Source organism: Xiphophorus maculatus, chromosome 11, assembly GCF_002775205.1.
Source record: "Xiphophorus maculatus strain JP 163 A chromosome 11, X_maculatus-5.0-male, whole genome shotgun sequence".
Lineage (NCBI taxonomy): Eukaryota > Metazoa > Chordata > Actinopteri > Cyprinodontiformes > Poeciliidae > Xiphophorus > Xiphophorus maculatus.
In genome coordinates, this window is record NC_036453.1 from 19,560,081 (window position 1) to 19,696,332 (window position 136,252).

The 136,252-nt window shown below is 39.1% G+C and overlaps 4 protein-coding genes across 9 annotated transcripts; 2 read left to right on the top strand and 2 right to left on the bottom strand.

The window, feature by feature from the left end:
* Positions 1–9,030: 9,030 nt before the first annotated feature.
* On the bottom strand, positions 9,031–51,944 carry lrch2 (leucine rich repeats and calponin homology domain containing 2). Of its 2 annotated transcripts, none has more exons than XM_023342324.1 (21): positions 51,563–51,944; positions 42,580–42,724; positions 42,241–42,367; positions 42,035–42,140; positions 39,748–39,884; positions 39,428–39,558; positions 39,242–39,329; positions 37,268–37,364; positions 37,044–37,141; positions 36,874–36,941; positions 32,408–32,512; positions 31,837–31,905; positions 31,456–31,518; positions 30,703–30,751; positions 30,460–30,600; positions 29,365–29,415; positions 29,222–29,285; positions 24,045–24,157; positions 17,057–17,194; positions 16,857–16,934; positions 9,031–16,530 (listed from the first exon to the last, which is right to left on the bottom strand). In XM_023342324.1, the coding sequence occupies exons 1-21, from the start codon at positions 51,825–51,827 to the stop codon at positions 16,411–16,413; spliced, it is 2,253 nt and encodes a 750-aa protein (XP_023198092.1). In that variant the 5' UTR covers positions 51,828–51,944; the 3' UTR covers positions 9,031–16,410. The 2 variants fall into 2 exon arrangements, with proteins under 2 accessions (XP_023198092.1, XP_023198093.1); XM_023342325.1 differs by lacking the exon at positions 51,563–51,944 and adding an exon at positions 47,578–47,666.
* Positions 51,945–54,254: 2,310 nt separating this feature from the next.
* LOC102230121 (U2 snRNP-associated SURP motif-containing protein-like) lies at positions 54,255–65,678 on the top strand. 2 transcript variants are annotated; one of them, XM_023342323.1, is made up of 24 exons: positions 54,255–54,442; positions 56,224–56,308; positions 56,492–56,603; positions 56,888–56,997; positions 57,116–57,183; positions 57,287–57,396; positions 58,105–58,169; positions 58,250–58,415; positions 58,502–58,701; positions 60,536–60,579; positions 61,825–61,929; positions 62,018–62,084; positions 62,176–62,345; positions 62,423–62,585; positions 63,131–63,210; positions 63,298–63,385; positions 63,463–63,591; positions 63,709–63,895; positions 63,984–64,049; positions 64,116–64,179; positions 64,260–64,392; positions 64,606–64,716; positions 65,126–65,292; positions 65,377–65,678. In XM_023342323.1, the coding sequence occupies exons 2-24, from the start codon at positions 56,231–56,233 to the stop codon at positions 65,495–65,497; spliced, it is 2,604 nt and encodes an 867-aa protein (XP_023198091.1). In that variant the 5' UTR covers positions 54,255–54,442; positions 56,224–56,230; the 3' UTR covers positions 65,498–65,678. The 2 variants fall into 2 exon arrangements, with proteins under 2 accessions (XP_023198091.1, XP_005802964.1); XM_005802907.3 differs by having other exon boundaries at positions 54,256–54,442; positions 63,706–63,895.
* A 68-nt stretch (positions 65,679–65,746) lies between these two features.
* On the bottom strand, positions 65,747–76,975 carry wdr44 (WD repeat domain 44). The gene is made up of 20 exons (XM_005802948.3): positions 76,451–76,975; positions 75,351–75,384; positions 74,214–74,294; positions 73,486–74,101; positions 72,250–72,398; positions 72,035–72,130; positions 70,881–71,017; positions 70,716–70,799; positions 70,496–70,602; positions 69,809–69,960; positions 69,600–69,738; positions 69,436–69,500; positions 69,212–69,328; positions 69,006–69,128; positions 67,944–68,135; positions 67,748–67,849; positions 67,548–67,663; positions 66,708–66,835; positions 66,494–66,628; positions 65,747–66,413 (listed from the first exon to the last, which is right to left on the bottom strand). The coding sequence occupies exons 1-20, from the start codon at positions 76,519–76,521 to the stop codon at positions 66,325–66,327; spliced, it is 2,733 nt and encodes a 910-aa protein (XP_005803005.1). The 5' UTR covers positions 76,522–76,975; the 3' UTR covers positions 65,747–66,324.
* Positions 76,976–78,945: 1,970 nt separating this feature from the next.
* klhl13 (kelch like family member 13) lies at positions 78,946–119,860 on the top strand. Of its 4 annotated transcripts, XM_023342351.1 has the most exons (9): positions 78,946–79,168; positions 81,329–81,400; positions 95,735–95,806; positions 101,107–101,248; positions 103,649–103,781; positions 106,491–106,687; positions 108,124–108,919; positions 112,753–112,866; positions 118,797–119,860. In XM_023342351.1, the coding sequence occupies exons 2-9, from the start codon at positions 81,348–81,350 to the stop codon at positions 119,282–119,284; spliced, it is 1,995 nt and encodes a 664-aa protein (XP_023198119.1). In that variant the 5' UTR covers positions 78,946–79,168; positions 81,329–81,347; the 3' UTR covers positions 119,285–119,860. The 4 variants fall into 4 exon arrangements, with proteins under 4 accessions (XP_023198119.1, XP_023198120.1, XP_014325680.1 ...); XM_023342352.1 differs by lacking the exon at positions 95,735–95,806; XM_014470194.2 differs by lacking the exons at positions 78,946–79,168; positions 81,329–81,400 and adding an exon at positions 85,881–86,234.
* The last annotated feature ends 16,392 nt before the right edge of the window (positions 119,861–136,252 follow it).

Genomic DNA, 136,252 nt, shown 5'->3' on the forward strand with positions numbered 1-136,252 from the left:
TATAACAACCAATCTGCTTCTTCCTTCATTTTAAACTACATAGTCTAATTTTTATATATTTTACTGAATAATTTCCTTTTCTAACGCTTTCTCAAATCTTTGTCACATTAATATGGCCTTGTTCTCTTAAATAGAGATTTTAATCATGTATGATAAAAACCTGAGCCTGCTAACATACAGATAGAAAATAATGGTTTAAATCAAAGAGTGTGTTAAAGTGGTGTAGGTAAAGCACAGACTTTAATTAAATCAAGATCTGAAAACCGATTGTCATGATGGCTCCTAGTTTCTTTACCCACGTAAAGAACACAAGCAGGAGAACAGAAGATCAGATAAATAAAGTTTAATTTAACAATGATGCAAAGTGAGAATGTGTCGATCTTGTCCTTGGGGTTGGCAACCGGGGTCGTCTGTAGGCTGAAGAGCAGTGAGAGAGAGATGGTGAGTTTGATGTTGTCGGAAAATGGAACTTCAGGAAGAATTAGATTTATCTCACTTAAAATAAACTTCCGCCGGGCAAGGGGGGTGGGGGGGTATCGGGGGTGTAAGGCAGTGGTTTTTAGGGTATGGTCTCTTTGTGGGTGTCCTTGAACTTCAGGGACACCCACAGTGTGGGAGTGAGTTCTTTGTTGATGATGTAAGGGCTGCGGTGGAGGGCGGACAGGTAAGTTCAGGTGCGGAGGATTGAGGAGCGAACCGGCTGCCAGCTGAGAAGAAGGGACTGGGGCAACGAGTGGGTAACAATTCACGGCGTCACGAGGGGAGAAGTCGTGATTTAATGGAGAAATCCAGGAAGCCAGGACTTGGGATTAACAGGAGAATTTCCAGGGCGTCACAAAGAAACACCTGAGAAAGAGAGGCAACAAGGATAAATTACTAGAAATAATTTTAGAGAAAACACCAATAAATTCAGAGAGCAAGCTCGGAGGAGAGCAGAGTACCACAACTGGCAAACACCCAGGCGTCGAAGTGTTGGCAGCCTGCTCCTCATATACTCCGGGATGATTGGGTGATGAATCACAGGTGCGCTGACAGAATCAGCGGGCACGCCCTCCAAGGGGTGCAGCCTCTAGGCACCATCTAGTGGAAGAAGGGGGAAGCAGCAGGCAAACAGAAAAATCCCACAGAGAGCCAAACCCCGGTTCCCAACACCGATGTTCTCAGACAGTGTCCATCTTGAGCGGTCTTTCAACGAATAATAATCACACTGTATACTATAACAATAAGATTGATAATTAAAAAAGAAGAAAGAAATGTGTGGAAATTTTAATTCATCCCAAGTTAAACAGCTTCTATAAAAACAGTAGTTGAACATGTTAATTACACTTTGTCATAAACCAGAACAAGTACAAGCACATGCTTCGGAGGTAATTCTATCTAAGTAAGGAGTGACAGTCCTTGTGGTTCTGACTTAATGGTTCAGCTAATTTGTCACAATGACTGTCGCTCTTTTATTGTGTTGTTTGTTTAAATAAGTGGTGTGACATCAGGGAAAAACACAGATCAGGATTTCTATCAAGTCTGCGTGTAAAGCAGTTCAGAAACTGGACAGACGTGTTGAACATCTCAAGGGTTGCTGAGCTGGTATAAGGTCCGATCAGGACAATATTGACAGTTAAACAGACTTTTAATTTTAGGAACACAATTTGCTTTACAAGAAAAAAGCAAGTCCCTCTAGCCACCAAAATCCAAATAGTTCAAAACAGCAATAGTCTAATGATCCATGGGACTTTCTCTGTATGTTTTGAGTTAGTGCTGTGTTTTATTATTCAACTCTTTCTGCTTCTTTATAGTTTAGTTTCTTCTTATCTCTTCATGTTATCCAGTTTTGTTTATACTTGCAATATTATAGACTTCCATATTTATTGCTCCACTAATCACTCTTCTCAGTATACATCATCCTGGCAAAACATATTTTCCCCTTTACAGATTTTTTTTAATGTTTCAGATTATGAAACACATGGTTACAACTTACAAAAATCACAGCTAACCATTTACAACAGCCGTAAATCAACTGAACTTTCGTTCATCTTTGTCTGGAGACGTTTTGACACCTATCCAGAAGTTTTTGTCAAGGCTCGCAGTTGAGCAACATGGAGCTGGAGTTTTTCAAGAGGCCCATTCTCCTGGGAGCATGCTGTGTCACACATAAATTAGCACCCAGTTTGTCACTCACTCGCTTCGTTTGGAACTTTTATGTACCGTAACAAGCGTATGAAACTTTTCAGTCCTTCGAGTCAAAAGATCTAAATGAGTAAGATGAGTGATGAAGTTGGTTTTCCATCTGACTGGGATTATTCCAAGGAGGATGAGAATATTCACATGCATGACCTAAATAAATACCAAATGATGATTTCCCTGAAAGCTGCAGTATGTAACTTCTTTGAAAAATATGTGGGTTTTTTTTACATATTTGTTAAAATTATAACCATTTAGTGAAAGAATGAGACGGATAATCTGTGAAAAGATCGAGCTCCTCCACCTCCTCGATTGTCATCTGAAGAAATGCAACACTCCTGGTGAAAAATAACCAATCAGAGGAGCATCTTAGCGCTGCCAATCAACCACGTGAACACTCTGCTAAAAATACTAATGATGGAGAATCAACTCACTGTTACAGGAAAACATTTATCCGCTATTATCGGTGAGCACGCTAACTAGCCTTAGCATTCATGGTAGGCTCAGCTGCTAGCTACATTGCAGCAGAGAGCTGGCACGACACAGTGACAGTTTCAACAAATATGTAAAATTATGGGGTTTTTTTTTATTAAAGTTACATACTGCAGCTTTAAAACGATTCTAAGAGGAAGTGTGGGCTTAACGTCCTTCACACTAATGAAGGAGCAACACTATTTACCAGTTACTGCAAACGCCTGATGCCAGCTAATACCGCAGCAAAACTGGTTAAAGCTTTAGGGGAATATTAAATTTCCAAATTAGTTTGGATGTGGTTCTGACTTTTGTCGATGTTTACATTGCATTTTGTCACGTTTTCATTTCTTACCTACAACAATTTATCAGAAAATGCTTGCCAAACTTACATCTGCTGCAGAGAACTAAGCGTTGCCCTCAGTTATGTTCAGTCATGCTAGCCAACATGAAACTGTTCACTTAAGGGTCTTTTGGAAATAGTTGACAGGTTTTAAATATCTTCAAAAGAATCTGGGTCATAAATCAATCCCTCACTTTCTGTCAAAAGTCTGAGAGCGCCTAAAGATCTAACCACTTGACTTGTCATGTGCTTCAATAACAATGTTTTTACTGCGTCTTGCCATGCAATGAGATGATCTGAGTTTGTATTTTAAAGCCTTTATTCGGGTCATGGTTATTTGTTGTCTCGATTTATTTCGTGACGCTTTTTAACTCGGCTCTATAAACATTAATTGCAAAAAAGAATTTTATAGTTTGTTCCAATTTTGATCTCTTATTTTTGACTCCAGTCTTTTTTAAAATGCACTTAGAAAATGCAAACAGCAAACAATAGATCAGAGAAAAACATGGCCTTTTATGGAATACAGCAACACAAACTGGTGCATAATTATGAATCTTGAGATGTTTTTATTAAAACTAAAGAATTGTGTGAACTGCATGCTTTTGCTTTGTAGAATCATCTGTTTGGGGTTTGTTTCTGTAAGCTATAAATTCCTAAAAGAGTGATTTTTTTTAACCATTCTCCTTTACCAAAAGGTCAGATTGGATGGAGAACATCCAACATCATTTTTGAAGTCCTGCCACAAATGTAATTGACTTTAGCCCTGGACTTTGTCTGAGCCATTCTCCACCCAGCAGTGACTCGTTTGACTCTGACAGATTTTCTTGTGACTCATAATTTGCACATATGCCAGTTTTGATCTCATCAAACCAGATAATCTTTTTCCTGATCTCTGCAGAACAACTTATTGCTTTTTCAACACCAATTTTCCTTTTACCACTCTCAAATTAAGGTGAGAGTGGCAAAAGGAGTAGTGCCAGATGGTGCATAGGAACCACCCTGTGCACACTCTTTATTTACTGTAAAGTGTTGAAAGTGGCCAATGATCCCCAGGCACATCATTGTCAGTGAATACAACTACCGTTTATTCTCTGTGTCACTGTCTGCCTGATGGGCTCAGCCTGGAGAGCATTTCTAACTCTCAAGTCATCAAGAATCTCAGTCTGTTAAACTTCAACACAATCTACATTTTTCTAACTATACAGATGGTGATGAGAATACATATAACTTTCATATTTTAACATAATTTAAGCAATAAGGGGAAGCAATGGTCAAAGTGGAGCATATTCCTACATTACTCATCTTAAATCTCCGTCTCATCGTGATTTTCACTGTTTGCGTTCCAAAAAATCTCCTAAGTCTTTGTAGGACTTGTATTGGCCTGAAATGGAGACTGCCTCAATTAGTGGGAGTTTTATTTATCTCTTTGCCCCACCTCAAGACTCCTGCCTGTTCGGAGCACAAAGGAATCAGAGCAATCAGAGTTCAGAAGATCTCCGATTGCTGCTTTTTTTTCCCTAAATGCATTGTGTTGCTATCATGTGATTGTCTGTTCACTGTTTGTGTTAACAAGCAGCAAACAGTGGTAGTTGAAATTTCTCTAATAATTTTTACCTCAACAATATAATATTGGTAGCCATCACCAGCTCCAGAAACCTATAGTTTGAACTGAAAGGGAACCAAAAAGAGATAAACACCTACTCCAAATTGAGATCTTCCAGCTTGACTGAAATGTCCTGCTGTCCTCATGGACTCACCAAACGCTTCCAGGAGAAATGTTTATGATCAGATGAGGCAGAAAAACAGGAAAAAACACAAAACTAGACCAAGTTTCACATTACCTAATGAACTTGAAAGATGTAAACCCAGAAAAATCCAAAATCTCAGACCTGAACCTTCAGAGGCACATAAAGACTATTACAAACCCAGCCTTTTATCACCTGAAGAACCCAACAAGATCTATAGAAACTCACCCATGTGTTTGTCTTTAGTCGAACTGATTACTGCAACAGTTTCTTCACAGGCCTCAAAGGTAAAACTGCTGAAGCAAAATCAAAAGTGGAAAACAATAAATCATGATCTACAACTTTTCATCATCATTCTTTATTCTGACTCTGTCATGTGATGTTTCTTTTTTATGTTTTGTTCATGTATTGTGTAGTGTTTTTTTTTATTATATAAAGCACTCTGAGCTGCCTTTTTGCTGAAATGTGCCATACAAACAAACTTGACTTGACTTTACAACTGGAACAGGAAGGACCAACTTCAGGAAAAGTCCAGTGTACTTTTACAATAAGTTTTAATATGGGAGCTTTCTAGCCTTATTTTTGCAAATTACACACACGGGCAAAATTGTTGGTAACCCTCTGTTAGTGAACCAAAACCCACAATGGTGACTGAAATAACCTGTAACTGGTAAAAGTAATAATAAATACAAATAAATGAAAAATATCCAGTGTGAATTGATGTTACAAACCTGGTTGAAAGGGGATGAAAAAAACAAATGCAACGACGAGCAGAAGACGTGGAAACATTTGAACGTGAAGCCAACTTAAAAAAAATGCATCAAGCTAAAATGTTTGAACCAAGTTTTAACCTGTATCAATCCGTGCATTCATCTGTCAGGCTACACGCTAGCTCAATACTTCATTTAATTTTACTGTCCAAACACTGCATGCTTGCTGCATTTGACAATAATTGGATTAACTTTCCTGCCTCAGTAAAACCTCTGTCATAACGCTAAAACATCGGCGTGAGGCACCACTGAGTGAAAGCATTTAGCGGCTTAGTGAAACAAAGGATGGAAATATAAACACTGAACCTCTGTACTACCTCTCTGTATAACAAGTCTAACTTATTTTGGATATATTTTGTCATCCACTAAACCGAACTGTGTGTCATCTAATCAGCATAAAATCAACACTCTGAAAAGTGTTGATATTATCGGGCATCCATCAATGTGTGGTGCATCAACCAACCAATTATTCCAGGAGAGGAATAATTGCTGTGAGGAGTTAAAATTGTGTTTTTCAATCTTTAAAAAAAAATGAACAAAAATTATTTGTAGAAAAGAAATATATATACAATAAGGTGTGGTCATGTTTTGTTCTGTGAATTTGTCTACTGACTAAACCAGAACTCCTTGGATAAATATGTTAGAAAAACATGCAGGAAAGATTCTGCTGCTTTGATTTTGATGATGTTTGTGTGTAACAAAATGCTTCTACCAACACTCTTTATGACAATTTTTGTTCTTGCCATTGACAGCAATTTAAATAGTTTTTTTCTTGTGTTTTTTTCAGTATTGTGTTTTTTTTTCTTTTTGATTTGAAAATGACTGAAAAATAAATAAATAAACATCACCTTCCACACAGACCTGTAGCTTACTCTGCACGTTTCTTAAGGTTTAAAGGAGATTTAATATTGAATCGTGTCCACATATGAGTGGCAAGAGATACTATCAGAAATCCACAGACTGATCTGAAAACAACAGAGGTCCCAAACAGAACCAGAAGAATGCGGAACTAAACCAAAAGCTACAGATATAACCAAAACCAAATCAGAGTTTTATCTTTCTTCATTATACATGAACATGTCACTGGAGGCTCAAGGGCCGTTTTGGTGGAACGAGCTCAACAGAAACAAGTCTGAAAACCGTGAAGGCAATGACATGCGGTCAGGGGAGGCAGAGTCTCACATCTCATCATGGAAAAATAATGATAAAATAATCTATATTGCTATTTTCATCCTGTGTTTTGTACTATAAAGTATTAATTTCTCAATTCTGATTTTTTTCCCCTTCAAAATCGCTGAAATTTCGCATTTTCCCATTCAAGTCCTCGGAAGCGAAGCTGTCGAGGCAGCAGCGAGTTGAGCCTCACCTGGGATTGATCAACCTCTGTCTAACTCCACTGGCTGCCATTCTATGGGAGCAAGTTCCTCCTGTCTGTATGTCGCCAATAAAATTGGTAAAAAACATTTAATGTATGAACTGATTTTCCATAATTTAGCTTATGTATATAATATACAGTGTTTTTGTCACCAACTGTGTGTGTAACGTGTTTCGTGTGCTAAGGAGCGATCAGAAACGGCAGAGAACAGATTCGAGGTGAGGCAGGCAGTTCTCCTGCCTCATGGCAGGGGGCGCTCATGATCCCAGACATTGTGACTCCACAACTGCAGAGTAAGAGACGATAACCGCGAGCTAGCCATGGAGCTAGCCATACAGTAAAGTCAAGTGCAGCGATATATTTATAGTTTTCTCCTCTTACCACAGCAATCAATTATTAATAATCGCAAAATAAACATTAAGCCTGAAACCATGCTACTGCAACAGACTGAATGTTCTGCTCTTTGTGTGGAAAATATTTCAGCGTCTTTTAGGGGCGTTGTTGTCAGTTGCTATGGGAACGAGTTTGCGTGTAGCCTGGCCAATGCAGAGAGAGAGAGAAAGAAGAGGTTTTGAGTTGTACTTCAACGGGTTTCCCCTTTGCTGTGGAGCACAGCACGAAATTAATAATATCTACATGTCCAAGTTTGATTACGTTAACGCAGTTATTCTACAGTGGCAGCGCAGCTCTGCATGGCATGTAGAAAAATAGTCTCTTTGGCCTCCAGTAGGTCGTTTTACCAAAAACCTTTCAAAACTCTATGAACTCAGCAAAAATCTAGAAATTGGTCTGTAACTGTGGAAAAAATAAAACCTTTTTGGAGATGTTTTTGAAGAGGGTGGATAATAGCAAAACCTAAAATAGAGGAACAGAAACACACACACACACACGCACGCACACACACACAAAGAGAGCAGGATTTCTTCTGGATACCATCAGTCCCAATGTCAAACACTTTCAGTCCTGTAACTATTTAAGATGAAACAAGCTGTTTTTTTAACAGATGAGTATCATATGCATAGAAATTGAGTAAGAAAAATAGATTTTGATTAGTGAGCTGCCTTCTCAAACCCCCAGTCAGTCACGGCAGATTACTATTTTTACTAAGCCAAGCTGGAGGTTTCTTCTTGTTAACGGTTAACTAAATTCTTCAAATAAGAATGGGCAGTTTTCTTCTATACCTTACCAGAGTACTTTAATAAAAAAAATAAAGTTATATTGTAGGTTTTTAAACCAGTCAATGAAGGGCCGTACACTCAACACCACTAATAGTATCCTTACTGTTCATATGAGCTCAGACAGGCCCTTAACAAACAAGCAAATGCCAAACAAGTCTCAAACCTCTAAATGTAAATATATTGTCATTAAAAACCTAAAGTCACCATCACAAGCTATATCATATTTTGCGGAGCAAAGGCCAGCCACGATGTAATTAACTAGCTCCGGTTTCGTGTTTGTGAGCCATTCGTCTTTCACCTCTGACAATGCATTGACACATTTCCAGGAAACAGCTATAGAAACAAGTTGGCTGGGATCACACTCCGACAAAGGGATGGATAAAACATGCTCCAACACAGAAATGGACAACCCTCAAAGAAACACGCAGAGAAAACAGAAAGCTTATATAACTAACTTAAATATGTCCAAACCATAAGGGCTTGGCAGCAGATGTGCTGGTGGGTGTAAGACAAACGGAGAGGCAAATATATTTTAAGGAACCGGTTCAAAAGAGTGCCATGCTGAGCCATGAATACCCCATAACTCCTGAACTTTTTCAGAATTTATTACACGGATTGCATGTAAAATGTAGTTTGACACCAACAACCACAAATGATTTCAAAGGCTGCTCCAATGATTCTTAATAAAATAGCATAGGCTCAGTTAGCTTGGCTAGAGAGCAACAATCAAGTGTTATTCTCGATTTAATTTAAGCCTGGACTTTGACTGGACCATTCTTATACAAGCCTTTTGCGGTTTCAAACCATTTTTCTTCCAGTAGCCGCCTGTAATTAGCTCCACAAATTTTTCTGTCAGCTCTGACATGACTCCCTTCATAAATCACTAACTAGATTTTTATGATGGTTTTTCAAAGTTGTTTTATAACCCACACACAGTGCTGTGTGTAATAAAAACACCCACAACCTGAGGTTGCAAAGAGTTTGATTTATTTGTACATCAACATGAACTGTTTTAAGAAATCCTTGGATTTTTGTACAGATTATATTTACAGAGGTTCATTGTTAGTCATTCAGTTGTCTTGCATGCATCAGATTTTTAATAGAAAAAAAGTTTTTGTACATGAAGTTTGACTTGTCTTGGCAGTGTAATATTCAGACATGACTCACTCTGTCACTTATGGATCTGTTAAATCACAAAATGAAAAAAAAAAGCTAATTAAGCTGACAAAGATGAACTCAATGCATAGAATTATCACTTATTAATAGATTAGCACCAAACTCACGAACAACAAAGCTTGTTCTGCGGTAGCTGCTGGAAAGAAAGCCTAAACCTGAACCCAAACCTCATGCAATTCAGAAATGAGTACAAAATGTGAAGTGATGTGATAAAAGTTGCTTTGAACTTTGAGAAGTTGTCATATTTTGTTACCGCAGCCTTTCTTTAGAGCAGAATTCATTTTTCTGCCTACAGAATCCGAGCCAGAGCCTTAAAAGACGCTGATTTACAACAAAAAGCCCAATGTCACACATTTTTTAATTTGCCGTTACTTCAAAGTTTGTGTTAGCACAGATTAAATAGATGTTTTTTTCCACGTTCCATCACGTATTGCATGCATCTAAAAACAAAACCTTATGTGTGAAGGAATCAAAGTAGAGATTTATCAGTCATTACATTTATCCAGTCACTGCTGGCCATGATTTAAAGATGTGTTTTCCAAAGAAGTGCAAAATAATGAGTCTTTGTTGTGAGTGAAGCTACTTCCTTGACGTCTGAAATTTCAGGGTTTTGTCTTAGTGTCCCATTGTTTCCAAAACTGGTTAGTACTTGTCAGTACATGCAAAAAAACAACAACAAAAAAGCAAGGAAACAATCGACCTTTTGGAATACGCTCTGTCCTTTCTAACAGAGTGCAGGTCATGTTAATTTTGTCTGGAGTTTGGAAACCACATTTATCATTGTTGTTTGTTTTTCTTTTACTGTCTGCCCAAAACTAGCCATCTTTATGGCTGCAAAAACATTCCAGAGTATGCATTTCTCCTTTCAACAAGTCTTATTATGAACCTACCCTTGCACAGGTAGCCTGGCAACATGCAATCAAACCCACAGATGAACAGCAGTTTTTCATACAATTAAGGCGATCACTACGGAAAGACAGGAATGCATGAACAACGTGTTTGTGATTTTGGAGAGCGACTGGAAGAAGGTTGGATAAGCATCAGTGGAAGTCCCCAGCATGTCTCGTTCTCAGACATTTGAAAAAGTGATGAAAATTTTCCGCACAAGCAAAATTTTCTTGTGTGGAAAATTTTGCTGTCCCTCGTGGTCCTCTGCCAAGAGGAAATAAAAAAAAACAACTGACTTTGTTTTTTATTTCCAATAATACGATAAGGTGACGACAATCCATTCGTTACTGTTTCCACACCCCCATAATAAATGCTACTGTGAGAAAAAAGCTTCGCTTCACCTGTTTAGGCTCAACAACGCAAGAAAGAATTCAAATATCATCGTTTCACTTTGAGTTAAATTGGATTTTATGTGATGCACCAACACAATGTAGCAACTAATTATGAGATGGAAGGAAATTAATACATGCTGTTTTTTTTTTTAAATAAATATCCTACAAAGTGCAGAGTCCATTTACATTCAGCTCCTTTGGTCGCAAAAGACTTGCAGGTGTAATCGCAGAAAAAGTGGGTTCAGGAAAGTACTGACTCAGAGTTTGATTTTTAAGAAATTTTGAAAACAGTGTTTACTTTTGGCTTCCACTTCACAATTTTGTGAAGTGGAAGCCAAACGTAATCACAAAAAATCTGCTTAAAACGTAACAAAGTTTGCAAGACACCATCAGAGAGAAACTGAGCTAAACTATACTAAGCAAGACTCTAGAATTTGAAATCTGTGCCACATTTTGTATTAGATGGATCAAAATGCATGTACCAGCAAGTGACGATTCATGACTACAAAGAAAAAGCAAGAGGAGCACAAGTACTCCTATTGAAACACCTTAGTGTTGTGCCACACCTCCTTATGTGCTTTACAGAGAAACATAAACAAACACTCTCAAACACAATGAGTCATCTTTTACAGCAAAGAAAAGCACAAACGCAGACCTAAGTTCTGCCCCAGTTCTGGACTCGAACATCATGGAAGTGAAGGTTCTTCAGGTAATTGCACTTCAAAGCAGCTCATACACTTATCTCTTTTTGTCTGTGCAGAAATGTCAGAATAATTACACTACATTGCGTCTGACAGGTGATTAAACCTTTTGGGAGCTGAGACTTTGACGCAAAGTTATGAAATACTACAGTTTATATTCTTATCAATTGATACATTAGTTCAATGATGACACGCACGGATGAATACAAAAACTTCACTGTAGTCAGTGGGAGGAATTACTCAAACTGCAAAAGACAGTGTTGACTTCACACAACCATAGCATAGAAAAGGGCAGCAACTTTTAAGATTGTTACAGATTTTCTGGTAAAGTGAAAGAGATGCTGTGGTCTCCATATGTATGATAAGCAGGATGCTTTGCATTGTTTTGTATAAATACAGCTTCAGTTAAAAGAAAAGGACTTGCCATGCACACGAACCTGCTGTGTGATGATAAGAAGAGCTGTAGCAAAGCATAATTTTGCATTTTGTTTGTTCTTTTTGGTTTTTTTACCAGACATTTATGACGGAAAATTCTACAAACATCACAACACTTCAAGACATAATGAATCACTTTTTTCTCCTCACTATTTTTGTGTTTGCTTGTTCGCTGACTGTTACTATTTTACAAATTGTTAGACACGGTAAAACACACAAATGTGTGGAACTAATAACACCCCAAAACTGTCTGAGAGAGGGCAAATATGACTGGCATCTAAATCAAAAATAAAAAAAAACAACAACAAAAAAAACATTGCATGCAATGTATACACAAAACACATTTTTCTTACTGTCTCACATCAGTCTTAGTTATGTTAGGATGACCAAAATTAGTTCTGTTTGCTAAATGTGAGAATGATAAGAGAGAAATGGTTTTCGGAGAATGATTTTCTTACTCTCGTCAATTTCAGGAGTTTATATGTCAAGATTTGTACACCTTTAAACAGTTTGGGAAGCCAACATGGCGTCATAACGGATTTTGAATCAGGCAAAATGTCTGTAAGAGAACCGTGTACCCCAGAACAAAAGCAAAAGTCCTTGTTAAGATGTTGACTGAAGCTGATAAATGTGTCATTATTCACAGAGAAATGAGTTCTGGCCACTCAGCGAGGAAAGAAGAAGTTATTACTACAAAAGCAAAATAAAACATTTTCTGCAAATGCAAAAAAAAAAAAAAACACTGAAGTGTTTGGCCATAATAATCTTCGTTACCATTTGGAAAAATGTAGACGCTTGCGATCCTGACCTTACCATCCCAACTGTGAAGTAAAGAGGAAGTAGCATTTATTTGCTGCAGGAGGGACTGGTGCACTTCACAAGATAAATGGAATCATGAGGAAAGAACATCATATGGAAATGTTAAAACAATCTCTCAAGACATCAGCCAAAAACATGAATCTGGAAAACTATCATAGGAATGTAACCAAATTAGCTTCAAGGTCGATTAAGCACAACAAAGCTAAGGCTGTGTGGTGCGTATCACAAATCTCAGAGTTAAAAGGTCTGTGGGAGAAAGTCAGCTGAACCCACTGGCAGAACCAAGTCGAAGGATACCCAAAATGTTTGAAACAAGTCAAACAGCTCGGAGCTAAATCAATCAAAATGGTAAAAAATATGCATATAAGCTATATTAAAAATATCTCTTTCGTTACTTGCATAATTAGGAAACAGAATTATTTTTGGTAATCCTAATTGATGTGAAACGGAAACATTTTACTCTGATTTGAGTGAAAACGATGAGCAACAGAAGGTTGTGTATCTTTGCAGAGTGTAAGCTGTAGTGTGAGTTTAAACTGTGTTTAGATCCAAAGCCCCTCCTGAATAGTTCTGAGTATTATGCAGATATTAAGAGGAAAAACAACAAAAGTACATTTTAACTGACAAAAAATATAAATAAAGCAATAAATAATAAATACCCCTCAATTAAGGCACAATATTCCAGGTTTTTGATGCTGTGATGGTGAATACTGGAACACCATCCTGACATCCTTGGATGTTTTCAGGAACTGAAGCTATTCTACATTAGAGATTTAGAAAACTGATTTGCTACATCTTCACTCGATATCAAAGCAGCTCTTCGCTTTCTAACATTTTTTTGTGTGGTTTTAGTTGCAAGCATTTGATGGAATTAGCAAATCAGGTGATGCTGAAGGCGAAAATCAACGTGGCACCGGAGAATATCACATTTTCTGCAGATCATGAAGTCTTCGGTTTCAGAAATCAGTATTTGACCAGGACGACTTTCATCTGTGTACGACACTTTGTTCTCATTACGGTCCAAAATAATCTGACAGATTATGAAAGTGTCCAAAGCGTACATACAGATCTGCCCACAGGTAAAGATGTACACAGTGCCTCATAAAGGCATTCCTACAATTTACCGGGAAACCATTTTCAAATTTATTCTGTCCCTTTTAGTCTTAATTTGAAACTAGAGCAACCAGTTGACTGTGGAAATAGGAAAATACTGAGGAACAGCTACTTTATTATTATTATTATCATTTCCTGCCCTTTATATAAATTAAAACAAATCTGGCTTATTGGAATGGATTTTCCCTTTGTGAAAACGACTCAAAGTGATTTACAATAATAAATGCTTCAATTTTCTCTGTTTCTAGAAATTATTTTGGTCCCTGTAATTGTGGTGATAATTTCTTTTAAAACAATCACTATTTTTTCTTCCCACCTCACTGAGTCAATGCACTTAAATGCAGCGTTGTATTATTTAAAACATTTCTGGGGTTTTCACACATTTACCAATGGAAGATGTTATACTTGCCACAGTCTTTTTCTCAGCTTTCCAGCATTCTCAATTGTAATTTAATTTGGCATTTAATTTGGCAGTAATTTAATCTAACCTCTCCCTCTAGATGACCTCATTTTCCAAGGTAATTCCTTTTATTTGTGTTACATCCCACCAATTACTTCCAAACAACACTGCACCACTTGTGCCTGAGGGAATGCTATCATGTAGTTAAAACATGTTTCTGCAAAGGCATGCAACTCCTAATGTGAAAGAAGGATTCTGTTTAATCAAACATGTTGAGAAAAAAAGACTTTTGAATTTATGCTCATTTGTTTGATGTGACAACCAGTAAGTGATATTTTGCTTTGCTTTTCTGAGATGACAGGAAACTGTGGCTGTAAAGTTTTGACATCCTGGTGTAACTACTAAAAGCCTGCATCCGTAATTTTTAAAGTCTATTTCATTTTTTAATCTATAGATGCTTTGTTCAGGCTCGTGTAGTGGCTATATGCATTTGCCATATTTGCATATTTGCTATTTTCATGTTTCGAGGTGTTGCTACGATCAAAAGCTATTCTTCCCTTTTGATTTGTCAGGCACTTTTCTCAAGCTGCAGGTGAGTTGAACCTCAAACCGCTGGAAGAGTTCAAGCAACAACCAATCACAGGAATCAGTGTGTCTGCTAGCAGCGTATCGTAACGTTTGATCAAAAACAAATACTCTGCTGCACCTGAACAACCTGGAGAGGTTACGATGTTACGTATAACTAAAAGGATTAAATAATTACACCAAATACATTTCACTGAAGTAGATCTGAAACCGCGTACAGCAAGCTGCCCTGCTGTGCACGGTTTCAGAGCGGGAGGTTTGCAGGAGGATCTCTGAGCAGCAACAACATTAACATTGGTAACATTTTTCAATTGAGGTCAGAAAAACAATATTTAAAAAAAAAAACCCCGACTCCAAACTGATTTGTGTGCAAATCATAGCAGGCAATCAGATACTTAAACAGTGAGGAACACATGAACTTGCACGTACATTAGAACGCCTTGGCAAAGACCATGCATGCATAATCACAGTGATCAAAAATGTCAACTCCCCTGCAAGCAAATTACAGTGAACCTTTTTCACATTTTATCACATTACAATCACAAACTTCAACGTATTTTATTGAGCTTTTATGTGATGGGGGGAAAAAAAGGAAAAAGATCTGGCTTTTTCATTTTTAGTAAAAAGAAAACTTCAGAGTTCATGTTGTATTTAATCATGGTAGTACTAGGTCCAGTGGATAGAGTCCATATGGGTTTAATTTAAATTTAGAAACCTCATGGGTTTGTTGGAGAACATTAGAGACCGAGCAGCATCATGGGAGCACAGCAGACAGGTCAGTGGAGAGGTGGGGAGGTTAAAAAGCAGGGTTAGGTTCTGAAAAAATATCCAAAGTTTTAAAGTTATGTCTGCACACAACCCTGAGCAAACTACCTCAGTTAAAGCACAGAAAGCTGGTAAGGATCAATAGAAATACAGCAAAAAATAAATACATTTCCTAATCATTGCTACATTAAGATAAGTTTTTTTTTTTTGGTCAAACATTTTAAAAACAATTTAGTAGTTTCTGTCCAACTCAAAATTATGCCCTACTTTGGTGCGTTTTGGTCCATCTCATAAATACCCAATAAAATACAAAGAAGTTTGTTGAGGACAAATCGTGGAAAAAAGGTGTATGGATACACTTAGCACTGTAGCTTCAGTACAAAATAATTTATGGCTTTTGCAGCCATTTAAAGATGCTGACATGAATCAGAACTTCAGCATTTGCTGTTGGTTTTCTACAGAACAGCACCAAATCCTACTGGACCTTGAGCTTGATCTCAGAAAGAAAAACAGAGTCCAAAGTTCATGGCAGCTTTTTTCCTGACTCAGGGTTTAAGACGTAAGAATATGGCAAAAATAGATTAAAAAACTAAGGAAACCAATGAAACATTTCGTTAAAAAAAAAAATCTAAATGTCTTCTTAAGTGAAAGAGTGAGTTATGTCTCTTATTTCTTTGCCACACTGTGCTATAACAGCGTGGATGTCCAATCTGTAGTGGCACTTGCAGAGTTCGTGGTAACAGCTGAGAGGGAGGTAAAGGTCTTCTCATTAACCCATTGCAACCAGGTTAACAGTGCAGCTGAGGATTCTTGCCGTCACGTTACAAATCCACTCTCAGCCCAGGAGCAGGAAACAAGAAACATGTGATAATGTGTTGGCCTGGAGCCGGTTGACGACCGACTTCATTTACGGAGAAATTTTGCGTAATCCCGTCTCCTATTTCAGTCAGGCAGAAGCAGACCGTCACACAGCCACAAGTCACAGAGTCCTCGCCCCAGAAACAGGGGTCCTAAGTCCCTGGCAGTGTGGAGGTGGGCTGATCTCTGCGGGATATAAGCAGCATTTACTCTCCGGGTCAAACGGAGGACAAGTGAGTGGACTTTGACGTGGGCAGGTCCAGCAGAGCCTGGACGGTCACGCCGACCTTTACCAGACCTCGCTCCTCTAAGATGTGATGCGGCAGACACAATTTGTCCTGAATTAACAGAGAGATCATTCATCAACACCACTGGCAAAACGACTGACGTCACTTCGCAGCAACATTCACTTGATGGAGGCATATTTGTCAGACAGATTTTCCTAAATGATAAAATGCTCTTTGGGGAAAAACATCAGTCAGAGTCTCAGCTGAAGGAAGCTTGAACGACAAGTGCATGAAAGAACTCGTAGGCCTCTGTTAGGCAGCTTCATAATTTTGTCATTTATCTTCTATGGCCAATGACTGATAACACTTAGCAGCCATAAATCCTAAATAACTAAACAAATACAGAGTGAAAACATTGAAAGTAAAAAATGTGTTACCTGTGAAACTCCAAGCTTCTTGCACGCTTCCAGGAAGTTTTCAACATTCCTGCGGCATTTTGCCATGCTTAGCTTTGGCTGGAAGCCACAACATTAATCATGTTAGTTTGTTAAACTCAGCGTTTAAGCATTAAAATGTCTGTGAAACAGTTTAGATTAAATAACACATTTGAATCTTATCTTACAGTCGATATACTTACTACTGCAGGTGACGGCACGTGAATGCTGGCAACGGATCGGGGACAAATGTGATTGGCTAGATGGCAGAGGACCACTCCATCCATCAACGCCGCACCAACATCATCAGGGAGGAGGACCTTCAGTCGGGACTCAATGTTCTGCACACATTAAAGATAACACGAAAATGTCAAATGTTGAAAAAGAGAAAAGTGAGCGGAGCGAAGTACGCTTGAGCGCGTGGGAGTCTCACGGGAATCCAGGACAATTTCTCTCTTCAAAAACAGAGAGGGTTCAGCTCAAGTAATCTCTTTTGGATTCCTTGTTTTTACCTCTGGCATGTCAGGTGTACAACCAACTGCTTCCACCTGCTTCAGTTGTCCAGTAGCTGCAGTCAGAAATACCTCCTCCAATTCATCTTGCAGAAGTCACTATATGTGCTTCTTAAATACGACAGAGATGCAACGGTTCAGCGTCTCAGGTTGTCCGCTGGTTCGCCACTGGGATTATTTTGAACATGTCTAAAAACACAGGTGTATTAAACTCTTCTGGACTATCTTGAACTATTTCTAGAAGTGTCTGGAGTACTTATGTCGGAAAGCGTCACCATCTCATAATAAAATCTATATTTCGTGACCTTTAGAGGTGAGGGGAAGGTTTAAGCAGGGGTCAAACTCCAGTCCTCGAGGGCCGCAGTCCTACAGTTTTTAGATGTGCCACAGGTACAAAACACTGGAATGAAATGGCTTAATTACCTCCTTCTTGCGTAGATCAGTTCTCCAGAGCCTTAATGACCTAATTTTTCTATTCAGGTGTGGTGCAGCAGAGGCACATCTAAAAGTTGCAGGACTGCGGCCCTCGAGGACTGGAGTTTGAGACCCCTGGTTTAAAGGTTACATCAGAAAGCAGATTTTTCTGTAACATGAACATTTTCTGTCACATTTAGAGTTTCCTACACAGTATTGATGATTTGTGCATTATAGAAACAACTTGATCACACATTAAAAACAAAAAAAGACTGGATAAACTCACAAGCCACAGATTGATGTCTGCAAGTATTGCGACATACGAATGACGCACAATAGTCAGCATGTTCAAACCAGGCTTGGGTGGATGCTTTTGTCAAAGAAAGAAAAAGCAAACACAAAGAAAGCACATCTTAGCTGGTGTTTGTTTTTAAAATCTGGGCTTATCTCACAACCCGCCGTTATCATGGCAGGACAGGGAAATGCTTTCTTGCTCACAGGTGAAAACCAATTCAAGACTTTTCGAATTGCTAACAAATATGTTAGAAAGAGACATTTTTTAAAATGTTTGTACCATTTTACCACTGTTGTACATTTGTGATATTGAGTCAATGAAAAACAGTCTGGTTTCCAGTAAAACTAAGCCTCAAATTCCATGAAGTTATAATTTTAAAAGTTTAAAAATGTAAAAACAGATGTAAAAACCTCTTTGTTTCACTGTACTTGAGGCTCACCACTGATATTAGTGAGTTTGTTAATGAGCATCTTGAACAAATATATTTAAACCATGGCTGTGATAGATACTTACAGTAGGAAAGCATCCTCTAAAAACTAGTGAAATAAATACATGCTGAAATGTTTTACTGTGATAAATCCATATAATTTTTCTACTGGTTATTGAGAAGGGATTTTTTAGCTATTCCATCTTGAGAAATATATACAGTAAATATAATTATTTTGGTTTTATACAGTGAGAATCTCGTGCTTGTGAAAGACTTGAGTCTTTGCAGAAGATAGTTAAGAAATGTGTGAATATCTAAATGAACATCATGTTGACATTCATTCGTTCATTGAGAATACAGTGTCATGTGGACATATTGAGCAAGATCTCTTTCAAGGAATACAGGAAGGTCAAAGACTAAACTGAAATAAGTTAACATCTCCTCTTTTCATGACAAGTTTAATTTATCAGAAAGAAATACTTGGACCTTTGTTTAATTGCTCACTGACTCTGGACAATAATCTCTACACAATTCAACTCTTTAATCAATATAAAACTCTCATCTACAGTGTCTTTTGTCCACCCCATCTTGTGTGGGGGAACCTCCAGTTCTCTGCAACTCACCTTTTTTCCCTGGGATAAAAATAATGAGACATTTTATTTTTACCAAAAATTACTGATTAATTAATGATTTGATTCAAAGTGAAAAGAAAGGGCCTTTGGAAGGAGAACTAGGGGATCAATTCAACAACAGTCAGGAATATGTCAGAGACCTTCAGAGCTACTTTATGTGGACAAGTACTTTTTGAACTGGTTGAAATCGATGCCGTTTCTTGTTCTACTCATGATATGTAACAAACTCTAACGCATGGTAATCGAGACAGGGTGAGTTTGTTGCTTCCGTTTTTGTTATCTGTGATGCGGTGAATGGCATGTCGGCTCCTGTATCTGAGATCAGAACAACAAACGTTGCAGAACTAAATAAGATTTCATCTGTTATCTTATGACAGGGCGAGGCACAGAGTGGGTGTGTGGATCTTGTCCCCTGGTTTTCAAAAAGGTGTTCATTCCTCAGAAATGATGGTTTGTGATAACTCGATAGCATCTCACAGTTATTGCAGAATTGTCGGCTGCTCATCCATGATGGAAAACTCCTCTCAAAGATGTTCCAGTTTACTGAGATCTGGTGACTAAAGAGGTTATTTACGTAACTACAAGTAATTCATTCTCACATTCAAGATACCAGTGTAAGACAATTAGAGCTTTGAGTATCTTGCTGGACGTAGACATCAGTAGATGGGTATATTGTGGTCACATAACTACAATACATTACGCTGTGGTGTTTAAACAATACTGAACTGATATTAAAGGGGCAAAGGTGACTCCCGCTTGCTTTCCTGGGTCCATGCTTTCATGTCTACACCAAATCCTGATTCTAAAATCTGAATCTTGATGCTGAAATTGACACTCATGAGATCAGGTGATCTTGTATCGTCCAGCTTTGATGTTTCTCAGTTTCTTGTTTCCCAATGTGGTCATCTGCTGTTCAGCCCATCTAAGCTCTGATGTGTTTGCCATTTGTCACATCCTGCCTCTGTGGCCTATCATTTCATTTCACACTGCAGCCTGAAGTGACCCAATTCAGATTTTTAATGAGGCCTGTAACTGACCTTTTCATGACAGTCTGAACAACACATCCGACACAGGTGGGATTTTTTTCGAATGCGACCCAGGCCACTTGAGTATCCGATACGAATCCGATTCAAATGTGGCCTAACGCCCAGGTCGCATTCATCCGGCCTGAACGTGATTCTCGCAAGCGGGAAGAAACACTTGGAAGAAAACTTGTTAAAGTGCCGGCTGCGGTCGGACAACAACTTCAAAATCGTAAGCTATGCTCCACCGTTACCGTCCACGTTTACTTTCCGCAAACACCGAGCACTTCCTCTTCTTTATGGCGGTTGGCAAAACACTGAGAACGCTCGCTTATTGCGCCCTCTACTGCGCATGCGGGACACTTTCAGGCCGTTTACCGTTCACACAGGAGATCACATACGGGTCGCACATATTTGGAAGTGTGAACGGGCACAGCAAAAAAATATCCGATTTGACAAAAAATTAGAATTGGGGTCACTTTAGGCTGCAGTGTGAACGCAGTCTCATTCTGATATCTGACATCATCCAGGCATTTTCATTGACACAACTGCAACTTGTTGAACTTTTCTTTATTTTTTATTTCACAAAGGTGCGGAAAAATCCCAGTAGATCGGTCCTAACTACGATACTACTTTAAAAAACACAACTCAGTCCCACAAAGAGCAAATAAGTCCTGATAGACAAGTTATATCTTTTTGACTGGTATTTGTGCCATGAACCTCTCTCTCCAATGGTGCAATTATGAACCACATCAAAAATCACAATTTGTGTTTTATTTTTTCACTCTGGCATGATTGTATTCTAAATAATACAACAGCACACAGTCATTAAGCTGAAAGGTTTGACTGCAGGGAATCTAGTTGAGACAAGAAGTGAAGTTAAAAGAAAAAAACTCCTCCATGACAAAAACGTCATCGGGGTAAAATCCTACAAAGACAAAATCTGATCTTATCAGGAATTTTCTTGTCAAAAAAAGGCTTGCCTGAAACACTTTGCTTTTCTTATTCACGTTATCACCACCAGCAATACTTTTCTTTGGAAAAACGCTTTTCACCGTGTGAAATATCAAGACATCTCTTTGTACTGGTGTGTCCTAATCAGCCATGATTCCCAGTTAAACAGGAAAGACTCTAAGTGCTTCCGAGTGACAGATTATATCTATTTATTATTATTTCCAATTTAAGTGGCGTTATCTTGAAAGTTAAAATGATTAACTGGACCGGACTGTTTACCTTCTTTTGTTTAGTTAAAATACTTGTGTGTTTCACAAATGTTTAGAAAATTTGAAATTTGAAATGGGAAGATTCATTACCAAGTATCAAAGGAGTAATATTTGGGTGAATCCTATTCAGTTCACTGCAGCATGCTAAATATCAAGCTCTGGTCTAAATCCTAACTGTGAGGAACAGTTGTTATCTTTTCAGAGTTTCAGTTTTTTGACTTTTCTTAAATGACCTGCAGGTCAAAGGTTTTCATGTTCTAATTTTTAAGACGCTTCATTCAAATTTTTGGCAAGTGAAACTATGGTGCATCAGACTAAGAAATTACACAGATAATCACCAAACTGTGATTGGATTACTGGAAAGCGATGCTTGTGGCACATGTTGTGAAAGCGCTCGTTATTCCTGGCAGTGTTGCTGTGAGTAAACCCGTCGCTGATAACAACCCGACTCCTGGACTCCATTAAAATGCTTCACTATGGGCATGATACAGGAATCAACACTTCTTTTCCAGATTGTAAATGTTTTCCAAATGTTCCAGACAGTCAGACTTTCTCATTAGAGAAAAAACAAATAGTTGCCTCTGTGTTTCATGTGGAGCATTGGCTTCTTAGCTACCCTTTTTTGTCACATCCTTGTCAAAAAGTGTCACTCGCACTGATGTGCTGCCAACTTTAAGCAAGCTCTGCACTGGTGTCAAAATGATTTGGATATAAGGCAGACTTCTGGCCAATGCTGGACGTAAATGAATGTACATATAAGTCTAATCTTCTTTGTAGAATTACTTTAATTTAGCCAGACTGAAGGATTTTTTTCCAATTTCTAAATTGGATTTAAAGACATAGCCTTCCATTTTGTTTTTTTAAATTATTTTTATTAAGCTGTTTAGAGGTGCTGTTAGTAGAGCTTTTCAGGTTAATGTCTTGCTACGTAACCCAGGTAAGCTTGAGCTTAGATTCATAAAGTCACGACATAACGTTGTGTTTCAGAAAGTAGACTTCCTGGTTCAAGTTGCCCACATCCAAAAATCGCAGCGTAGCCGCAGATCGTCACACTCCAAATGCTGTCAGGTTTACAGCACATATATTGGGTACATTTGTCAGAATATAACCGAATACTTTCTCAAAAGTCTTGAGGATCATTAAAAAACTCAAGTCTAGGTTAAAAATCTTAACTAACAAAAAACTTTGGTTCAGAAAAGTCTAATTTATTCTACCCTACTCGTAACACCGGATGTCTGCAACTGTTAGAAATAACATAAACTTTTGATTAAGGACAAGCGCATCGGCTGATTCCTCTACGGACATTTATTAGATGTATCAGCACCCAGGCGGTATCAAGCTGGAATCTGGTGCTGTTCTACCTGCCAGACTCTGTAATTTTAAACTGAGATGTCAAGAAGATTAGATGGTGGAGCCAGAGGTATGACGCACTTCATTATCATGTAAGACTGACTGGGCATTATGCTTGAGAAATGCAGAAGAGACTCGGTGTGTCCAGATGAGTTCGGGAAATGCTTACGCTTCCAGTTCAGCGTTTTCCCCCCCAAGCGACCTTCATTGCTCGTTCCAGCTGCACTGTGGCAGAGATGAACACGTCTCTACTGCCTAACCTGCATAGCGTTGGAAATAAGTAGGCATTATAAGTAATTAGGCATTATTCCTTTTTGGTCAGGGTGTGATTTGTTTCTGAACTGTTCATTTTCCATAACGCCGCCCCTTTAACTGAGGAATGTGAGCTCTGGTGTTCTGTCTACTTGAACACCTGAATAACTCATTATATTCTGGTCTTATCTGATCTTCAAAGCAATTTTTGTTTCCACTGCTGGGAAGATTACGCCATGTTTTCCATGTTTTTTCCATTTATGAATAATAGTTCTCAATATGGTTTGCCCTAAAGTCTTTTAATCTTCTCAAGATATTTAAAAGATCATACCTTGGGTCTGGATTTCATCTAACTAATGAACGTGTTTCTTTTTCTGAGCCCTCTTTTGTATTTTCTTCATTTGTGTCATGATCTGGACATTTGTAAATGCCTTCTCTACTGAAAGGCTTTTATAGGCTTTGATTTTCTCTATACAGAGTAACTAATGTAGATTTTTTTTCTGACTAATTCTTTCTTACTAACATGGTCTGGAGCTCTTCCCATTAAAACCAATGAAGCTCGCTCATCCAAATCTCACCGTGGATGAATGACCAGACTGGGTGTCTGAAGAGGTTCTGTGGTAAGAATGCACTTTAGTGGAAGTCAGCCAGTTTCCTATGCCCATATTTGGTATTTGGAAGAGGTTTTCCATTTCCTTTAACAAAATTAAAACTCTTAGTTCTTCAGACTTTGCTCCAAACAATAAACAATCCTAAGTTGTTATTTAATACTATTGAAAGGTATTTAATGGCTTACTTACATTTCTCTTGGTCATCTCTCTAAACTAGTGCACCGCTGACCATATTCACATTAAATTTTTCCACAGAGTTATATAAACTCTATTAAATCCTGTTTGAGTGTACATTTTCTCCAGTTCAATTAATAAAAGCCAGAGTAACCTTGGTTTACTCTTTGGAAACTCTAGACGTTGCAACACAAACAGGATCTGGCAGACCGTACTCTTCGTATGACTCATCGACTGGTGAGAACTAGAAAAACATAAACAGGCTGGGGAGCGTCTGACCTGCCGTAAAAGGCCAATCTGCTCAATTTCCTCTCTCAAATGCTCCATCTTCCTCCTCATGGTGAAGCTGGGGTCCGTCGAGCTGATGTCCTGCCGGGTCCCACGAGTGAAGGCTGAAATGAAAAACAAAGAGCGCTGCTCCGAGTTCAAGATGATACACAGTGAAATGTGTCAAGGTCCAAGGATCAAATGTTTTTGTAAAAGTTCCTAGAAAACTGCAGTGATTGAGCAACACGCAGGTCAGATGCAGAACATCTGGAATCAACTTCCTCTCAGTGTGATAAAAGTAAACAGATTTTCACACACATCTGCAAAATAGATGAGTATATTTCTAATGCCTTTTACATTATATACAAAGCAGATGTAACAAGGTTAAGAGAAAATTCCTTTCACTTATATCCTTGCTTAAATTGATGTTTTATCAACTCCAATCAAAACTGCAACATCTGGACATCTTGTGCTTCAAACATCCGCATAGTTATTGACTGAAAGAAAACAAGAACTTGGGACTTTTGGTTACAATTTCTCTAATGCACAAGTGTGTTTGACAACCTCAGATTGCGATCAGATACTAAATATTTCTTTAAGAAGCAGTTCAGAAGCAGTTATGTGTGTTTCTTTCCCATGCAACCTTCAATCAGAGAAGCAGATTAACACATTAACTAGAGTAAAATCACCAAACAAATGCCTTCTCTGAAATAAGTTTTAGTTAAAGAGCTGACATGGTCTGTATCTGACACTTTTTTAAAAGATAAAGAGACCGGAAAAGTTAATAATAATATATTGTATAGTAAAAAATCCTGCCATCCTAGTAAAGTAGCTCTCTGCAACATGGAAGCCAAGTCAGAAACACCAACATGATTGGATCTTATTCAACACTTTAAGGAGTTCATGCACTATGTGTCCCAAAACAAGCTTGGCAGAACTGAAACCAGGGGTCACAACAGACGTGTTCACCCTTCTCTTCTTTGCTTTTTCCACACGTCTCACTCAGAGCTAACAGATATTTTATCTCCAGCTAGAACAGGAGTAAGCAGAGACTCAGACAGGTCAACATTTGAGGATTTTTCAGATGCATGAGATCCTGTCACCACACAGACAGGAATCAAGTCAGGAACAGTTTGTTCTAACTTGTCCATCTCTGTCTCAACCATGGGAGGGTCCACTATTATGGGACCTATAAATCTCGTCATATCATTTCCCAAAATGGTCCATCAAAAGGGAAAGACAAGGGAAATACTCCAGACACGAACCTTGTCTGTACATGAAGGTGATGGAGGGGAGCAGGCACATGGCTCATTCCTACCTACATCTCACAGTGGCATGTGAAAGTCATGCACTTCAGCGTGTTGCCACTGAAGTGTAACACGCTAGATATGATTAGGGACTGGAAACTCCCATAGTCCCGCAGTACATGAGTCAAGTGTGGGTCCTGTCAGAGAAATCAGCCCTTCAAAAACAAGCTCTTTGAAACCATCATCCAGTTTACTCACAGTTCTGTTCCCATTAGAACCTGAGAAATGATCTGGTTTTTCCACTCAAGAAATATTTTTTCTCAGACTTTCTTAAAACATGAAGAAGAAGAAACCGTCTCACTGCTAACTTTATATGGATGAGCAGTGAAATCATGTCTACTAGGGGTGATTTTATGAGTCAAGGCAGAATCACAGCTTCTTTGGAAGTGGTATCTTTTTGCTTATTTAGATATGCCACAATTCACCCACGCATGCAATTATTAAATACTCCAATAGGGTGTGCCGTGGTGGCATAGCGGTTAGCGCGACCCATATTTGGAGGCCTTGAGTCCTCGACGCAGCCGTCGCAGGTTCGACTCCCGGACCCGACGATATTTGCTGCATGTCTTCCCCTTCCCCGTTTCCTGTCAGCCTACTGTGATATAAGGGACACTAGAGCCCACAAAATTACCCCCTCGAGGGGTAAAAAAAAATAAAAATACTCCAATAACATCAACTCCAGGCAGGGATCAGCATCTTTAACTTGACATGATGACAACCAGCGCTCAACAATGCAAGTTTTTTCTCTAGTAAACTCAACATGCGTTTGCCGTTGGTCCCTACTTAAGTGGCAAAAACGTTGCCTGCAAGTCTCTGGAACAAACTCATATGTTCCCAAAATAGCAGCTTTTAATTTGCTGTACAATATTCCTAACAGATAGTGAGGCACAAGATTATTGAGCCTTTGCTGTTAGTTTACATTGTAAAAGTGCAACCCACAAATCCTGTGGCCAGTTTAATGCAGTTACTATTTGTTCGAAAATGCCAAGATATCTAGCAACTTCTGCCTCACAGAACACTAAAACAAGGTGCAATCTGGCTAACGTTAACTAACCATGCATTTATCTGAGGAATCATTGATGACTCCACAGAGAACAGATGGTAATGTGGCAAAGTAATCAGTTTATCCTGCTCACTCAGGAGTTTGACTCTCAGCCAGGCACTGACTGACCTCCACCCTCTACAGCAACCCTGGATGTTTCCCAGCATCAGGCAAAGAAAGATCATCTTCAGACAACAAATGTTCAGCAACTGTGGTTTCCAACTCAATGTTATACTATAATGCTCAAATCTTTTGGAAACAATGTTGCGCAAGCTGGACTACTTAGCCCATCACAAACCATAGCTAAAGCTACTAATCTTCTCATTCAAGAATCCCGGACGAGCCCCCACTTGTTGCATCACAGATGGTGTCTAGGAGGTGAGGAAATATGTTTCGGAATAAATAAAAAGGCAGACAGGATGCAGCAAAAATAAATGAGTTTGAGGGTGTGCTGTGGTGGCGTAGGGGATAACGCGACCCACGTTTGGAGGCCTTGAGTCGCCATCGCAGGTTCGATTCCCGGACCCGGCAATATTTGCCGCATGGCTTCCCCCCCTTGCCTTCCCCCTTTCCTGTCAGCCTACTTTCATATAAGGGACACTAGAGCCCACAAAAGAGCCCTGGAGGGGAGAAAAATAAATAAATAAATGAGTTTATTATTTCTGTCAGAGCTGCAGTGTGAAACACAGGATCTACATCTGCAGTTTTCTTTGCTTGGATTTTCTTTTTAAATAAAGTTCACTCGTGCATATTGGTTTACATCTTCTGACTGCATTACCTGAATACAAAAAGTTTCACGTTAAAAAAAACGACGTACCAGAACATAGATATATTTATATGTGTAGCAAAATAATCAGCTGATCTGAATTATTTTTTTTCATTATGTTTTGGCCAGTAATAAGACAAAATGAAATATCTGGGTTCATTAGAACCTCTAGGTTCTCAATTCCTGAGTGTCGCTGCAAACATCATCAGAGAGTCGTACGCAAATGCTACGCGTTCCCAAACGCGCAGTCACAATACTGAGGAACAGACTGTAATGGAGAAGTTCACAACTGAAGTAGAACCGGACCTCACATTAATTGGTTAGAGTTCTCTGATGACAGTTTAAAGAGCTCATGAGCTCCAAAATAAATACTTCCTGTCTGTTTTGGGACAGACAGGAACTGCCACCTTTGATTCAGGTACATGGCATTTAGGTGAATGTCAAAAACAACATCTGTGACTTTAAACAATTTCACAGCAGAAACAAACTAAAAGATGCAATAGCTGTTCCTGAATTAACTTGTGGATTGAACTGGTGGCAAACCACAGGACACAAACCACACACCAACACTTCTGTTGGTGTGTGGTTTGTCTCCAGAGGTTCTGTCTCTGGAGGTTTGTGTTTTAATTTAAGAGTTTTTGAAGCTTTTCTGTGGTAACATATCTGCTTGTACAAATAAGAGGAACAAATATTTGCTAATGCCCCGGTATTACTGTATGACTCACTAAAACAGTAAAGACAGGAATTATTTGTAATTTGATATTGAGAGACGGAGCAAAATAAAAAAAAAAAGTCTGCAGCGATTCCACAGAAAACCCTTCCCACTTCCAGAGAAACTCAGGTACCAATGAAACAATCGTGAGTCTGTGCTTCAACACTTTCACTCTGCACTTATTGTTCAAACGTTGATCTCTACAGATGATAACTAAAACTGTTTGCTTTTACATTCCCCAATAATCCTTGCAGGCTATAATTTATTACAAACTCCATACCCCATAAATTCAAATGTCATGTTACAGCCACAAACTACAATATATTTCATTGTTTTTTAAAATTAATTTACCAAAATGAATAGTAACTGACAGTTTTCACAAATTTCAACATGTGAAAAGTGTCTGCATCTGTGTCAGACAATGAATAAAATTCAGTTCAACCACTTAAATCTGCTTTGTGCAAAATGTTTTTGTTTGTTTTTTAAGACTTGCATATTCAAGACAGAAGATTTCTCTTTTCTAAATAGCTCACGCTCAGGCAGACTGGACATTATGGGAGCACCAATTTTCAAGAGAAGCTCTGGACTGTGAACAGTTCTTATACACTGAATGGAGGTAAATGCACAAATGCAACTCTAACTTTTCAGATTTTCTTTTTGTACAAACTTTTGAAAACCGTTTTAATTCACTTCATAATTATGCATTACTTTGTTGGTCTATCAAATAAAATTTCAATAAAATACTTTGAACTTTGTGGCTAGAAGGTGATAAAACATGAGAAAGGGGAACACATTGTTTTGCAAGGCAGTTTGGGACTAAAATGTTTTTCTTCGGTTACAAAGGACGGTTGTTCTCACTTGGATCGCTGTTGTAATCGTTAGAATATTTGCAGGCAATATAAAGGCACGAATCTTCCGACAGAGCTGAAGAGGAAAACACAGGCGTCATTAATTTGGCAAGCAGTCACAGAACCTGCAAAACCGAAAGCAGCCGGCGCTGATGGCTTTTAAAGGTTGCACATCATTTTACTTAGGAATGTTATGGGAATATACCTGAATAGAAGTGCACACCACACTTTTAAGATTTGTATTTGTAAAATCCTTCAACCTCGCAATGAGGCTCTTCTTTGTGTTGGTCTGTCACATAAAATTTTTATAAAGTACGCGGATGTTTGTGGTTTCTACAGTCTTGAACCAACTATGAGCTGCTATTATTTTTGCATGACGAGACATTCCTCATCTAGTACGTGTCTAAACCCTGAATTATAAACCCAACAGAGTTGAAAGGGAAGTAGAAACAGAAACAGAAGAAAATTTGAGGCAAAAGCTAAACACAGCAGGAGCTTAGCGCTTTTCTGTTACCTGATCTTGGTTTGAGTCCAAACACTGTCAACGTGGTGCTGAAATCAGCGTTGCACAAACCCTCCTAAGGACAAAGACGTCTGTTAGACTCAGAATAGATAAGCTTTAGGTGGGATGTGTGCACACCAGACAATCAGACCCACCTCACATTCTTCGTTACCGCTGGAATTTTTACGAGCGCTCTGACACTTGTACTGTCAGGAAAAGCAAAACATTTTTATGATTACCTGTTTATTTATTTGTATTTGACATGCACAGGAGGAGACATGTAATATGTTTTATTGCAGTAACATCATTTCCCACAATAGAAAATTATGACCTTTAATATGCGTACATTTATCTGGTAAAGTAAAAAAAAAATCCCACAACTATTTGTCTTAGAACAATGTTTTTAGATCATCCGATCTTTTCTTTTAATCTCCTTTCCTCACTCTTGTTTTCTATAGACTGACAAGGTTGACTTTGTTTCTGGTTAAATATTTCTGTGTTGATTTGGACATATGCTTTGGATCACTGTGCAGCAGAAACACTTAAAAGGGCCATTTTTATATTTCTAGGAAATAAAACAAGAACACAGGGAAATAAAAGACATTAGAGAGGAAGAAATCAAGAAAAAAGTAGAAAGAAATTGGAATGGAAGTGTTAAAGAAGAAAATGAAAGAAGGAATGAAAACAGCAGAGGAATAAATAAAGAGAAAGAACAAAGGACAAAAGAGACAAGAAATAAGGTCACGATGAAAAAAAGAAATTAAGAAAATAAATAAAGGAAGAAATGAAAGAAGGAAAGGTGTAAAGGAAGAATGGAGGACAGGAAAAAACAGGTGGAGGGTCACAAAGATGTAACTTTTAGACAATCAGAGGGAATAAAAACTGTAAATACAAATACTTTTTCCAACTCCGATTTGCAGAAAACCTAAAACTCTCCAGATAGCAGTTTTAAAATAAATACTGAATATTCAAGCTAAAGGTTGGATTTTTCTAAAATTGTCAATGTAATGTTGTGCTACTGTCATAAAAAAATAATCTAATATAAGGCTTCTTCGACATCTTTGCATGCTTTTGTTACTAGATGGGAAGAGATGGTGTACCTGCCACATGACAACATACTGTTGAAAAGATGCAGGTTAACAAGCTGATTACAGTGACTGAAATCCCACGACCATGACAAAATACTAGAAAGATTCTTCCAGCCTTGAACAGAAAGGTGTACATAACAGGATGCTGTCACATGGCCACACCTTCAGGTAGTCCTTCCTCAGGTACTTGTTCCGCCTGCGGTCTTCGTTCTGGTTGAGGACAGGAGGAACTTCGGGCCAATTTGGATTGCAGTCTGACTGTTCTGATTTCAAGCTCCCATCAAAGGAGCAGGAGGACGAAGGCTGAAACGCACAAAGTTAACATTCAAACGACTCCCGTCGTCAGACCACAACAGACAGAAGTGCATGAATTTTGGTATAATTGTGCATAAAATCTCTCTGTACCTGCCCACTCAGCACTGAAGCGCCGCTACTTCCTTCATCCAGAGAGGCACTGAAAGAAACAGTACGAATAACATTAAACAAAAACCTTTTCACTCATCCAACAGAAAAGAAAACTGTGAGGATTTGAGTTTTCTGTGTGTTTATTTTGGTTTCGGTTTCACCGTGTTGTCCTGTCTACCCCTTGATTGGTTACACCTGCTCCTTGTCTCCCCTGATTGTCTCCCTGTGTATTTAAACCCACCTGTGTCTTTTGTTCCCCTGTCAGGTCCTCATCTATGCTACGTTGAGTCTGTCGTCAGTGTGTTTTTGCACCAGTTGCTACCAGTGTGAGCTCCTAGCCTCTGCTCATCTGTACTGCCTGGATTGTTGTGTTTTCATCATCATTAAATGAACATTTCTTCACTTCAACCTGGGTCCACAGCATCTTCCTCACCACCTCCACAACCACAAATCCTGACAAAAACATTGTGTGTCATTTGTCTGATTTTAGTGTCGCAGGAGGCGTAACGGATTAACCTGATCAAGGCTTTGAGAGGAAATTAAAACATCCATATTGTGCAGATGAGTTGTGTGATTAGCCTTGAATCAAATTTGAGACAATTTCAGCTTGTGTTAGCTCAATGCTGCATTTATTTTGTCTTGTAATATTTATTTTGATCTGTTTTTAATTGGATAAAATCAGCGGTTTCCCTTTAAGATGAGTAAACTTAATTAAGTGGATTTGTGGCTTTTCTGGTCGACTGTGACTCGTACCTTCGAGCAGCCTGAGGTGGGGGCCTCGGTTTGCTGCTGGAGCTCCCAGAGTGACTCAGAAACCTGCAAAGAAAAACAAGTAAACTGGTAAAACAGGCACGCTCTTATGAAACGATGCAAATCCGGTAAATCATTGGCAATGACACAATACTTTTCCATATGGCTTAAAATACACACTGCCGGATATTCACTGAAAACTTGAGCAACATGGGACAGCACCTAAAGAGTGAAAGTGATAATGCCCCCCTTGTATAATGTTTCTTTTAACAATGGCACTGATTCAGTTCACAGCAATTCAGGTACAACAGCTGCGAGGAGACACTCCTCGGCAAGAGTGACATTCAAACCGCTGTGAAATATTAAGAGGGAAAACCTGCGTACCTGTGCGCCCTGCCGGTCACCCTCCGCCGGTGGATTAGACTCTCTGCTCTGCAAATTAAGGACCGTCGTCTAAGACATCAAACAAGCCATAGCAGAAGGAAGAGAGAAGTAGAGAAACATCAGAAGTAGGAAGAGAGAGATTACATTTGAGGAGACAAACGAAGAAGATAGAAATGATGCGGCAATGTTTGGGAAAACGAGGGGAAATATCGGCCAGAATTATCAGCAACAGAATAACACCAAAACACTTTGGCTTGATGCAAGCACACGTTGATGGATTTTTTTAAAAGTCCTTTCTTGTGATAGACCAATAGAAATAAATACATTTCTTTGCAGTGAAACAGATGTGAAATATCGTTTTGAATATTCTTAGACGGTACCGCTGCAAACATCTGAACACTGAGATTTATGCTCATGTTGTTTTTGCAAAATAACAGAAGTTCAGTCAGATTGGCTCGTCTGTACACACAAATGCTCAAGTCACACAATTATACTTTTCACCTGTTTTTCTGTGAGCATGCTTAGAGATTTCTCCTCTGCCATGTGTGTCGTCATGGCGACTCCCACCCACCTGTTCTGCTGTTCCTGCTGCAGAAGCTGCACAGCGATCTTCCTCAGATCCAGCACTTCTTTCAGCTCATCATCCTCTTCCTCAGCTAGCTGGTCCTTATCAGAACTGTGAGGAGATGAGGTTTGAGTTTACAAACTTTAAAAACACACAATCCTGGCCTGAATTATTATTAAATGAACTCATTCTGTGTTTATCCATCTAATGTGTGATTTTATAAGACAGGAGGACTTTCTCGCTGCAGGCTGCATTTGTTAATATCGGCAATAGGTGGGGTTGTGTTTACATGAAGGAAGCCAAACCGCCACATTAAATTAAACGGGCAGCTGCAGAAGCTGGAGCACGCAACCAGACAATCAAATGAGAAGACACTTTCATGGCCGCTTGATTTTTTTTGTTACTAAATAACTGACGTAAGTGGAATTGTAAGCATTAATCTGGGTTTTATTCAAGTTTATTTGAGTAACAGCTTGTGTGTCTGAAACTACTGCAGGATATATAAACATCAAGAGAGAGAGCAAGAATAAACATGATTAAAAAAAACAATGCATAGCTACAATTTCCTGGTTCTGTTTAATCTCATTACTCCAACCCTGGCGCAGCAGACGCCAGGCCAAAACATGAAGAGAGCAAAGGTTGTCTTGCTTTAATATTTAAACAAATGAAAATGCAATAAAAATCCCTCCCTCCTCCTTTTTGTTGTCAATTGTTCTCATTCGATTGCACAAGCATTTCAGTTTCTACATGTCGCTTTTGACGCAGTGTGGATTCATCTTGAGCAACTAAGTTTGCTTTTAAATGCTGAAAAATAAAAAAAATATTGCTTCTGTCCACTACGTTGAAATCAGATTATCTAAACAAAACGTCCAAAAATAGCACCGGCAAACTACTGCCGTTAATTCAATCTGCAAATCAAACTGTTAGTGACACAAAGGAACTCTCTCTGATCCAACAAGGTAAAATAGAAAACCATTTTCCCAGCCAAACTGGAGGCAAAAACTTCCCTTTTGCATCAGTCGACTGTTCAGAGAAGACATTTGTGGTGACACTAGTTTGCATTAGTGTATAAGACAGAAGTAGAGTTGAAACTTGATATTTACATGCAGTGTAAAAAAAAGATTCCACCCAACAGAACTGGTGTAACTGAGTCAGAGCAAACCTGAAGAGGTGTTTCTTACAAACACCTCTTCAGGTTTGTTCACTAATTTTCTAGATGAGATCATGGATTTGTGATGGTCACTCCTAAGCAGTGGCTTTGGCCTCCATAAACCACTTTGCAGCTAACATGGCTATATTTTTGGAATTATTGTCAATTTGAAAGACCCATCTTTGCTTGAGCTATGAATTTCTGGCTGATGCCTTGAGATGCACAGATATAAACACCTCACGACACTGACAGAGGCAGAAAACACCGAACTAAACCCCTTTTTAAAGAGCTTACAGGATCTGGCTGTGTATGGTTTATCTCAGTTTGAATCCAACTGTTCTGTGAATGCCTCTGAGGTTTGATAGACTCTTGAGATTGCAATGATTATACGGTTGTCAAAATAAAATCTTTAACACCTTTTTACTAGATTTAAAATGCATGTGAATACAAGAGTAATTATCCGGCTCCAGACTGGTTTTCTTATCTGGTGTGTTGAGAATTACCTGTCCACTCAAACTGTAAACACAAGGTCTCTGAAACAAAATACGCTCTATTATTCCTTACGGTTATGAAAGGCAGACGTGTCACAAACTCTCTCTGACTTCTGGAGGATGCGTCTGCGTGCAGCGAAGGGGAACGTGAGATAGTGAAGAGAGAAACAGGGAGGAACCGTTTGGCTCTGTCCAGATGACCACCAACCGGGAAGCACGCCCAGCAAGTTTGAACCTCTTGTTAAAAATGCCGCTTGGTGTTTTTATTCACACAAGGACGGTTTTTGGATTACGTCCAACTAGGTTCTCAAAAAGAGAAACTGCCTAACAATCAAATCCTTCAACGCCCTTGTCGAGACCATGGAGGCCCTCCTCAGGCGAATTCTTTTGAAAACCTTCGCCAAAGCTAATTCAGAGAGAGATGTTTTGATAAGGTTCATACGTTATTAGCTAAATAAAACGTAAACATTTGTTCTCCAACATTCTCCAGCCATTGGTGTGACTAATAGTTTAATTACTGATTCTTTTAGCGTCTAGATCCAATATAATCACTGAATTTAGAGTTAAAGTGTTAATATTGTAGTTTCCTCTCATTCCTTGTACAGTTTAGGCTCCTTCACAAAGAAACTGTTCACTTTGCAGATTGTCTCCTCTATGTTTTCATGCTAAGAGCTTATTATACAATATTTTCAATATGTATTCCAGCTAACGGTGTTGTAGTACTCAAGACCGGTCTTGGTCTCGAGACCATTTTTGATGGTCTCGGACTCGACCGCATTTGGTCTCGGTCTCGTCTCGGTCGCCGAGGACTCTGGATTTTATTTCAAGACCAGTCAAGACAGCAGCTGTGGAAATAGCATTAAACTTACAACATACTGTCCAGTTTCACTACATGCAAAACGCACCGATTAAAATCCAAGTAGTTTTGCAAACAACATGATTTCTGTAAAATTAACAATAACGGGCTGCTCAACCGTTGATCACTGATGATACATAATTAGAAGCATTTTCTGCCAAATGTAATGGGTTTGTCCTGGATCTGAACCCTTAGGAGAGGTCGTGCTGTAATGTGCAGAAAGCGGTTTCACATTTTCTTCTTCTTACTTTAACTTAAAAGGCCCTTACACATTACTGGAGCTGAAGTACCTCCGTCGTATGCACGAACGCAAACATCCCAACGCATCCCAACTCGGGGCAGCACGCTGATTCAAAGTTTAAGTTCAAGGTCCAACAATTTATTTCTGTTTTTAATATCGTTTTCTGAACGCCAGCCAACACATTGTTTAATTTTCCTGCTTTCTGCCATGGAATACTTTGCAGACACAACAAATAACGGTGAGTTAGTTTGTTTAAAATGTGTGTCTTTTGGATACTTTAAAACCAACCAATTTATGGAAATGAATTTCCTAATGAAGTCTGCATGTGCTTCTGTTTTGACCAGTGATGCAGGATTGCTAGGAATAGGTACCAAGAGATAAAGCAGACTCAAAAACTGGATGCATGGATGCAATGGTCGGATCACGCTCCAGTGTTTTACTGGCACACCTTCAGCTTTGCTCTATAAGCATTTGGCCGTGTGTTGCTTAGATTCAACATGCAGCGGCTATTCAGAGTTTCAATCTTTTCCCCAACATCTTGTAGATCTTGGAATAACAGAAGAGCATGATTCGTCTCGTTTAGTAAGGCTTTAAGCTGTTTTGACATTTTGATGTCATATGAGTAAAAATTATGTTTATTCCTTTCTAATCTGCTGCTTCCTTTCATCAAGTTGGGCTTAATAACTTCCCTGCAGTCCTTTGCTTGTTTCAACTCCTGTAGTCCTCTGTTCATATTGTTTACATGGACAAAGCTTTCTGATTTTCATCAAAACAGGAAAGAACGGAATCAAACTCCAGATTTAGAGACACATATATGAGTCACTAATGTTTACAGCATGTCGAAACAACAGCTGCACAGCATCTGTACATGCTGGGTTTTTCCTAGTAATAGTGCTACAATTCATAGTGCTTTGCTAAATCAGTGAACTTTTTCACTGTTATGTAATAATCACAAACTTTCAAGAATTTTATTGGGATTCTGTGAAGCAGACCAACAGGGAGTTGTTTGGTGGTTTTAGATATTATGAGAAGAGTACTAAAAATGAGAAGTTTATTTTATCTAAATTTCTGAGGCTAAATAAAGAATAAAATCCAACACTGCTGCAGTTCATCTGTGTATAACTTAATCGCAGTATGAATACAGCTGATTTGTTTAGGTTTTAGAGGTTTGTTGGAAAATATTAGGAACATGGATACCAAAACCAAGGCTGGACAGAGCAGAAGCTGAAAACCTGATAAATACTCCAACAGCTGTAGGTAGAGTGTTAAAAGATTAGATCAAAGTCTAAGCATATACTGCAGCAATACTTTACACACAAATGCTGAATTTCAAGTATGACCAAGCATGAACTAATTTGCATTGAAAAATATGGAAAAATGTGGAAAGGTTTGGTAGACATGTCCCAAAAATTCTTGCATGTGTAACTGAAATGAGTTGTGACTCAGAATAACTTTAAAAAAATTCAGGCCACACCTATTTTCATTTTTTCTTTTAAAGAACTCTTTTAAACCATGTATTTTCTTTCTTCCCATCGCGTTATGTGAAGTTTGAATGAGTAATAAAGATAAAAAAAGAACAGATGTTGTGCCGTCCTGTAAGCCTGCATCCACAGTGAGTCGTTGACGTTTTAGCCCATTTGTTGTTTCCAGAGAGCATCGGCAGTTTTCACGTAAAAGCGGCGTGTGCTCGTTTGCACGTGCTTTGCTGAATAAGAGAGTTGGTTTCAAACTCACCCGGACTCCTCCTTCCAGCTGTCTTTATCTTTACATTGTTGGGACATGTTTAAAACTTTCTCCAGCTCCTGAAACGCACCCAAAGCAACATTGCATGAGGATCCGGACAGCAAAACTTCTCGATTTTCTTTTGTTAATATCTTGAAGAAAACACAAACAGATGTAGGTACCTTTATACATGACACATGGCTGCTTTGCTGCCCATCTTTCTCTAACAGAGCAGGATTCTCGTCGGGGTTGGGCTCTATAAAGTCATACAGATCCTGATCTGATAGAGGGAGGAAGCATCCGCGTTCATCACACAACTGTCACATTTCAGGCACTTCATTCTATAACCCCCATGTGTCTCTGTTATTGCTGTCAAAGGGAATGTGTGATACTTATTTTGGGTAACCTTTGCAAGAGTCCATTTTGGAGAGCAGGGACAGAGCGTCGGCGCGGGCCGTCTCTGAGACCTGTGAGTGGAGGCTGACGGTGTCGTCGTCTGAGGGCTGCGGACGACATTTGAAAACAAAAACAGCCTTATTAGAAATTACTTTTATAGGCTGGTGATGCAATACAGAACATGCGCTAGCGAGGTTGTGATACAACGTAAAGATTCCTTTTACTGGCTGTTAAGACAAGGTTATTTGTCTTAACCTTCATCAATCATCAATTAAACAGACATCTGTGGTATGCTGCCTTTGACATGTCGCAGTTCCTTCGCTCCGAGGCACAAACCGAAATATTACCAACAGGTGAATTAGGGTATACATGTGGTTTGATTCCCTCCACAGTCTCTCCTGTCAGCTCTTAAATTATTTCAGTAAATATCCCTATGCCGTTTCTCCACTCAGCGTTGTAGTCATATACAGTGGAAACCTGAGGTTTGCTGACACGACATACAAAAACACATATGTATTTTTTTTTTCACACTAACTGATGTGAAATCAATAAACTTTTCCAGTTTTACTTCAATTACGATTACCAACATTTTTTCTATTTGCTAAATCCCAGAATAATGAGAGAGAGAATTTGTAAGGCAATTTTTATTACTTTCTTCAAAGTCAAAATACAAACACACTTCATTAGTATTTGGCACCACTGGCCTTTAACTGTATGATTTGGATATTTTCCCCATAAGCTTCTCATAATAGTTGGCAGGAATTTTGCCCCATTCCTCCTGACAGAACTGGTTTCGGCCATGTTGGTAGGCCGCCTTGCTCGAGTCGCGCATGACTTTTCAGCTTTGCACATAAATTTTCATTAGGATTGAGGTCATGGCTTTGTGATGTCTGCTCCATAACATTGACTTTGTAACTCTTGAGCCATTTTGTAACCAGTTTGGCTGTTTGCTTTGGGTTGTTGTCCATTTGGAAACATATTTGCACCCAAGCCTCTTCTTCCTGTCTGTCCAGAAATGACGGTCTTTGTCCCTGTGTGCATTTTCAAACATGACTCTGGCTTTTTTATGTTTGTTTTGAAGTAATGGCTCCTTCCTGGCTGAAGGAATGGACTTGTTTCACTGAGGATAATCATACATTCTTACCATCTTCAGCCAGTATCTTCTTTAGCTTTTGTTTTTGAGTTGATATGCTCATTTCAGAGCAAAGAATGTTCCTCTCTGGGATCCCTTAGAGTGTATTTAAATTTTTGATTTTAAAGAAAGTAATAAAATGATTGCCTTTTCATTATTGTAATCCTTTGTAATCCTAAATGACCAAAAACAGGAAACATTTTTATCTGATTTCATGTCAGACAGTGTCAAAAAACGCTGATGTCTTTTCATATAATGTATGTAAACTTTTGATTTTAACAGTACATGTTGTGCGATTGAAGTTTGACGTTTGTATTATTTCCTTTTTAACCCTCTGGCGATTCACCGCCTTCCATTTTTTGCTTCAATATTTCTGTGCCTGCTGGTTTTGCTTTTGCAAGTTCAAAGCTAGATTGACAACTTAAAGATACCAATGTTTTTCTCTTCAGCTCTTGTGTTATTTCAGCTGCCACACCCCAGGAGTTTTTTAATTTATTATTATAACCACGGAAATAACAAACCAAGTGAGAACAACAATCCTTTGACATCACAGTAAAACATTGTAGTCTTAAAGTGCCTTGCAAAGTATGTATTACACTTTTCCCACATTTTGTCATGTTCCAGAGTTCAATGTATTTTATCGGGATTTTATGTGACAGGTTAACAAAGTTGTGCATTATTAAGTTAAAGGACAATGAGAAATGCTTTTCAAGATTTCCTACAAGAAGGAAAATCGGTATGTGAATTTATTTTTGGTTCTTAAAAAACAAAATAGAAAGAAACCAAAGGCTGTTTGAGACTCCTACACACTGGAACACATCTGTGACCACATCGATGTGTTTGAACTCTGACCTCTGTTGTTGACAGCCTCTTGTCACCATTGTCACTACCAATTCCAGAGTCGGGCCCATGATTCTTACTGGGATAAAAATCTTCCATGCTGGAAATATACAAAACAGATTGAAAATGTTAAAATGAATGAACTATTAATTAGGTTTGGATACATATAATATAACATAATGATGAATCTGTTGTTGCCTGTCAGTGAGGGGCTGTGGAAGACATCGTTTGCTGAGCGTCGGGAGGTCCAGGGTGTCTGGCTTCTTGTCCGTTCTACAAGCCTGGATGTTCAAGTACTTGAAGATATGCACTTTGCCCTTAAGGCAAATCTGAAATGCATAAAATCCAAAACTGAACTCAGCTCACTGTCAATTACCACTGCAGAGAGAATGATCTCCTCTCAACCACTAGAGGGGGCACTCGTGTCAGGTTCATTTCATTCTCGTTTTATGTTTACATGTAAACATAAGTACGTCTTACTTTGTGCATGAGCACGACGCTGGAGTGAAATAACACACCTGTGCAGGAGGAGACTGCATAGGATTGTTGTCCAGGATGATGTACTCCAGCTGCCTGAGTTTCCTGAAAGCGGGAGGAATCTCTGTGATCTTATTGCAGGAGAAGTCAAGTCGGATGAGAGGCAGATCTGCCAGCTCTGAAAAGGAAAAAATGAAACCCTGACACAAACAGCAGAATCTGCGGAGGTGACAGAAATGTAGGGAACCCGTTTTTCAACATTTCACCAAGTTCTAGAGTCCTTACACTGGCTCTTGTAGCTTAAAATCCGGTTGTTTATAAATCACTGAAACACCAAAACATCTGGAAGGTTGTCATAGCAACCTTCCAGACCTCTCAGATCTTCTGGTTCTGGTTCTGCTCTGCATCACCGGAACCAAAACCAAACATAGAGAAGCAGCATTCAGCTTCTATGCTCCACAAATCTGGAACAAATTTCCAGAAAACTGAAAAACAGCCGAAAAACTGAGTTCCTTTAAACCTAGACTAACCTAGCCTCTGTAGAGTTGAACGTTGTGGTTAGTTTAACTGTCTTCATGTTCAAAGGAAACAAAAATCACCCAAAAATTGCCCAAATAAATTCTGACTAAATATGAACCCCAGTGGATTTAACCCTCTTTAGAGAACATTTTCTAACTTTCTCCAACCTAATAAAGCTCATTTCTCTTTTCTAAAGTATTTAGGAGCCAACTTTGCTTTTACCATGATGCATCATGGGAAATTACTGAAGCCACACAGGCGTTTTAAAAGCATTTCACAACCTAATAATGCGTAGGCTGTAAAATCCTTCATTCTCAAAAATCTTTATGTCTCACCAAATGAAGATATTTCAACACTGACAATGTCTCAGGTTGCATCACCAAAGTAAACAAGTGGAAAAGGTTGATGCAGGTCTTAAAAGGCAACAGATGCATCTGTTGCGCTCGATCTTAATGGGTTTTTATATAATAGTCTGCTTACGGCTGAGTCAGCATTGACTGAAAATACTTCTTTCAATCAAAATTTATATTGATTAATAAAAAAAGAGAATAAAAGGAATACAGATTTTTTTTAAAAAAACAAAGGAAATGCAAGAAAAACAAACACAATGGAGCTGGTAGAAGAAGGCTTGCCTGCTGAATGTAGCTGGTGTTTAAAAAAGTCGATAGGCTCCCTACTGAGCAAATCGATTACCCGGGAGGGTGGCTACAGTCCTGTTGACCTTAAACCTCTGGATAATATGTGGAACTGCAGTAACAGTGTTTTCAAACCGCATAGATTTAGTCCCATAGCCTCTGCCTTTAAAATGCTTGTCTACAAATTTATTTCTAATCTGCTGAGACTTTCAACATGTTGCAGGAAGCTGGAATCAACTTTCCGTATCATCGCTGTACTTACTGATGGTGACCAGATCCTGTTAAATATGCATATTTTCAATAATATTCATATTTTAACTGTGTGGAAACAACAGTGGCTTGTACATTCTTGTTACACCTGATTTAACAGTAAGAAGTTGAAATGAATTAATGAAAAATAAAACTTGACTTCATGTAATGTAAGGCCTAGTGTAGAAAATCAGGGAATATTTAAAGTATTAAAATCAAGGTGATAGACTTTTTTATGACTGACCTCATTGACATACATGAAAAGAGAATGAATTTGTGTTTTCTCATGAATGAATATGGAATCCAGTTAAACTATTTCCACACTCCAGTAACAGTTTAGTTCATACTGGTCCTGGTTCTAAGGAAAGTGTGAGGAGGATTTTTTTTAAGGAGTCCCGGGGATTGAGGTCCCAAAACCGTTTGATCTCGTTTGATTTTATGAAGTTCTTTTCACGGTGGTTTATATTTTATGACAGTTTTGATTGCTTCTGACAGCTTCTCATGAGCGAACCTGTTGGGAGTGAGAATGTGTTGAAATAACTAAACTGGCTTCCAACTAAACTCTGTCAGAAAGTAGATTTATTGTTCACTCAATCAGATTCTCATTCATCCGTAAAATGTAAAATTAATTTAACAAGTTGCGTTCTTCTTGGCGAAATTTATGACTTGTGTCACACAAATAAAAATTTTAATTGGTGACAAAACTATTAATCAAGTTTAGAAATCGAAAGCCGATTGCAAAAGAGAACAGACAATAGACATGACAGGAAACACAAAACAAATGCTTCCAGCCAAGTGTTTTTTGGCTCTTAGAGGTCAGCCGCGCTTGCCAAAATCCACAACACGGCGCTCTGACTACGCACCCATAACTCTGTGAGAGCTGCACGGTGAGATACAAACAGAGCATCTCAAAGTGATCACTGACCCTCGGGCAGCATGTGAAGACAGTTCTTCCTGATGTTGAGTTCACGTAAGGCTTGGAGCCTCCCCACCTGCGCCGGCAGGACCTGGATCTCGTTGCAACTCACGTCCTGGAAGTGGAGGGAAAATGTGGGAAAGCAGAAATACTCTTATCTGTCAACGTGCATCACATCATCGGGTCAAATGCACCGATGCCTAGGCAACGCTCACCAGCTCCATCAACTCTTTGGCCTTGCCAATCTCTTCAGGGATGGATACCAGCTTGTTGTTGCTCACAAGCAGGACTTTGAGGGGGAGATTGAACAGGTATTTTGGTAGAACCGACAGGAGATTTCGGCTGTGGAGGAAGATAAAACATTGACCTACATATCAAAACTGAGCATAGAGGTACTGGGAATTGAGTTTCAGTACAAAAAGAGGAATTGTCTCCTGTTCGTGTGAGCTTGTTTCTGAGCAAAAAAGCAGAACAAGCACCTCTACGTACACATAAAGCTGCAAAACATTAGCTCTTACTTTGACTGAATGCAATAATAGAAACTCATGGCTCACCTGATGTCAAGATAAGTCAGCATCTGCAGATTGATAATGGCTTCAGGGATGGATTTGATGCAGTTGTGGTAGAGGTTGAGTGATTCGAGTGGGGCAAAGAGACAGACCTCTGGGGGGATCTCTGCCAGATGATTCTTGGATAGATCTACAGACAGAAACAGAAAAAGTGTTTACTTCCAACATGCAGAGGTAGGATACCCGTAAAAGCCCTTTTACGGTCCAGGCAACATCCCAGTGTTTGATTTAAACCCAAGAGGCCACGAGCTAGAAAGACAGATCAATACATCTCTGTGACAGACCAGCGGCTAACATGTCTCCTTCATCGAACAATGGTCTAAAATTACAGAGGAGTCTGAAGCTTTGACTGTCTGAGTGCTGCTATGGCTGCAATATGTCAGCGCATCTATCATTGACCGGGGAGACTCACAGTAACAGCCTTAGACTTGAGCTGAGCTCAAGTCTTTCTCTTTGCTGGAAAGCAGCAGATCTATTGTGTACTGTCGAGTTGATAATTTGTGGTAAAGTTAAAGTTGATTGCTGATATTAATTTATTTTTGCTCACTCTCACAAGCATTAAAGAAAGAACCTCCTGCAATCTGCAGTAGGTTTTGCTTATTTAAAAAGATAAAAATCATCAATTTGAGTCAGCAGATCTGCAGCTGATAAGGAAACAAGCTCCCTCCATGACAGCTAAATTAGAGAATATGTGTTGTGGGAAGCTGTGCATGAGAGAAAAGACTGTTGTTAGTCAGCTGATTTTGCAATTCCAGATTGCTTTGCATAAGATTATATAAGCTAATCCTCTTCATATGCTGACTGAACCTTATCATAATAACAAAGTAACTGTTAAAGCCACTGAATTTTCTTTTAGGCAACACAAGCAGAGAAAAACAAATGAAACGGAATTTTAACAACAAGCTAACAATGTCAACTGAAGAGACATTTACTAAATGTGCTTATGTGCAAACGAGGGCATTGAATAGAGAGGCGTAAAAGGAGGCAAAGGCACTGCTATGAACTGTTAGCTTGCACCTCAAACATTAATTTTTTTTTTCAAACACTTTTCTCTTGGAGTTTTAAAAATTATCACAAGCCTAGATGGTTTAAAGAATTGAATTTAAACCCAAAAAACTTTAAAATTATAACATAACATTTCAAAATTAACTCACCGCATTAGCAATATTTTAAGCTGAACAGGCAATATATTTACAGATGGCATTGTTACAACTGTAATAATCAATGTATGGTATCATTTTAGCAACAGTACGACAGAGGCTCTTCAGTTTTAATTAAAGGCAACTGTAACATACAGTTTAGTTTTGTTTCTTTGTATAAACAATCTAATGTGGTATTTCACTAATGGCCATGATGACCAATGAATATTTAATAATGTTAAAAGATTCTGCTTATATTTTCATAACATGTCGAAACTCTTGCTGAAATATAAATATAAATATAAATTAAACTACATGAGAGCCTTTTAATAACCGGTTTAATATAAGTTTTTATGATGAAAAGTGCTGACTTACATCATCACTTGCATCTACTGGATCTAGATCTGTATGTATTTTCACATCATTTGTCTAAGAAAGTATTTCAGATGCTTGCTAATTTATCACAGGATGAGGCACATTGGAAACTGCTGAATGAGGTCAGGATGGGAGAGGCAGTTATAAATTGAAGCTAATATTTTAGCTTGTGTGCTAAATATTTCATAGCAAGAGGAAGATGCAAATGTAAAGCTGCACTTAGATCCAGTAATTTTACGACAGATGAGCTCCATGCTCTTCTTATTGAGCTATCTAGAATAGAATATAGAATAAATCATGTAAATACCACCAAATTAAATCCTAACATTTTTTTGCTGCCTGTGTCTCAAGGTCTCAAGGTTCCCAAATCACACACCTAAGATATTTCCATAAACAGTCTTGTAAAAACACAAATAACTTGTTTCCACTTAAAGCAGCATCCGTCCAAACAGGCTTCCTTCCATTCACCTTCCAATAAACATTGATTTAATGGGTAGAAGTGTGTGTTTGGGAGTGTGTGTGTTTGGGATTGTGTGTGTTTGGGGGGGGGGTGCGTGTAAGTGCACAAGTGCGTGAACAATCTTATTTTCTGAATTATCTCCGGTTGACAAGATAATTAGAAACCTCTTCAAAGAGCTGCGTGGCCTGAGTTAAACAGAGAGCTTTCAATTATTCTGTCCCACCACACAGAAGACCCCCATGCTTTCTACTGAAAGAGTAAAGACTGCAGCGCTTCCCTCATCTTAAAACCATTACATGTGGTTACCACTTTATTAAACAATCAGGCTGATCGCGTAAAAGCAACCGCTCTAGTTTGGTTCGCTTCACTTTTTAACAAGATTTGACAAATTTAGAAACCCTCAACGCTAATTAACAGCGAATATATTCACAGACCTCTCAGACCTGAACTCTAACTGCAATCAGTGGGCAGAAGGAAGAAGCGAGTGTTGACACAGTCAGTAGAGCAAAGACAAAATAAACGAAGAGGTTAAAGGAAACAGAAATTACCACAGGGAGGAACTCCTAATGGGAGGTCGTGGGGTACACTCGCTCTCCATTAAGAGTGGCCGTAGCCTCTCCCTGAGGCTCTGACTGGGATGATGTAACGCAGCTGTACACAGACTATCCACCTGCCCCACAACTGGGGATTCCTGCTTAGCACTGAAATCATGAGGGTTGATGGTAGCACAATACGGGAGGAGGGATTCAGGGGTCTTTTGTATACGCATTTCTGTCCCCTCCTTTTCCAGACTGTGCACCATCTGCAGGCCGCAGCGGGTCTTTAATCCACCTGCTGGTTTGCTCAGAGCTCCCACAGGACAAAGCCTATGAGACAGAGGAGCACTCCATCACGGATCCACTCCGCTGCACCCTTTACGCTGCATCGGCAATATATTCATTAAGGTTGGAAGTGCAGATAATACCCTTTCTTCCTGTGACACAGCAGAACCTCCACTAATAGATATCCTATCAAGGTTTAAAGCGAACTAAATGACAACAAGCATTACTTTTTTATGAAGTACCTAAAAAATGGATTAGTAAGAGGTAACAGATGAATATTGAACAGTGAAGGCACAAACAGAAGAACTTTCTAATGGAAAGAAACCTGATGAAACACAACAATTAACCCGTGGTTAATTGTCAGCACCCTACAGCAGAAGTGACCAGCCTATTTCTCTGGCATGCAGGAGCTTTTGTTCCTGCTGGTAATACGGGTCTTTGTCTGTGGGGCCACTGTGTCAGGGGGCTGTTCAAAAAGATGATGAACCTTCAGGATACCATGTATTGCTTATTAGCATGTTCACTCACTGTGGAGTGGGCGTTTCCATGTATTGTGCACACAGTAAGTACAGTAAGAATTGTAAGAAAACACAGTTGCATACTTCAGCTATTAGACATTTTAAGGACTCTGGATTTCATCTGGTCAGTTCTCTGATGGTTCAATACTTAGTGTGTTTATTAAAACACAGTTTGACATTCATAAAAACACATTTGCACAAACACAAAAACAGGCTTTTTAATGCTTTTTTGGCATCAAAAGAACCACTGTCAAAGACGAGAATATAATACAACATACAATACACATTTGATTGGTTAACACCGGACTGCTTGCTTAAAAGTCCAGTTTAAAGCAGATATCGGTCTTGTGGAAGGAATGTAAAACAGTAGAAAAAGGTTAAATCCCTTTCCTCGTTCGAGGAACTATAGTTTAAATCATAAGAATCCAAAATAGTTCTCATTTTGTGGTCCGGTTGACTGACAATGTGTAAAATCAATATCCTAGGTGATCAAATGACTGAAAACGTCCCATATTTGCTTGTTGTCTTAGTCACACATTAACTTGGTTCATGTCCAGATCAAATACTTCAAGCACACTTTGTAAAATATTTAGCTGCCTTCAGGCTGTTTCTAGATTTTCATCTTTTCTCTAATCCAGGGTCTGTAAGCGCTCGAGGGCTTGTGAAGGAATGAAATACAGGCTGAATATGAAACTCTGCAGGCTAAGAACACCAATTCCCACATGTCTCTGAATCTAGCCCAATTCAAAACATTTAGCAGACTGTCACAGTAGCACAAAATGAACTAGTTCTTTTAAGCATCTGAACTTGAAATACTTCATAGATACAAAAAGAAGACGTAAAATACCGATGCCAAAGAAATCGCATCTCGTTTTAAACATTTTTTTTATTCACTTGGAAAAAAATGGTGGATCTGTTATTATTTCTTTGTTCTGACACAGTTATATTCTAACGTTTCTGTTTATTTGTGGGCAAAAAAACCAACTGACCATCTGGCATCAATATGACTGATTAAAAGGCAGGATTTATGGCTGGATACATGATGCACACGTCAAACACAAGTAAAGCAATGAGACTTATTCACTGTTTGTCTAATCTTTCTGTAATGGTTCTTACTCATCAATGTCAGATCATTTTTAAACATTTAGTGGTTTGTGTATCAGTCTACCAATGCACAGGTTAGAGCTGTAATATATCACCATGACCTCAATACTCCGCCTGTCGTTGAGACGATAGAATCAATCAGAGCTGCTGTAACGTGAGAGACATTAATGAAATGTTACACCAACGTCTAAAACAATGGTATATTTTATATTTTCTTCTCCAACAAGCTCTTGAAATGTGATTTTTCTGCCTCAAGCAGTAAATAATACAAAATATGAAGTCACTGCTTACTAAAGGAGCATGCTCATCTGAAGACTAATGGAATGTGGTTAAATTTTGATGTTTACTTATCCGTCAGTACAAAAAAAAACAACTAACTTGGCAGCTCATGGTCAGTGGGCGAGAGGCGGCAGGCACCCTTTACAGCTCGCCAGTCCATCGCAAATACAAAACGTGAATTTTTTTAATTTAGAATAAAAAACTGAACAATTTACTATCTATACCTATAAAAAAAATCATTGCTTATATTTCTAAGATAAGTTCAGTTCTGAAAACAAAAACAGTACCTGAAGTTATAACTCTCAGAATGAGTCCTGAAAGTTAAACCCTCGGTTGTATCCTGTTGTGTTTTTAGCAGCCAGGTCTCACGGAGCCCTGTGGAACGGCTTGGCCTTTTTTATTCATTTGCTTACAGATAAGAGGCCCTCTCAGTGTTTGCATGGGTTAATTATTAAATTAAGGAATTTGGATTGGTTCGTAACCTTGTGCAGAGATCACCCTTCAAGATTCCAAGATCCCAGGAATGTGGTGACGACACATTGTGGGATTTACTCTGTTCACTCCACAATAATTAAAGGTACATAAGCTAAGCACATCTGTTTCAACAAACCTGTTGCTGTTGTTGTTGTAGCTGTGAAACCCCTGAAGCAAACTCCCTCATTTGATGATTAAAACAAAATCACTCTTTTATTGTGATTTCCAAATTCATTCCCATTCATTTCAGTATGTAGAAGGATTCTGTTTACAAACTACGGTAACACTTTATTTGCATAAGACTGATATGACACTGACATGACATATCACCTGTTATGAACATGAAGGAGTCTTCATGAATGTTTATGACTGTTGTCATGAAGTGTTACTCTGTAAATAATGACACTTTTAATGTAAAAGTTGTACTAAAACATCCATAAAAAGTCCATTAAAAGTGTCATTATTTACCAAGTGACATTTCATGACAACATCATAGACATTCATGAAGACTCCTTCATGTTCATGACAGATGTTAGATGTTTGACAGTCGATGGATCTATAACAGTATTATGCCAGTCTTATGTACACTCCTTCAAATAAAGTGTGCAAACAACAATCTCTATCGTGAACCATTTGTAGTTATATACTGTGTATTTAATAACGTACTTCTTGGCAGTTGTACTACACTTAGCTATAAAGTTGAACGCAAACCCTATTATGCACCTTACTCTCCCTCAGTCGGGCAAAAGTACTTTTTGCATTTTGTTGTGTCACAATCACCAACTTTAATGTTTTTATTGGGGTTTCATGTGTTAGACCAACACAAAATGGTGTATAATTGTGCAGTCAGTCTGTTTCCTTTGTAGTTATCAGATGTGCACAACACAAATTTGATCAAAGTTGGTGGGAAGTCGGATGAAGCCAAGTACGGACAATAGTGAAAGAAAACTTGTTAGAAACAAAAGACTTAAAGTCTTACAACCATAATGAGAGGGTTTATATCAAAACATATTTATGTGCTAGAAGCTTGAAAATTGATGTTTACAGATGCTCTCTATCCAACTGTAGTCTAAAACAAACTCCCCAACACTCCTGGTGCTAGGTGGTTGTGTGAGCTCACAAAACTCTTTATAACATTTAGCATCTGGGTATCAAAGCCAGTAAAAGGCCATCCAACCAAACACAGCTCTGGAAAAAATTAAGAGACCTCTTAAAATTACCAGTTTCTCTGATTTCACTCTTTGTAGGCAAATGTTTGAGTAAAAATGAACATTGTTCTTTTATCGTATGAATGTCTGTGAAATTCCAAGCAAAAATTTAGCTTTTATTTGCAGAAAACGAGTAATGGTCAAAATAACAAAAAAGATGCAGTGCTTACAGACCTCAAATAACGCAAAGAAAACAAGTTCATATTCATTTAGAAACAACAATACTAATGTTTTAACTCAGTTCAGAAATCAACATTTGATGGAATAACCAGGAGGTTTTCAGTGGGGTTCAGTGCAGTGGGCTCTTCTGAATACCAATATTGTACATGCAGTGACAACTGTGATTCATCATAACGCTGAATCAAGTCAGCGTAAGCTTGTTCTGTTAAGCTGAATATCTGGCCTGTTTGGTGTGTTGCTGTCCTGCACCACAGCACAAGCTGAGGGCAGCGTCACATAGAGCTGCTGCTTTTTCTCATGGGAAAACAAACTGAGTGGCGACAAAAGTGCTAGTAGCACACAGCAAACAGGCACTCATGTGTTAGATAGCCTCTCTGCTCCAGCTGATAGGCTGATCTATGGAGGTCACCTCTTAGATTCTGGAGCAGCCATGTTTTAAAGTAAAACAAAACACTTCATAATAGAGTTAAGGTTAAACAGACACATGTCACAGTTGTTGTAAGAGGACCTAAAATTAAAGCAATTCATTTTTAAGAGCAATGTATTTGTTTGAAGGTGGAGAAAAATTAAAGTGATCACTTCTCTCAGATTAGATGTAAATGAGTTTCTTCCATCAGTTAGTCTGAAATGCAGGTGTGTAACACCTTTTGTTGCTGATGTACAGGGCGGTGTTGATGTCTTTGTGAAAGTGTGACTTCCCTCTAGCACAACCCTTTATTCAGAGTACATGAAAGTGAAGACACAGCAGTTTTTCTGGTCGCAGGATTAGTCTCTATGTAAAGTAGAGGCTTTACAGGCATGAAAACATCTGTTTATAACTCTGATTGTCATACCTGGGATTTGCCATGCTCTGGAGATAACAGATGACAATCATAAGACTGGATTTAGATCAAAATGAGCTTATTGTTACAACAGCATGATGAACAAAACAGCCAGCGTTTTAGACAAAATGCAGGCCTTTGAAAGTCACTTTATTCTCAGAAGCTCATTATTTTTTATACAGCGTCCGGTGCTTCTTTTGACTTGAGATGTGTCAGTTCCATAAAAAAAAACAAAAAAACCCTGCTTCGACTAACTCCCTGGGGCAGAGGGGTGTAACGCAGGCCAGGGGCTCATCAAAGGAATAAGCTGCTGATGATAAAGTGCCGCCATATGGCAGGTGGACACATCAGAGGACGAGACCTTCACTGTGAGAATCAGCGTCTTCTGGATAACGAGGATAAAGACTGACAACGTTTTGCAACAAACATTTTCATGAAGATTATACTCATGTTCTTAACTTTTGCTTATTTAATGAGTAAGATTTTTTTTGTGTTTGGCATAATAAGAAGAAACCGTGCACTTTATCCTACACTTTCCAGGGTTTTTGTTTATCTCAATACTTTTAAACTTAATTTCTATAAGGCAAATGTTATTACCAACTGAAAAGAGTCAATGAATCAATCAATAAGACAAAAATTATCCAATTCCTATGGCCCATCTCTACTTACAGATAACATAATTAGGAATAAGTTCAGTTTTTTTGTTTGAAAACCAAACCTATTAAATTATGTTATGCAAATTGTTGTTAATCTTTGACTAAATTCCATGAAATGTAGGTATTTTTACTCAAGGTTATCCTACCTTGAGAATCTCCTTCCTGCCAGGCTCTCATGTGCAGCGCTACAGAAGCCCAGTGCAAACCCTGAATGTCAAGTAAAACTTAGTATGTATGATATGGCTCTACTAAACTACACAGCAATAAGAGAACGTGACTGACCTACTGACTGACCTGCCTGCCGCAGAAGGTCACCTTTCAGGCAGAAACTATTAATAAACAAGCCTAGAGAAAATATAAAGACAGACCAGCTCCCCTCTTTCTGTTTGGCACATTCTAAAATGTATGGATCTATATCAGGACAGTCATGCAGGCAGACGGGTTGAGGCTCTGAGTACCCTTCATCTTTTGTCTGCCCAAAACGAAGAAGTACCCTCAGTGCACCGCACAAAGGATAAGAAGCGTGCAAGGAATGTGTAACTTGGTTCATTCATAATTTGCTTCCTGGTGCAAAATGAACTGAGCCTTCAGTCCAAAGCGCTGCACAGCGCCTGCTTGTAGGGTGCGCCTGCCGTCTCACTCATGTCTCCAGGGGAGATGTAATAATGAAAGCTACTGGCGTTGAGGGAAAAAAAAGGCACTCAACAGAGTCCGCGGAGGAGCGCAGAGGTGTGATATATGACCCACTGGACGGTAAATACAACGAGGATGTTAAGGTTTAACACAAGTCAGTCCAGCTTCCCCCATTTAGAGGCTGCGCCCCTATCCAGGAATAAGAAAAGAGCAGAAATCCGCGCACAAAGCGAGCATGCTGCGTTCATGACCCTCCCATCGCTGTGATTTGGATCTGCAGGCTCCAGAACAGAGACTCACCTGCTTGTGTCGTATCGGTCAGATCGTAGTTGATCCCCGGGTACTCCCTCAGCTTCCTGCCGCTCAGGTTCAGGATCCCCGAGCTCACGGCATCTTCCAGAGCCCGGTCCAGGCTGCGGGCGGTGTGGTGCTGCTGCTGCTGCTGCTGCTGGTGCTGGTGGTGGTGGTGGTACTGGTTGACAGCCGGGCTCCAGTGGGGTCCGCTGGGGCATTCATGGTTTTGTAGAGCAGTGACAGCTCCTACACCTCCCTGACCAGACGCCATTTTCGTTAAAAAAAAAAAAAAAGGAGAAATTAGTTGTAGAATAATACAAGCGCACAGCGGCAGTTTCTCCGCCCATGCGCATGCAGGGTGCGTTTCCCGGACCGACACTAGGGGATGGGCTTCAGAGGTGATGATGATGCTGCTGCTGTTGCTGCTGGTGATGATGAGGATGAAGAGGAGAAGGTGGGGGGTATGGTAGCCATTTTAGGGTTTAACCCCCTTTTTGCCGCCTGGTTTTAGAAGAAGCAGAGCACTGACTGCAGGAGGCAGGAATCAGCCACTCGTAGATTTTCCCCTCTGCTTTGACGACAGTGGGTGATCATGTTACGTCCTGTTTCCAAACAACATTTAAAAATAATTCTGTGTCAAAATGCGTCTTATCCCTCTGGATAAAACAAAATTATATTAATCTTTACTTTTACTTTACCCATATTGCAACCAAAACCTCAAGTTTATTTCCATTTTATCTCATAGATCTACAACAAGTATTGTGTCTTGTGAAGTTGAAAAGGAGAGTTTTTTTTAACAATTAAAAATCTGGCTGTGTTTATTTGTATTTAGCTCACAACTAATTATTCTTCCCTGGCTTGTAATGCAGGAGGACGACCATGTCTGAGTAGGTTTGCAGATCTGCCAAGCTCCTTCCTTTTTTTGTTTGACGAATTAAAAAGAGTCCTTTGAGACATTCAAAGCTTTGAATATTATTTTTTGACCGAACCCTGCCAGCTTCAAACTTCTCCAGACTTGGTCCATTGTGGCCTCTGCTCTTCATCATGTTTGTTTGCCAATCTCCTCTAACAAACCTTTGAGAATTTCCTCATTTGATTAGAAAATAGAGAAGACAGTTGATTATTTTCTTTTATCTCCAAATTATCCATCATGTTGGCCTGTTCCAATAAAAATACATTTAAGTTTGGTTTTCTAATGTGAGAAGATGAGGTGGTTTGAAGGTTGCAGCTCAAACCAGCATTAAATTACAGCATACTTGTTAGCGTGAAGCGGTGAAGTTGGCCGCTCACAGAGATCTGTATCTAAAAAACTAATGGAAAGTTGCGAGGAAGGAAAAAATGTGGAAGAAAAAGCGAGAAGCCACAGGTATAACCAAACCCTTGAGAGGTTTATGAAGAAAAGTCAAGTCGAGGCATTCAAAGGGAGAGATTTAAAGATGTACACTACAACACAAATCAAGCAGAGGGTTTACATATGTCTTCTTGCCTGAGAACACATTGGGATCACCCAGAATGATCTGAGTGTTGCTGCAGAAAGTAAGGTTTTCTCCGGGAACTTTTATTTTTGCTACCTAATCTCACAGGCAGTGGAAAGGTTGATGGCTTTACATATTTAAATGTGCTTCCAGTTAATGATGTGCTGCCAAAACTTACGAAGCTTATTCTACTTTACAAAGGTGGAGCATAAGAGACAAATAGAGGGCTGCACTGCAGTGAATGTTCACAAAAGGCAAGTGTAGCTCACATGGACACAAGAACTATAAAAAGGTTGAGAAAATGAGAGATAATCTATTAAATTGACTGAGGAGAATGAAGATGGAAACTAAAGAGTATACGCATTTTTGTGTCTTTGTGAGACTGCTGCTTTTTATTAATGTTTTAGAATTATTTTTGCCTCTACTGGAGTTTATCTGAAAGTGGGTGGTGAGAGAGGGGATAGATATTCAGCAAAGAGTTACCCTCTTTACCCCTGTGTCGCCGCCGCGCCCCCTGCTGCTTGCTATTTTTATACATTCTATAAATTCAATATTTTTCTGTATTTTTGTCCATGTGCTTAAAAAGTGAGCTATTATTGACACATGCTAATTTTCTAAACTACAGAAAAGTAATTATTAGGGGTGCACTGATGTAAAAATTTGGGCCGATATCACTATCCAATATTAATACTGCTGCTATGCCAGCATTTATCAGTATCAGTATTTATATTTGCCTTCACTTCTGTCACCATTGCTGACACCAGAATCCTGCTCTGCACTGAATAAATATCACATGGCCAACCGGTTCCCCATCCTGAAAAACATACACAAATGGCAACAAGATGGAAATAAACATCAGTTGTTCATATCGGACCAGATATACTTATCAGATATGGTAAAAAGCGACAAACATCGATTGATACCGTTGCTGATACCAATAATTATTTCTATTATATATTTCCAGAGATTTATAAGTCACTTTGGTACTTGTGAAAGCCTATCTGAAGTTTGTTAATTTACTATTCCTTCTACAGATAAGGCACATTTTAACTTTGTTAAGATCAAAAGTCTTCAGAGTACGATTGAATTGAAGTGTTTCAGGTCCGGGTCAAGTGTCCTCTTTTTTGGAAATCCAAATAAGATGTACTTTTAAACAGATGAAACGCATACAACTGAAGCCAGTCATTTTTGTTTTTTTTACAGCAATCTTCCCTCTGTAGCAGCGAGCCGTCGCTGACGTTCAGACCGAGCAGGCGTCCTGCCCCCACTGAGGAGCTACACTCGGGTATCTTCTTGCAACTGAGTATCTGGCTGTGGCTGCAAAAAAAACAACAACAACAAAAAAAACAAACATATGTCATAACCAAAATGGTGGAGCATTAGAGAAAGACTCCCAGAGTTTCTGGCTGAGGTATGACTCTGTGTGCATGCGGCAGGGCTGCGTGTTGTGGCGTTACAGCAGGGGGACGGTTGGATGTTAGCTAGCAAGCAGGGATGTGTTTGTTTCTGTAGGAAAGCCCCCCTGGTTAGAAGATGGAAACGATTAGCACCACTGCGTGTTTGTGTTAAGGCAACTGTGTTATTTGATTGAAAAGTGTACATTGTGTGCAGCATTAGTCGTGAAAAGCTACGGTTAGCTTCATATTTCAGCAGAGTCAAAGAACTGGTGGCTAAGCTAAACATTAGCTTAGTGAAATTATGGCTTTCAAGCTGACCAGGCCGATTAAAACTGTTTATTTTTTTTACAGAAATGGTCTAAAATACTTATGTTTCGCTGGAAATGTACTCAGTTATGATGTGTATGCATTATGAATTTAAAAAAAAAATCTACATTAAGTGAAAAACTTTGTTTTTAAAATTTGTTACATGTCCAAATGGGATGTTTTCAGTTAGCAGAAAACAGATTTGGGCTTTGAATGCATCTTATAATGTGAATAATGTTTACATCATATAATTGTTTTAGGATCTCATAGAAGTCCATCCATTTGTTTTAAGATGCATTATTATACTCTGACCCAGACAAGGCTGCACTAAACTGATTTATATTCACATCCTGAGTATTGCTATTGATACAAATAAATAGAGATATATCATTCGATGGGTCATAGATCAGATCAGCTAGTTTCTCCATCAATCTGCAGAAGACAAACCAAAAAAGCAAGATTTATTTAAAACTATTACCTCTTTCAAAAAAAACCTGCAACACGTTGTTTCCCTGTATGTGCTATATTCTGTAGAATCAAACAAATCAGGCGCTTCTTGGTTTGTTTTTCAGAGGGAGGGCTTTTCCAAAATATTCATATTGTTTTCTTCTTGGTAATTTTGGCTCAAAAGTTTCATTTGATTGTGTTTTTAAAAGTTCTGGTGCTGCCTATCTTCTACTTTTGCTTCACCAAAATCATGCTGTGGTCTATGTTGAGGTTTTTAGATATTAGTACCAGACCTAAACTGAGATAGGCTGTGCATGGGCCAGTATAAGATTATCTTAGTATTTTAACCTTATGCAAAAATACAGTTTCAAAGTATAGCTGTATTTAGACCAAAAAAGAAAATACAATTGTGGAATATATCTAATTGCTTAAACAGGAATGTAACAATTGCCCCATTTGCTAAAAAGCCCCTCAAAACATTGATTTTTACAACATAATATTGTCTATAATATTATATATTGACTTCATCCAAATTACTAACAATAACTGACTGATTTTTTTTACTTTTAGCTTCCTAGCGTTTATAATCTATTTTCTAAGGTTATACAAGTATAACAAGCTGACATCAGGTTAAGTAGTTGGGCTATCTGCTCATGTAGTCAACCTCCAGTCGTCCCCTTAACATCAAAGCCACTTGTAGCTTTCCAACTGTAATTTCAAACAGTGTTAAATCAATAAGTGGGATGGCTCACACTCATTTAATTTGCAACCCAGTAACCTTTTGTCTTTCATGACTGAAAATTGATTTTTTTTTCTTGTTAAAGTATATTAACCTTCTTTCAGCCAGTTGGCTAGCAGTGCTTAGCACCAGATTGGAGGAGGGTCAGTGCATTTTAGCAGTGTTGAATGCAGACATAAGTGAATAAAATCTTTTTATACAATAAAACTTGTGAGCAGCCCAGGTGATTGTTGGAATATCTCATCAATATTTTACTGCTGGTTGCTTTTAGCTCTGTGTTTCAGTTTTATTTATGTCTTGCAGGTTAAGCATGGCGGACAGAAAAAGAAAACCAGCCGCCTCCATCAAACCGATCACAAAAAAAGAGAAAGTAGAGCTAAAGAAAAAGGTTTGCTTGCATTAGCATTTGTTCTGTCTCTTAATGTGTTTTATGTAAAGATAACAGTCATGCCCATGTGTATCAGTTCCAGACTAATAACTGGTTACTGTTAAGCTTTGTTTCTTTGGAAACTGTAAGAAGAGGTAAATGAGACATAAGTTTGTGTTTTTATCTGTCTGTGTGATGCTGCAGGAGGAAGAGAAAGCTGCTGAAGTTTTTGAAGAATTTGTTGCATCTTTTGAAACCAGTGAAAAAAGCAAAGTAAAGACTTTTGTACGTGGGGGAATTGTAAATGCGACTAAAGGCGAGTATGGACTTTTCAGGGATGTTTGACCTCTGATTGGAGACTTCAGACGATACTTCCTTCTTTTCAATGTCTGGTGTAATGCACTTGTTCATTGTTTCTATTAAATAATAAGGACCTTTAATGGAAGTGTTAAGTCCTAAACTGTGTAGGATCTAAAGTTTAATCTTCTAGTTACTTAGAACTGACAATGTAGGACTGCGTCATGTTACTGCCATTTGTACCTGCATAGGTTTTGACTAAGTATATAAAAGTTGGTGTTTGGTGGGTTATACTTTTTGCAGAGGAGGAAGAATCAGAGATCAAGAAAAGTAAGCTGTACCGACCCGCCACAAAGTTTGTCCCTGTGTCTCAACATTCCTCACCAACGTCCTTGTCTGACAGCAAAAAGTCTGTAAGTTTGTACTCTTTACATCTTTGCTGTGTCATAGTTTCAATTCATTTTCAAATCTTCAGAAAGTGTACCATAAGGTAGCACTAAACGCTGCGTTCGCTGCCTGTTTGATGAATAGGCTTTCAAAAAGAAGACAGAAGAAAAGAAGAAGAGCAATCTTGAACTTTTTAAAGAGGAACTTAAGCTGTAAGTCTGACACAGTTTGTTTTACAGCTTAATGCTTAAGTGTCATATGAATGATGCGTTCTGTGTGCACACAAGCTCGTTATTTTGCATTAAAATTTTTCAGCATTCAGGAGGAACGTGAGGAAAGGCATAAAAGGAAGAAAAATGACTCTGAGGCTGGAGGAGAAGGAGGCGGATACGGAGATCTGGACGTTCCATTATCGGGACGATCAAGTGAGAGTTTTTTTTTGTTTGTTTTTCAGGTCTGATTAAATATAGAAAGAAAAATCAGAATGAGAAAAATCTTTGAATTTATTCATTCTTTATCCTATTGTTTAAATTTTGCCCCCTTTTCCTTGAGTTTGACATTTTTCTTGTCCCATCTTACTTATTCCTTGTTTGTGTCCTTCTTTTGTTCCTTCTTCGATTTATTTTTGTCCATCCTTCAATACTTCCGTCCTCATCCGTCCATCCTGCCTTCCTTTTTTGTGTCTTTTATTTTTTTCCTTCATCCTCTGTTTTTTCCTCGTTTCCTAGGCCTTGTGTCTGTCTTTTGTTCTTTCCTTACTTAGGCCCTTAATTTTTTGTGTTTTTAATTTTTTGCTTGTTTCTGTACCATCTTGGTTCCTTCTGTCTTTCATTCCTTTCTTGTTCAATATTTCTTTTTTTAATGTCCTCTCTTTAGATTGTCTCTTTCTTTCAATGACTTGCTTGCTTTCTTTCCTTCGTCCTGTCGTGTCATGTCAGTTTCTTATTTTGCAGAGTCTATGTGCAAGTCCCGTTGTAGAAATAGCGTACGTAAAGTCACTGTGAACTTTTAATTATTTATATTTTAAATGAACGTAAAGGACAGAAGACTGTAAAAAGCCGAGTCTGGAAATGTTAGATGAGAAACATGTAGGAACAGTTTTTATTAAATGCGCCCTCTGTTCTGCCCCACAGTGCTGTACGACGACCTGACGGCCCCGGTCACCACTAATCTCTACATTAACTGCATTAGCCCCAAGGTAGCAGGAGTACACTCAGTTTTATTGGATTTAATGCTTTTACATGTACATCTCTCACCTCTGTTTTTTTTTCTGCTCAGATGAACGAAGACCTACTCTGCAGAGAGTTTTGTAAATATGGCCCCTTGGCCAGCGTGAAGATCATGTGGCCCCGAACGGACGAGGAGCGCTGCAGGACTTCAAACAGAGCCTTTGTGGCTTTCATGACTCGGAAAGATGCAGAGAGAGCCATGGCTGCTCTAGACGGTGAAGTGGACCTTCGAACTTGGTCCCAATTTATCGAACTTTCATCATTTTGTTCATCTCTGACAGCAATGTGTTTGGAACCACAGGTAAAGTGATTATGGGCTTTGAAATGAAGCTCGGATGGGGCAAACCAGCCCGTATCCCGCCGCAGCCTCTGTACACACCAGCTGGGGTGAGGGTGGCACCTCCTCCCCCATCTGGTCTCCCTTTCAACGCTCAGCCCCGGGATCGCTTCCGCAACGACTTCACAAAGCCGCTGGGCTCGTCCAAAGCAGAGCTGGACAAGGTAAAGCCTCCTCGTCTGGCCGATGGTGTCTAGCTGAAAATGCGTTGATCAAGATAATGTTTTAGATTAGGAATGGTGACCTGAGGAAAGCTTTCACACTCTTTGAACCTTTTCACATTTTGTTACATATGGCCACAGGCTTAGAGATGTTTGCATCCCTGTCCCTAAACGACAGAGACGGTGCTTTAATCTCCACAACTTCCTCCATTTTTTCCCTCCAAGGTTCTTTAACAAAACCTCTGAGGCCTTCATAGATCAGCTGGATTTATACTGATATTAAATTACAATTTCTATTTAGCAATAGAAAGCAATTGGTTGCACTGTATTTTATAACAAGATTTCTAAAAGGCAGCTGAGTAGAAATGCACACTACAGTAACTTCAATCCCATTACAAATGTGTGCAAAGCACAATTTCACTATTGCGGTGTTTCCTTTAAATAAGAAACATTTAAAATCACACAAGAATATTTTATTTTTTTGCGATGTCATTAAAAAACATGCCGCGCCGTCATCATCATCCTCCTACCCCTTCCTGTGGTCTTCTTCTTCGTTGTTGATCACTTAACTCGTGTAATTTTTGATGCAGTTTTGCGAAATATATAAATTTTGATACGGCTGCAATATTTCTCCCAGAAAACTCGGCAGTCATTCATCCAGCGGCTTGTCGGGTTTTTGAGTTAAAAAAAATGTTTGAAGTTGACAGGAAATTTTAAAATATGACTTGATAATGCTGTGTTTTTGTAAGATTAATGCCTGAACATGAACTATGAAGTCTTAAAAACATTTTGAAAAAGCATAAATAAATAAACAATGCTAAGCCTGGTGAGGGCACAAGTAAAGCCAGGTGGCCCGGCAGGCTTATAATAAATACAGTGAGGAAAATTATTTAGCAGAAAATTCTTTTTCAAAATTGCCGTGCTTCCGTTAAGCAAATTTATTTTCATATTTCCAATTTGTGCAGTTTTGTGGTCAGTGGAAACGGCATGCCACATTCTTATTCATAAACCTTTCAAAGTTCTTGAATACTTAATGTTGATTTTAATGTTAAAATCCCTACAAGTCAGATTTATTTGTGTAACACATTTCAGCAGCAAGGCAGTTCGACGTGCTTTACATGAAATATAAAAAACGTAACACAGTAGCCAATTCTGAAACAAGCGATTAACATTTCATTTAGTCAAACGCCATAATCAGAATCAAGAATAATTAACATCAAATATACTGATAAATGTTCCAGTTATTTTTCATCAGCAGTAACTAAACAGGTTTAGCTTCGATTTAAACTCAGTAAAATACTAATTTGTGGCCATAACTGACTAAATGTGTGAAGGTTTAAGGTGTCTGAATACTTTAGCAAGGTTTTGTAGATGAGTGTGAAAATAAAGGGTGAAAATTTGTTCGTAGATCTCTTCCGCAGAATGCATGAAGGTTGAAAATTTGTCCTTTATGATCATTTCAGTCAAGTTCTTGTTTCAAATATTGCCAGGCAGCTGATTCAAGATCGACAAAATTGATCATGAATTATTGTTAAGTGATTAAAAAAAGCATTTTATTACTTGCTCATCTGTTCCTGCATTTGCAGTTTTACAGGATGCAGGATCGTATTAAATTTCTGACGCCCTCTTTGGGTGCACATCAGTAACTGAAGCTTTTAGTTTTGGGTTCCATAACAGTTTTTTCCCCCCTACATGTTGAAGTTTTTACCAACCCTCCCCAGTTGTCTGATCATGAATGCCTCCGTTGTTTTTTATGCTGTATGTATCCTGCAGTGTTTCATCTGTACAGGTACTCACTTTTTAATATCTTCACTATTTGGTTTGACTTCACAAACAGACTCTGTCCGAAGCCGTAGTCAAAGTGGTTATCCCAACCGAAAGGTACACACACTCTTCTTCCTACGACTGACCAGCTGTCATAGCATTAGTGTCATAGGACAGAGGCTGAGGCGCACTCATCTTGTAACCATGCATATTCAGTAGGAACTGCAGTTTTTGCACTTTTCATACACACATAGTAAGTCACATAGACAGTGGGCGTTAGTAAACGTGCAGAAATACTCTTTAAGGGTTGAGGGTTCGCATGGGCTGGCTGAGACACTGCAGACCGATACAGCTGGAAGGCAGATAGCTTCAATGCTAACACAGTCAGGATGTAATTAGCATTTAGCGCTAGCTTTCTAGTGCAATTCTGTAAATTATAGCTCTTGCTCAAGGGTACAAGTAGGTGTAGATGATGCCAATCTAACTTTGGTTTAGTGATTGGGCTCCAACAATCTGCAGGAGCTACTCAGAATATTTTACCTTTGAGTTGTTCCTCTATTTAATAGTTTTATATTTGATCATTGTGATCGTATAACTTTGTTAAAGAGCTGACTGTTATTTCATTGAAATATCCAAATGTAGCCATCCCTGCAAGTAGAATCTGCTACGGTTTGAATTAGTATCCTCCACAAAAACTGGCACTCCTGATGAAACCTTAATATAAGTAGTTTAATCTCACACAGTAAAATGTAGAAAAATCAAACTGTTAAAATACATGTCAAATTAAATACATTTATTTCGTAGATTAAGCTTGGATTTTTTTATATTGTTATAGTTTGTAAAGATCCAATCGTGACCCGTTCTTAGTTTTCCAGTATCTAATTTGGTATTTCATGATGCCATGCAGTTTTTCAACATTAAAGTTTGCTTTATTTAATTTTATTTTATAGGAGTTGTTAGGAATAACGATTTTGTTTAAAAAAAATTTTGCTGGGAAATGTTTTTTTTCCCCTACTCAACAAATTTATTGATTCTGAAGGTTAGATTGATTTTTTTTCTATTTTTTTTTTTTTTTTAATTATTATTCTGGAATATGTTACTGCGATAAAACACAAACATTGTTTTACACATTTTTATCAGGGGTTCCTGCTATTAAGGTTCCCAATAATAAAGTGGGGATAAATGTTTGAAGTCGAGAACAGTTACTAAAGTCTTTTTTAAGCCTAAATCATAGCTGAAACAATACAGTAAGGCAGTTTTCATTGGCCTGTAGTTTAGTAAGGAGGTGATTGGTGTCTTTATGTTGTGTTTGACTCTGGGTTTAGTGTGTATTCTTACTCATACAGCCATTTCTCCCCACAGGAATCTGTTATTCCTTATTCACAGGATGGTAGAGTTTGTGGTGCGTGAAGGCCCGTTATTTGAAGCCATGATAATGAACAAAGAAAAAAACAACCCAGATTACAGGTAGCTATGCTAAACTGTTACATAATCGCTTCTTTAGAACAAAAACAATACAACTCAAGGTTTATTTTTGAATTCTTCTTTTTCTCAGGTTTCTTTTTGACAACAAAAGCCAAGATCATGTGTATTACCGTTGGAAACTGTTCTCTATCCTCCAGGTGAGTTTGCATGACAGAAACGTCTTTAGAAGTCTTTGGTTTTATAGGAAATAACTTGTGTGGATTTAACCTCTCGTCTCGTGTCCCACAGGGCGAGTCCCCGACAAAGTGGAGGACAGCAGAGTTTCGGCTGTTCAGAGGCGGCTCCTTATGGCGACCCCCCATCCTCAACAGCTACACTGAGAGGAGCGACGAGGGAGCGGCGGTCGAGGAGGCCGCTCCTCCCGAGGAGGAGGTGAAGAAGGGCCAGCTCAGAGCTGAGTAAGTCTGAATCTGGGACGCACATCGGCTTCCGACTTGATCCGAGCTGAATGTTTGATGTTCCCCACCCACTCCAGGCACCGACAGAGACTGGAGACTCTTGTGGAGGAGCTGACTCCCAGCAGGGAGGATATCGCCAGCGCCATGTTGTTCTGTCTGGACCGGGCAGATGCAGCAGAGGAAGTCGTGGGACACATTTCAGAGTCCTTTTGTTCGCTTCAAGTTCCCCTTCAGAAGAAGGCGAGTTCTGCTGTTTTACTGTATTGTCTTTCACGTTTATCATGTTACAGACATATGCAGCGATTAAGTTCAGTTGGTATTTTATTCAGAGAGGCAGAAAGTACATTCTAGACCGATGCTAGATTGGAGCATAACTATGAAATGGAGACATCCTGTCAGCTGCTTCTGATTGATTCTCTCAACAGGAGCCACATTGTCATTCTGAAAAGACTTTACTCTTTTCCTATAAGGAGGCTACCTATTTGTTGTCTTTCATAACTTAAAGGATTCTGTGAACATCCTTCTGATTAATAACGTTTTTTTTCACCCTAAAGTAAAAACTGTAGAACTGATTTACAAATTTACCTTCTTTCTTGCTGTAGAAAATGTGTATTTTGTTGGAATAAGGGCAACAGTGTCTCTTTGCTGGTCTGGAAGTGCATAATATGCAGTTTACGATATTGTTTTATATCCTAACCCTGCTTCAAACTTTAACACAACTGTATCTGCTCCCTGTCTGCTGTAAAATATGTGCTCACATATTTTCATTATGTCAATCCCCACAGATTTCTAGATTATATCTCGTGTCGGACATCTTGCACAACTCGTGCGCTAAAGTAGCCGGGGCGTCATATTATCGGAAATAGTAAGAAACTGTCTTTGTATTCACTTTTAGAACGTCCATGTCTTTATTTGTGGTCAATCTAATGGGTTTTGAAATAATTCTCTGCAGTTTTGAAAGCAAGCTACCACAGATATTTGAGCATCTACATGCAGCACATAAAAACATTCAAGCCAGACTGCAGGCTGAGCAGTTTAAGGTAACATAAATCATTTGCTTCACCCAAAATAGAAGAGAAGGGAAAGCTGAAACATTTTAACGTCCCCGTCTCCACAGCAAAAGGCCATGAATTGTTTTAGAGCATGGGAAGACTGGGCCATATATCCCCAGCCTTATCTAATCCAGCTTCAGAACATCTTTTTGGGGTTCGCCAAAGCAGGAGAGGAGGAGACGGAGACGCCGGAGGTGAGCTTATCTCCTCGCTGCAGAGGCGACTGCTGCTTTGTGTCACCTCCCCAGCCGGAGATGTTGACGAATACAATTAGACAAAGTGAGTTTTATGCGTTTGTCTTTTTGGAGGAGGTATCTGGTGAGATTGACGGTGCACCATTGGACAGAAGGCTTATAGACGGGCTTCCGATGGGGAAAACTCCGGTGGACGACATAGACGGCTGCCCCATGGGCTGGGACCCCCTGGACGGAGTCCCCGTTGATGACATTGATGGCGTACCCCTAAACGCTCCTATTGATGACATTGATGGAGTTCCCTGTGAGTCCACCATTTAATGTCTGTACAACTCTCTAACATAAGAATTGCTACTTTGGCTGCTGCTTATTGAGATTTGTTTTGTCCTCAGTGGATGAAAGCAAACTTCCGCTCTCCAGAGTGCCTTTGTCTAAATGGGAGAAGATCGGTGATAGTGGTAAGACGTAGCTGGACGCTCCTGTGACTGGTTTGACCCTGACTGGTTCTGCTTCTTTTCTTTCAGCCCAAACTGACTCCAAGTGGGATACTTTAGGGGAGCAGGATGATGAAAAGAAGGCTCATATTAGGTAAGGCTGAGTATCAGCAAAAGTATTTCATTTATCTGGAAGGAAAGAAAAGTTTTAGTAACTCCTTTATCTGGCTCCAGCTGCAACTCGCAGGATGAAGACGAGGACTCAGAGAGTGACAGCAGTGCCGATTCCTGCAGGTCGCCCAACTATGAGGGGGCAGTTTTCCCTCATATGTCTGAGAGTAAAAGAAAAAGGCTGAGGGAGGTGGAAGTAAGTGTTTGCTCCATCATTTATCATAAACTGGCCTAGAGATGATCTCAGTTTCAGTCATTGTACACAAATTACTTTTAATGTGTCCAGTTTTCTATTCACGAACGAAACAAATACTTGTTTGGAGAAACATCAACATATTTTAGATAGAAAGTTTTCTATCACATAGGATTGTATTTAAACAGTAAAACTGATCCAATGTTTCTGAAACAGGTAAAGGTTATGAAACTCCAAGATGAGCTGGAATCTGGAAAGAGGCAGAAGAAGTCTGGAATGAGCATACAGCAACAAGTGGAGACCTACAGGAAGAAGCTGCTGCAGAAGGTGAGCAGCTCCTCTTGGCATAAATCATTTCATAAGAACATGTTTAAATTGTTATCGCTATCGTTATACCTTGTATAATTTACCATAAGAAACCAAATCAAAGTGTTCTTCAATAGGAAACTGGGAGAGCACCTTCAGAGTTATGATTAGCTTATTACACAATGTCAGAGATTTTGTTATGTGCGCCATCTACTGGATGAAACATGAACCTACACCCTTTTTCCTCCCGTGCTACATGGGAATACAGTGCTAAAATACTTATACAGCCACCAATTTCATTGTGTATTTTGGTATTTTGTGTAGTTCAAATTGTCTGCTAATAAAATGGCTTATTTTGTGAAGAATCTGCAAACGAAGTTAGAGATCTTAGAGGTTGAATCAGTTCAAATTTTTACACTACCACCTCTAGGAGTTTCACAAAGACGAAGAAAAGACTGAGAGGTCGAAGTCTAAAGACGGGCAGAGGGAAGAAAGGAGACACAAAGAGAGGAGCAAAAAAAATGAGGACGGAGACAGAAGGCTGAACAGTAAACTTGGAGAAAAGCTGAGGAAATCAAGGAGCATCTCTCCATCAAGGTAAAATATAAATTTAAAGAAAAAAAAAAGTTCTTATTCCATATAGGTGAGCTCAGGATCATTTATTCTGTGCTCATTTTGCAGAACAAAGTCTCCTAAATGGTCCAAACGTTCCCGATCACCATCTCCAGACCAGAAGGTCAGCAAATCCAAGTCCCGGTCCCCGCACCGCTCCCACAAAAAGGCAAAGAAGAGCAAACACTAACCAGATTCAGGACTCTGACATCAGTCTCTTATCTTGGCTCCACCTTCAACAACCCACACGAGACTCTGCACCTTTTTCTATTGTGAAGTTTCACCACTGTACCTACTTAGATATATTTTGTTTTTAAAATGACATGTTGCTGCAAAGCGCCAACGCTAAATAAATCACCGTTGGTGACGAATGCTTCTGTGGAAGACGTTTCCTGAACTCGACGGGCTTTTTGAAAAAGATTGCCAGAGAGAATTTGCGTTTGTGCAGATTTTTTTATTGAGGAAATTCCATCATTTTGTTTACAAAAGCTGTAGGTTTTCAGTGCTATCATGAGATGTGCTTCTGTTGACCAGGGGATTTATCAAAAGTAATCTGTGTTTTTCTGACACATTTAGGACACCCAATTTTAATCATTAGTAACGTCAAACACACCGAAATGACTTATTTTAATAGGAAACGTACAGGAATTTGTCGTTTTAATCCAACTTGACATTTCACCTGAAAGACTTTGACTGTTTTGATTTTGAAATGTGTCTGACCTGAAAACCAAGGAAACAAGGAAGGTGCTCATACCTATTGAAAATAGATGTTTATGTTCTCTACAGTAATTCTTGGCCACACAGTTGTACGTCTGAGCCAAGTCAGTTTCTGCTCAGACAACTTTTCTGGATCTCTAGATGCTAAACCGTTCACAGTTACCTGGTACGAAAGATAAAAAAAAAAAAAGAAATAGGACAAGGAACCCCCACCTTGCCCACTTTGTACAGTCTCTCTCTCTCTGTCGTCCGTCCGTCTTTAGGACTAATCTCTGCTGAACAGACCTGCTTGTGGAATGCTCAGTACTTTTTGACATTGATAAAAACTTTAATTGCTCCCGTGAAGTCAGCAGAGAGCAGAACCTCCGTGTGATCGGTTTTCAGGGCTCCTGGAAAAAGAAAGGAACAATAAGCAGCACTGAAATGCAATTCCTCGCTTTGAGAAAATCAGATACAGAATGAAACGGACCTGATGGTATCGTCTCGGAGTCGGTGGAGTCCAGGCTCTTGCGGTCCGCTTCTGGTTTCTCTGCGAGTGTTTCTTGAGGGACAATAAGATCTGGATGGGGGGCAAATACGGCCGAGGTGACCACTGCGTTGTGTGCTGCAAGACAAAAAAAACCCACCTCAGAGTTAAGACTAATACATAAATAAATGTGTTTTGTGGGCAACACAGTAGCTACCTTTAATTCCTTCCCAGAAGTCATTGCGGTCTCGTCGTACAGATGTGAATTTGCTCAAATCATGGTAAGTGCTCCAGATGTAAACGTATTTATCTTCTGAGCCACTGACGATGAAGGAGTAGTCATGGCTGGAGGAAGGCATGAACAGTTTCACGATTAGTTTTTAATTAAAATTCTCTTGGAGACAAACATTTGACAGGCCAGCAGGGGGCCCCAAAGAGCTGCAAAGATTGCTTGCACGTTTGGTCAGGCTGGTGATATTTAATATCTGACATTATCAGATCATTTTTAAAGAGATCAGGCTTTACATACAGAAGCTTCAGGAACAACAGAGGGAAATAACGTGAAATAAAAAAATGAAGGAAGTTGAGAAAGAAGGACAAAAGAATAATGGGAGAAAAAGAAATGAGAATTTTAAGATAGGAAGAAGAAAATGAAGGCAAGAAATAATAAATTTGAAAGAAAATAAGAAACAAACAGAAGGATGGAAAGAAAGTAGCAAATATAGAAAAAGGGGAATTAAAGGAAAGGAATTGGATGATAAAAGAATAGGAGAAACAAAATAAGTTGGAAAACAACTAGGAGGCATTTAGACAATAGAAAAGGAAATAAACTTTAACCTTCCTCCAATTTCTTTTTCTACACTTCCCCGCATCTTGAAATCTAATCCTGAACTATTCCAGCCTGTGTTGTGTTGCAATCCTAATAATAAAAATATGATTTTGTTTTTTTTTAATTGAGAGGACCAGAAAGTAATTTTTACCCCCCTTTTCTTTTTATAAATGCAGAAGCAGCACAGATTCACGATTTAGTGTTGAGCATGACGGGAACGTTTCTCACCTGAAGCTGGCTTTAATCTGGCTGCTGCTGTTGACATAACCCTTGTACTTCATGGACAGAGACAAGTCCCTCAGGTCATAAAGGCGAATGCGGGAATCATTTGAGGTAACCAAAATCTGCCGGAGCAGACAGAGTTGGAGACGTAACCACCCTCACTACAGCAAAGTTAACAAGTGTTCACAGAGGAAGGGGGATGTTACCTTGTTTTCTCCAGGCAGAGGCTCAATGCCGGTAATTTTGCGGCCTACTTTGTTCCTCCCTCTAGTTGACCTCACGTGAATTTGAGTGTGGTATTTCAGTCGCTGTTAAGTAACAAAGGAAACCCACATCAGATTCTAAATTTGCATTAGAACAGGTATGATTAAACTGATCTTAGGGATAAAAGCAACAGGATGCCTCTGTGTCGTAGAAGATGCAGCGTCCATCGTAGGTGCCGATGACGGCGTATTTTCCATTTTGGCAGAAGTTGGCAGCGGTGATGAGTCGTGTTTGACCGTCCACCTCGTTCCACAAAGCCACCTTCTTGTCTGGAATGTTCCAAAGTCGGAGTTTGCCGTCCAGAGAACCGCTTAAAAAGTATCTGTCATCCTACAAACAGAAAAGAAAAACTGCTTAACACAGAACCATTGAATGTATTCACCATGGGAACAATCCTAATTGTTCATACACAATCAAACTTATTCATACCCCTATTAATAATGAGTTAAATGTCCTTTTGCAAGTTGAACCACACGCTTTTTGTAACCATCAACAATTTCTGTGGTTCACTTCTGACTGAACACTTGACCACAGTGTTTGGCAGAAATTGTAGCACTCAATTAAGAAGGAACAGTCCATAAATACTTGGGAGATTTAAGGTAAGAGCCTTTCCAGTCTGCTTCATCTGATCTAAAAACAGTTTGAAATTATGACACTGTGGAAACACCCATTTGATTTCAGGAGATGTTGAAGAGTTTGTAGATTTTCCACTAGTGGTTAGCAGTTGGTAGTGTTGCCAATCTACTTACGTTTTAAAGAGTCACTTTGACTCATCCAAATATTCTCACAAAATTTCTGTCCTGTTCTGTTCTACCACAACACAGCTGAACATTTCAGTTCAGCAGACTTGGATTTACGCCAAGGTCTCAGTTCTGCTGAAAACATATAGCGTATGTTAAAAAGTCTTTCAGAGTTTGGACACAAATATCCAGTGAGGATTACGCAAGGAGCTTTTTGGTTGCTAAAATACACCTAAACAGGTGTAGCGGCAGTGAAAGGTAACATCTGTGCAGACCCCACACATACTGAACACAAACCAATTATCATTAAAATGTGGTTAAAAGTAATTGATTTGTGTGGATTAGAGAATGTTCTTGTTGTTAGCTCCTCTCTGATGAAAAATTAACGACATTCATGAACTTCTAACTAGAACAGCATGCACGATTTGTGCCAAGACAAACAAGAAGCGACCCGACTTACTCTGGGGTGGAAAGCGATGGCTGTGACAAAATCAATGTGCTGAAAGCAGCAGAGGCACTCTCTCCTGGATATGTGCCACAATCTAACCGTCTTATCCATGGACGACGAGAGCAGGAAAAAGTTCTGCACAGACCACAGAATAAGTCAAACATAAAAATACAAATGTGTGTCAGGAGGGAGCAAAATTGTAAAGGTACCGTTATTACCTTCGACCAGGACAAGTCCAACAGGTCGGCTGTGTGACCCTTGTACTTGCAGAAGGGGACTTGGCGGAAAGGGGCATTTCTGTCTTCGGTGTCTGGGTCCTCTGGGGCAGAGCTTGCCTAAACAGTAGGTAGGTCATTTAGGAAAATGATTATGTAGAATGCTGCTTTATATCTGCTATCAACACAAGCTGTTGGTGAATCAGAGTAGCTGTTACTGCACTCACCCCTGGATCTGTGTCAGATTTAGACGAGCACAAGCTTTCCTGAGAAGGAGAAGGAGAAACTCGACCTGGAGGACCAAAACATCTGGCATGAACTCCAGAATCGGTCGTTTTGCTGCATACTCAATCACCAAAGAGCGTACAATCCACATTAATAAGATGCATACCTTCAGTGTTGTACTTTAATCTCATATTATTGAAGTAGTCAAAGGCAGTCTTCAGGACCCAGATGCGAACAATATTATCCTGGCCTGCAGTCGCCAGAAGCCTCCCGCAATGAGAAAACTTCATGGTCCAAACAGCTCCCTTCAGAACGAGACGGACATTTTTAAAACCTATAACATTGGTCACTGATGTAGGAATGATTTAGCCTTACCGTGTGCTCTCCGCTCAAATCCTGCACAACCTTAATCTGGTCAAAGTCGAAGGGACCCTTGAAGCTGTGAGCTGCCTTGAACTTGGCCGGTCTGGTGTAGGGCATACCCTCATCATCACTGGAGGAAGGATCATCGGGATCTGTGTGGAACACTGAAGAGCAAAGTGGGCAAAAAGCAGAACTCAAGATTATTGAAACAGTACGAGATCATGTAAACAGAAGACCTCCTTGTCTTGTGTTTACATGACAAGTCTTGCTTACTTGTCATGTAAATATGATCATACTTTCATGATGTTCTAGCTAACATCAAGAAAGTATGATGTTAGCTAGATCATACTTTGTTCTAGCTCATTCTAACTTAGCTAGAATGAGGAAATACCTTGATAAAGTATTGACTTAGTGAGGCTTAATAAATACACACACTACAGGTGTTTCTTTGTAAAAATCTAACCCAAGTTTCCTTCTCCTAAGCAATATCCACTACTCTGTGTAGGCCTATCACATGAAATCTCCATAAAACGGTTTAAAATTGTGGTTGACCTTTGACAAAAGATATAGAAAGTAGAAGGTGTATGACTGGAGCCTCATAAATATCCCCATAGATTATGAAAGTTATTGTAAACTATCCATATTTTAAGATTGCTTCTTCACACAAACAGAACATAACTAATCATTTAGTTTCTGTACCTTCATCACGCACACTTTTCACTTTATTGACTGCTTTCTCCCCATATTCCTCAGCAAAGTGCTTGGCTTTCTTCACAGATTTGCCAAGGAATTTTTTCAGCTGGGTCCTGGTTAAAAACAAAGACAAATGCATGCAATGTTTTACATTAAATCATGGAATATAAACGGAGCAGGAAAGAGAGAAAGGGAGGGGAAAGAAAAGCCAGCTCAGCAACATTACGTTCTCTGCTTCAGTTTTCCTCCATCCGTGTCCGTCAGCGGAGCCTGAGACTTTTCATCGTCATCTGACTGCGCCGCATCGTTACTGAGGAGAAGAAAAAAATAGCAGCTTCCTTTACATATAGTTCAAATGAACTAAAATGTAATCAGTTTTAATTTGACCCACGTTATGTACTCCTTGGTCCTTCTCATGATGTGCAGAGTGAGAGGGTTGATTCCTGTAGGAAGTTTCTCCTCAGCTTGAATCAAGGGAATCTCCTCTCCAGTGTCCAAGTTCTTGATCATGACACTGGCCAGTATTTCCTGATAATAATCACATATAAATGGGTTTCAATGGCAGTGGATACTCTGGCTTAGAATGTGGAGCTCTTAAAAAAATATTCAGCAAAAATATATTAAATTCTTGCGGCATGTAGCTGGAACTCTGCATTTGATCTACTGGAGTTTATAATAACTAAATGATTTTAAATCATGCAGTGCTGACTGTGGTCCGTCACACATTAACTTAGTGGGAAACAGCCTGGATAAAGACTGCAGCAGCAGTAGCAGCAACAGCATTTCCTCTTATCGCAGAGCGTCGCGTAGACAAAACCACACAGTTTGATATGTGTGGGAAACCGAAAGTCACACTTTCAGAGCATCGACTGATTTCTTGTTTCGTTTTTGCAATGTGAGCGAGTCGAGAAAAAGAGCAGCAGCCAGTGAGAATTGAAGTGCTAGTTTGAAGAAACGGGAAGGTTAATGTGAGAATACTAAATATTCCACATGGTTTTTGACTAATATCAATATTGTCCCTGCTAAATATAAAGCATCCCCACAACATGATGCTGTCAAAACAGTTTTTCACAGATTGTGGGAACTGTGTGTTCGGAGTGATGGTTTTACATGTAGCCCTAAAGTTCCACTTGCAACTCCAACAGAGATTGAGCAAAATTGCAAATTAGACTTCTTAAGCTTTCTTTTACAAATGTATTCATTCTTGCTACTCTTCAAAGTCAGATTTGTGGCGTACACCTAATAGCTGATTCTTCCTCCTCAGCTGTGGATTCCTGCAGCTCCTCTGGACTTTTCTATTCCTGATCGGTCAGTTTAAGTAGACCGATCAGTTGTATTTTCATTCAGAGGCACCAGTGTAAGGAGGCTAAAACACTTTTATTTCACTTCCATTTCACAACTTTACACTACAAGGTGTCATCTTATCACAATAAAACTTGTGATAAAATTTGAAAAACTTCAAAGGGGCAAATAAAAATCCTATTCACAAATATCAGTTTTAATTATCAACACAACAAAAACGCATTAAAACCGGTGAAATCTCACTTCGTCTGTCAGTTCTCTGCCAGAGTTAGAACGAGGACGCTGAGGGCCAGGGGTTTGTCCTCCACTCTGGGACAAGGCTGGTTCATCCTCATTTTCCTAGAAATGAAACAAATTAATAAAAAAGAGAACACAATAGCGCATTAAAGAAATATACCTAATTTTGTGCAGCAAACTTTTTTTTTTTTTTTAAAGTCCTGGTCTACAGACTCACTGACCTGTGCCGTCACCACCTTGTCTCCACTCGTGGCGCTGGCCAGATCCAGGGAATGCTGCAGGTCTTTAGTTAGACACCTCACTGTGCTGGAGGGAGACATCAGGCCAGGCGGCTCCAGAGAATCACCGCTAACCGAACTCACCGCAGATACTGGGCAGTCAGACAAAATAAAAAAAAAATAACCCCACACGTTCTCAAAGTCAATGCTAATTGTTTGAACTTTTATGACCTTTCCCTCTGAGGGGACAAGCTGCACAAAATGTACAGTTTTGTTCCAGTTATTGATGGCTGCCTTTATTTATTTCCTGACTAACACTTTAGTACAATAAGGTGATCCTTAGTATCGTCTCTGCAAAATATAGGTTGAGCTAAGCATACACACTTAGATAAGCCTGTCACAATTAATTAACATCATGTTAAATTAAAACAAGATCGATAATTTCCATTTTGATAATCTTTTTCAAAGGGCAATTTTGTTTACAGAGATTTCATAATCCATTTTATTAATGGTTTTGGTTGTGTGTGGTTTGTATTTATTGTTTTTGTTGTTATGTTTTAATTTGAATATTTAAAATGTCTGTTTTTGGTGGGGAGTTCTGTAAAAAAGTTAAATTTTACAAGTTGAAAATGGTCTCAAAACAACATTATTGTTGGCCATTTGAGATTTTCTGGGACAGTTTATCATCCAGCAAAGTTATTGTGACAGGTTTACACAAGGAAAAGTCTCAAAATCCCATCTAGGACAGCTACAGGTAGGTGTGAACTGAACAGAGCAAAATGCTGAAATTGAATCAAAGGTGCATCAGCAGAGTATTGATATCTGGGTGTGAACTCTTATGTAACTTGATTTTTTTTCCTCACATTTCCAGCATAACAGATGATTCTGATTCTCAGCTGAATTATGTGCCATTCTATTCACCATGTTGTACTTTGCTTATATGCTAAAAACCTGGCATTTTAACAGGGCTGTGTCAACTTTTGAGGTTACTACAAAGTTATTAACATCTGAGCTGGGGAATAAGTGTGTGTCAGAATGTCATACTGTGGCATGTTTGAAGAAATTATAGCAATGTGTACTGCTGTTCTGTTATTGATTTACTCGTGCTTTGACTTGTTCAAACAAACCAGAAACCCAGTTTCAGACCTTTTGTCTGCAAAACACTTAAAACCACTTCTACATCATGATGAGTTAAAGTTTTCACTTCTGTTTTTGAAGAATCATCCAGTAGTTCCTCACCTTCCAGTCCACTTGGCCTCACACATTCCTGAGACATCCTGGAGGGTAAGCTGTGGCAAGACGGTGGTGGAGGTCTGGGCGGTGGACCCCCACCAGGAGGCGGTGGCCGCGTGGGAGGAGGCTTCTTAGTGCTGGCTACGATATCGGGTTCTACTGTGAATTGTCGGGGGGGTTTCAAGGGCCCCGGCGAGTCTGTTGGAACCGGCCTGTCTGTTAAGGGAACTTGGTCCAAGATGTCTGCCTGTCTCTGCTCCTTCTCCGCTTCCGCCACCAGAGCGGCGGCAGCGTCTGCCTGACTGTGAGCTATGCTGCTGGTGAGGTCCGGAGGCTGAACTCGCTCTTGTGACTCGGCTGAAGGTCCAGGCAGAGTTGGGAGTTCGGCAGCGGCTAAAGCGAATTCTCCATTTGTCGTAACGCTTTCCTGTCGCTCCTCTGACCCCTTGACAAGTTCAGGTGCGACGACCAGGACGGTCGTCTCCAGGGGAACGCCCCCAGCTTCCGACTCTTCTTTTGGCTCAGGTTTCACATCAACCTGCAGTTGATCCAACAACTCAACCACCTCGCAGACATCGATAGCGCATCCTTTTTGACTCTCCTCGATGATGCTATCAATGATCTAGGAACAAAACAGAAGTTTATTCAAGAACGACTCCAAATACTAGCGCTCATGTCAAATTTAACTACAACTGAGGTGCATGATTTATTTATTTTTTTTAACAAATTTATACCTGCAGAGAATCATCCTGCTGAGTTTCCGTTGAGGCACAGGTCACATTTTCTACTGGATTCACCAAACCCTCTGACGTCTCCTAAGAAACAGAAATAAACAAATTTAGGCGTTAAAATAGCAAAGTCATTTTTTTGTAATATTTCATTTTGAAAGCAACATTATTCTATATTTTAAAAAAATACATATTTGTAGGTTCACTTATCAGGAAAAAATAGTGAGAACTTTGTTAGCAGTTTGAATATGGGCTTTCAAAATATCTACAAATCATCTGTTTTGGTGTCCCAACGCAACATAACATTAAGTCACAGAAACAAATACGCTGTTTCAGTTAAAGGGATCTGCAGACAAACATAATTTTTTGCAGCAGATCTTAAACGTTATAAAATCTCAGATTAACAAAACTTTTGCAATATCAGTAATTGTTCCTTGAGAAAATGTTTCTGTATAATGAAGTCAACTGCCTTGCTGCAAGACAGATGCTAAACAAACCCAAATTATCCATGTTTGTTTTATCCAGATATGGCAAGTTGGCTTCTTACAAAATATTTTACTCGATTGCATAGCTAGTTATCTCCACTTTAATCACATTTGTGTAAAGGAATTTATTAACTTTGCAACCTGTCTGCAAGAGCAATACCCGTTAAAATCTCATTTTTAACTATATGGCAACACAAAAGCCTTCAAAGAGATTTAGCCTTTTGGTTCTCTGAGCGTTGCACAACTTGAGCTCAGGATGAACATGTGGAAACATGAACTCCTGGGAAACTGGAAACAGTAAAATTATGGCCTCCAAAAGCTTTGGAAGCAACAGTTGCTTCTTTAGAATCATTGAGAATTTTCCAAAATATTTACTAAGTGCCAACAGCATATTATAAAAGCAATTAAAACCGTGAAATGTCCTACATTTTGAAATAACAACCAACCGTCAATAACACTCAGAAATCAGTCAAGCTTCAGATGAACAGCACCTGCTGACTTACTTGGTTTTTAGTCTTCATTTCTTTGGAAAAAGCAGAGAAGTATTTGTTTCCCCCTGCACACCACCTCTGTATTTTAGTTCATCTCTTTATTCCAAAAGGCTCAGAATTCACTAAATCCATAATTTCAATGAGGTTTTGATTTAAAACAGACATACCTGAGGTGAAGGAATGACAAGCTTCGCAGGAGTCCTAAAATGATAGAGAGTTGAGATGATAAGTGCAGTAAAGTGGCACAAAATGAAAAACATGTCAACTTGAAATATTAAACAGAACAGAAATTACCCAGGCATTTTGTATTCCTAACCAGTTTTCAGGGGGAAAACATATGGGAATAATCAATATGGACTTCAAACTGATTACACTTCACTGTGGTACTTAATATCATAACAATACAAGCAATTCTCCAAATTATCTTAAAAATTCTTTTGTGAATATTTATCATTTTATCAGTCTTGTGTACAGAAAAAACGGTCTAAAAAGAAAACTTGCCCATTATCAACAAGTAAAATTCACTACACCAGCGCCACTGGTACAAAATAATCACATTCAATCATATTTTGAAGAATAAATGCAGCTTTTACTGAATAAGTTGTAGGGAAATTGACAGCAATGGCAATAATCCCAACAAGTCAGTTTTTTGCAATTTGCATACATTACAAGATTCTTAGTACTTTAACCCCATAAGATGAAGCATTTTTGCTCATATCTGATTGGAATGTGCCTATTAGCCAAGCTTATTTGCCAAAATTGTTGGGCTTTACGTTGAAGTTCATTGTGTGAATATGACTTCAAACACTTCCGTCTGATATTTAGTAAATAGGATGGAAGAAAAAGATCAAGTTACAAATGAAGAAGCCAACACCTTCAATGCCATGTTTAGGTGTCCGTATTTCCGTACATCGTGCTTTATGTTTTTCTGGTCAATCCTGACAGATGTCCTTTTGCTGTGTTTTGAACTGAAACTAGGAAATTTGCACAGTAACCTTATCCCTCTGTGTGAGACCTGTCATATCATGTGACTCACTTGCTTAGCCTCTCCCTCTTCTAACATTTACCAGCTGCACAAATCAAGTACAGTGCAACAAATTAAAACGTTAAGAAAACCAAACCGGCGAATCTCTTTTGAAACAGTTAATTTTTAAATAAAGCAACATTTGATTAACTAATATCAATTGACAAATATCAATCAATAAATAAATATCAATTTCACACATACCAAGTATGTGTACATTTAAATTAAAAATAGTTAACTTACTCTTTCGGAGACAAGGTGACGTCCTCTGGAGCATCGTAGAATTCTTCGTTGTCACTTGTATCTGACGCCATGCTAATGCCAGTTTAGCTCATCAGCTAGTCCAACTAAGTCGTTAGACAGCTGTGTAAACGCTTAACCTGGGACTTTTGGGGCGATGTACATATGCGTTATCTCTTTATGCCCTGGCTTATCAAAATTAGCAATTGTGGCCGACGGTTCGGCGGAACAACCACTTTCCTGTCTAACCTAACGCCATAATGTTAGTGTATGCTAACCAGCTGACAGGCTAACAAATGTATTCCGATGCTAACGTAGCCGTCTGCCTGTTTATAAATCTGTCTCAATCACAGCAAAGCGCCCACCATGAAATCTGAAGTTAGAAGACACTTTCCGGCTGCTCTTGGACAGCTGGACAGCTGACGACAAGGCGAGGAACTACTTCACAAACGAGCCGTTAACCTAAAACAACAATATTTTAACGGTTCCATGAAGTGTAAACGGGTGGGTCAAAAGGCGGGGCGCAGCTGCTTCTACTCCGCTGTTATGACAGTTCGATGTAGTTTAGAGACATTACTGCCCTCTACTGGGCGCATTAGGAACTGCAAGAGAGAACAGCTTGTCATCAGTAAAAATATAACAATAAAAGCATTAAAAATGTAAAAAGAAAACGATATTATATTATATTATATTATATTATATTATATTATATTATATTATATTATATTATATTATATTATATTATATTATATTATATTATATTATGATTATCTTCTGAGTTGTTTCTAAGGTACACATTTCCCAGGTGATATGTTGAAATATTTAATTGCAAGCTTTGATTAAAACTGAGTGTTAGACATGCAGTCTGCAATATAGAGCTCATAGTACAACTCCCAAGCATATTAAGTTTTCAGAACATGCCGATGAAAATATATTAACTAGTCTATGTGATTTGTTTATTTGTTATACAGCCACACACAAAACTGAATTGAGTCAGTGAATGCAATGCAATATGCAAAAATTCATCAAACAAACTCTACTTCTACATAAAGTTGAGGTTTGCAGCAAAATGTTTAAGAGCTTGTACAAGTATTAGCAGCAGTTACCAATTGGGGTAGCACCATCTGAGTCAATGAGTTGGTGAAGTAATTAATTTACAAAGAAAGCTTCTTAAATGACAGACCACTAGGACAACATAGGACTGTAAACTTAACATTTGATTGTCTTTAGTCAGAGGTTTCTTCAACATCCTGCCTGGCACTGTGATAGAATGGCACACCTGCAACAAGTGTTATGAACTTTCCTTGCTAGTAAATAGAAGCTGTGAGTAGTATTATAACAACATGTAAGTGACTTGGAATGACAGAAACTCAGCTGTGTAGACATACAATCACAGAGCAGAGTCAGAGGATGCTGAGGCGCATATAGAGTGCAGAGTAAATAGCTACTGACTTTCAAAACTCATACAGCTTTGAGATTAGCGAAGGAACAGTGTGTAAAGAACTTCCTGTAATGGGCATCCATGCCCAAGCAGCTGCATGCAAGCCTCACATCACCAAGTGCTATGCAAAGCATTGGATGTGATGCTGTAAAGCACAACACAGCTGCTAGAACATTGAAGATGTGCTCTATGGAGTGACAACTCCGTAATCATGCTGCTCTGACTGGCTCTGCGTTCAGTAGTTGCCAGGAGAACAACCTCACTTTATTTGGCCAAGTGAGGCTGTTCTTCTGAAATTGGTCTCAGGTCAATAGTTCCAGTGAAAGTAAATCATGAGTGCTCCAGCTTACCAAGACATTTTGAAAATCCGCCTAAGATTTTGCGATTAGTGTTGGTTCTTTACTGTTCCAACATGATTGTACATTTTAAAAAGTCCATAAACAAGTTTGATGTGGAAGAACTTGACTATACTCCACAAAGTTTTGTCCTCAATCCAGTAAAACCACTTCTGAGATAAAGTGTTGACTTTAAGACAGTCTTTTCACCTAACACTAGTGGCAGACCTTACAAATATGTTTCTTGAAGAATGGTCACAACTTTCTAACGACACTCTCATAAACCACATGGAAAGTCTTCATAGAAACGTTCAGGCTGCAAGGTGTTAAACACTACAGATTTCACTCAAATTCAAATTTGTGAGGGCAAGTGAAGCAATTTTTAGGGAATAATAAAGGAAATCCACTTCAAAATTAAGATAGTACTATTAAACAAATTTTAAAACTGACTTCCACGTATATAGATATGAATAGTCTCTGATTAACCTAGCTATCTGTAGTACTATTGCATAATCTTACTTGTGCTTTTGGCATTATTACAAGTTATGTGCTGTTTACTTTAATGTAAAACATATCCGACCTTTTAAAAAATAAATAAATAAATTAAAATATTGTAATACGGAGATGTAAACTGGATAAGTGGTAGTCTGGAAATCCACCCATTTAAAGAGCACAGGAGTACACCCTGTTCAGCCAGCTTCAACGTGCCGCACATGAAGCAGGCTCTTCCTAAAACTACTTTATTTAGTAACGGAAGTTTTGAGCCAATAGCAGAAGATTGCCAGACTCTTCCTCCAATGGGAAGTTTCGATGCTCCCTGCGCAACAGTAAACGACAAAAGCATTGGGTCATACGGAGAAGAAGGCGGCTTCAGCCTTTGTAAGTGGATTTGAGGGGCTTGGGAAGGAAAACAAGGACGCTGGTAACGTTATCGTGCTTCGAAAGGTAATGGAATATGTTACTTAAAAGTTTACGTAGTGTATGAAAAAACGTGTAAAGTGGTGGGAATATCGTACGTTGCTTATTTAACTGAACGCACACCAGCTGACAGTTGGGCTCAGGCATCTGCTGGCTGTTGCATATCAATCAACCAACTAGACTAACTAAACCAACTAAATTATCGTTTGACACCGGTCAGCTACGGCTTACTAAACTAACTAAACCTACTTAGCTGGACTTGGAGAATTGTTTCCAACTTAATAATCATGTAGTAGTCGAGTCTTTTACCGAGATTTCAGGCTAGCAAGCGTTAACGTTAGTGTCGGCTAAGCTAGGTAGCTAGGGCTTGAATCCCAGAGGAGGAGAATGGACCGACATTGTGAAGGCAACAACATGACCAGAAAAGCAACAAAGATTTGACAGTGATGACTGGTTTTGGTTTTGTCTGGCTACTGTCCTATGTTGTTTTAATCGGGTTTAGTGCTAGCAAATAAGACCGCACTGTTACGGAGAGACGACTTTTAAAAACAAAACATACCTTAAGTTTAAATACACTATTCTAGTTAGATCCCCCTACAGCTCTCTGTTGTTCATCTTTGCTAATCTTTATAACACATGTGTCATAACAACCGAGATCAAATTTAAATAAGAAATCCGTACGCAGATCACATAAAGAGAAAGGAGCCTTTATTTCCCACTTTGAAAAAGCAAAATTAAGTTTAATAACAGAAGTACATTTATTTTGATTACTTATTCTCACTGTAGATATTTGTTTACCCTTTATTTAGTCTAGTTATACACAAAGCCACGAGTTGAAAATACAATTCTTCAAACCTTTTCTTCTGTTTAACATTTAAATCAGTTAAATACACAACTGTGTTCTTTTTTTTATTTAAAACATGTATTGGTGTTAATTTTATACTTTGAATTATCAGTTTAAATTTTTATTGAACTGTTTTCAATAATTTTTTGTACTGTGTGTGTATTCTGGTGGATGTGTTTTAATTGAATTCTTATTTGTGTTGTCCAGGGCAAGTTTATTGAGGGAAAACCTTAATATGCGTTTTCTTGGTTACACAAATGACAACAAATTGAAAGCGGAAAATTCAGTATTTTTTCTTGTAATGAATAAATAAAAAGTATTTGGCATAAATGTACACACCCTTAAGCTGTTACTGCATTAGAAGAATGCAGTCGTCAATAACTTTAGAAGATATGTAAAAACAGTGACTAAAAAAACAACAAAGGTCAGAGAGGCAGCCAAAACGTACTGGTTGTTCAGTCCTTGGTATTTCTGGACCAAGGACTAGGTTTGTTTTACAGAATTATTTTCTTCAAAAAGAAAAAAGAACTTATAGGCATGACCAAAATCTCCCCAATCCTGTGGTAGAATGCGTTATGAGTAGATTAAATCGAACCTAAACATTTTTATCAATGTTTCTTAAGCTATATTCAACAAGAAAAGTCTACAGCATGTGTTTCTTCCTTCAGTTTTGGAGAACTGTCGACAAATGTCCATCTCTCTTACAGCATATCTGAATTAAATGACTGGTTCATTACCAGGTCTCTGCAGAACTTGATTAGATGCTAATGAGTTCATTTGATTTTAATGTGTGAAGAGTTGCAATCATATTGCTGTTGGATTTTGACTCTTGAGGTATTGAATTAGGAGATTCCCTGGTATAAAGCTCAATTTAAAAGCACCTGTACAAAAGAGAATTTGATAGATTGAAATAACTTTTGCTATGTAGTGTTTGAAAATATTGCCAAGTCAAAATGTGGCATACTAATATAATATACCAAGGAAGTCTGATTGCTTTATTCATGCTGTGACTCAGGTTGTACTGTGAAGAAAAAAAAGTATAATAGAATCGTCTAATTGTGCAGGCATTTCACTAGTGTTTCACAAATACAGAAAGTACACGATCCGCAACCATTTAAATAAGGTGAACCCCATTAAACAAACACTCATTGGTGTATATATTATTTGTTCAAGAGAAAACAAAATGTTCCCAGACAGACTAATCCTGGTCTTCTGTTTCTCCTGCCACTTGGAAGAAGTTCAAGTAGACAGTGTTCAGTTTTTTTAAATTATTATTTAAGGTGTTGAACTTGGATTTAACTCTGTTAAGAACTTTGCTTTGATTTCTTCCTGTTTTTGTCCAGGTGTGCTTTCGGGGAGGGTATGGAACACCCTGCACACAGAGGAGAGACGATGCCTGTCGGACTACATGACAGGTAATTTAATGTGTCACACCGTCTCATCATTTTGTAACTCATTGTGAAAGTAAATTGATTGTTTAAGGTTTTTTTTTTCCCTTTAATGATTTTCTACTACCTTTTAGCTGGTAAACTGTATAAATAAACCAGCAGCAGATTGGCATTAGCATTACATGAGATGGTTTAATCCCTGATTACTCTTCGAGAAACAAAAGCAGTCCTCGCCGCAGTCTGACCAGGACTGAAAGCGAGCTCCAACAGACTTACTGTAGTACATCAGATTCCTGGGAAAGACCTCCAGTTTTTCCATTACAACAGCACAACAGTGGAAGTCATTCATGCTTGACAGACTTGTATTTAATACTGGCTACATTTGTCAACATTTGAGAATAGTAACAGTGGTGTTTAAAAAGCCTTCGACTTGTCGCCACACTTGGCTCGCGACAGCTGAATAGTTTTAATAAGCCTCTTGCAATGTTGGAAGCGTCAAACAAGAACACTAAGGGTATCACACACAGAACTGTGGGGATTGTTTTCTGTTGTTATTTTTGTTTCTAGTATTTACGACCGGCTGCATCTGTGAGGCGACAATATTCTCCTGGATCTGATTGATAAGTAGTAAAGAAGGGTATTTAAAGAATTGAAAAAATGAACAGCTTCTCAGACACAAAGCTACAAAAACCCATAAAAAGTCATTTTTGTCCCCACATTAAATGCTCAGAGCTTTCTCAGTTTACTTGTTACCTAAATAAAGGATCGTAATCTGTCTAACAGTTAATTATTGCAGTCTTTTCTGTCTATTTTGGTATATTTTACTTTTTGGGAATGAATAATTTTTTTCTGGAACTTTTCTGTATATTTCCATTGTTGGGTACAAAACATTTCTCTTCATTTAAAGTCTGTATGATATTATTTCCAGCACTAAAACTACAGCCAATGAATCTGTCATAGCGATTACAATTTTATAGCTTAGATGATGCCACTACAAACCCTGTTGAAAAGAGCAACCTCGACAAACATTACAGGGATTCCCCAAATTGAGAAGAGGAGAATGAGCTCAAGTCACAACTATAAAGCAAGCAGGTGTTCTGAGGCCATAATTAGTGATTGTTTTCCAGCATTGACAGAATTATAATTACATTACAGTCAGAGGAAGTTTGTAATGTCCACATTGTTTTATTAAATATGGCCTGTGTAACGTTTTTCAAAAGAACGTTAATTATACACAGCAGCAATGTGCCTCATTTCATAACTTAAAATCTGTGGTGGTTGTTCTTAGTTATGCCTGAAAAAAAAAAAAAAAATGCTGACCGTATTTTTAATTAAGTACACACTTGGACTGCAGGGCCTCCCGCAGTGTATTATAAGCCTGGCGGGCCACCAGGCTTTGCTTGAGCCCCCACTCCCCCAGGCAAAGCATTGCTTATTTATTTTTAGTTTTTTAAAATGTTTGCGTTTTTTAGAAGTTATAGTCGGTATTCAAGCATTAATCTTGTAATAACGCATAATTAACAATTGATATTTTCAAATTTCCTGTCAACTTTAAACATTTTTTATCTCAAAAACATGGCACGGCGCTGAATGACTGACTGCTCTAGCACCCAGCAACTGGGCTAAGTAAGTTTTCTGGGAGAAACCCTACAGTAGACTGATTCGTATAAAATGACAGTAAATAGGCAGAACTAAATAGAAAATGTATTATTTATCTTTTTCTGAAGTATTGCATCATGTTTTGACATTATATTTTTTCTTTCCCATTTTTCCATAATGAACAAATTCATCATTTATAAACTTCCCTTTTTCTCCTTTTATCTCTCTTAAAATAAAATTAACTCGGTCCGACAGAAAACCAACAAGAATACTGCCAGGGTGCAAAAACCTCTTCATAGCAGCAGTACAAGCTGCTAATAGGTGCCTGGTAAAGTTTTCCAACAACAGCTGTCTGATTATGTTCACTCTCTGCATGCTAGATCACGTTGCTCAATGTTTTTAATTAGTAACCTCCTGCAATAGGTCAACTTGTGCGAGCTAGACAGTCACCGGCTGCAGCTCTTGAGGAAGTCTGCGGTTTCTGCTCTTAGTCATCCTCTTTGTTGTGGTTTGGGTATGTGTGACCGTGCTTTAACATCTCTGAACCACGTTTAAAAGAAACTCTTGTTGCATATACCGCACTCAATTAGAGGTTGCTTGGCTTTTATAAATTCCAGCATATGTCTCACAGGAGTTTGGCAATGTTGTTGCTACAGCGAACTGTGAATTCTGTCTGCACATTGGTGACGCACACCTTTACCGCTACCTTGTTGTTGGCATTGCACCTGTTATAGACAAATTTATCATAGCATAACTATGACCGAGCCACAAAAGCAATGACAGTGCTGTCATCTCATGATTGTAGTCATAAATGATTCAGTGATAGTCTGACTCTATAAATAGGAAACCATGTGCAAGACCTTGGTAAATACTGTCCTTGCACAGTGAATGTAAACTTTCTAATTAACTTTATCTAAAGCGCAGTTCTTTGTGAACACATTTTTAAGCATCTACTCTAATCAGAGTCTGTTTGTTCCATTTACAGCTGTTTTTTAAAATTATTTTTTATTAAGTACTTTCTGGTCTCCCAGCAACTGGTGGCCAACTTGGGAGTGATTTGTGCATGCCTTATGCCTGTGGTGGGCAATGCACATGCTGCTTCCTCTGTGAAAGTGCAGAGACTAAAATAGTGGAGCACAAACTTGCATCTCTGTTATAGCCCTGTATGGGATACTGAGGACTAGTCTATCACAAAAAAAGTAGTCCACCTTTAAGTTCTAGGTTTCTACCGTTTGCACATACCTAGAGTTTTGGGGCACATTTCATGTTCACAAAGTTTTAGATTTTTAACTAGATTTACCCAAGAAATTAAATCAAAATGTATAATTTAATTGGTCAACTGGGGGTCAGTGGAAGAGTAGTCAGAGTTGTGGATTTAATTCCAGCTTCTTCCTGCACCAGGTTGATGCACCGATGTGCAAGGTACTTAGCCCCAAGTTGCCTACTTATCTTTGTATGAGTTTGTTAGCATTAGTGTGTGTGCTCTTGGGTAAATGTGGTTCTAGTGTAAAGTGCTTTGACTAGAAAGGTTATATGTAAATTCAGTCCATGTAAAGCAGAAGAGCAACTATTGTTACTGCTGTTGCAAACAAAAACAAAAAATCTAACCTTAGTGTTAAAAAATAGGATGTTATTTATAACATGTTTTTATCTATGACTCAGGGTTTCTGTACAGTCTGTGAAAATCTTGAATTTAGTTTCAATATTTTTCAGCTATACATGAAATTGCAAAAGAGAATCAGACTACAGAGAAATATTTTTATTTCCTAACCCATTACCTGTCCTTTCCTCATACTTTCGTTGTCCCTTCTTCCTTCCTTGCATTCTTCCTTTCTTGTGTTCTTTCCTCCCTTGCTCTTTGCTTTCTTTTTTCTACTCCTTCTTGTCTTTAATTGGTTGCTTTCTTCTTTCTGTTCTTTTCCTCTTTTGTATATTTTCTTCCTCCCTTTCTTAATTTCCTGTGTACTTCCCTCCTCTTCTTCTGTGCTTCCCTCCTTCTCTTCCTCCTTCCTTCTGGTCCTCCAAGAGCTGCACAATAAATAAAATTCTAGTCATCAGCGGAACATCGATTTCACAAAACATGCCATCATTTAACATAAAGTTTGATATTATTATAGCAAATGTTTAGCCCTAGCTTTCTGTTCCCTTATTTTTTTATTTTATTTTTTTTTGCTGATGGCTTATTTAATGCATACTCACCTGAAATATCTGTCAGAAGGTCCTATTCAGTTTATTTTACAATGGACATAAAAGGCTGTAGAGGAATCCCAATGACTGTACATGCAGATACCTCTGTAGTTACTTTCAAAAACAACAAAAGAACTGGTCAAGTGGCATAATTAAAACATAATGTTATATAAAGTAATGCATTTAGCCATTTTGAATCAGAATGTGAAGTTTAGATAAGAATTTAAATGGCAGTAGTTGTCTTCAACAGTAAACACAGCTGTATCATTGAGAACACAATGTACAGAGATCAAGGTGCACTAAATGGCAGAATTTACATAATTTACAGATTTATAGAGGGTGTTTATGGACATTATGTAATTGAAGAGGTTGTTTATAGGTGGCGTGATTTATGGGTTAATAATCCGTATATACAGAAGGGCAGTAGAAGGTCTACCTGGGAAAGAGAGAAGAGTTATTGTGCAACAGAGGGGTGAATGAGTTGTAGGAGCCCAAGACGGCACTCTGCCTCAGACGCATGTCGTGAAACTTACTGTGAGGATTCTTGCGTTCAACTCCCAACCCATAAAAACTATCTGCACTCAGTTTGGCTCTAAGCTGTAATCCTTACCTCTGTAACAAGGTGGCGGTGTTGGCCAGTGACAGTGTTTTCAGAGATCCTAAAAGGATGATGGAAGCGCAGCGCTCCCTCCCTCCTTCCTCCTTCACCCCCTCCCTCCACGAGACAACTGTGAATGCAGCAGGGCAAGCAGTCGCGTCGAGCGCAGTCCATTGGCTTCTCAGTGCTAAAGTCACAACCCCGACTGTAGCCCTCGCTGCCTCCACCAGCGTTCCTCTGCAGCTGCTGGTGCCACCGCTGCTCTCCCTCCCCCTTAAATGGTGTGGGCAGAGTGGGATGGAAGACTGCATTAGGAATCTTTTCATGGAAATGGTTTTTGCTGCTGGTACTGCTGTAGCACCATCCTGGTGACAACAACATGCCGTTGAAATGGAAAAGCGGTTCTCCTGTCAGCTGGAAATTCCCAGTGCCAGTCCTTAAGACATCCAGGTCCTCACCCCTTTCGCCTGCCTACATGTGAGTAAGAGCTTAATGGGATTGCATTACACAACTGTGGTAGTGTGTTTCTTGGATTTTTGTCTGGTTTTTATTGCTGGCTTTATTTATTTAAATAGATTAAGGTGCTATTGTATATATCATGCTTTTTATTGGAATCAAGAGATTTGCCCTCGTCCAGCATGATTTTTATGGTTCCACCTCAGAATGCCTTTCGTTTTCCGTCAAAAAGGCTTGTTGTTCTGCAAGTCCGGACATGGCAGGCACCACATCCCTGACTCTTGCCCTCTTCCTGTGGCTGTGTGTGTTTGGGAGCTGGGAATCAGTAGCTTGGGAGGAGTCTGCCTTTGTCAGGATGTCTGACATGCCCTGGTTTAGAAGCTATTGTCATCAGCTACTGCTCATGAAGGGGGAAGGGTAGAAAGCGTGCGCTTCACACAGCCTCTCGCCATCCTCACTTCTACCCCTCTGTCAGAGCGCCGTTCGGTTCTTGGCGTAGCTACGGTTTATGGAGCAGAAGAGCTGGATTTTTTTGAAGGGGAAAAGAAAAACAGTTCTCAAGGCAACCTGTGCTAAGTGAGCGAACTCACTGCCTGTAGGAGATTTCTTATGCTAGCACAGTAATTAAAACGTGGATGGATTTTCACTAAATTAGGTTTTTTCATCCTCCAGTTGACTTGTAGTTTTACTTGTGAATTTAGGAGCTTTTACTTAAGAATTTCCCCAGATTTTTTTTTCCTGATGACTGTAAAATGTTGTGTTCTCATCTGCTTAGCCTATTTATATTGTACTGTAAATCTCTACAGGTGTCCTGAAGCTACAGTGAGCATACAGTACACATAGTGTCAGCTACCTGCCACACCTTAACAGCTTAAGGTTTTAACCTGTTTAAAACATGGTAACTTTTTTTTGTTGGTCTTATCCCAAATGGAAACACTTGGAAAAATCCAACTTTAATATAAATATTTAATTGAAATTAATGTTTCACAGCAATCGATTTTGGGATCATCGAACTAATTTATTCACATTAGTTATTGTAAGCATTTGTCAGCAAATCTGAGCGGAGTGTAGATCAAACCCTCTAATTATTTCAAATAACATGACATCAATTGATCATTTGTATTAGTACATTCCTCCTGTTGTAGAATAAAGCTGCTTAAAACTTTGCGTTTCTGTGTTTGATATGACGTAAAGCACTTTGAAATGCCTTGCTGCTGAAATGTGCTATACAAATAAAATTTGATTTGATTTTTAAAAAAGCAACAGCAAATATAAAAGTTAATGTATCCAAACTGCATGTCAGAGTCTTTCATATGTTTATAATGCATTGCAAAACTCTTGTCTTTAAAAATAAGAAATGGGAGTGCTACTACTGTGACAGCTCTTCCCATTAGGTTGCAAATCTTAAAGTACACCAAGTGTGTTTAATTGGTTGTGGAAGTGGCTACATACAGTAACGTTATGGTAAATCATGTGCACACAATGACAATCGAAGTGTACTGAAGCATCGAGTTGCCGCTTTACTTTGCTCTGTCTTGCTCTGCCCACTCAGACCACTTACTATTTTGAAACCTGAATAGTTAGCTGGGATTTTACAGGCTGATATTCGGGGTTAGTCTGTGGTAAGGGAGAAGTCACTCTTTATAAACCCGCTGTCCATTTGCCATAAGACATTTATAACTGGGTCTTGCTGTGTTGGTGGGGTAATTTTTGTGTGTTCTAGCTAGCTACTGATGGAGGACGCAGAAGGGTACGCTTTTAGAATATACGAGGTACATTGCGTCCACCAAGTTAACAGCTAGAAGCATCTCTGTTCAGTGTCTTTTAAAATTATTTATATTCTTTAAACATTTTCATGTACTGCCGTGTTACAACCATAAACTTTTGTGTGATAGACCAACACAATGTAGCACATGGATGCGAAGGGTGTAGCCTAATAACACTAATTACCTTCAGAAGTCACCTAATTAATAAATTGGGTCCACTTGTGTGTAAATTGAGCTCTCCTGTGAAGGCCTCAGAGGCTTGTTTGAGGACATCAGTGAAGAAACTGCATCAAGAAGAACAAGAAACACAACAGACAGGTTATGGAGAAGTTCAAGGCAGAATTAGGTCGTAAGGAAGTATTCCAAGGTTTGAACATCTCACTGAGCTCTGATCAATCCACTGTCTGAAAATGCAATAGAGTTTGAAACAACTGTCAACCTACCATGACATGACAGTCCAATTAAACTGGCAGGCAGAGCAAGAGAAACATTAAATCAGAGGAGCAGTTAAGAGGCCGACGGTAACTCTGGAGAATCTACAGAGATCCTTGGTTTGGGTGGAAGAGTAGTAGGAAGTTAATCAAACTGGAAGAAAGCCACAAGAAGTCACATTTGAAGCTTCAGACCTTGTAAAGGACACAGCAGACTTGTGGAAGAAAGTGCTCTGTTCACATGAGACCATGTTTTAAATTCATGGGATTTAAAACATGGGGGGGGATACATGTGGGGATACTTTTCCTTAGCAAGGACATGGAAACTGGTCAGAGTTGTTGGGAAGATGGATGCAGCTAAGTACAATCCTGGAAGAAAATCTGTCAGAGGTTGCAAAGACTCTATAGTAAGGAAGAGGTTCATTTTCAAGCAGAACAGAAAAAACAAAATATTCTTGGGTTAGAATGCTCACTCTAGCCACTCATAGGTTCCAAACAGAGATGGTTAAATCACCCACAGTTGTGAGTTTTAAAAAATTAAACCAGCATTGCAAAAGAATAAGATGTGGTGACGCTCAACATCTTCCCATTCTATTATTTTAAAAACAATAATAGGGAGCAAGTTGAGCGTTATTGGCTGAGCAAATGCTTCAAATGGAAACTGTAAAGTTCCACTTCAAATTGCAGATTATTTCTTGTAGCTCCAAAGTGACAACTCTGGCACGGCTCTTTATTTTTTGCCGTGAAAACTACAGAAATAAAAGACAAAGCTTTAGACATAGATACATTTACAGACAGACAGGTGACACGTGCTTTGACAAAGGTTACCTCGTGGCCGACTGCCACTTCGGAGGTCTTTAACGATTAATTTGTCGTTGTTCACTCTAAACCAAAATATTAAGTAATTAAACAACAAAAAACACCATAACCAATAAATTCACAAAACATTACAAACATAACTACAAAATACCTTGACGACAGGACATGAGGCTGCTACACGTAGCTCTGCTCCAGGCTTCTGCTTCTTCTATGTTTATTTAAGTCTCGCAGCCTCACATGTGTACACAATTCTCGCGATAACTTTCTACAAAAAATAATTTGACACGAAATAAAATACAATCATTTAACACAAATCTTAAAACGTGAACCAAACAACTTAAAATACATTATCCTACCTTTTAGAAATAAACATACATTTTTTCATGAGGAGGACTAAGGCCTCCAAACGTGGGGCGTGCTAACTCCCTGCGCCACCGCAGCACGCGCCGTTCATCTCCATCTCTACCTTGAGTGTTAGCCTTTCTAAAAGGGATTTAAGTCCTAACCTAATTTCAATTTCAGAATTGGTGGCAATTGCTCTCCGTCCAATCTGACTGAGCTTGAGCTATTTGACAAAAACGAATGAGCCACAAAATGTGGTTCTACAAAGTGGTTCACATTTTAAAAATCTATTATTTCTATTTGATAAACACCCACTACTCTGTGCTGGATGAGCACAATCCTAACGTTGAAGTATGTGGTTTTTAACTTGAACGAGGAGCAATTTCAAGAAGCATCTACTGCAGATAGTTATCTACAGACACTTATGAGAAATGATTTCATTTCACTGAGAGTATAACATACAGACTGGCTGTTATTTCTGTATGAATTGTTATTGCCTTGTGTTTTGTTTTTATTCAAATAAAGTCAATAAATCCCAAGGACCATACTTTCATTTGCTGACCTAAGCAATAAATTCTCAGACGTTTTTTTTTTTTTTTCTGACACTTGGAATCATGTGCCTGATGTGTTTTCATCAGAATTGTTTAGTTGTCATCTAGCTGCTAATGCACCTCCGAGCTAGCAGCAGCAGAAGAAGCCAGAGATGTTGTCAGTGTGTGTAGGTATGAACTGAGAGGTGAGCCATGCAGTACAAGGCTCTAACCAGTGGTGTTGTCGCCTCTCAGCTGATTCAACAATACCAAATGGCTTTCCTGTAGCGCTTAGCTCCCTGTTTGGTTTAGATTAAATACCAAAGGAGAAACTGTGGTGTTTTGGTGAGTAAAGGCATTTTTTGCATCAATGAAGCATTACTAATGTGTGAAAAGGGCTGTGGTGTTCCAGTAGTCAAACTGCCACAATTGCCTGTATGATTCTTGTTAGCACTTGTCATATCCCTTTTTTTCTCTCCCTCCCAGTGTTCTTCTTGCTCTTTGTCAGCAGTCTAATGGATGCAAACTACAGAAAATCCAATAAGAGTAGGAATGCATGTTGTGGTTTGGGCTTTTTTTTGTGCTTTCTATTTATAGTTTTTATTCAGTTTAATGAAGTGAGAAGTGATTGTTGTTTGGGTTTTTTTTAAGACCGTTTTTCCATTAAATCCTTCAGTTAAAATCTTGGCTCCTTGTAAAATGGCTTTCCAAAGACAAACAATATCTTTTTTATGTAAAACGTGTTGAGATTAAAGTAAATCTGTGACTGAATAAGTTCCAAAGAAAAATAATCAGTTTAAAATAAGAAAGGAAACCAAAAAAAGAAGCGTTGATACTCCTTTTTTACCAGATTGCTGCAGGAACATGTGATATGTCTTATTTGGCTGCAAAGTCTGCAGCTGATTTAATTTATCCAAGTGAAGTTTCATTTGAAGATGTTTCGAAGCCAACCTAGAGTCAATTAAGCAATTCATCTTTTTGGAACAAATCACAGGATGGTTGGTATAACATCCGACGCCGAATATCAGCTGATTTTCTTCTCTAGGAGATTTTATACATATATATACAGTATATATATATATATATATATATATATATAGGAGTTGAGTTAAAACATAGCCTTCTACAAGGGTGACAAACACACCTTCATACTTAAAAGTACATAAATCAGATTCAGGTTTTTTTTTTTCTAAGGATGCTGTGAGATGTATCTAAGCCTGCCTTAATTAAAGTTATTCAGGGAAGATATGCCAGCATTGAGGTTAAACTTATTTGGCTGTTCCAAACTACTGTAATAATATTTTAAAGTCCAACATAAACTGAAACACTAATATTGGACTACTCTAGACATGCACCAATCAAATGACCAGTGATGGGGCTTATTAAATTTTTCTTTGATTGCCTCTGATTGTGGTTGGCAAGGGAAATACTGGAAAAATCTATAAAAAGGAGCAAAACTTAAAAACGCCCACCATTTTTGGGCTCTAACTGTATTAAACAACAGAATGTACTCTCATGCACTGTGTCTTTTTAAGTTCAATACAAATCAGATAATGGTTGGAGACATTAGCTTTGCTGCATACACAGGGATAATCTTGTAATGCCTGCATTTCCGTTGGATCCAAAACTCCAACCTCTGCCTTTTTTCCCCAGAATCTAAATTTTTCAGAAAACCAGAAAAAGCCTGAATGGTACAACTCTAATATGAACGTCTTGCCCGTTTCATTTACTGGCTTGAAGGTAAATGAAACAGCTTGTAACAAAATACATTAGTTGTGTTTTCTTCTCGAGTGCTTGGCTTGATGTTAATGATCACCGTTCTGTAGAAACATAAAATAGAGCTTTACTTCATCTCTTTTGTTGTTTGCATGACAACAACCCAACATGAAATGCTGCCTTCCTGTGAGAAACATCTGCTGCTGTTTTCCATAATGAACTTGTAGTTATAGTTTTCATATTCATCTATATTAATCTTGCCCTGAGTATAGACACAACGCACGATGATGGGAAAAATAGTTTTCAAGGTTTTAGTACACCTGCCCTTTGAAATGGACATTGAATCCATGCTGATTTGTGGCCACTTCTCATAAATGGCAACGGCTGCCTGGGGGATTATTTTATTTTTATTGAAAGGCCAGTGGGAGGTACAGACTGACTCAAGTGGGTTTACTCAGGTGGAGCTGTCATATCTGCACTCATCTCACTCACATAGACACACGCGAGCCCTTTCCAAGGCTATTTACGATGAAGCGGAGTTTGCTTTCACAGAAAATAGATTACCAGCCAGGATCTATCATAACTGAAAAAAATAAAGAGAGCATAAAAACAGATGCATTACAGAGGACTGACTGAATGTCAAGTTTATTAAATCAGATCCCCCATGTTTCAGTCTGAAAGCAGAGCAAACGTACGCACGACCTGAAACTTGTGGCCGATTTCACCTCGTCTGTTTATTGGTGCTTTTCTTAAAAAGTTTACATTGTGCAGATTTAAAGACATAAAATTCAAATCAGATCTCTACGCCGAATGTTGCCTAACATAGTAATGTATTTCTGCCAGCGAGTCAGATCCAAGCTACCTTTATGTTTGCAACTTCTCTCCTCCTGCAGCCGCGTTTCAAGGAGGTGCAAAGTTTCTTCCAACCTTTCTCATTAAAGACCAATGCCAGGTACGTTTTTGGTATGGCGCTGGCATAGCTGCACTTTGAGGTCATAATTAGCCTCATATAATGACAGGTGTGCCCCACCAGAACATTCAGGGTAATTGAATATGGAAATATACTATAATAATGCTGACCTACGTGATTATGACATGATCTACTACTAACTGTGCATCCCTATTTGTGGAGGGACAAATTAAGCTCCTTTGTATGCGGAGCTGTGCCTCCACTCATTTGAATACAGGCTGGGCCAGATTTCGCTGACATTTTTCATTTTTTTTATGGCTTTTGCACGTCTCCCTCTTCTTTGCTCAGATTCTGGTTCGGTCTTGGAGTAAACGTTCACGTATTCTCCCCTAATTAATGTCTTAACAGACCTTTTGATGGAGAGCATTACTTATTTCTAGACAGGTTCTTTAAAAAATGGAAAATAAATAATGCAGCTTGTTTTACAAAACCTGCAGCTCTTTCTTTCTTTTTTTTTTTTGGGCTTCACCTAGTGTCCTACTATTTTATCTTCAGCTTCGGAAATATTGACAGGGTTGGTGTTTCACTTGCAGTCGCACATTTTATAAAAAGGAGTTTGGCTTTAAGACTTGAAGTTTATATTGAAACATAATTTTAATATTCAACACTGGGTACACCCAGATACTGCTGAGATAAGGTTACTGCAAGTACTTTGGAATTATTTTGAGATGGTAAGATCCCAGATGGCCTCTCAGACGAAGTGAACACCATGCAAAGGTGAGAGAATATTGTTGTTGTTTTTTTTTTAATGTAAACATATTCCTGCAGGAAATTACATAGCTTGTACACAGTTTTATATTGCTGTATTTAGAACTATCTTTTAATTTTCTGACTAATAATACTTGTGAAAGTGACCTGCAGACGGCCTCATTGAATCGAGTCACGGTGAGGGCTGCAGTGTGTCTCTCTGTGGTCAGAAGTTGGTCGGCGTGTAACTTTATTGCATTCCTGTGGTCGGTGATTGAAAGGACTCTCGGTATCGAGGTCTTTTTATTGCTCTGATTAGAGACAAATTGGGATTTCCTTCCCGGCTCAATTTGCAATAACTCTCAATTCAGAGGTTTTTCACTCAATCATTGTTCATGTGATTCTGCTGCCGGGTTGTATGTTCCTTAACTCTGCTGTAGTAACACTACGGTCTTTTCATTGTTTCTTCTTTTTTTTTTTGAGCATTACACATACAAAACGACACCAAACGAAGTGGGCTCACGAAGAAGTTAGATTTCATCATGTTAAAACAAATTAAGAGAAACGTAAATGTGTTGCTATTAAATATGACAGGAAAAACTGTTTCCTTAGTTGTATCTCCAAAGCCCAAAGCTCTCTGGCACATGCAACGAGGAACCGGTTCCCATGTTTTCTTGTTTTGTTTTTTTTCCAGTCATGTGGACAACGTTGGAGCAAGACATTATCCTTATAATTTCTTCTCTTTCACCTCTAAGGGCCAAATCTCTGCTCGGGGATGATGGGAGCCATGTGATAACCACTACATCGAGCATTACAAAATGTTTAAGTGAAATGGTCCATGTAGTTTCGACAAGGTTTTTTTTTTTGTCCACATTCAACCCAGGAATGGCATCAAGAATGAATGAACATGACCACCACAGACTTTTCAATTTGAATTGATTTGAACATAGCCGACTTTAATCATTTTAATTCCAATTTCCTACTGAAGTGCAAATACATGAGAATAACCTTGTGACAATTTAATCAAGCTTTTGAATTTCATTATAACAGAAAATATTTTACACACAGGATGATGCAAATCAGCCTTCAGAAATTAATCAGAACTGCAGGAATGTTGTTTTTTTGTTTAGCTATGCGCAAAGACTTTCTGACAAATGCCAAATGAAAACTTTGTTTTGTAAAATATCATTCTTAAAGGAAATTAAAACATTAAATGTGTCATGAAGCTGCTGAAATAATAAGACCAGTAGGTGACTAGGGTTAAATCTTCAGGTTGAATTCTTCTTTTAATAATTGTAAGAATTTGCCATTTGTCTATCTCTGTTATCACTTTAAGCCTTAAATTATACCACGCAATGTGTTTTATTGTGTATTTATTTCACGACTTTGTTCATTAGTCCACCCTTTAGTCCGTCTGCTTTGTGTTGAATATGATTTTGCTTTAATTTATCATTGAAAATTAGTTATAAACAATTACAAAGTAGCAACCAGTAATGTTATAATGGCCGGTAAATATAACACCTTTCAAATAACCTAATAACTCTGATCTCTTAAAATAAAGCCAATAATGTAATAACTTCAATTTTGAGCCAGTAACATGTTACATTACATATTTTTTCAATATTGTAATAAGTTATTGCGTTGTAGGTGAAATACTGAGCAAAAATGCAATGCATTTGTGTCAAAAAACCACAGTATTCTACAAAGTATTTCTTTAATAACCTATCCCTACATGAAATTGCATTACTTTCATATGAAAACCAATTAACACAATTCTAAAGCAATATTTTCTGCAACACATAATTCTCAAATTGTGTCTTTAAACCATATTCAGGACAGTGCTGCATAGATCAAATACTTGAGTTAATTATTATAATTATTCCCTTCAACAAAAACTGTTAACTACCATGATAAATGAAAAACTTTTTATGTTATTTGTAGTTTATTGGATTATAGTTGGCTTTATTCCACGTGAAATGGCCAAAATTGTGATGAAATTGCTTTGTTGGCTGCTACACAACACCACATTTCTGTTTTTAAGTGGTTCCCAAGTGAAGCAAAACGGGGGAAAAATGTTTTTTAATCTTGCTATTTTATCCAAAATTTGTCATGTTGTAGTAATTTTTGTATTAAGTGTTGAGTCCAACTTAGAGACGACGACGACGATGATAACTTTAAGCATTCATAAAGTTTGAGATTGAGGAAAGCAGAAAGTTTATGCTGGATTCTGTAGCTTCTGTCTCTCTCTTCATCCCGGCAGCCACCAGCACTCCTTTATGGTTTGGACAACCCACTCTCTCCTCGCTGCCTGTCCGACTTACCACCTGACAGGGTAAATGTACAAGTACATTGCCTGTGCTTTGTGTCACTGTGATTGTGACTGCTGTTTAAACCATCAGTGTTTAGTGGTACTGCTGTTCACAAGCTCCTGCTAGACTTAGTGGAACATCATCATGTAAAAAGGTCACGTGCAAGGCATGACCTTTTTACCAGCCCCATAGCTTGAGTGTTGCCCATCTTGTCTGTAGCAGACCTTCAGCACATGTGGTCAGATCTTGTATATCTACTTTTACCTAGGTTTCCTTGCGTCTTCTAGTACAGTTTGCATCTTTATGTGCTTTTTTATTTTTTCTTTGCATTTTCTGTGAATTTACCTTTTTTGGGCTTTCTGAGTGTTCATCGGTTAAGCATGTCAGTGGAGTTAAAGGTTGAGTCAACCTGTTTCCTAATGTTTATATGTCAGAAGCTTGAAATGTCTTTGACTTAGAGGTGAAGCCTTGAAGAAAGACTCCAGGTGACTTTCAGTCACCTCAAATTTTCATGATGTGTTCGAGGGCAAAGACCCAAAGTGAATGGAGGTGACACACAACGTTTGATTAATCGCCTTCTGTTGGATTTAAGGGTCACTTCAGCAGATCCAAGCCATAAAGTTCAAGCTATTTGAAAGGAAATGAGAAGTTTCCATCCCCTTTTTGTTTAATAGCATTCAGTAAATGGTAAAATATTGCTACATTCTTTTAATTTCAAGTCAGCGACTTAATTATACAACAAAAACTGTTTTTTTCTAATTTATTTTTGTCTCTGATAATGTAAAAGTAATTTTTTCGCTTTTTAGAAGGAAAATCACAGGTTGAGATGTTTTCTTTTGTAAATTAAAACATTTCTCAGCTTTGCTTTTTTTTTTACAATGTTTTTACTGCAGTTGCTGAAATAATAGTTGATTGCAGTTAAAATAGCTTTATTGATAACATGTTTTGTTTTTATTTTGATACATAATCTTTGGCAAAATTGAAGAATGTCATTGTGGTTAAATGAATAATTTTTATTGCTTAATCAAATTATCTGGTTATTAAGATTTCATTTTTGGAAAAAAAAAAAAAATTTCTTCACCTATTCACTCTTTGGGTTTTTGTAGTTCATGATGACATCAAATCGCCAAAGTCCTACCATCTTGTTTTACAGCTCGTATTTATTACAACTTTAAATTCAGGTGATCTTGCAAAACGGAGAGTTGAAATAAAAGTACGTTTTTGAAAATATTTTTTTGGTCATTTGTAATTACTTTAAGAAAAAGCAACAAAAAAATAAATTAAAATCTGATATATTAAAAAAAACAGCAAATTTTACTTTCATGTGTTACTTTTACGTTAGTTTTCCACCTCATGACATTTTTGTCATGAAATGGAGAGAAGAGACTCAAGGACACAGAAACTCGAAATAAATGCACAGAAAAAACACGGAACATGACAGTACCCCCCCCTCAAGGGCGGCTACCAGACGACCAAAACACAAAAACACAACAAGGGTGGGCAGAGGGGCGCTGGACAGAGTGCCTGGGGGGCTCTGGAGGAACACTGGGAAAGACTGGTAGAGCCGAGAACCCACTAACCGGGGCCGCCTGTCGGCCTGGAGCATGAGGCTCGGGGAAAGCCGGCAGGTGCGCCGGCCGGCGCGCCGGCTGGAACGGGCTCTGGTGCTGGTCCCAGAGATGCTGGAGTTGGGTCTGGGCTGGCGGAGAGACTGTGCGGCTTGGGAGGCAGGGGTTCGCCAGCCATGATGGCTAGAGCTGCCTTACGCTCCCACTCTGCAACGCCACCAACCTCGGGTGCGGAAAGCGAGGAACCTAGTAGTCCAGCAAGAGCCACAAGCGGATGGCGAAACCAAGCCGTCTGCAGGCAGCGTATGGTTTGGCCATGGCCTCCTCATAATCTCTAATGGTTTCTGTGTTTAAATCCTCTGGGTCCATGATGTAAACAAAAAAAAGAAGCGCACCTCACCGTACTTTCTGGTCGGGTCCTACTGTCATGAAATGCGGTGTAGGTGGTGAGGCAGACGCTTGAGACCCAGGTTGTAGTGAAGTGAATGAAGCTTAATAAAGACAAAAACAGTCCAAAATCCAAGGCAGCACTGTTGAGCGAAGACCAGGGCTCATCACAGGTAGCAACTAGGTAAAAGACTGGACTGACGACGGACTAAACACACATAAGACAGCAAAGACGCCAAATGAGACGAGGACCCGACAAAGACACAGACACACAGGTGTCACTAAATACACAGGGGGTAATCAGGGAATGAGAAACACCTGGGAATAATCGAGGGGAGACAGGACAACGAAGAGACTCAAGGACACAGAAACTCGAAATAAATACACAGGAAAAACACGGAACATGACAATTTTATTATTGGACCTGGAAGAAAGTGTTCCCCATAGTTTAATTCGTCTTTGTTTTGAAGTAATGCAACAATCTTCTTTCAGCCAGTTGACCAGCAATATGCAAGCAGCACTGCTGAGGAGGTTACAATAGTTTAAATATATAGTGTTATTCTGACATTTAAACTCTTAACAATCAGTAAAAATGAAATGTTCCACTAAACCTCCTCGCATCTTAAATTTAAAGGAAAGAAATTAAATTTCCTTAAAAGCTCAGGGAATCTCTGCCAGTGTTAAAAACCTCTCAACTGTTCAGCCAGGCGAGCATTTTGAATTACTTCATTATATAAATAGTCCATTCGAAAAGCATTACTCTTCTCCATCTGATGAGCGCTGCCTGCTTATAGCCCTGTTTGAAGACTCGCATTCAAAACCCTGCTGAGCCAGACATTTGTGTCGACGAATATTTGATCAAAACCAGGCCTGTCTTCTCATGGAAATGAACACTTTTAAAACCACCATGCAACATTCATTCACTACTCCGTTATCTCAATATGCTCCTTGGGGAATATTTGTAATATTTTAATCCTGGTTTTCATTCAGTATTTCTGCACATCCTGTGTGAAGAAGCTTTTAAGCATTTTTTGTTTTGTTTTGAGATTTCTTTTTTCTGTGTTTTTATCGAAATGTTTCTTAAAACAAACATGAATGGCTGACCTGTTTGGGTTATTCTGCAGATTAGTTGTTATCCAATCAAAATGAGCTCCATTCTATTGTGTGTTTATATTTTTCTGCATAAATGTTTGCACTGTGTATGCGGAGAATATTCCCTTCGGCACAGTGGGACATTTTTCACACATTTATTCTCTGTGGAGAAGTTAGACTTTGCACCATGTTACATCACAGTGTTGAGGTCCTACTGGTATCATAATCTTTATCCCTTTACATGCTTTTAGTTACACAGTTATGGAAAAAAAAAAGAATGTTGTGATTATGAAAAACAGTGCAATAAACCCGAAGGTCTTTACTAGCCAGATTGGTTCCAATGTCGCATCTGAAGATGTAAACGCCATTTGAAGTCACTTCCAGAATTTCGTCGGTTCCTCTCGTCCGGAAACCTTAACAAATGCACAATACCTCACATCACAGTCATTCTAAAAATATTTATTCTTTTCAAATTGCTTTTCATTTTCCAATGTAGCTCGGAGATGATTTACTAAATAGAGGAGCAGTTTATCTAAACAGAACTCTTCGTCACTCATTAGTATTCTGCTTGAGTCAGAGGTGTCGCCATATGTGAAAAGACACCAGTATGGTTGGTTTATCATCAGCGATCTCACTATTCATTCTTAATAAATGTTGGATTAATGTTACTTTGGATTAAAGTTACTTGCTTTTGTAATAGCCAAAAGCAAGTAAATAATACTTGTTGAAAATTGTGATCACCTAGTGTAGAAAAAAGAAAATGGAAAAGACTGATTCCTTCTGCTCCTAAAATAGTCTGACGCATTACTGCACTTATATCATTTGTTAATCGGCATTTTGATTTTCATTCTTGGACTTAAACAAGAGCTTAAAAATGACTACTTAATTTAGCAAATATTTATTCTAAGGATGTATAATTCTTTGTTTTTCAAAGTTGGAAATTTTGCCTGAGGGACTTAGAGTGATTTTTGAACATTTACTGGAACATATTTAGAAGCTAAAACACTGAAGGGTGACTAATGGGAATTTTAATGTAATTGGGCAATGTTTTTCCTTAATGTTGACTAAAATGACAACATTCATGCAAGTTCACTTTACTGACCGTCATTTCTCAGTCACATAGGTAGCATACTGCTTACTGCGCGCAGCATTGAGGCCACATTCCCTACATGCACTGTGCATTTCTGCAGCTCATAAACAGATTTATTAAAGCTTGGATTACTGAGGGCACCTTCCACTGCCTGCAGCGCAATACCAGTGTAGCCAGACATTTGAGTTCATGGATTCCATACACTGCATCTGCAAAGTACATATTGTTAAATATTCAAAAACGACTAAATAAATAAAACAGAGAAAATTTATAAAGTGTGCTCTAGTTAGACTCCTGTTGGTTCCCACTGTGCCTCAAGACCATCTTGTCTTAGAGGACTACAGACAGTCCCTTTGATTTTATGCTCAGTGTTTGACCTCTGACCTACATACAGGAATATCACATCTCAGTGTAAATCAGCCTGTTTGAGTTGTGAGATTTTTATTTTTTTTTTAAACTTGTATACAAAGTTTTGAAAGACGCTTTTGGAAGTTGAGTTTTCTCTGGTTATGGAATGGAATAAAGGCCTTTCCTAAGTGGCTCTCCCATTTGTTTTGTGTTTCTGCCAATGTTGGATAAAAACTACTGAAATCAAATGCTGCTAGAAAAGGTTTGTGTTTACAGATTTCACATTTCATAGCAGCACTGCGGAGAGATTTGTAAATGGGAAAACATTTTTCCCACTACAAATTCCCTCGGTTGGTGTTGCTGACAGTGACGCAGAATGTTTTTTTTTATCAACGTTGAAGTCGGTTGGGAAATGGGTTGATCGTTTTCTTCCTGGCTGGTGTTCAGTTGGTGGGACGCCACCGCCCGCCGGAGTGGAAGTGTTTAATAACAGGAGAAAGGGGTTGATCACTCGGTAAAGCTTGCTTTTGATCTGCAGTCAACATGCTTAAGAGAGAAGGTTGACAGCAAAACTGAACAATCCTGAGGTTCAGCTTTTTTTTTTTTTTAATTTGTCACTCATCAGGAGCGCTTTAGAGATTAAGGCCTCATCCAAGGACACCTTGATGGATTGAGGAGGAGAATGAAACGGAAACACTTTCATAGGAAGGGTCAGAAACCAGGTTTATTCACTCTGCATTGGAAATATTTTATGACAATCCAGCTACGCATCTTTTTACCACTTTTTTTTTTTTCTTAAGAGGTTATCGTTAAAAATTTTAATTTGTTTTTCTTTCAGATCCCTTGTGGAGGACGACGACGCTCACATGAAAGTCGCTCTGGGCTACGGTGAAATGGGCATTCCTACTCACCTTCAAGCATCGAAGACTGGAAACACTCGATTTTTTACAAGCAATACACACAGCTCTGTGGTTCTTCAGGTGAGAGCGCACACTTCTTTATGAAAAAAAATTAATAATATGAGTTTAATTAGGGCCATTAGGGTATTGCTTGTCTGTTGGTTTTGAGTACAGCCTGAGTATTACACTTTACTATAATAAAGTGTAGTAAAAAAAAGTCTTACACAAATTTTTGTGGAAAAATTTGTGTGGAACAAATTTTTGTGGAAAAATTTGTTGGCACTGTTGTTAAAGATGTAAAATGAAAATAACTAATGTTTTATTGCAGTAGTATAATTTCACACTGACCTTTTTAAAAAATTCAACCTACAATTTGAGTACATTTATTCAGTGGGGAAATAATTGTTTAAAAAAGAATCGCAGTGAAACAATTTCTGCTCTCAATATTTTGTGCAAATGTCCTTTTCCCGATGGGATTGTCCCCGCTTCACATTTCACAAGGTTTGTCACACAGAGAAGGAAATCTGATCTCTCACTCCTGTTTTACAAGCTGAGCCCAAATGTATTCATACCCCTGGCAGATTTAGATTTAAAGTCCTTTTTTTTTTGCCCCGCAAGGGGTCTTTTTGTGGGCTCTAGTGTCCCTTTTTTCAAAGTAGGGTGACAGGAAAGGGGGAAGAGAGAGGGGAGACATGCGGTAAACGTCGTCGGGTCCGGGAGTCGAACCCGCGACAGCCGCGTCGAGGCTACGTTTGCCTGAATGTGGGTCGCGCTAACCCCTCCGCCACCACGGCACGCCCTAAAGTCCTTTTTATTCAACTGAGAAGTTTGTTTTTATTAGAAAATGGCAGAAGTGTCTCTCAGAAGATAATAAAATAATCCAGAAATAGTACGGTACCAAGTTTGACGTTTAACATTTTATTTTAAAAAATACAACTTATAACCTCTTCTAACCAGTGGAAAAATCTTTTTTGTGGCATTACACCAGTTAAACCCTGTTCATAACTCCTTAGCAGCTTTTTGCATGTTTCTACTTGTGTTTTGAGGGTTTTATCTTTGGTGAATCTTGAGTCATCAGGTGGACCTTTTAGTTTATATTTTGTTTAGGCAGTAAATTCCAGATTATTATCCCCCTGAAAGATCTAGCAACAACATATTTTGATTTTTCTGTCTGAGGGTAGTAGATTTTTACGTCTTGCTGTCTGAAGATGCTCATTTAGCATTTTAAAAGGAAAATGGCCCTCAGAATCACAGATCCACTACTGTATTTTACATATTTATTCTCTGTTTAGCACCAGCCCTAACTGAAGCGCTTAAAATGCTTTCAGTTTTGCTTTTGTGGCCATAGAACAGAAAAAGATTGTTATCTGACAGTATCTAGTGGTTGCTATGGAGACAACATGTTTTATGTGTATTTGCGTAATGAATTTGATTATATTTGACAAAATCTAATGTTTGTTACTTGTTTCACAATTGATGTTTTTATGATGTAAATCGCTTTGAACTGCCTTATTGCTGATGTGTGCTATACAAATAAACTTGACTTGACTAGAACAAGTATAAATTGCCTGAAATGTAAATATGCTTTAGTTATATTTAGAAATTTAAAAGTGATTTTTGTGAGTTGGAACAATTGAAATTGATTTTGTTAAACTACTCTTTCCCAATATTTGAAATGCTGAAGAAATGCTGTCAGCCTAAAGGTTGGATTTTTCAGCCCTTTAGGTAAAACATAATGCATTTCTTGTTTTGGTTGTGTTTTTTTCAATGAAAGATTTATTTATTGTAGTTGTTTTTTTTCCACATTTATCTATGTGTCTGTTTAGTGCCTTTTTTATTTTCTGCAGAAGGAATGTTTATTCATATTGATGGCTAACCCTGCACGTCAGCATTGATTGGTGTAAAGTGAGGATCGGCCTGAAAATGTTGTGGTCCCTGCTGTTTGCTGCAGCGGTTGTCCTTGGTCACCAGCTTTCTTTCAAAATGAGAAACCGCTGGCTCCTTTTGCTGTTCATTATTCTTTGTTGTCAATGCACACTGCAGGGGAATGATAATGATTTTTCTAGCCTATCTCCCACCTTATACCCGGATCCTGGAATGTGTTTGTTTCTGGTGGTGAATTTTTAAGTTGAAATTCACCCAGCTCTAGCACCATCGACTTGTTTTCATGCTCTCAGGTTATTTGCACAAGCCACCAAAACCTCCGTCTCATTTGATATAGTAGGTATAAAAATTGAGTGTTCAAAAGCGAGGGGCAATATCAATAATTTACCTGAGGAAATTACAACACTGGTGAGTTAATTTTATTTCTGTCACCAGGAGCCTTGGTAAGCACGTGATCTTCTTAGTCTGTTATTGACTCAGCTGAGGAGTCACTGGATGAGGGGGTAAAAAGCTGCTACTTAATTTAGGTCCCCTAAGCTGAAGCCAGAAACACTTCCTGCTCGTATAACTCTCACCTCCCTTCCCTTTTGGATTCAGGGATTTGATCAGCTGAGAATAGAAGGTTTGCTGTGTGACGTGACGCTGGTTGCTGGGGACGGCGATGAAGCTTTTCCTGTTCACCGCGCAATGATGGCCTCATCCTCCGACTACTTCAAAGCTATGTTCACAGGTGGGTCCACAAACTCTGCCTCTCTGACCAGAGCGTGCGCTCATCAGAGGGCCGCTGAAGCAGGAATTAAACAGATGCATGTCACATATTGAGTGGGGTTGAGTTTTACTCTGAACCCCAGTTAGTGCATTGAGAAATTACTTGATGTTCTTCCCTGTATTAGGAATTATTTTAAATTGATGTTTTTAGCAGTTTTTTCTATGCAACAAAAAAAACTGGGTTTTAAGCTGAAAATTCAGTAGTAAAGGAAAGTTGAAAACCTTTAATGAACATTGTAAAGTTTACTAAAGGGATAGTTGTCACTATTTCAAAGTGACATTCTGTGAAAATATTATCATTAACAGTTCCTTTACATTCAATAGATGGATATATTATTAAAGAATTTATAGTTGATTGAATTTAATAAAATAGTTTATTTATTTATTTAGCACCAGTTGATGACTTAACATGTCAACAATTTATATGCATGAGTATATGATTGAGTCACTTCTATTGATATATTCATATATAGTAACATACATTCCAGATGTATTTAACCATTTTAACCATTATAAGATGACTGTAACTGGTTTAATAAACTGAACTTGATGCAAGAAGCTGATTTTCCTTATTTATAATAGACAGCAGTCAAGTCAATGTCATAAATAATTACAGATATGAATATTCTCAACTTTGTCTATTATTAAATTCCTGTAATGACTTTTTAAAGGTCTTTAAGAAGTCACCGACTCATTTTTTTTATAGAAGACATGCAGAAAGTTAATTTTATTTGTTTTTTCTTCAGCATCTGATTTTATTTTTTAATCTATCCTTGTATTGTTTTTATTTGGTAATGTGCATCTCTTTAAAGGTACCAACAAATAAAATGCATTATTATTATGATTATTACTTGTGTGCTTTTTAATGAACAGGAATCGCAAATGTCAGTTGATTTTTACTTCATGCAAAATGTTAATTTTTCTCTTAATTTGACAAGTAACACCAGCACTGGGGTGTTCCCATCATGCAACATTATTATGTGGGGATTTGGAGCCTTCTCTTCTCTCCACCTCGCCTTCATCGGAGTGTGTTCAGCTGGTTTCACAGCTATGTATAGCTTCTATAGCTCCATCTATATGTGTCTGAATAGCTTCACACATTGGTGGGTGGTGGCAATACTTCAAGCTCCGTTACCAACTCTGATCTACAGATAACTCTGCAGGAGGGCTGGAAAACTGTGTGGAAGTATAATATTGCTAAATATTGCGATAACAGTAAAGATTGAATTTAACCAAACATTTTTCTCATGGATCTTTTTGTCAAAATGTTCACAGTGTCGCCTGGATCAGGTTTGGGAATAAAAGACAGTGAAAGTTCATTAAAGTGACCACGTATGTTGGCAAACAGACAATATAACCACCTAAACATTTCACCCCAGCAGCTCTCTGTATGTAAAATATTTCAATTGCAAAGAAGACTGTTCTGTGAGATGTGTTGTTGACATATTGCTCTACTCCCCACTGTAATTTACTCGTCTTTAAAGCTGCAGGGGAGAGTGGTGATAAATCCAATCGTCTTAGCAACACAGATCCTCGTCTGTGTGGACTGACAAAGTTGCTTGTCAGTCCACTTTGAAAAGAAGTCACTATTGTTTTCTAATTATGCAGTCGCTTATGGACTTCAGATTCTATAAAGTCCCAAGTGGTTGATAATATGATATAATGTTCAAAAACAGTTTTTTCTCCACTTTCTGTCAACACCTTAATAACATCCTGGTTAGTTTGTCACATTATCTTTGAAAAGCAGCTGTGCATAAATGCAAAACTTTTACATTTTTTCCCCTCTGGTCTCCACTGTAGCTTTTCTGTAAACCAGTTTGCCGTAACAGGCCCTTTTCAAAGTAAAATTGAATAAATCTTTTTATAAATTTAGAAAAGCGAGACCACGTTGAGGCCACGGATCACCTGCTAGTTTCAGGTCTTTCTAAAGTTCTCCGAGAGCGCGGCTCGTCTCTCGAGCAACTCCTTTGATTATTATCTTGACCTGTCTGTCAGAAATCGGATGAGGGGCACCTGGCCGTGGGTGGCTTACTCTGAAATGATGATCTCTCCATTTCAGAATTACGACTCCAGCAGCGCTCACTGGGGCTTTCGCAAGTTTAGAAGTGCAGCTGTTGTTAGAATATTTAGCAAAAATAAGAATTTTACCTGAAAACTTCTTTACTTTTACCAGTCATGCCACTTTCTGAAGTACCTTTGTAATAACAAAAATGTAATAGACCATGAGTTAATAATAAACCAGCCACTCACCAATTTCAGCTCGTTTCTTGGGTTTCATTTCATTTTTTAAAATACTTTTACAACTTAATTCTTGTGTCATTCTGATTTTTACCCATAACTTAATTTGATAACTAATTTGCTGCAGACATCCGGTCAGAATTTCATGGCAATGGCTTCATCAGAAATATTTAAACTGAGAAAACTGTTGTTGTTTCACACAGTAATTTACCCCTTGCTCATTTTTGGCAGCGCCAGAAAATGTAGGTTATATGGTGACAAAAAGCTACAATTTAAAGAGCTTGTCTTAGTAGGTGTGTGTTGAGGAGCTGCTTGGAGTGAAGGATACCGGTCTCCAGTGGCTCCTGACTCTGATTTATTATTGTAATGAGTAGAACCACATTTAGTAATTTGTTTTGTTGTTGTTTTTGCCACCTACTCTCCCCTGATGCAGGTGGAATGAAAGAACAGGATTTGATGTGCATCAAGCTTCACGGAGTAAACCGAATAGGCCTCAAGAAGATCATCGACTTTATCTACACAGCAAAGTTGTCACTCAACATGGAGAATTTGCAAGACACACTTGAAGCTGCAAGTTTTTTACAAATCCTTCCTGTGTTGGACTTCTGCAAGGTTTTTCTCATTTCTGGGGTAAGGAGACAGCAAAGGAGCTCGTGCATGTAAAACACTTTGTGAAGAGCTGAAGCAGCTTGTAGTTGTCGACACAAAGTGTAAGGGAACATATGGGAGTCAGGATAATCGCAATGAATACTAAAGAATGTGTTTGTGACTAACCACAGACTATTTAAGATGTGAAAGTACAATAGCTTCCATACATCTATCTTCAAGATCTCGTCATTTTATCACTGCCACTAACTCCCGTGTGTTTTCTCAAGGTTTTATGCGACAGACCAATACAAAGTATTGTTTGTGAATAAAAGGGTTTTAAAAAGTCGTCTGTAGAGACACTTTTTAGTGTGTGAGATTTATAGCTGCAAGTCTCTACCAGTTTTTTTTTTTTTTTTGCCCCTTTGCAAAACACCTAGAGCTCAGCCTCAGAATATGTGTGGACATTAATTTTCAAGTATTGCTAATATTTTTGACGTAGATGTACAGTACAGACCAAAAGTTTGGACACACCTTTCTAATTCAATGGGTTTTCATTATTTTCATGACTATTTATAAGGCAAGAAATCCCACTTATTAACCTGACAGGGCACCTATGAAGTGAAAACCATTCCAGGTGACGACCTCTTGAAGCTCATCAAGAAAATGCAGAGTGTGTGCAAAGCAGTAATCACAGCAAAAGGTTGCTACTTTGAAGAAACTAGAATATAAGGGCTATTTTCAGTTGTTTTACACTTTTTTGTTTAGTGCATATTTCCACATGTGTTATTCATAGTTTTGATGCCTTCAGTGTGAATCTACAATGTCAATAGTCATGAAAATAAAGGAAACTCCTTGAATTAAAAGGTGTGTCCAAACTTTTGGTCTGTACTGTATGTCTGGACTTTGACTGGGCCATTGTAACACAATATGCTTTAATCTAAGCCAGTCATTTGTAGCTCCTGCCCTAGCTAAGGGTGCACCAAGTCTCCAGTCTGTTGCTGGCTCCAGCAGGTTTTCTGCCAGGATTGCCCCGTGTTGTGCTCCATCCCCATGGCATGATGCAGCCACCAGGTTTTAGTTTTTTCAACAATGGGTTGAGTTATGACTGAGATTGGATTTAATTCATTGTTGTTATTATTGGCAGTGAAATTTGTTGCCCTGTATTTACGGACGAAAAGGAGGCTGAATATATAAGCATGCCACACTTTTCAGTAGATGTAAAAACACAAAACATGCTAAAAAGCTTGTGCTGCTCTCTTTTCATTTTATAGTTATCAGCTTCTTTATTATCTGTCACATAAAATCCCCCCAAAAAGAAGTTTTTGGCCATAGAGTGACAAGATGTGTAAGTGGATTAAATACCTTGTTTGCAATCTACAAACTCAATGTAGCTCTTTCCCTTTGGGATAGGCAGCCATCTTAGCTGCTGCTGATGGTTGCCGGGTTTTCTACGACTTACTCTGCCGATGATTTTGCAGGTTTCACTCGACAACTGCGTTGAGGTGGGACGAATCGCTAACACGTACAACCTGACGGAGGTGGACAAATACGTCAACAACTTCATCCTGAAGAACTTCCCCTCCTTACTGGGCACAGGAGAGTTTGTCAAGCTCCCGTTTGAACGGCTGGCCTTTGTGCTGTCCAGTAACAGCTTGAAACACTGCACTGAGTTAGACTTGTTCAAGGCCGCCTGCCGCTGGCTGCGCTTCGAGGACGGTCGCATGGAATATGCTGCAAAGCTCATGAAGAACATTCGCTTTCCCCTCATGAACCCTCAAGAGCTCATCAATCATGTACAGACGGTGGATTTTATGCGCACAGACAACACTTGTGTCAACCTTCTCCTAGAAGCTAGCAATTACCAAATGATGCCCTTCATGCAGCCAGTAATGCAGTCTGAACGGACAGCCATTCGCTCGGACAGTGCCCACCTGGTCACTCTGGGCGGCGTTCTGCGCCAGCAGCTAGTTGTCAGCAAGGAGCTGCGGCTCTTTGACGAGAAGGCCCACGAGTGGAAGGCGCTGGCTCCCATGGACGCACCCCGCTACCAGCACGGCATCGCCGTCATCGGCAACTTTCTCTATGTTGTGGGCGGCCAAAGCAACTACGACACCAAAGGAAAAACGGCAGTGGACACGGTGTTCCGGTACGACCCTCGCTACAATAAATGGATCCAGGTGGCGTGCCTTAATGAAAAACGAACCTTCTTCCACCTCAGCGCTCTCAAGGGACATCTCTACGCTGTAGGTGGAAGGAATGCTGCTGGGGAGCTTGGTGAGTTCAAATCCACCATGTGGTTTATTTCTTTATTTTAAATCAAGCACATTGTTTTCACAAGGCCACCATAAGTATGGCTGACTTTTGTTAATGAGCAGATCATTAGGTGAACAGAATTATTTTGAAATATGTATCACAACAAACTCCAAATCAGTTCAATTTATGTTGTGCCAATTTACAAGGCATAATTCAATCATACTTTTTAGTTTCAAGACTAAAACGCACAGTACAAGAGGCCACCAAAAGTACTACATAATGCAAACATACAGTACAGTCAGGTCAGAACTTTATTAAAAGCAGGAGCAAGAACAGTATGAGGCTGATTCCAGGTCTGATAAAGTATGGAAAGCAGAAACCAATCCATGTTTCTCCCTCGATCAGACTCATTTTCATTGTGGATGTTCTACTACACAGGGACGGTTGTACCAGAATATGTTGATAAAAATAAAAGAAATTGTAAAAAATCTATAAATAGCTGTTGCTCCAGGATTTTGTGATTGTTTTAGTGTTTTTTTATTACAGATTTTGTGGTGCCAATTTAGAAATGTTTGTAAGGAGTTCTTACAATATTTGCGCTAATGTACAATGTTAAACGTACAGTAACTTTTTATCACTCGCCGTATCAATTACAGATTCAATGTTTTTGAGCAATTTTGAGAAAATTTGCAGTAAAGATATGGAGATTTGTTGGTTTTGTGTGAATTTGACAGATTTGTGAAAAACTGGAAGGACTTGTTGATGTAATTTGGAGCCCAGAGGGCCACATAAAAAGAGTTTGACAACTGTGCACTAGATGTTTAAAAAGTCCAAGAGAAACTAGTTTCTTCTTGTGTTTTTGATAACTTGGAAAGCTCAACCATCTCAAAACAGTCTACAAACATCAGGTTTTATAGTTGCACTCGGTGCTGACTCACTCACTGAGGATGAAGTAATCGCCTTCGGGAGAATGCCAACAATTTTATTTTTAATAGAATCAATTTTATTTAAGAAGAATCCCATAAAGTCATTACCGCTGAGTACCGGGGGAATTGATGGCTCAACTGAGCTATGGCTGTAGGTTTGGCAACTGTACTAAAAAGAAACCAAGGATTATTCCTTTTCTCCTTTATGAATAATGAAAACTAGAATGTTGTAGCTTGGCGAGGGGTCTTCTTCTACAGCAGTAACTATTTTTTCCATGGTAAGTATGACTCCTATATATGTGTAGAGAGACATTTTTTTTAGTTACTAGTAACAGTCGTCGTAGCTGAAAAATTAAACAAGACTTGCAATTCTGAGAACTGAAAAGTCACATTATCTGCAAGAACAAAAACTGAAAAATGTGTAAGTTGTTGTATTTTACATTATGTTAACTCAAGCAATAATCATCCTGAAAATACAAGCAGTTTTGTTCTCTTTTTCTTTGACTTCAGGGGAAAAAGAACGACGACAGAATTACTGCACAACGATTAGGGAATTGGATTGTGATATTAATGCTTCCAACACTCTGTGACCTTTAGCATCTTGGGCGCTATCATCAGTGCTGGACGTTGGCATCTGCTGTGGTGACACTCCATCCAACAGGCTGAATATTATGTTGGCATTCAGAGGATGCATTTATAATCATTGGAAATGCCAGCAGACAAACATTGCTTTCTGAACAGTCCTTTTATATTATTAAAATCCACTGATATTGTGATATTTACATGTTGGAGAGCTTTTACTTATTTGTCCATATATTGTTAAAAATTCTATCTTTCCAGTGAATCTTTCCTTTGTTTACATACATCGCAGTGGTGCACACACAAGGCTGCTAATGTTGCTCCCTATAGGTCTTGAAAAGTCTGTAAATGCATGACTTTTATCATTTTCCAGATCTGGTAAATTATGGAAAGTGGATTTAACTTTACAACATTCTTTTTCCATGATTTGTAGAACATACAGACAACAAAACACAACTGTGTAATTACATTTTAATCTTTAAAATTTGAGTCCCGGAAAGTGTAGAATATTGAAAACATGTAAGTGACCCAAGAAAAGAAATTAGTCACTTCCAAGATTAAAGCTGTCCAGATTTGTGAACATTTGAGCTTATTCTGTTTTTTTGTTTTGCTTTTTTTTTCCCCCACCATGGCCAGGTAGAAAATATCTGAAGAACTGGTCATGGTGCAGGTGCTGTAAAATAATTTAAATCAACAACAGGCACCTTTAATTTGACATGAATCTTTAGTCTTTAAAGTGCTTGTTTACCATGATAAATCTATAAGTAGTATAAAATAAATTACCTCAAATATCCTCTCAATCTGCTGCAGTCGATTACAGAAACACATCAATACATAAGATTTTAGTGACTTTGCCCTGGAGAAAAGTTACTTGCTGTTCTTCTTCTGTGCTGGTGCGTGTGACATTGAGTTGAGACCGGCCTGAAGCTTTGACAGGATCAGTACTGACAGCGACTGACACGCCCTCCTGAGTTTTAAGTGTTGGCAAAGTCGTCCTGTCTGAAACTTCCTGCTATAACACTATTTTATTCTATTTTAATTCTTAAAACTAACTTTATGAGCAGATCAGTCTATGTATATGTTTGTTTATATGTTTTCCTGGCAGTTGGTTGGTGCCTAGTAACCAATCAGGGACCGCTGCACCCGTAGCCTTAAACCACAAAGAGGTGCCACCCAATACTTAAATCCGGCCATATAACTCCAGCAGACCGGGAGAGGAGCTGTCTTCTATTTTGGGTTATAATTAGACCAAAGAACAGAGCCTGCGCTCACCGACTGTCTACACGACTGCCTTATTCAGCTTTACGTTCCACTGCCTTCTCGCTCCATGTGGTTCAGGCCCGATGTATTTCTGGATGTGCCCTCCTCCCCCTCCGCCACGTTTGTTTACTCTTGACGGGTCGTATGGGTGTGGTTTTATTGTTGCGTCTGGAATGCCCTGATTTTAGAAAAGGAAAGCTTAACAACGTGAAGACAGATTCACGGGGGGAATTTCTGCTTTAATGAGTACACACTGAGTCTTTCTGGCTCGCTTTACTGCCCTCTCCCTTTAGGTTAATTTAGCTTCGTAAAATCTGAGAACAAATATGTATTTTGCAGTGCGTCTACTACTGTTTTTGTTAAATTTGTGTAACTTAATTTATACTCAATTTGCCGGTTTTCTAGGCTCAATTTAGAATATATGAGAATCCAGACAATTCAGGCCACTGAGTTATTGCTGGCAGCTTCTACATTAGATTCATTCATCTGTAATCGTCTCATTGATTTCACAGAATCCTATAAAATTCTCCAAATCCACCTGCTGCTCTTTCTGCTCACCATCAATCAATTCAGTTTTAGTTATGTACTAGTGTCTTGAATGCAGTAAATAAAACCAGCAAGTTTTCACCCTGTGATTACAGGAGAATAACTTGCTCATGTCTTTTCCAACTATGGCGATGAAGAGCTATTGATGGCAGAGACTGAAGTGTGCTTCGAGCCTTGTTATGATCTTATTTCAAGCACAAGGTAATCTTGTTGATGCACCCTTGTTGCTTGTTATGGGGTCGTAACAAGCAACCGATCGCTCGTCTGTGATTATCGCTCGTGAATCCAACCGCCTCTGTTCTTGGATATGTCAGATTTCTCGCTAAAGTATCCTCAGGCACATTAGGATAAAGGATCCTCCCAATTTCCTGCACAATCAGTGGTTGGCGGGCCGTGGGGTGTGTGCTGTATTTAAATCTGAGTTTTAGATCCCACACTGAGACCCTCCAAGGCCTCATTTGCTGCTGTTTGTCCTCTTTTAGTTGTGTTTTGACCCACTTTCTTCTAATACGCTCTTCCTTTTTCTTTCTCCCCATCTCAAAGCTACTGTGGAGTGCTACAACCCAAGGACAAATGAATGGACGTATGTTGCCAAAATGAATGAGCCACATTACGGCCACGCTGGGACGGTGTATGGTGGTTACATGTATATTTCAGGTGAGTGTGTGCTGGGAGTTTGTATAAACCCTGTTATATTCTGAAGAGTAGAAAAGCAAGAAAAGATACAACATTCTGTATAATTAGCTCTTAAATTTTATGACTACATTCAGCAGGATTTTGCTCATTTATGAAAGTCAAAATGAAAATAAATTTTGAAACGTTTAATTATGATACAATTACATTTTCTGAACACTTTTCTTCCAATGCTGTCACAAAATTTCCTGCACTCTCCAGGAACTTCATTAAACTTGCTTCTAAATATATCCATCCGGCACGGACATAAAGGGCCTTTACGGTCCATCCAAATGGCCAAATACATCACTAACATGCAGACCCTGGATGCTCTACACTTTAAATATAATACCTTACCAAATATGGCAAGAAAGCTGCCTTTACGACTGCGACATTGCACACGCTGGTATTGCTATGACAATTGTGATTCAGTGCATCCATTGTCTACTTAAAGACTTAGTTTGTGATCAGATGCTTGCTTTTGTCTGCTTGACTTGCCGAGTCTTAAAGAAAGTAGTCCGTTATCGACACTCTGGCATCACACTTATGTCATGGTGGAGGATTTGGCGCGTGCGGTGGACCTTAGGGGAATCACTGCCTGTTCTTTAGGCGTCACATTAACACTTGTTCCTGTGATTAGAAGCGAATCCCGCGGTATGGAGATGAGCCCTATTTTCTCAGTGTGACTAATCCAGAGCAACACAACAAAAGGGGCGACCGTTTCTGCTGGTGGAGGGGAATTCAGGAGGATGGAGAAGGAGAACTGAAGGAGGTGTAGGAGGTGTAATACACAACACTGTTAATCCCTCCTGGCCACAAGAAAAATCATCATCCTCCTCCTCCTGCAACTCGAGCGGCGGCGGTGGCGGCGGCGGCGGCGGGCGTTCAAAGGCGTAAAAGCTGATCCTGAAGTTTCCTGATGCTGAAAGTCAACATTTGACGACAAACATTGCACAGCATTAAGTTATTCCAAAGATGTTTAAAGTTTTTCCAATGAGTGGAGATGATTTGCACCAAATACTTGAACCAAAAAATAGCACCCCCTAGTGTCAGTCTGTGAGTTTTTCTTGTATCAATTATGGAGGTAGGTTTTTTCAGTCTGAGCTTATTTACACAAAAGCTGGATTTACCCTGGATATTTTTGTTTTGTTTTGTTTAACGAGGACATGACGTCTAACTGGAAGCTCCTTCCACTGCAGCAGTGTTGACTTGCGTCTCTCTCAATAACTGAGTGCGGGAGAAAGTTGTCGTGAAAATAAAGCTATAATCAATTAATCTGTCTGTGCAACTACACATAATATGGAGAGTTAATGGAAAGCTGGAGATGTAATTGCAACAAATTTTAAACGCATTTTGCAGGCGATTGGGATTAAAATCTATTGTTCTAGCCATAAACTAGTGATAACTTTACTGCATTTATTTATGGTACAAGCCTGAGTATTAATCAGACACGCAGCCTCTGCAACAGGGACTGGGATTTTTATTTGTGCCTTAGAACATAAATGGTCTAAACCCCTGAAATGTACTTTTTATTTGTGAAGGATCATCTTCACTCTTTCTTCATAAACGGGCTTAACCAGGTAATACAGTTAAAGCTAACAGAAATAAAGAGTTGTAGATCATATTAAATTGATATCAAACCAGTTTGAATGCAGAGCAGTCAACCTCTACCACTCTAAAGTGCAATCTGCCTACTTGGACATTTCAAACTTGGCTTGAAACACTAAGTGGTAAATGGGTGAAACACTACAAGGGGGTAATAAAGGCCAGAAAACTGCCCTTCTTCCTGAAAAAGGCTCCTAAAGGCTCCTTCACATATTCATCAAATGTTTGTTGATCAATTTCCTAGGACTCTTGTATTTTGTTGTACGTTATGATTGAGTCGAGCTGTAGTCAGCACAGTTGGACTAAATGAAGTTAACTGGGGCTAATTTTTAATTATTCAATGTTTCAGGAATCAGTTTCTTATTTGATCCTAGTTGTTGCCGTGGGAAATATTGACAAGTTAGCAGAACAGGGAGCCCTTTTAATTTGATTCCATATTAGCTAAGACTCGAAGGACGGCTGCTGTTACCTCGAGACATGACGGATCATTTTCACTTCAAGATAAAGAACGAGAGAATATTTAAAACCAGCCAGAGCAGAACATGCTGATGATGCAATAATCAAAATTATTAATATTCTCTCTGTTGGCAGCTGGAGAGAAAGAGGCTTTTGCCACACACTACTTTTTCCCTTTGCTCACCGTTTACCGTTTTTACTCCTCCTTCGCTGAAAATACAGTTTTACGATATCGATATCAAGTGAGTCGGGCGATACATTTTGTTTTTGTGAGGGCAGGCTCTGCTCCCGTACCACCTAAAAATATAAACTGTTGGGGAGCGTAATATCACAACACAACCTGCTTAATGACTGCAGCTGCTATCAGAGAGGAATCGAGCAGCGCACATGAAACGTAGCTTTAATAAAAATGCTCCAAGAGGTCGCTAAGAGGCCTCACTGGCTCCCACAGTCTCCAGGGGGTTATAGTCTTGCGGGGCAAGGTGACCCACGCTGGAGTGCACTTCCTTGTCTGTCTGTCACAGCACATCAGGTCACTTTCTCCGTCTGCGCCGCTGTGCTGTCTGAAGGTATTCTGTCAGCTGGATGAACCTGACAAATGCATTCAGTCTACAAGCCGTCACAGCCGCAGCGCCTCGGCACAATTCAGACATTACTAAATTACTGCCACGCTTTGTTTTCCTATAAGCACATTTCAGCTCCCTTTTTTGTTGTTTTTCTTTCTGTTGCATTTTTTTTTAATGCTTCACTGAAACAAGCCGTCTGCTCTCATACTCTACCGGTTGAATCATCTTTGGCTGCATTTTGTGCTCTGAACCCTCTTGGGCATGAAATAACATGAGCAGCTGAACACACCTGGATTTAGGGATTATCTGCCATTCCTCTCTGCAATCCCCTTGAGCTTCGTCAGTTTGGACATGGCTGTCAGTAGACATCCACTTCCTGGTCTCCTGATGGATATTTAATTGGCTTCAAGTCGGAGCTTGGGTCGAACCTCTTAAAGACATTTTCGTGTTTGAAGGAGAACTGCGAGGCCAAGAATGCTCTGGAGCAGAACAACATCTTTCTTCACTTGGCTTTTTCTACTCACTGAAACGTTTCTTTATAACTGCCTGTGGAGAACAGCCCACAGTGTCATACTGCCACCACTCTGTTCTGCTTCAGGCATTCCTGTGGACAAACATTTAGCTGTATCTCTCCTGCAGATTAGAGGGGAAATAATTGTTTTATTGAATAAGAGCCAGAAGACTCCGTCTGTAAGTTTTATCAGTGCCCCTTTTCATGAACACTTTTTGCCTTCTCTCCGTGGGTTTTACGAAACGTTCAAGCCGCCATTGGCTACAAGCAGATCTTGATGCTCAATTATGATTTTTTTGCTGATATCCATTTTTATGTGTGGTCGTTTATATTCCTAAGTGAGAGTTCTGCGTGAACGGTTTAAGTCCCCAGATTGAGTCGCATGCACAGAGGAAGAACGTTAATATTAAGCAAATGAAAGCACAACAAACAGCACCGGCCTTTTGTGGAGCATTGACTGCAGATTCTGCAGGGAGGTTTGTTTGGATGTGTAGTCGGGTCCAGAAGTGGTCTGATTGTGATGTGATGCGCTTTAGTGACAGTCTTCTTTCGCAAACTCATAATCGTAATTTTTAGCCATCGTTTACATCCTAATTTACCAAGTTCGGCTTCTTCTGGTGCAGAATTATTACGCATGTCTCACATGACATACAAGCTGGGTAAAATGCGACATGACCACAGGTTATTTTTATTTATTTATATCGAACATGATAGAAGTATAAAAATCACACACATAAACGACGAATGCAAAGACATATATTTTTGTACCACAATAATCTTAACATGCTCAAAAAAGAGTATCCAAATTAGTATCACATAGGGGAAGAGACACAGATTGGATTTAAACTTTTGGGTGAGAAGATTGTGATTGGGGCACTCAGACTGCAGCAAAAAAGTTGGATTGCATCTCGCTGTGATTTAATGTCAGGAATTGGGGGGACAGGGAAGTTCAAGTTGACCTGCCATCGGTTACATATCTCCTCTGGCCCCGGAGGAAGTCGCAGTGATAATTAAGCAAGCCGGTGTGAAGTGGGAGGCATTACAAGCAGCTGTCTGTCATAACTGGAGGCACTGCTGTCACTCTTTGGGCTTGTGATGGTGGCTTTGTTTACACAATCACACATTGTTACATACAGCCATAAAAAGGCTTCTGTGGTCAGTACTGTTTGCTGAAAAGGCCAAAAGTATTACTCTGGGGAAAAAACTTCCATCTAGCTACTCCTCCAAGAAAGGAAAGAAGCAGGTTCATCTCAGGGAAATCACCAGCTTTATGATTGAGCAAACAGAGCTGTTTTTCATCTCTGTTTTTTTTTCAGGGATTTTAACTATTTCTGCTTTTAAATTACTCTAAAAAGTGAGATGTGCACTGGGAAAGGATGGAGTTCTGGAGTCTGCAGTGGGTTTTATTGTCCTTACAGAGCTGCATTCATGATAATGTAGCCCTGTAGTAAGACTGATCTATACTCACTTATCTCTGCCGTTCACCTTTGAGGGATGTAACATCAGAAACGAGCACAGCTCGTCCGTGGGCGATTATTTATTTATGCAGGATCTCAACTCCTCACACCTGCGATTGTTATTGGACGTTTATAGAAACCATCCTCCGTCGGTTTAAACCTCTCTGTCCATCCTCCGTCATCTGCCGGAGTCCCGGGTGTGCCGGCACTCATTCATCCAGGTCAGTGCTTGTACAAAACGACTCCGCAGTTATTCAGCGTCCACTCGGCTGCACAGGGAAATGCTTTGAAATAGAACCATATGGGCGCACATGGCATGAAATACAATAACAGTCTGTCCTGTGGCGACTAATGAAGGGCACTGGCTTTTAGTTGGTGTTTGAAGGTTGAGATCAGCTTGGTCAAAATGTGGTGTGTCCCAGTGCCCCTCTAATGTTGCTGATTAGACATTGAGACACTGGGATCCCAATCAGACAGCATCGTATCAAAGAAAAGGCCAAACCCTTTGAACTGGATCAAAATAGCAACACAGCCCCCTGAGGAGGAATTATAAAGATCCGGAGTTAACTCCAGCACTGTTTCTCTTGTCAGTGGTTCACAATGGCTTCATACAATTGGGGGATAAAGTAGTCGGGCTATCTCTTCATTTGATCAGTTAAGAAGGTGCAGCATCACAGATCCAAGTCATGGCAGCTGAATACACAGATTAAGCCGGAACAATGGACCGAGCACACGATCGCTGGGCGGCAACAAAAAGAGGGATTGTGCCTGAGAACGGCACGCTCCGCAAATCCTGCTCTGCGTTTGCTCCCCGCCTATGTGTGTGTGGTTGGGGGAGGAGGGGCGAGCTGGCTCCCACCCAAATGCATGCTGGGATTGTGTTCCTCTTTATTTTAAGCCTTCCCTGTAGACATGCCCTGTATATTTTTTTTCCTCCCTGTTTTTTTTTTTTTTTTTTCATCAGTTTTGTGTCCCGACGTCTCCCGTCTGTTTGCGCATATGTTAACAGGGGCTTTGTAATGACGCACCGCTTTGTGCCGACTGTTCACAATGAGTGTTAAAAAGAGGCTGAGCAACCGCTGATGTTGCTCTAGTTTGTATAATTACTGTTTAATCTGTTTATTGGCTGAATTTGCAATGTGGGGATTGTGGAAGGATGAGTTTTAAAACCGTAGAGCCCGGGGCAGCATTATAGGCTGGTGCTAGAAAGATGTTATTTAGTGAATGACTGATTAACAAGTCCATAAAGTGTTTTCCTCCCCAAAGATGATCAGACTGAGGATAAATTTTAGTTTTTTTTACTGTCTTTTTTTGCTGCAGGGGGAATCACTCATGACACTTTCCAGAAGGAGCTGATGTGCTTTGACCCAGATGCGGATAAATGGACTCAGAAGGCGCCCATGACGACGGTCCGGGGCCTCCACTGCATGTGCACGGTGGGCGACCGGCTCTACGTAATCGGGGGCAATCACTTCCGCGGCACCAGCGACTACGACGACGTGCTCAGCTGCGAGTATTACTCCCCCGCCCTCGACCTGTGGACGCCCATCGCCGCCATGCTGCGAGGCCAGAGCGACGTCGGCGTTGCCGTGTTCGAGAACAAGATCTACGTCGTGGGCGGCTACTCCTGGAACAATCGCTGCATGGTGGAAATAGTACAGAAGTACGACCCGGAGAAAGACGAGTGGCAAAAGGTTTTTGATCTGCCCGAGTCGCTAGGCGGGATCCGAGCCTGCACGCTCACAGTTTTCCCTCCTGAGGATATCTCGGGCTCACCCTCCAGAGAGTCGCCCCTATCAGCACCTTGATAAATAACGAGGGGGTGGCTCAGGTCTGCTCAAACCCCCGTTAACCTTCCCCCATGCAACCTTCTCAATAAACACTCCTTATAGACATTGTTTGCACTTCTTTCTCAGACATCTGTTCTGCATCCCTGAGTCCACAGCCCCTAAAAACTGTGCAGAAACCTCTCCCTGAGTGACAAAGTCTACGTAGGACATGGCTTGGCAACCTAATTACATGTCAACGTTGCATACTCAGCATATTTTGGCTGGAAATACCTTGACTTGAAACTTGACTTTGCAAATCAACTTTTCTACCTGATGTCCACAGAGTTTTCTTACGTCCCGTTTCTTTTGGCGTTCTACCTTGAGATGTTGACGACGTTGTGACTCTCTTCTACTCTATGCCAGGTTGAACTACAGGTGACCCCAGGCGACGGAGGAATAGTGACAGAAGAGCTCCAGAGCTGATGGTTTTTAACTCAGGGGTTGGCCTGGGCCCCATCTGCGTCTCCTCACAGTTTCAGCTCTTTCCTGCTGTTGGTATGAAACTGTTAATGAAACAATGTTTTCTAAATTTAATAAACCTAATTTTAAAGAAAATTTAAAATGGTTGTTGTGGTTATTGACCGAGGCAGATTTGAGGTGAACGTCTCAACATCTAAAGCTGGAAGTTGATCAATGAGAAGAGGGTATGTACAGATCATGGAGTCATTTTATAACAACTCAAGTATTTTCTTCTTTTTAGAACACAATAATTGCTTAACATGTTTGGATTTATTGTGCTTTTTCTCTCATCTATCCAAGGTATATTCGTTCTTAAAAATATAGACTTACGGGCTTTTTTTAAACTGTTTTAGTAATTTAAAGGAAAATGCAGAGATGGTTTTGAGTATGTGGGTGTGTGACAAGGCAACATAAGAGACGATCAAAATGATCTGCAACCAATGACAATCCCATTCTTCATCTTTGGGCCCCAAACTGTGAACTTCAAGATGCCAAAGCTCGCTCCCACAGAGCCGGGTTATCAGACTACTTCCAGAACCTGGGAATGGAGAATGAAATGGCCTCCATGCAGTCATAACTTCAACTCTACTGAAACTTGTTGGATCAGTATGGATGCTCTGTTTTTGAGAGACCAAATTTTCAGTCTTGTGAAAAACGGTGCCTAAGGAACATGATTAAGTGTAACCAAGCTGATGACCAGCATGAGGTTGCTTTGTTTGGTATGACTAGGCAGATGTGAATCTTTGTGAAATGAATCCCAAAATGTGTTATTCTTCCAACTTGACTCATCCAATACTATAAAAAACACCAAATGAGCCAAGAGTAGAGTAAACCATTTGGCTCTGGCTGCGAGGATTTGGAGAATGTTTATGGGTAAAACCCTAACCAAGAGTTACGACAATCGAACAAAACCATCATTTTGTACTTTTTGTGGTAACACTTGTTGAAATGTTTTTTGGCAAGTTTCACAGAGACCACATGCTTGTAGCCGTCAACAACTTCCTGGTATCGTTCTGGCCACAAGCAACCTCTCTGATGGCTGAAGTTGTTTGGATTCTTGGCACGGGACAAAACTTTTAAACAGTCCATGTGGAACTGGCAGCAACAGTGACCCCCAGCATTATGCTGTCACCACTATGCTTGACAGTTGGCTTTGTAATCTTAAGTTTTGAAAGCTTTCAAACATTTTTCTTGTCAGATGGCTATGACTTTGTGCCATCTGACCATTTGGTTTGGACCCACTCCACTGTGGAGAATGACACTGGTCTTGGAGTCTCCAGTTGAGGGTTATTCTTGAACATCCAAACTGATTTCTTGTCATCACATAGTGTAATCGTCTGGGTCAGATGGTTACTACCTGGACACCAACGGGGCAACGATCTGGTTCTTAAATGGATAAGTTAGGCTTCTGGACTCTTCCTGAAACCCAGACATTAACGCTATTGTGCTCAGAAGTTGAATCAGTGGGTCCAGTTTAATCTGGACTCTTGGAAGAGCAGTCAAATATATTACCAGAATTAGTGCAGCAAGTTAATGGTGGTTATAAAATTGGTATAGTTGGTGCTTAGCTCATTCAGGGACATTTAGTTGAATATTGTTGGAGGTATATCCAAATTTGAGCATGGGTGTAGCTTTTTCTTCTCTCGTTTACAGGGTCTGTAAACGGGAGGATTTCAGAGATTCATTCTGGATAACATTCACTTGAATAGTTGCTTTGGATTTAGTCCAGTCCTTGGAATAATTGCATTCCAGTGAAACATTTGCACCCTCCCTCAGCTCATTAATCAGCAGAAGGGAGGATGGCTTCTTTTATCATTGTTTGTGGACCTGTCTGCAATGAATAAGCTGCGAAGTAAAAGCAGGACCAATAAGCTTGAGTGTGGGAGGTTATCTCTATGCCGTTAATTGTCACAAACACAGAATTCATTAAACTCGAGCTCAAAGTGTTGAGAAGTCCACATTGTCCGGGTGGTCGCAGCGGGCCGCAGCGGCCTCTGTAGTGATGTTGGCCTGTAACAAAAGCAGCGATCTTCGCCCTGGTGATGTGAAGAAGCTGGTGACCAGGGCTGGCGCTCCCTCCGCTGTCATGGCTGCTCTGGGCGTCGCAGCAGACGGCAACGTCGCCTGCAATCTGCCCATCTGCTCCTGGATGATTAAGGCCTTAATAGCAGCATATGGTGTCCGAGACGTGTTCCTTCATGCTGCTGGCGAGAACAAAAGGTTTGTGTAATCACCAGGTGAGTTTGGTCCGCAGCTTTAAGAGCTCATTATATCCTCATTAAATCCCATTAATGACATGCTGGAGAGCTTCTTCTGTTCCTCTGTCCCTTAAACACTGTTGTTAGATCAGGTCGTTTTTGCATAACGTGTTTTGATGACCTTGACGTTGCAATTATTTTGTCTTTTTCTTTCATCAGCTCTTTCGCTCGGGATTTATTTGCAGTTGGTAACATTAAAAGGGGAATTTATCTTTTTTTTTTTTTTTTTTTTTTTTTTTTTTTGACATTTCAGAAACTAAAGTTACATCTTAATGAATAAAGCCCTTAAATATGAGCAGTTCCCATCTTCGAAATAATGGGAAGTCTTTAAATAAACTAAATATAGAGCATAAAAAAGTTAGTTTTGACCAAAAACAGTTGTTGCATTTAAATATAAACTCCATGATGTTAATTTAGGGGTCACACTATAATGTTAGGTTTTGCTGATAATTTAGGTTTTTTTCTACTACACTCCCAAAAACATTTTTCTACATTAATTTGAATTTCTATCAACTTTTCAGTAAACAAGTTCTGTCTCAGAGCACATCACAATATTTATCTTTACATAAAACTTTGATTGGCTGCATTAATTTTTGTCATGTTGTCATATTTATTTTAGTCTTTACTTTAGTTTTTCACCCCCAAATTGTTTTTACCAGTTAGATTTTATAATCTCATTTTACATTTAGGAATTAAATCCCTGTGGAAATCCAGAACAAATGACTAATTTAACCTTTTATTAGTAGGAAGACATATTTACATCTCAATGGCTTGTCACCATCCAGAGATTGGCAACTTAACCAGCAATAAAACTGGATTTAGTGTAGAATATTTCACTCACCTTCTTATTACGGACGTACCTGTCTCCAGTGGTCACAGGTCACCAGTCTATCACTGGGCAAGACGGTCAAAAGAGACAATTTGGAGTCAATAATGTGAATTATTTTTGGATGGTGGAAGGAAACTGGAAGAAAACTTGAGGCAGTTGCACTAAGTTATTTAGACAAATAAGGAGAGCTTTTTTTGCTCAGTGCTGTTTACTCCTGGGATTTGAGTAAATAGCTTTCAGTTTGGATATGAGGGGAACCCTGCTGTGCATCAATCCACTCAGTTAGGTGACATTTACATTCCTGTAGCATCTTGAGAACATCGCTGAAAGTGAGAGTAGGAAGGAGAAGAATCAAAAGACCAAACAGAAGAAAACGTTGCAACAGGAATTACGTTTTTTCCATCAGACAGGTGTTCAGGTTACCAGACGTTTCCTGTTATGAAATTAGTGATGTGAAAAGGTGAATTCCACCTTAGAGCTTTCCTCTGCTTTGTTCTTTTGTCACTGAAAAAGGAGACTTTGTAGGATCCAGCCATTGTTCATGCAGGACAGCTGGGGCAGATTGTTTCCCATTATCAGCTGTTGTTGGTGACCAGTCTATAGGGTAAATACACACACACACACACACACACACACACACGCACGCACGCACACACACACACACACACACACACACACCCTCACTCCTAAGGAGGATTTAGAGACACAAATTAACCTGCATGCATGTTTCTGGACTGTGGAAGGAAGTTGGAGTATCTGGAGAGAACTCATGCAGAAACACCCTGGGCTTTGATTCAAACCCAACATCAACAGTGCTAACATCTAACCTGCCTTGCAAATGGTATTTTCACTTATTTAGATTGAAAAGGGTCTCAAATTCAGCCAGGCAATGTATGAAACGTAATCACCCCCCTTTTTAAGTCATGAATTATCCACACTTTACAGAAAGCAGACTTCAAGTTTACCATCCAGGCCTACAGAATCAAGATATCACTTGAAAACTGACATTAGTTAGGTTAAACCATCTCAACAAGCAACACATTGGGTCCTAAAGAAAATCACATACACTGTGAAAAGGTCAGAGTTCATGATTCAACAAGAAGAAAGAGCCAGGGCAACAATAGCATCCATGGTTTTGGAAGTTGTGTGTCTCATTATGCCATTATGTCTAAAACCAATAGAAAACTTCATGAAAAGAGAATCATCACTCCAGTCAAACATGGTGGTGACGGTGTGATGCTTCGGGACCCGTTTGGTACGCGAGCACTTCACTTCAAACACTAATCGATGGAACCACAAATTCTGCTCTCAATCAGAAAATTCTGCAGACAAATGTCCAACTATAACCTTCAGCTAAGCTCCGCAAACCACGCGCTGGTTCTTTACCAGGACAGGGATCCAAATTAGACGAGCCCTCCCACCTCTGAATGGCAACAAAAACACTAAACTTAGGTTCTGGAGTTGCATTGTTAAAGTCTGTGCTTAAGCACAAATGGTAAAATGTTAAACAGGCCATTCCTGCTGTCTGATCCGTTAGTGTGATTGGATAAAAAGAAAGTTCTGCAAAGAAGAGTGAGACAAACTTCCTCTACTGGGAAGTGGAAGGATAATTACCAGTTATTATAAATGCTTGGTCTCAGTTGTTGCTGCAAGGGGCGGCGCAGCTTGTTATTAGGTTTAGGTAATTACTTTTCCACAGGGGTCACTTTGGATTGGATAGCTTAAATATATAAAATATATAAAACTATATGTCTTCTTTTATTCTCTGAGGTTATCCAGATGCTGAAACTTTTTCATGGTCTGAAATAATAATAAGTAGAAAAAAGCAAAAACAGGAGAAATCTGTTCATTACTGGATCGGGTTGCATTCTTTAAGTTGTGGTTGGTGGGAAATTATACAGGATTGTTAAAGATTAAGTATAAAGTTTTGATAAGTTCCTCAACTAGGACAAACATCTGGTGTGTGTTGTTATTTCTATATTTTTGATCTTTCTTTAAATCCCCATTACAAAAAAAAACAAAGTATTAATTCCACAACAAGAAAAAGAAGATGGATTTGTGCCACCAACATCCCTGGGTCCAGATTAGTTGGAGAAAATTTGGCTTCTGAAACTCTGTTAAAACCAGAATAATGTGGATCCCTGAACACATTTTCACAAATAGAAACTCTTTTCCTTCTGACATTCTCTGCTCTCGTAATCAACACCTTCGCATTCCCCTTGAAGTTTCTTGACAGAAACTCAGTCACGCCAGGCAATAAAGTTGAAAAAAAAAGAGGAAAAAAAATCACATAAACACGAATGCAGCAGGGCCAGGTGCAAACATTCCTGTTTTCACACCTCCAAGGCACTAATTTAGCGCTGCACTTGAATGATTAGTACAGTCTCCAAACGACGCCGAAACCGACTGCAGACGGTTCAAAGCCTCAATAATCTGCCCCTCAGTGTATTGCTGCTCTGTTTGCGCTGCAGCTTGTTTATGTCTCTGTATATAAGGCCATTAAGAGGAAAATTTGCAGCTTAGTACAGAAGTGGTCCAATCCAAATATATATATATATATACATACAGTACAGACCAAAAGTTTGGACACACCTTTCTAATTCAATGGGTTTTCTTTATTTTCATGACTATTTATAAGGCAAGAAATCCCACTTATTAACCTGACAGGGCAGGTTGACCTATGAAGTGAAAACCATTTCAGGTGACGACCTCTTGAAGCTCATCAAGAAAATGCAGAGTGTGTGCAAAGCAGTAATCACAGCAAAAGGTTGCTACTTTGAAGAAACTAGAATATAAGGGCTATTTTCAGTTGTTTTACACTTTTTTGTTTAGTGCATATTTCCACATGTGTTATTCATAGTTTTGATGCCTTCAGTGTGAATCTACAATGTCAATAGTCATGAAAATAAAGGAAACTCCTTGAATTAAAAGGTGTGTCCAAACTTTTGGTCTGTACTGTATATATATATATATACATATATGTGAAAATTTAAGCCATATGAGTGAAATTAAATGTTTCCCTCTAATTACAAAGCTATAAATTAGATTCTCAGAAAAGAAGTTTGTGCATTTCCAATAAATAGAAAACTGCAAAGATGCTGAAACACAGAGCTCCTTTAAATCAAGGCTAAAAACCTATCGGGTTTGAGTTCCCTCTGATCAGTCGATCAGCTTATTTGCTGTGTATTTGCTTGATGTCAGTTGACAAGATATAATGTTTCATAATTGGTTACTGTATTATTTTTGATTTTTTTTGTCTTCGAAGAGTGGATAAATATCCAGAATTATGTTTAATTAATTAACGATTAGTTTATTAGTGGCAGCTTGTGAAAGGAACAACAATTCTAATATCAGCTGGATTTTATGTATGTATTTGAGTCTTTATGTATGTTTTCTGTCCTGTTTTAATGAGAGAAAATTAGCATTAAATTTAACATATGCTGCTAATTTTTCATTTTTAAAATACATGCTCATCCCTGCACCCCCTCAAAAAATTATAATTATAATTGAAGATCCGTGACCACAATGTGTGCACAGTTCCGATTTTTTCAGTATGCTAAAAATTTAAATCTAAATATATTTCCACATACAGTGTCCATATTAGGGATGTATTGGAATTGGAATTGGTCAATATTAGCTGTAAAATTTAATATTGGCTATTTCATCAGAATAACTCAGCAAAATAAAAGCCGTTGATTTTATATGACAAACAATTGACAGTGATGCCTCCGCCACAGTACAACATCAAATTTGCGCTGTTTGAATGTCATTATCTTAGAGAGTCACAAATAAATTTGACATTAATCATAATTCAAGTTGAAAGTGTTGCATTGTTTTCAGCCTCCTTTTTAACATTTGCGTTTGGTATCAGGCTAAATTGACAAAAACAATGCAGTATTTTAATTCCACAGTAGAGAAAGCCATACAGTTTCAGTAAGAAAAAAATATTGGTATTGGTATCGGTTGTCAGTCAAGCAAGTTTTAGTATATCGATATATCGCAGGGGTGGGCAACTCCAGGCCTCGAGATGCAACTTTTAGATGCATCTCCACTTCAACACACCTGAGTCAAATAATGAGGTCATTAGCAGGACTCTGGAAAACTTGACTGCACTTAGGAGGTAATTCAGCTGTTGGATTCAAGTGTGTATATCGGCATATCGGATATCGACCAAAGATCCAATATCGTGCATCCCTAGTCCACATTCGACAGTTTCCAGGTCCCTCTTGCCTCTAATGCCTGCAACATTTGGGTATAGACGGTCGCTTTGGAAAACGAAGCTGACTGAGGAGCAGGATTCTGTCCAGATGCTCCTCAGAGGATAAACTCTGCCCCTGTTTAAGATTCCCATCAAAAGCGCTTGCTGCTTTATGACACACTGAGCAACGACGGCAAACTTAAGAAGCATTTCACGCTGCATTACATCAGCACGCTGGCATTGCCACTTAGTGAGCTCGTTGGCATGCTGATGTTTGCATTTGGCTCAAAGTGCTTCTGCTTGTTCTTATCAATCAGCCCCAAAAGCTGTCGGCTCTTTGTTTTACTGCAACCTCTGCATCATTTCTTCAACTTTCTCTGCACATTTTCACAAATTAAAAGAAAAAAAAAAATCTCCTCCATTGAGCAGCTAAGTCAGGCAGAAAGCGCTCCGCTGCTGCTCTGAGATGCATCCTTGAAGCGTTGTTCCTCATCAGGGACGTTCTGTCCCACACCTTTCACAGAGAGTTAAAAGAGCACTTTAGGAAGAGCTTTAAAAAAAACCCCAACTCTTAACAACCTCCACATATTCAGCAATGCCACAGGAGTGCAGCGCATTGTGTTGGAGAGCCTCTGTGTAATTCCTGCCACATGCTGCTATTGTTTCTTAGCAAGCCAATGTCAATATTACATGACTCAGAGCTTTGTGCTTCCCAAAGAATGAAGTCTTGGGTATTAATGAACAGCGTCTCCTCAGCGCTGAGCCAAAGAGAACTGGAGCAAGAAATTACAAGTACTCCCTCCTCCTCCTCCTCTTACTCTCCTCCTTTGCTCCAGTACCTGCATTTCTCTGTGGATTTCATCACCACTAGAGGCATGTTCTCCTGATTCATGAGGCAGATAAAAACAGGAGTGTGTGGATTACGCCCTGACTCTTTGACACATGAACGCAGCACACATTTGCAGCACGGTGCGTCTCCAGACGACTCCTCCTCATCCTGTCAAGGCTGGAATATGACCTAGTTTCTCTCTGTGTGTTTACACAATCACACACACACTGAGAGAGAGAGAGAGAGAGAGAGAGAGAGAGAGAGAGAGAGCGAGCTCGGATGACATTGTCAGTCAGAGAGCATCTCTCGCAGTAGCAGCAGTGAAGATCTGGATGCGGTTACTGTAACTAAAGCTCTGATCCACCTCCCATCATGATGAAATAATCTGCAGAGCCTCAAATCCCTTCTGTCCTCTGATTGAATGCACAATGGTGTTAATGGTTATTGATCCTGCTGGCTGGCAGGCGGCCAACACATCCTGATGTGTTATTTTTCTTTATGCTAGATAGAATCATATTTTTTTTGTCCTGAATCATAAGCTGAGCTTCTGTTCTTGTGGGTTTTTAGGCGTCAGGGAAGGTGTGCATCTCTTTCTCCCTTGTCATGAATATTCAGGAAAAGGTCAAGTCCTTGCAGCCCTCCTGAGCTCTCCATCCCGCAGCGACTGTGTCCTGAATAATCTGCCTCTGCTTCACCTCGTGTTGCACAGCTTGTTCCTGCCCCGCCGGAGACGGGAAGGGGGCAGGACTAATTGGGATTTGTTCTACCCAACATCTGGACAGTGATCAGTCCTGGGTTTTTAGTTCAGCCGCCTGCTGCGTTTTCTACAGAACCACGCAAAAGTGTTCATGTCTCTTTCTTTTGTCACACTACAACCTAAAACTTGTGTGTGAGTCTTAAATGATATACCGGCTTTGTGACGGGTAGAAATGTCTGCCCATTTTTTGTGAAATAACTCAAGATGAGAATGTCTGTGAATACCAGCGCATTAGGTTTAGCCAGAGATCCTCGTTTGACTTTGGGTCAAGACTTTGACTTGACCATTTTTAGACATGAATCTGCTTTGATTAAATCTGTATATTTTGTGACAAACAGCCACTTTCTTTCACTTACTTTCACCTTGATACTCTTGCAGTGGAGCAATAGTTTTTTCCATTATTTCATCACATTTTCATCCCTGCTCTGTCTCCATGAACCCGCTTTTTCACCAAAAGCACTTTCACTTTTTTTTCTTTTTTTTTTTGCATCCTCCACTTCAAAAACGAATTCTTCTTCTCCTCCCAAGTCTGGTGTCTTACGTTTAACCTAAAAAGAGGACAGAATGTGCACATGGCTCACATCTCAGCATCTCGTATTTAATGAATTCCCAAACTGAAGCAGCCCCGCTGTTCATGTGATGCTGGAAAACACAAACCGTTTGCGTTCCGTTTGCATCTTCTCTGTCTTCTCTTTCGAAAAGTTTTCTGGCACAGCTCAAAGTGGATTGTAGATTTGACAGACGGTGAGCCTCTCAGAGGTGCGTCTCTACCTTCAACCCCAGTGCTCGCTGGGATATGCTCCGCTGCCCCCTTGACAATGACTAGCAGGAGGGATGCAAAGAATATAAATCTGCACCGATCTGCAGAGAGAACGGAGAGGTTTGCACGCTGAGGGGAAAATCTCCTGCAACCAAACGGAGGGCGTGAAGTTAATTTTTCATCACGCAAAATTAAATTAGGCTCCAGGAAAGTGAAGAGCAACCTCCTGTGGACCTGCTGAGAGGTTTGCAGAAGTGGAGCAGCCCAGTCCCTCTGGGGAAACTGCTCGACCTCATAGGGTTAAATACAGCTGCAGCTTCACGTCCCTCCAGGTTTCATTCTGTTGGAGATTAAGGACTTAAACTGGTAGGGAAGGGGATTCAAGATGAATTACTGCTCAAAATGAGGCACAGTTGCATCTCTCTTTATTGCCACATTTATATGTAAATTATTAAAACTACAAAGGACTGTTTGCATTCAATATAAACTAATGCAAGTTCTCTGCAATTATGCATTACATACTTTCGTGGACTGTTCTTACCCCAGATCCCAACACCTAATGTAGTCTCTAATGATGAGGATGGAAATACTAATTACAATCAATATCATTGCAATGTTCATTAATAACATATCTGCATGTTATCCTGGTATTGTGCGTGCCGGGTCAAAAGACTTGGAAAATGTTCAGCACAAGCCAAATCTAACGCTGTATGAACGTGTTCTATAATAGCACATCTAGTAAATATGACAACAATAAGGCTAGGAGATGATCAATACTGAGGAAAATGTTATTAATTATTATAAGAAATTTACTTCCAAATTCTTTAAAGGCTCATCTACCACATGTAATCAACTCTTTTAAAAAGACTTTAAAAACTTTTTCACAACGGGGAAATTAACAGGTATCAAACGTTTGTGTTTCCTACTGATAGTAAGCCTGCAATTCTGCAGAGAAGAAGAACTGTTTGTTGTGCAGTCTAATTTAGGAACATGTCTGAGTTTATAAAGGCTAAGAAAACAAGAAATCAAGTAGGAAAAGTAGCTGCAATTTTAAAACCATCAGTTGTGAGATCAGCATATTCCACAATCAAAAACAGCTCTGTGTTGATTACATATTTGTAGCAAAGGCGAATAAATTAAAGTTCAAGCAAACTAAAACAGATTGCTTGAACTTTAACACCCAGAATTACATCTAATGTATAAGAATTTCTTTTAATCTTGAGTTTGTGTTGATTTCAAAAATGAAAAACTTGCAGGAAGTGAGTCGTCTCTTTTGTTTCAGCATCCTGTGTCCTCCAGGACGCTTATTCTTCCTGCGTCCAGATCTGAGCAACGACAACACCACATCCGAATGAATTTGTTTTTGTTGTTCATGATTAAAAAAAAAAAAAGTCATGTGAAGGGTAAAAGGTGTGTGCCTGTGGGAAGCAAGACTGCTGCCAGGATGATTGATGATTGCCCCCCTCCAGCCTTCCTCAGCTCTGTCCTGCATCCTGCCAGAACGCCACGGTTACTCAAGCTCTTCAAACAAACAAAAAAAATCTGAAGGGGGGAGAAACGTCTCTTCAATATGAAATACTCCAGCGGTGATATCTTTGGGAGTTTGGAGGAGAAGGCTGACCTGCCCATCAAGCAGCGAGTGGAAGATTATTTTTGGGAAGAGAGGCTGCCTCACGCTGTCACTTCAAACGTTAAAAAACCCTCACCTGTTATGTGTGTGCTGCCGAGCTGATTACAGCTGCAAACTCATTTTCATCCGTGTTAGACCAACTCATTTCCATCCCCACTCTATTATGAGCGAGTGCATCCGGAGGAGGCTTCAGTCGCTGCTGTAATCTTTGCAACACTGACCTCTAGTGGCTGCTGTGGACGCATTTAAAAAGTGTTGCACCGCCTCAACTCGTTTATATGTATACATATAAAAAAATAAAAAGTCTGACAGATGAAAGATTTTTTTTTCTCCCCCTCAAATATTAAGCCTAAGGAATCCATGAGGGGCAACATCCGTTCTGCTGCATTTACATAAACTCAAATCATCCTGCCAGCAACATCCGACTCGCACCAGAGAGACAGAAGTTAATCTTTTTATTTACAAGTCTGAGGTTTGAACCGAGACAGGCAGACACAGGGGTAAACAGGATGACATGAGAGCGAGAGAGAGAGACGAAGAGAGAGGTGGAGGGGATTAGTTTCTGCAGCCACCCACACAGCTCCTGACTTTCAGCGGCTGCAGGCCTCTCTCTCTCTTAAAGCAGCTGTTTGTAACTCTCAACTCATCACAAGTCGCTCGTTGAGCCCCTGGTTTTAGGTTGTGGTCCCTACAGAAAAGTACAAAGCACCACAAACCTCTCTTAAATTACAAAAGAACCAGCAAGTATCGCAGGCTTTACGTTGCAGTCGCGGTAATGGCCACTGATGGATGTCTGACCTACTTAGACCCTTTTCTCTCTCTCTCTGCACAGTAAAAGCTGACCCCAGCAGCCGGAGAAGCATTAAAGCACCTGCTTCTGGATCACTAATGATAATGATAATACTTCCATTTACTTTCTCACTGCCAAATGCAAATTGCTTTTTGAATAACTACATGGCAGCAAAAGACGATTGTGAATTGATAGCATTATTATATTGTGAATTCATTTAAAATCAATGCTGGATATATTAATTGCAGAACAAGCCAGTCATTTTCATTAGTTGTGAGACTAAAAGTCAGATGTTTATAGTAGTAAATAACTCATTGGGGTAAATGTAAGGATGTCCACTATATTAGCTCAGATATCCTCCGACAGCTCAAAAGCGAAAAGTTTATTTGGATTCATTAGCAGCAATATCCTGGCCTGCGAAGCCATTTGGAGCCAAATGGGTTACGAGTAACACACGTTTCCTTGAATGGTTGACTCAGGAAGAGTCAAGCAGCAACTCTGCTCCTCTCCTATTCCACCAAAATGGTAAAATGATACCAGCAGTCTTGTTAATGATCCCTTTACGCTTTGAAAATCACACTAGCCAGTAATTCTGTGGCAGCAAACAGAAGTAAAAGCAGCTTCTCATTAACTGTCATTATATATTTTTATTTGATCACTCCTAGCCGCAGCGTGTGGTCAGTGCAGTGTCACCATAAAAACTAAATAATTAAAGTTACTAATTAAAGTTAGTTATAAATAAAGAAATAAATCTGTCAGTTTCAGAACTACTGAACACTTGTGCACATGTTGCTGCTGCCGCCGCCTTAAAAATGGAAAGCTAAGACCATGAAGTGGGCCAGATTTACTTCTACATAAACAGCCAAGGTCTTGGTAAGAGCATGAGACAAGACTGAACAGATGCTTTGCTTGTAAATTTCTTGTGTGAAGTTAAATATATCTCTCTGTATTTCTGTCCAGAATGTATGTAGTTAAAAATGCATAATTTGAAAACCCAGACTGATGCATTTTTATATTTCACAAACATGCAGAAAAAGCTATAATCTGTACAAAAAGCATTTGACCAACTGCAATGTGATGCATTCCTCAGGTCTTCTAAAGATCTTTTATGAAGAATTTCAGATACTGCTTATTTGTGGCAGACGTTTTTTTTTTTTTTGCTTGATGTGTCCGCTTTCTTTATTTTTCAGAGCATGCTTCATAACATTGTGTCATAATAAAGTTAGCTGGACACAAAACAAGTGAGAAGCAGCTGAAGCCCAGAGGAAATGTGGAGAAACTGAAAACCTCCAGAGCAGGAGCAGGAAGGTCTTGTTCCTTAAAGGCACAATATGAGGGAATCGTGGATTATTAAATGCCACGTGTATAAGTAAGGATCAAAACTTACAAAACACAAAGAATATAAAATAATCAAAAAAGGAAAAAAGGAACTGCTCTAATTAATATTGCACTTAATTTGATTCAGAGTTTTACAGAAGAGGATTGGGGCCACTGGAAAAAGAAAAAAAAAAAATTAATAATTCGAACTTTAATCTGAGAATTCTCAGATTAAAGTCAGAATTTCTTTAGTCAGTGGCCCTAATCCTCTTCCGTAGATTTTTGAACATGCTTATTTTTTGCAGTCAAGTTTCTTTTGCAAAACAACGTTTTGTGCCCTTTATACAAGCTGCCACGTTTCACTGTGACCAGCAGGGGGCAATGAACTACTAACAGTAAACGTTCTTTTAAAAGTTGCTGAGTCTCTCCATGTCTCTCCAGCTTTTAACACCATGACACCGGCCAGTGTGAGCAGGTACAACCCAACACTTCACTAACCCTCACTCTCCACACAAACACTCATGTAGATACTGTTAGTCATTCATTTACAGTAACTGTTTGGACTCTTAAAACCCCACCATCTACTGAACTGATTCACTACCTAATGTGACCTCTTAAACAGAAAGGTAAAATAACTCATCAGATCACTGGCTGATTTAGGAGTGATTCAACATGAGCACAGTGCTGACAGCACATAGCCAGATCTCAACCTCCAGCCAAAGCAAGTGTCAGCAGATAGCCCTCGCATCCCAGATTTATCAGCATTGTTATCAACATTTATTCTCACGAAAGCGGGTTACAATTTTCCAATAAAAACAAAACAAAACAAAAAAACTGAATTGCTGCCAGGATTGCAAAGCCAAAGGAGACGCCCTGTCTGGCTTACTGGAAGGTATCTCAGGCACAGAAGAACAAGTGAAACTGTTCCGGGGTGAAACTTTGGACAATCTTTCCTCAGGAGCACAAAATAATCCCACTAAAGTCAAGATTAGCAAATAGTCAGCAGATGAGGTTGTGCATATTCTGTGCCAGATATTCATTAACTGTTGTGTAAGTTTAAAAAAATAGAAATTTAAAATAATTGAAATTGCTCTTTTAAGCTGAATTATTTTAAGATAAAACTCCCAAATCCCACAGTAGCATTACAAAAGGTTGCAGTCAATTGCAAAGAGATTAATTCCCTGAGGGCCTTCTTTGTGGTTCTTTTATTTCAGCTATTTTGACAATTAAAAAAATAGGGATCAACCTTTGAGTCAACCATTTTTGCCTCACTGTTTTCTTCACTACAAAATAGCAAAAAAGTGCACAGATTATTGCTACAATCACTCGTCAACAGGACATCAAGATAGAGTGTTTAAGGCTGAATTTTGAGATCCAGTTGGGAACTTTGGGCTCAGACACATGAGCTGTCAATCATGAAGGTCTACAGGTCAATAAGGGCTTCAAGAGGCCAAAAGAAGAGTATTATGGGAAAAAAATCAAGATGAGATTCTTAGGTTATCTTCACAATTACACACTGAAACTCAGTCAGAGGGTAGATGACAATGGGCGGTGCTGGCGAAGTTCAACCTGAGTTAGTGACGAGAATGCAGAAACAGAACTTGCGTTGATTATACCAGGACTTAATAGCTATAAAACCAATTCAGGGGCATAAGCATGGTGTAGAGCCATAATACAGATATGGACTGGAAAGCAAACTATCATACCGCCATACTGCAATGTCCAAAGCCTTCAGCACTTTCGGGCCAAAACCATCCGCCCCATGTAAAAACTGTTGCGGAGCTTGTTAGCTAGCTCAGTGACCTCTAATATGTTGATGAACTCATCTTCCCAATAGTTCACAGTCTGTGCCTCCATCAGATCCTCAAAAGAGTCCTTCTAGCAGTCAATAATAACATCAGCCAGATGATGTGGTTCTGTTGTTGTCTTCAGTGTGCATCGGGGCGGTGTGCAGTCTCGATGTGAGTCAGCTCACAGAAATGGTTCTCAACCCACAGGTCAGGAGTCAACACTTGTCTCAATGGGAGAAGTCAAGTATCTAGATGTGTTGTTCATGAGTAATGGAGAAGTAGACAGCCGTGGTCTTTGCCTGGACTAATGTGGGCACTGCTTATCAGTTATAATGAAGAAACAGCTCAAATGAGAAGTGAAGCTCTAGATTTACCAATCTGTCCATATTCAGTCCCTGTGGATCATCTTCCAAAGGATCGATCCTTTAACTGATCCCTTGGCGTCAGGCGCACAAGATGCCGACTCAACATCTCCATGCTGGAGGAATAAAAGCTACTTCCTGATTATAACTAACATTGGTTTTAGCCGTTAAGTTGTCAATGCAACGCTCAAAATCATAAATGTATGCATGGCTTATTAAAGAAAAAGGGACGCAGCTGCTTTGCTACTAATTGTCAACACTGTGACAAGTACATAGCATGAAGGTCAGAAGAAAGTTTTAATGGGAGAGGGAAGTATGTCTGTTATTTAACTTTGACAACCTTAACATGTAGACGTGTTTCTGTTTCGGTTCAGTAAAAAAAAAAATGGCGACCCACACACCAACTCTGACAGATCATCAGTAGCAGGTAAGCTAATCAACCAGCGCTGAGTTAGATTAGTTTATAGCAGCGGTAGCTAATCTGCCACAGCGATCACTTGTTAAATATCAAGCCTAAAAACATAATATTGTAGCGGACTGAATGTTCTATTCTTTGTGTGGGAAAAGTTAAAGAGTGTTTTTTGGTTTTGAACCGTTGCGTTGTTGTCATTGGCAACCAGTCATTGTGTGGCGTAGCCGACAGAGAGCAAGAAAAAAGAAGAAATAAGAGTTCGACTTGTTCTTCAACGTATTTTTTGTGTGTGTTTTTTACTTTTCTGTGATTTAGTTAACTGAATTGTTCTACGCGGATATGGTATGTAAAACAAATCGGGTTTTTTTTTTTTTTTTTTTTTTTTGCCTTCCAGCGTTGTGAGCATGCCTGAAATTTCCGGATGTAAACAATAACACTCAAGCGCTCTTGATCCATGGAAATGGATCAGGTTTACACATTTCATTTGGCAGAACAAGCATATATGTAAGGGTAAGGTTTAAGAACACTATTTTAAAAGTTTCTGATATTTTTGCCA

What these genes read in the sequence shown, in the direction of transcription:
- lrch2 (XM_023342324.1), bottom strand. Translation starts at nt 51,827, where the DNA reads ATGGCGTCTGGTCAGGGAGGTGTAGGAGCTGTCACTGCTCTACAAAAC. An exon ending in CTGACTTATCTTGACATCAG is followed by an intron (nt 42,368 to 42,579) that starts GTGAGCCATGAG and finishes CTTCCTCCACAG; the next exon opens with CCGAAATCTCCTGTCGGTTC. An exon ending in AGCTGGAAGGAGGAGTCCGG is followed by an intron (nt 32,513 to 36,873) that starts GTGAGTTTGAAA and finishes ATCTCCTCACAG; the next exon opens with TTCTGATAAGGACCAGCTAG.
- LOC102230121 (XM_005802907.3), top strand. Translation starts at nt 56,231, where the DNA reads ATGGCGGACAGAAAAAGAAAACCAGCCGCCTCCATCAAACCGATCACA. An exon ending in TTAACTGCATTAGCCCCAAG is followed by an intron (nt 58,170 to 58,249) that starts GTAGCAGGAGTA and finishes TTTTCTGCTCAG; the next exon opens with ATGAACGAAGACCTACTCTG. An exon ending in TGCAGGCTGAGCAGTTTAAG is followed by an intron (nt 63,386 to 63,462) that starts GTAACATAAATC and finishes CCGTCTCCACAG; the next exon opens with CAAAAGGCCATGAATTGTTT.
- wdr44 (XM_005802948.3), bottom strand. Translation starts at nt 76,521, where the DNA reads ATGGCGTCAGATACAAGTGACAACGAAGAATTCTACGATGCTCCAGAG. An exon ending in GCAGAGAACTGACAGACGAA is followed by an intron (nt 71,018 to 72,034) that starts GTGAGATTTCAC and finishes GATTATTATCAG; the next exon opens with GAAATACTGGCCAGTGTCAT. An exon ending in GGAAAACTGAAGCAGAGAAC is followed by an intron (nt 70,603 to 70,715) that starts GTAATGTTGCTG and finishes GTTTTTAACCAG; the next exon opens with GACCCAGCTGAAAAAATTCC.
- klhl13 (XM_014470194.2), top strand. Translation starts at nt 86,137, where the DNA reads ATGCCGTTGAAATGGAAAAGCGGTTCTCCTGTCAGCTGGAAATTCCCA. An exon ending in ACAGCTCTGTGGTTCTTCAG is followed by an intron (nt 101,249 to 103,648) that starts GTGAGAGCGCAC and finishes TTTTGGATTCAG; the next exon opens with GGATTTGATCAGCTGAGAAT. An exon ending in CTTCAAAGCTATGTTCACAG is followed by an intron (nt 103,782 to 106,490) that starts GTGGGTCCACAA and finishes CCCCTGATGCAG; the next exon opens with GTGGAATGAAAGAACAGGAT.